The sequence below is a fragment of the Peromyscus californicus genome, unplaced genomic scaffold (assembly GCF_007827085.1).
Source record: "Peromyscus californicus insignis strain IS unplaced genomic scaffold, ASM782708v3 Scaffold_1__1_contigs__length_55948999, whole genome shotgun sequence".
NCBI classification, from domain to species: Eukaryota; Metazoa; Chordata; class Mammalia; order Rodentia; family Cricetidae; genus Peromyscus; species Peromyscus californicus.
Window position 1 is genome coordinate 14,651,332 of NW_026294492.1, and position 144,179 is coordinate 14,795,510.

General features: G+C 41.8%; 2 protein-coding genes across 12 annotated transcripts; one reads left to right on the top strand and one right to left on the bottom strand.

Moving 5' to 3' along the window:
• Positions 1–12,120: 12,120 nt before the first annotated feature.
• Positions 12,121–95,255, bottom strand: Pum2 (pumilio RNA binding family member 2). 9 transcript variants are annotated; one of them, XM_052745944.1, is made up of 23 exons: positions 94,757–94,939; positions 77,346–77,414; positions 76,271–76,395; positions 75,098–75,171; positions 69,503–69,611; positions 64,791–64,978; positions 63,857–64,023; positions 60,827–61,097; positions 60,337–60,430; positions 53,577–53,702; positions 51,038–51,180; positions 49,272–49,410; positions 45,065–45,208; positions 44,651–44,941; positions 40,195–40,431; positions 25,176–25,443; positions 24,727–24,856; positions 23,718–23,852; positions 20,178–20,315; positions 18,985–19,110; positions 18,693–18,814; positions 18,283–18,475; positions 12,121–15,049 (listed from the first exon to the last, which is right to left on the bottom strand). In XM_052745944.1, the coding sequence occupies exons 6-23, from the start codon at positions 64,968–64,970 to the stop codon at positions 14,918–14,920; spliced, it is 3,036 nt and encodes a 1,011-aa protein (XP_052601904.1). In that variant the 5' UTR covers positions 64,971–64,978; positions 69,503–69,611; positions 75,098–75,171; positions 76,271–76,395; positions 77,346–77,414; positions 94,757–94,939; the 3' UTR covers positions 12,121–14,917. The 9 variants fall into 9 exon arrangements, with proteins under 9 accessions (XP_052601904.1, XP_052601901.1, XP_052601903.1 ...); XM_052745941.1 differs by lacking the exons at positions 75,098–75,171; positions 76,271–76,395; positions 94,757–94,939 and adding an exon at positions 95,237–95,255; XM_052745943.1 differs by lacking the exons at positions 75,098–75,171; positions 76,271–76,395 and having other exon boundaries at positions 53,577–53,687; positions 94,757–94,940.
• A 34,949-nt stretch (positions 95,256–130,204) lies between these two features.
• On the top strand, positions 130,205–142,147 carry LOC128115362 (b(0,+)-type amino acid transporter 1-like). Of its 3 annotated transcripts, XM_052745950.1 has the most exons (6): positions 130,210–131,788; positions 134,825–134,958; positions 135,131–135,260; positions 136,309–136,433; positions 140,260–140,347; positions 141,125–141,471. In XM_052745950.1, exons 1-6 carry the CDS (start codon positions 131,024–131,026, stop codon positions 141,353–141,355), a joined length of 1,473 nt encoding a protein of 490 aa, XP_052601910.1. In that variant the 5' UTR covers positions 130,210–131,023; the 3' UTR covers positions 141,356–141,471. The 3 variants fall into 3 exon arrangements, with proteins under 3 accessions (XP_052601911.1, XP_052601909.1, XP_052601910.1); XM_052745949.1 differs by lacking the exon at positions 140,260–140,347 and having other exon boundaries at positions 130,208–131,788; positions 141,125–142,147; XM_052745951.1 differs by lacking the exons at positions 134,825–134,958; positions 135,131–135,260; positions 136,309–136,433; positions 140,260–140,347; positions 141,125–141,471 and adding an exon at positions 132,068–133,363 and having other exon boundaries at positions 130,205–131,788.
• Positions 142,148–144,179: the final 2,032 nt, after the last annotated feature.

Below are 144,179 nucleotides of genomic sequence, written 5' to 3' on the forward strand. Positions count from 1 at the left end.
GCCTCACTTGGCAGCTCAGAGACCCATATGCAAATTTACATAACGCGTCCGCAACTGAGTTCCTTCACCCTAGGGGGACCACAGATTCCTTTAGTGGGACTGTGTGGGGCAGAGGTTGCAAAGTGATAGCCTGGAAGATTTACATTTGACCTGGAGAGAGGGGGGGGGAGAGGGGGGGAGAGAGAGGGAGAGAGAGAGAGAGAGAGAGAGAGAGAGAGAGAGAGAGAGAGAGAGAGAGGAAAAAGAGAGAATTGATTACTTCCAATTTCTGACTTTTCCAGTAAAGCCAGAAGAGCTAGTGCATTCTATACAGCAATCCTCTGAAGCCATGAAGGATGCAGGTGGGCCTCTAGCTCCTGAGCTCTCAGGGATCGGAGTTCCCCGGCCCTAGCACCGCAGTGGAGGAAATGTGTGAACTCTGGCAGCACACTGGATTCAAACGCCGATCCTGCCCTGTTGGACAAATCAGACCCTCGCTCTGAGCTTCACTTATTGCTCCCGTGTGGTAACACTAGGCTCCTTGCAGAGTTGGAATGAGGGCTGTGTTAGTCTATCTTGGGCTACTAGAACACAACGTCACAGGCTAGGAAATTTATACTAACTAGAGGTTTATTTGGATCAATGTTCTGGGGGCTGGGAAGTCCAAACTTATTGGGTCAGTGCCTGGTTAGGGTCTTCTTGCTCCACCCTCCCTTGGGCCAAGGCAAAAGGAGAGAAGGGGGTACTGAGCAGGGGTAGAGGGGAGGCTGACTTGTTCTTTTACAAGTGAATCCTCCTGAGATCAAGTCACCCATTCAGCATCCCCATGACCTAACCACGCACCCAATGTCCCATGTCCCACCATCTCCACCCTGTGCACGGGGTTACCAGAACAAGGCCTGGAGGAAACAACTTCTAAACACAGCCAGGATGAAATGGAGTAGTATAGACAAAACAGTGTCTGGCTCTTAGTAAGTGTTCTAGAATTTACAACGATTGCTCTTATTATAGTCTGTAACATCAGCCTGTGATTTTAGAAGCCACATCTGTGGAGATCTGAAGAAACCTTTCGTGATGGGCAAAACTTGCTTTTCTCGGGTCTCGCTCCTGCTAGTTGGTGATCTCTGGAGACCACACAGGGCCCTGGAAGCCTCTCCTGGGACCCAAGGTCTCTGCTTTTCCTGTCTGCTGACCACCCAATGTGCAATGTGAGTTGAGTGTGCAGGGTGTGTGTGGTGCACGCACAGACACGCAGACTCCATAGCTTATGTTGCCCTGGCCTCCGTGAGCTCTTCAGTAGTATTTATCTTCATACCCTCCTTTGGAAGTTCTGCAGTGCGTGTGTCAGGACACAAAGGAATTCCTTCCGCTGTGGGGTGCTGGATAGGAAAGTGGTCATTGCTCTCAGGACTTCACTTTCCAGGGACAGGCTCACTGAACCGACATTCCGACATTCCGTCAAGACACTGAGCCCAATAGGAGTGGGCGGTCCGTTGTCCCGGGGTAGAGAGTAAAGGAAAGGTGTGCCAGGCAGAGTACAAGTGTGAGCTACTGGGAAAGCTGTCCACGGGCCTCTTCTGTGGAACACCACCCACTGGACCTCTGGTGCGAAGGTGAGGTGAGCTGGGGTCACAGAAAGGCTGTGCACACACTGGGTGGCAGTTGTGGTAGAAATGCTGCAGGTTTTCCTCATCTAGCCCTGACCAGGATGAGAGCGTGGAAAGGGAGAAGACCCTAGCCCCACCCACTGCTCTTTCCATTGGCCATTTCAAGCAGTCACTCAAACCTTCCTTAGCAAACGCTGCTATTGTCTCATCCCTCAGGAGATGGAGATAGAAGGGTCACCAGTTGAAGGCAGCCTGGGCTACATAGTGAGACCCTGTTTCAAAGGGGGAAAATGAACAAAAACCAGGCTTGTGATTGTTTTCACGAAATTAGTATTTGCTGGTTATAACAAAGCGAAGCCCTACCAAAGCTTTGCCAATAGCCTAGTAGGAAATTTTCCAGGTGGCTTCCTGAGTGAGCTAATACGTATTTGTCAGCAATGATGTACGACAGGTGAAGATTCATCTCATTAAAGAAGCATGACACTGAGGAGATGCTCAGTAGTTAAGCGCATTTGCGGCTCTTGGAAAGGACCAGAATTGGATTCCCAGTATCCACATGGTGGCTCCCGATCAACCATGACTCCAGTTCCAAGAGTTCTAGCGCCCTCGTCTGGCCTCTTCAGGAAATACACACAGCGCACTTACATGCAGGTGAAATAATCATAGGCATAAAAATAAATATATTTTTCTTATCTTTCTCTCTCTTCCTGCCTTTCTTTCTCCCTCTCTTTCTTTCTTTCTTTCTTTCTTTCTTTCTTTCTTTCTTTCTTTCTTTCTTTCTTTCTTTCTTTCTTTCTTTCTTTCTTTCTTTCTTTCTTTCTTTCTTTCTTTCTTCCTTCCTTCCTTCCTTCCTTCCTTCCTTCCTTCCTTCCTTCCTTCCTTTCTTTCTTTTCTTTTCTTTTGTTTCTTTTCCAAGACAGGGTTTCTCTGTGTAGCTCTGGCTGTCCAGGAACTCTCTATAGACCAGGCTGGCCTCGAACTCACAGAGATCTGCCTGCCTCTGCCTCTCAAGTGCTGGGATTAAAGGCGTGCGCCACCACTGCCCAGCAAAAATAAATATTTTTCGAAAGTGTGTGCATGTGTGTGTGCATGTGTGTGCGTGTGTGTCTAACGTCTAGGCCAGAGGCCAATATGGGCTGTCTTCCTCTACTGCTACCCTTCTTATTTTTTCAGACAGGGTCTCTCACTGAACTTGGAGTTCACCAACTCAAGCAAGATTGGCTTTTCAGCAAGCTCCAGGGATCCCATCTCTACTTCCCCAGCACCGGCATTATGGGCAAATGCTGTGTTGTGTTTTGTTTGTGGGTGCTGGGGGTCTGAATTTAGGTCTTCATGGTTGTGATTATGTATGTATGTGTGTACATACGTACGTACGTATGTATGTATTTGCTTATTTATTTGGGGATGAGGTCCATATTGTTGCCCATTATGTTATAAGCCTGGCTTCAAACTCAGGTTTCAATGATCAACCAACCTGCCTCAATCTCCCAAACAACTGGGATTACAGGTGGCTTTTTCCCCCCTGAGACAGGGTTTCTCTGTGTAGCTTTGGAGCTCATGCTGTAGACCAGGCTGGCCTCGAACTCACAAAGATCCGCCTGCCTCTGCCTCCCGAGTGCTGAATAGCCCAGCTACAGGCCATTTTTAAAACTACAGCCTGAGAGTGCTGGTGCATGCTTGTAAATCTTAGTATTTGGGAGGTGGAGGAAGGAAGATGAGGAGTTCAAAACCAGCCTGGGCTACATGAGACTGTCTCAAACACAAAAACATAAAAGTAATATGTGGATAGAGTCATTCATAAAGAATTCATAAAGCCAGGTGGTGGCACACACCTGTAATCCCAGCACTCGGGAGAAAGAGGCAAGTGGATCTCTGGATTCAAGCCCAGCCTACAGAGCGAGTTCCATGACAGCCAGGACCACACAAAACAAAAACAACAAAATCAAACAATAGAGGCATAGAGGAGCAAAGTAAAACATTACCACTTATCTCTTCTTGTGCTCCCCCTCCCCACTTTAGCCGGAATTTATTCCGATCTTTTCCCGCAAATTTGCATACACAAAGCATACATACACACACATGATTGTGTATATGTGCTTTTTAACACCTCCCGTGACTTATCTTTAGGACTTAGCAACGTATTAGAAAGTCCAGACTCGGTTTTGCTGCTAGTAACTCAAAAAGTGGCTCTCCCTTAATTTATTTAACTTTCAAGAGTTCTGCTAGGTGGTTTTGTTGTTGCTTGTTTGCTTTAAATAAATTGCTTTGCTGTTAGAATCAGTGAGGCTGGGATTTTCAGGTGAACACACATCGCTAAGGCAACCCTGGCTCAGGACCAAAGTGCAAGCTGCGGTGAGAGGGAGTCTGAGCTGTCCAGATGCCCTGGATAAAGGCTCCGCTTGCATGATCCTTGCCACAGTTTGTTAAACTGCCCAGGGCTCTATCCTGAGCTCGGTCCTGGAGGTGCACAGTGACTCAGGCTGAGAGCTGCTGAGTGTAGCTTGAGTTTTCCTGCCTGGCCTACAGTCAGGACAAATCTCTGTCACCCGCCAGTCCCACGGCCGTCAGACCCGACCAAGCAAACACAGAGACTTATATTGGTTACAAACTGTATGGCCGTGGCAGGCTTCTTGCTAACTGTTCTTACAGCTTAAATTAATCCATTTCTATTAATCTATACTTTGCCACGTGGCTTGTGGCTTACCGGTACTTTACATCTTCCTTGTCCTGATGGCGGCTGGCAGTGTCTCCCGGACTCAGCCTTCCACTTCCCAGCTCTATTCTCCTCCTTGTCCCACCTATACTTCCTGCCTGACCACAGGCCAATCAGTGATTTATTTATTGACCAATCAGCAACACATTTGACATACAGACCATCCCACAGCAGCTGAGGAATAAACAGGTCTTGGCTGGTGGAGGAGTACACCAGGTGCAATGATGGGTGATTCAGGCACATGGGACCCTGCACTGGGTGGGTGGGGAGGTCAGGGAAAGGTTGCCTGTGGAAAACGGTTGCTTAGGTGCAACCGGCAAGCAGAGGCGCAGGTGGGAAAAAGTACCAGCAGGAGGCGGGCTTGGACAGCTGAAGCCCTTGAAAGGCTTTTCCAAACGCTGAGGGCAGCTGTGGGAACAGGACCAGGTGGGATTGATGGGGCGTTGGCATCCGCTGATGAAGGGTCTTGAACGCCAAGCTAGAGTGAATATTATCTCAGGTATTCCTGACCTTGGGCAGGATATTGATTACTTACACCTGAAGCTGTCCCAGCCAGGCATCTTAGGAAGGGGACAGAGGCCCTGTGGGTGGGGTCAGGAAAGAGTCTACCAGAGAGCTGGCCCTGGGTGCGGAAGGATGTCCCTCCCTCCCTCCTCCTCTCTTCCTCTCCTTCTCTTCATCCTTTTTCCCTTTCTTGGTAACACCTCCCACCCCACCCCACCCCACCTCCAGACACCCCTCAGGTAGGCTTGCCTTGAATTCCTGGACTCAACTGATCCCCCTGCCTCAGCCCTCCTGAGTAACCAGGACTCCAAGCTTAAGACACCCACCAACTTGTTTCTCCTGTTTGACCCTTGCATTGATGTGGTACATCTGCTTTAGCTGTGAAGAGATACGGAGGCATTCTTCATCACAATCCTTGGTGGCTACAATTGTTAGCTTTTTGTCAACTTGGCACAAGCTAGGGTCATCTGGGATGGGGGAACCTCAATTGAGACAATGCCTTCAGTCAGATTGCCTGTTGTTAAGTCTGTGAGGCACTTTTTCGATTAATGATTGATGTGGGAAGACCCAGCCCACTGTGGGTGATGCAGTCCCTAGGCAGGTGATCCTGGGATGCATTTAAAAGCAAGCTGAACAGACCAGAAAGAGCAAGCCAGTATGCAGTATCCCTCCGTGGTTCCTCACTTCCCTCTCCGATGAACTGTGCTCAAGATGTGTCAACCAAACAAACCCTTTCCTCCCCAGGTAGCTTTTGGTCAAGGTTTATCACAGCAATGGAGAACAAACAAGGATATTACTGAACAGCAATCCATCTTCTGGTTGCTCCTGTTAATTCATTTGTTAAGTGTAAGCAGAGTTTCCCTGTCCCAACTACCCAGTCCCACAAAACTGACTCAGAGGCTGAATACGAATTATAAATGCTCAGCCGATAGCTCAGGCTTGTTACTAGCTAACTCTTACATTTAAATTAACCCACTTCTATTAATCTATGTATTGCCATGTAGCCCATGGCTTGTTACCTCATTTCTGTACGTCAAGCTTTCTCAGCAGCTGGCTGGCGTCTGTCTGGACTCCACCCTCCTTCTTCCCATCATTTTCAGTTTGGCTTTCCCACCTAACTTCCTGAGCAGCTACCGGCTTGTCAGTTTTTTTTATTAACCAATGAGCATAATCCACAGCAGTTAGGATACATTGGTTGCTTTGAATTTGTGGCAATTATGAATACAGTAGATATGTCAGACAGCTTTCCATTTCTGTCGACACATCAGTGACATAAACAGTTCATAAGGATACCAGCATGACTTGGGTTCAGTTGGGAGCTGGCAGCTATGATTGGCCCTGTTGCTTTCAGGAAGTAGAGATGCAGCTTGTCATGGTGACATGGGGTGACAAAACTGCTTACCTTGTGGTCAGGACACAAACGAGAGGGGAAGAAACTAAGACCCCATGATCTCCTTGGAGGGAGGGCAACTTCCAACGGAGTAAAACCTCCTGTGGCTCCATCTCTTCCTAGTACTTTCACTGTCCAGAGGACCCCGCTTTTGACATGTGGCTCTTTGGGTGACAGTGCAGAGGCAGTCTGTCACAGCTGCTATAACCACTGCCTGCAGTCTTTTGATGGGGACAGAAGTTGTTGTATTTTGGGGGGAGAGATACCAAGGAGCAGGATTGCTGGGTCCTGTGGTAAGATTGTTTAAATTCATCATGCATGGCTATGTGTACATTGGTCCCACCCCCAATTTCATGCTTGTCATACTGACCACCGGTGTGAAAGTGGCTTTGCATCCCTGGGAAACACATCTACTGGGTGAGATGTGGGCTAGGGGTAGGGATTGGCTGGGTGGGTTTGGAGCAGGCAGCTACTTAGGATTGGGAGGGAAATGTGACGGTAGAATCGCAAGCCAGGATGATGGTCACAGTGGCCTCCAGGTTTGGGGCGTGGATGGCTGATGGAAAGAACAGAACCTCTCCTTTAGAACAGAACCAAAAAGTAGATGCATTATTGGGAAGGGTGGGGTAGGAGGTAGAGAGGCCTCAGGTTCAGGACTGCAAGCTAGAGATGCCTCTGGGTGTTCCAAAAGAAACTTCTAGAAGGTTGCTGGACCTTAACTTCTTCCTCTGGACTTTAGGAGTAGAGCACTAGGTGGGAGGCGCAGGGTTTGAGGTGAACTTGGTATGACAGTGGCTCATGAGGTACGGGACACAGGCTCCATACCTGGTGTGTGCTGCGGATGGGTGGAAGGGCTAAGGGTAGAGAACACAGCGGAGCCAGCTCTGCCTAGAGGAAGAAGGGACCGTGAGAATCGCCCAACAGCATCCCTGTAGCTGGGAACAGTTGCCAGCAGCATGTCCTTTCCATGTGATCTGAACTAATACATCGAGAGGGTCTCACACAACCACACGGAGAAGACCCATGTCAAAGAACAGGGGGCCCAGGGGGCTACTGTGTTAACTAACTGACGCTCATCAGCGGGCAGAGACGGGGAGATGACAAGCGTGAGGACGTGCCTTCTTTTTGTTGGAACTAGGTAGGAACCCGACCCAGCAACTGTGGCAGACCGATGGTGTGGTTCTTGACCTGACATCTCTCCAACCCAAGCCAAAGATGCTCATCCCTCAGGAGACCCTAAGGCAGTGTGGCTCTCAACCTTTCCGAATGCTGGGACCCTTTAATACAGCTCCTCCCGTTGTGGTGACCCCCAGCATAACAGTATTTTTGTTGCTAGTTCATAACTGTAATTTCGCTACTGTTGTGAATCATGCTGTAAATGCCTGTCGTTTTTCAGGAGTCTTCGATGGCCCCTGTGAAAAGATCCTTTGGGTTGAGAACTGCTGCCCTGAGGGATCTTGGGGGAAAAGGACTTGATCAGTCTGGAAGGTAAATGAACATGTCTGAATCCATAAATCTGTTAGCCACAGTCAAGGCCTGGATCTGGGTTTCTTCTATTAGGTGGGATACGGATGGATGGATGGATGGATGGATGGATGGATGGATGGATGGATGGACGGATGGATGGACAGACAGATGAATGGATGGATGAATGGATGACAGATGCATGGACGGACGGATGGATACATGAATGAATAAGAACGAACAGATTAAGCCGGGCGGTGGTGGTGCACGACTTTAATCCCAGCACTCGGGAGGCAGAGGCAGGCGGATGTCTATGAGTTCGAGGCCAGCCTGGTCTACAGAGTGAGTTCCAGGAAAGGCGCAAAGCTACACAGAGAAACCCTGTCTCAAAAAAACCAAAACACACACACACACACACACACAAAAACAAAACAAAGAACGAACAGATTGAAAACTGCTGTTAACTTATTAGGCAATATTTCAATCTGTCATTGAATCAATAACTGGAGATTAAGGGCTGTTTTTTTCTCATCCAGACCTTACCTTCATTCATTTATTCATTCATTCATCCATTCATTCATTCATCCAGCAGATATTTACAACAGACCAATGAAATTTTGTGCTATGGAATTTACACTCTCATTGGTGAGACCCGGTAATTCCTTAAATTTACTTGAATATTTCAGTCTACCAGAGTGAGAAAAGTGCTTTAGGAAAAGAAGAGATGAGAGAGAAGAAGGTGTCACCCACCAGTCAAAGACTTGAAAGGAGCTGGGGGTGGGACAGTCAGGAGGCTGGGGAAGAGGGGCCAGCAGAGCAGAAGGGGCTGGATGGTAAGTGAAGAAGAGCTGAGGAAGGGGAGAGGCGAGAGACCAGGCCACAACAGATCCTGTGAGGAAGTGGTTCTCAACCTTCCTAACGCTGAGACCCTTCAATACAGTTCCTCATGTTGTGGAACCTCATGTGTGACCCCCCCCCCACCATAAAATCACTGTAGTTGCTACTCCATAACTGTTATGAATCGTAATGTAAATATGTTTAGAGTTAGGGGTTTGACCGAGGGGTCTCCACCCAGAGGTTGAGAATCACTGCCTTGCCTGTTCTGGAAGAACTCTGGTCGAGAAAAGGAGCCTTTTCTAGGGTTGCGCAGAGGAATGCTCTTCTCTTCATTCAGTGTGACTCGTGGCTGGAAGCTGAGGTCTGCAGCACGGGGGTGGGGGACAGACAGGTCTTTCAGTTCCCACAACTTCAGGCTGGTTGTGTTTATTTGGAGTTTATGCTTTTGTGTTCGTGTTTAGACAGGATCTGTCAGCTCTGGCCGTCCTGGAAGTCATTGTGTAGTCCAGGTTGGCTTGAAGCGGACAGAGATCCATCTTCCTCTTCATCTGCACTATGGTGCCTGGCTAGGTTTTGTTTTTTGTTTTTTAAAGCTCATGTTCCCCAGACTGGCCTCAAATTCAGGATGCACCCACCAAGGTTAACCTGAACCATCTACCCCCACACAGGTATGTACCACCACAACCAGCTCTATGTGCTCCTAGGGAACAAACCTGGCTAGGGCTTCGGCTTCCTGTCTGCTAAGTGAACACTCTACTAACAGAACTACATCCCAGGCTGGTTCTGTTGTTTCTGACAAGGATTAACGATGTGTTCTGTCATCAGAGGAACCGTAAAGTCTGCATTTCCATGACATCAGTAGTCCTTCCTTGTACCAGTCTCTATACTAGACTGTGAAAGCATCACACCTTGGTTTTCTCAGTTCCAAGGGCTAGAAGTATGAAATTAGGGTGCAGGTCACCCTTCTTCCCGTAGCCTCCACTGTCCTGGAACTCACTCTGTAGACCAGGCTGGCCTTGAAAATGGAGATCCGCCGGGCGGTGGTGGCGCACGCCTTTAATCCCAGCACTCGGGAGGCAGAGCCAGGAGGATCTCTGTGAGTTCGAGGCCAGCCTGGGCTACCAAGCAAGTTCTAGGAAAGGCGCAAAGCTACACAGGGAAACCCTGTCTCGAAAAAACCAAAAAAAAAAAAAAAAAAAAAAAAAAAAAAAAAAAAAAAAAAAAAAAAAAATGGAGATCCACCTGCCTCTGCCTCCCAAGTGCTGGGATGAAAGGTGTGCACCACCACCACCCAAGTCAAATTTCCTCTTATAAGAACATCAGCCTACTCAATTTAGAACACATTCAGAATGACCTCTCTACAAAGACCTGTTACCAGCTAGGTTGTATTTATAGATTCTGGGTGGCCGTAAGTTGGTGGGACTCAATATTCAATCCAGTACACCACTTATGATCATGACATAGACCCAATATCCAGACTGAATCAGACAATGGAAGCTTTTGAAGTTGGACAAAAACATTTTTTGCTTAATATGGTCATGGGACTATGGAGGTCAGGGAGTAGAATGTGATGATTTGAATGATAAATGTCCTGTTTCTAGCCTTTGAATGCATGGGGTGGGGGGCGTGGCAGACTTGAGAGCTTAGACTTGTGGCATGTTTGCTGTTTCCTACTTACAGCTCTGAGATGCGAGCTCTCAAGTGTTCCCGCCACCAAGCCTGGTGCTTGCTGCCATGCTTTCCCCGCTGTGATGGTGACAAACACCCCACTAGGAACTTTAAGCCCAAATAAACCATAAGGTTCCTTGGTCAGAGTATTTTATCACAGCAACAGCAATGTAACTACTACAGGATTCTTTCCTTGTTTAAGGTAGGGTATGTTTAATCCCCCACAGACCAACTTCAGGAAGCCATAGGAGCACTTCAAGAACTCGGGACTCCTGGGAAGAGCTCAGCCCCCCACCCCCACCCCAAGGATCCAGCGTGGCCAATGTGTGCTGAGGAAAACCACCTTGACTTGCCAGGGAAATCAAAAAAATTACTGGGGAATGTGCTTCATGGAGAAGAGCTGAGCTAGACACTGCTGGCTTTTCTTTTCTGAGATAGGCTGATTGGCTGTGATCTATCTTCCAGTCTCAACCTTTGGAGTGCTGGCATCACACACTACTCTGCCCAGTTGGGCTGATTCCAAAGTATCTACTGTTTGTGGTAAGTTCTCAAGTTAATTTTATTGTCCAGATATGCTAGGAAGGAGTGGTTTATGCCAACAGGAAAATTTTCCTTAATCCCATGCATTCTTTGCTATACACCAAACAAGCAGGTTTTCTGAGTGTTACTGGGGCTGGCTTTAGGTAAACTCAAATCTGGGAGGGTGGGCACATGATTTTCCAACTGGCTGAGGCTAGCTCAGTTCATTTATGTCTAATGTATATGCACCATGTGAACAGAAGCCAGAGGGGGCATTGGAACCTGCAGCCAGGACCTCTGCAAGAGCATCTAGCACTCAATCACTGAGTTGTCTCTTTAATGAAGCACTCAGCAAAACAGTCAGGTTCCTCCTGTGTCAGTCACAATGAAGCCTTCCTCCCTGGATGTATTTCTATGGTGCTGGGGATGATCTGAGGACTGATCCATGTGAGTAAGAGCTGCACCACTGAGCCTTTACTCCTAACTCGCCCTGGCCTTTCAATGGCATCTAAGACACTGGACAAAATGCCTGAAGGCTAGACAAAGGGCAGGCCTCTGCACCACAAGCACACCCTCCTGACTTCTGTATCTAGAGCACTTGTACACCTCCAGAGACCTTAACTCAGGCCTGGGCAAGTTGGGGAGGGAGGACAGACAATGAAGTGTTCTTTTCTCCTCTCCTTCACACACAAACCATCCTGAAGAAATAGCATCCAAAGGACACAGACATGATGACATATGCTCCTTTCCTGGGCAGGATACATCCAAGAGCTTTACCTTTCCCATAAACCCAGATGATTGATTTTCTAGCTCTGATCAAACCAAGATTAAACAACCAAACTCTGAGATAAACAAGCGAATGTAATGGTGCTTCCTCTTCCCACTTAGCATTATGGAAATCTCCATTTGAGATTCCCAGAGTTACTGCACCCTACCCGGCAGCTATCAGAGTAACGCAGAAGTAAAACAGCCTGTCTCCATTAAGAATCAAGCCCTGGGGCTGGAGCAATGGCTCAGTGGTTAAGGTCCTGAATTTAATTCCCAGCAACCACATGGTAGCTCACAACCATGGATAATGGGATCTGATGCCCTCTTCTGGTGGGCATATCTATACACAGACACAGCACTTTCACAAAATACATAAATACATCTTAAAAAAAAAAAAAAACAATCCTAAGACCTATATATTTTCAATTCCTACAATCAATAATCTAAGTAATTAGCACTAGCCCACCAGGGCACCCAGGCTGTTGACACAGCCAAACTGACAGAGTCTGAAAGTAGTAAGGTAATTCTCAAATTCAGGCTTGAACCCAGCATGCACTTTCCTAGACCACTGTCTTGAATTGATGTGGAAAGGAAGCCACATGTTTGTGTGAAGTTAAGTGACTTAAGTAGGCAATCAAGATTGTAACTGAGATGTAGAGGGATATTGTATCTAGAGAAAAACACAAGACCAGGTTTATTTCATACAATGTTATTCACACGTTTCATTTTCTAATTTATACATAATATACAAAGAAGTGAAGATAACATTTCATATGAACCAATAAGAGCCAGGACTTACACAAACTGGTCCAGAAACAATCTATATCAAAAGGAGACACTCAAGGAGTAAAGCCTAAGCGGTTTCTGCCCAATCAGATTTCTTTATTCTGAAATGTCGGATTTTTCTAAAGTTCCATGCCAACATACTAGAAGGTAGAATCAGGGTGGGCACCAAAACTGGCAGATCATAAAATTTCTACACGAACAGGTATTTTTATAGAATATGCCTAAAAATATCAGGAGGACTGGGTTGTCAGCACTGGGAAGTATGAATCAGGACTGCTAGAGGATTCAGTTCCAAGTAACTTTCTCTAGGACTTGCCACTTTCTGAACTGAGTGACAGCTACCCGAGCATCCAAAAGTAAGGGTGAAGGGGAACCAGGAAGAGCTGCTAATCTCAAATTGGCAGCTTTGACCCTGAAACCATGGGCTGATGAGGGAAAGTTACGTTCAATCCAGGGTCAAGACACTCTGAGGCTGGCAAAACTAAAGTGAGAAAAGGAGGCAGAGTGCCTCTCTACACGGGAGAAAATACTGCTACTGTGACAGGGACATGCTGATGAGCCAGTGTGACTGAGAACGGTGACAAGTGGCTGGATTTAATGGCCTCACCAAGGAATGTTGGGTTAGAAAGCTAGAATAACTCAACATCAACATCGAAGACTCCTGGCAACCCAAACTTGAAGGTTCATGATCTGAGTAACAAAAGGATAGACCTTTCTACTCAACATTGTGCTCTGATTGCTTTTGTTCTGCAGACCTCTAGTAAAAAAATCCCTTCTACAATTTAACTGACAGAATAGCATGTTCATTTCAGTTTTCAGCACTGAACATAAGTGGGTCAACATAAATGTTTATATAAAATACTGACTTCAACAAAATACAAAGCACTTTCTTTATCTTTCAGAAACTGAATATACAAAGCAATTTTTTTCCAAAATATTTTCATAGGCAAAGGATTAAAAACGATTTTAATTATACACATATGGTCACAATTTTGCCTTAAAAAGATTGTTGGGAAATGTACATAAGGCCGCTTGTAAATGTACATCATGTTACTGTTATAATGTCTTATGTCCAGAGGAAAAAATGTTATCATACAGATTTGCTCTTACTTGGGAGTAGGCTATTCAAAAATACAGTACTCTTCTGTACAAAGAAAAAAGTCACATCACATTTAAAGATGGAAAAGCATTGGCCTCTGTGGTAATCAAATCTCAGCCCAATACTTTCTATTTACTATGCACAATACCCTGACTTCAATTGAAAGTGATCCAGATCCTAGCATGTCCATTATCAACAGAGTCAACAACTATGTTATAAAACAAAATGTTTTCCACAATAATAAAAAGAAAGCTGGTTCATACTTCTGAAACCATATAAAGATAAAAAATTTTTTAAAAATCACTCTCAATTTGGAGAAATAAATTTACATTATACAACACTATACTGCCAGGTTAAAGAGGGCAGGGATGTAAATGTACACTAAAATGCAAATGTTTCCCAAAGAGATAAAACAGATTCCATTTACAGCATGAAGGTTTACAAATGTACACCTGTACAACCAAGGAAAGTTACTACGAAATTAGCAAGGCTTTCATAACAAACACTGAAACAAGATCTGCTTTCAAATTGTAAACTTACATCTACCCCCTACACACACAATGTGTTTATTTATAGGAAGAAAAAAAAAAAAGCTCTCTGAATATGCAATCATGCTAAATGCTGAGCTATCAGTTCACTTCTCAGTGGCCTCTCTCACCTCTATCGGGTTCCTATTTATGTATCTACTATGAAAACGCAGAATAAAACGACACTTCCTCAACAGTCTTTAATTCTATAATTAGAACAAAATACAAATCTCCATCCGTTCTTGTTGCAAACCAAACTGAAAAGTTAGTGTGAAGTTTAACTTTTCATTCAGTGCAATTTTCACTGAATGGAAGTGCCACCATGATCTTTTTCTAACTCATTACAGTAAGTATATACAATTCTTCTGTACATCGCCAGGGACACTAGAGGGCAGTAATTTTATTAAAACCACATCCACTGTAAATAATGTTATCTCAAATCATTTTATTCTTGTCTGTTTTTGAGTTTTTCTTTGCATGATAGTTTGTGAATTACCAAAATACAACTTAACTTTCTTTTTAAAATATTAATAATATTTATGCAGTTGATTGTTAATCTGTTATAAAAGGCTTCACGTAAAGGAAAAAAATAAGAACTATAATTCTATGTACATCTATATAAACCTGTTGTGCTATGGGGTTGTAGACCTACCAGACTGCAAGCCAGTTTATTAAAATACTGTACTTTTCCCTTTAAAAACTATTTTTTTTGTGACTTTACAAGGTATAAATTTACAAAATATGTGACAACTTTTTTTCCTTTTTTTTGTTTCTTTTTTTTTTGGGGGGGGGATACAGTTATATCATATACAGGCATTCTGTGCTTCACCAGAAATCCAATCTGATAGGTCTCCACTCAGGGTTGAATATAATTTATAATTCACCACCCCACCCCCTAAATATACACAAGAACCTTAAAAATTTACAAATGGATGAAGAAAGTCAATAAATAGTTTTGCTTTAAAAAAAAAAATCAAAGATTCATAGTTGAATTGTGTTTTGATAATTCACAAAGAAAACCCATTCTTTAAACATGGTTGAACCTTCTCCTTTCCCTTAGAGCATTCCATTTGGTGGTCCTCCGATAGGCCCTAGATCTGGGCTGTTTTTCAAATAATATTTTTCCAACTTGGCCAGTATATGCTTCCCATACGTATATTTGCGAAGAGTAGTAATATGAGGTCGAATCTGAAAAACAAAGCATCTTGTTTTAAAAACAACAACAACAAAAACCCTAAGCTATTATAGTTTCTGTTTTTTAATTCATTTTCTTGTGTGATGTGGACATGCCAGTTCAGTATATGGAGGTCAGGGGACAACTTGAGTATGTTCTCTATTTCTACCATGTGGGTTCTGGAGATTAAACTCAGGTCTTCAGGATTGGTGGCAAGTACCTGAGCCATCTTGCCTAGTTTGTGATTTAAAATAGCTCCCTCAAGTCTGGATAATCTTGCTGTTAAAAATTAAAAAGATGCCAGGTGGTGGTGGCGCACGCCTTTAATCCCAGCACTCAGGAGGCAGAGCCAGGAGGATCTCTGTGAGTTCAAGGCCGGCCTGGGCAACCAAGTGAATACTAGGAAAGGCGCAAAGCTACACAGAGAAACCCCACCTCAAAAAACAAAAAACAAAAAACAAAAAAGCTAATTAGGTACAAAACCAATTCTGAACCATAAAATTCTCTCAAAAACACTTAAAAAGGGAACACTCCTTTTTTTTCAATGATAAACAAGCTACTGCTGTGTCACATGCAGACGAAGAAAGCCCTAAATACAGTGTACTAGGGAGCTACTGTGTTCCTTAAACTATACTGCCCCTTCCCAGCTAGACCCGCAATGAATGCAGTTTAACTGCCACAAGGCAGACTAATGAACAGGCACTCTTCACACAGGGACACACAGCCTGTAAGATTCCAGAGTACAAATGGGCAGTATCTAGGAAGTCACCTACAAAAATAATTATGCAAGGGCTTTTGTAGAATGCATTATATAAACATTTAAAAAATACTATACATACTGTGGGCTCAACAAGTACTATAAATTAAAATTAAGGTTAAAATCTTTGTGAGAGTCAAAAAGGCAAAAACAAAACAAAACAACAAAAAAAAAGAGCACATTAATTTGAAGGATGCATTTTTAAATTTCAGTGCTATAATGAAGAGCTGCTGTTGTTAAATGCCATGCACTGGCAATGGCCCTGGCAAAATGCATAGCATGAGGGGATCTTGAGATTATTTTCTCTTGATAAAGGGAAAGATTCTAAGAGTGAGATGTTGTCTCATGTTTACTAATGCAATCAAGTCAGAGAGAGCATTAACATATTTTTCAGTTTTGTTTTTGTTGATTCTTAGTTATGTAGGCTAGCATCAAACTTGCAATCCTCCCATACTGGCTGGTCTCCTGAGCAGCAATTAATAGGCTTGTACAACTAAGCCTAGCTTTAGAGCTCTTTTTAATATTACATTTTTCTTATGGAAATTAATTTTTTTAATTAATTAAATTTAAAAAAAATTTTATGGGCTGGAGAGAAGGCTCAGTGGTTAAGAGCACTTGTTCTTGTACAGGAAGTGAGTTTAAATCCCAGCAGCCACATGGCAACTCACAAATACCCATAATTCCAGTTCCAAGGGATCTGATGCCCCCCATGGGCACCAGGTACACATGTGGTATATATACATATATGCAGGCAACACATACACATAAAATACATGAATCTAAAATACAACGACAAAACCCTAAAAACAAATTACACTTTGTGTGTGAGCACATGTGCACCATGGCACACTTCAAAGGACAATCTGTATGAGTCAATTTTCTCCTTCCATCATATTTGGACCCCAGAGATCCAATACAGGTCAAAAGACCTGGCAGCAAACAACTCTACCTTATGAGTCACTTTGACAGCAGAATTAGTGATTTTAAAGAATCATTAGATTCAAGACGGGAAATAGCTTGAAGTACAATACATAAAATAAAGAAAAATTCTGTTCTGAAAAGGATTGAATTTGTTTTTAATTGTGTGTGTGTGTGTGTGTGTGTGTGTGTGTGTGTGTGCGCGCGCGCGCGCAGGTGCCCACTGACGACCAGATACCCTAGAACTGGAGTTACAGATGCTTGTGAGCCACCGTGACAGTGCCGGGAATTCAAATTGTCCTTTGGAAGAGCAGCTCCCTTAATGGGAAAATCTAATACCATTTAAAAAAAAAGAAAGAAAAGAAAAGAAAAAAAAAACCTCAGTAGGGCTGGAGAGATGGCTCAGGGGTTAAGGACACTGGCTGCTCTTCCTGAAGACCAGAGTTCAATACCCAGCAACTACATGGTGGCTCACAACCATCTATAATGAGATCTGGTGCCCTCTTCTAGCATGCATGCAGAACAGTGTATACGTGATAAATAAATCTTTTAAATAAATGTTTATTTTTTTAAAGGGGGTTTATTATAAATGCAGTATCTTTCTAAGGAAGAAAGGGGGATATTATAGATATGATAGGATGAAGGGGTAGATTATTGAATCTACTTTAAAAGAGCAACAACTTGTTTAAAATGTTTTATATTGCTATAAATTTTAGTTTATTACAAATTTAAAGTTAATTTTGTTATACTGTATGTATATTTCTACTATTGTTAAAGGTATTATGTTTATTCAGCTCATTTAAAATTGTAATATATAATTAAAAAATACAATTAATAGTCATTTAGGATAATCAAACTTATAGTTATGTTAGTAAAGTTTTTTAGATATATAAAGATAGTAGGTAATCTTCAAACACTTCAAAGACTTACAGAATATGGCATTTAGAATGTTTTAAAAACTTAGACTTTCTGGACAGTGAGATAAGTCTGCTCATGGCAGCACCGATTTACTTGAAAGATAGGCATTGAAGACACTCCATATGGAGTTTATCATCTTCTTTGCACAAAATTGCCTGCTGGGCAGAGAACTGCTCTTGCGTGCACTGCTTGACAGTATGTTATATAGAGTGGACATCCAGGACCCATAGAAAAATGACCACTAAATTTTGCCAAAACAAGGCGAGGTGGTCCTTCAGGTCCTAGCTTCACAGAACAGACTGCCAGATTCTACAAACACAGGGAAAAGTGACTAAAAAACTCTAGGCCTATAGGCTGAAAATGGATGCCCCAATGTTGCAGAGGAACTTTGGGTGACTGTCCAGGCAGCCAGCTGTCTCTGTCATTCTAGATTTATGGAAGTTGCTTACAATGCACTTCCTGTTTAGTTAAGTAATATTACATCCTTTGGTGGTCTTTGATGTAATTGAAGACTAAATAGTTATAATTTTCCTTGGTTATGAAGAAAGATAAATTAGATATAAAACCTTAGACTCAAAAGTATAGGACAGATAAAAGTCTATGTGCAATTAAAACAGATAGTGTAACTTATCACAGAGCTGTGCACCATATTACCTTGTGCATGATTATCTTTCTCTGAGCAGGTTCGGCCATATCAATCATCTTCTGAACCACGTAATTGGCATACTGATCCTTCATCATGGTGTATAAGGCACTGTGAGGACCATCATTCTGACAGCAAACTTCATCAATCAGTAAAGCTCTCTCAGCACGGGAGGCATGAGTAACACACTTTTCTACGACATTGCTAAAAATTAAAAGCACACACACAGAAACTTTGTTTTTTTTCTTTATAGTTAAAATATTCTTGACTTTTCAATTTGCTCCAATATACTAGAAAACAGAAGACAAGGTAAAATTTCCAGTTTTGTAATTACTTTTAAAACAGAAATGGTACCCCACAACTTGACACTTAAAAATTTAACTACAGGCCTACTACAAAAAGGAGCTGACTGTTGCAATACCTGGCAAATTTGTGTTGACTCAGGGCTAACACCTTTCCTCTGATTTCAGAAACAATTTTGCTCTTGTCTTCAGGTCGACCATGTTCCAATACATGCTGAATAACATAATTGCCATACTGATCCTGTAACAGACATTTAAAAATTACTTTCCATCATTAAGAATTGAAAAAATACAATAAACTTCCTTTGCTTCGTTATTTTCATAGTTTAACAAATTACATTACTCAAAAAAAAAAAAAAAAAAAAAAAAAAAAAAAAAAAAAACCCAATCCAATTCTTTGGTGACATTTACCTGTACCAACTGCTCTGTGTGTTGGTGAAGTTCTTCTAAGATGGGTAAGGTCTGCTCTGCAGTGCAGTGCTCTAGGATACGCTGAATGACTCTGCAGCCATAAGGATGGGTTGAAAGCACAAACACCTTGAGGTAAATAGAAGGATGGAAATGTACATTTTCTGTTATTTCTGAATCAATGTATGAGACTGACAGATAGATGACAGACAACACAATCACCCAGTTTGGTGGATCCTTGTTTAACATGATCACAACATGAGCATTCCCCAACACATATACAGAGCTCAGAGGCCAACTTGGTCTGTTTTCCCTCACTGTGGGATCTGGGGAGTCAAATTCAGGTCATCAGGCTTGACAGCATTTCCCTTTGACTTGCTGAGCCACCTACACAACCTAAGGTAATTTTGATCAAAAAGGAATCTAATGAGCAGGAGCTGTAGCTCAGTTGCCTAGCATGTGTAAGGCCTGGGTTCAATCCTCAGGAGGAAACCTAGTCATAGGCTCAAGAGTGGACAGTGGTGGAAATGAATGGATTTGGGAAAGAGGCAGCCTAGCAGTGTGCCTGGGGATTTTACCGTTCTGTTTTTGGTACTAGTTGCTAGTTATTTGGCCTGTGTAAATAGTTCCATATCTTTTTCCTGCTCTTCCCTTTCTCTTAGGGATTATGGAAAACACTTACCTACTTCTATCTAATGACTTTACTAAGGAGGCAAACATTTTAAAGTACATTCATTTTTTGAAACAGTTCTCACATCCTAGCTGGCTCTCAGACATGATACCTAACTCAGAATGATACTGAACTTTCAAATGGCCTTGCTGCCATCACCCAAATGCCGGGATTACAGGTATGTACAACTGTACCCAACTTACACTCACCATTCCCCCCAAAAATTATTTATTTATTTAATGTACATTGGTGCCTTGCCTACATGTATGTCTGTATGAGGGTGTCAGATCCCCTTTAACTGGAATTACAGACAGTTTTGAGCTGCCACTTGGGTGCTAAGAATTGAACCCAGGTCTTTTGGAAGAGCAGACAGTGCTCTTAACCCAAGCCATCTCTCCAATCTCCTACATTGACAATGCTTAATGAAAGCACCAGGTATAATCTTGTACTTTTGTACTTAAAAGAATGCTAAATTCAAATCATAAAATGCTCTGCCAAGGAAATGAATAGCAAAAATCAATCTTACTTGTCCTTTGAAAGCATCAATGATGAACTGCAGCGACTGTGGCTGAACACATTCAATACATTTTTGAACAACATGGTTTCCATTCTGATCTTTCACACATTTGAGCACATGGCCATCTAGCTCCTTTACCATTTCACTCTGCAAAAAAGTCATTTAATAAATTATCTCATCAGAAAACCCAGGAGAGTTAAAAATATTCACATGGAACAAAGTTAAAAATATCAACAAAGAACAAAGTATACCCCAAAGTATTTTCTGCTTTTATTTTAATGAAAACTATTAAAGCAAATCATGGATAGCAATGTTAATGATATATGCTGACATAACCCAGTGATGGTGAACCTGCCATATTTAAACACATATTTTTACTGTGTACACGGTTCCTGCATTCTTTTAAAACGGATATCTATACTTTTTTGTTTTGTTCTGTTTTTTTTTTGAGAAAGGGTTCTCTGTGTAGTCTTGGCTGTCCTCAAACTCACTCTAGAGATTCACCTGCCTCTGCCTCTCAAATACTATGATTAAAGGTGTGTACCATCACCACCACCCAGGCTAATAAACACTTTTAAAATTTTTATTTTCATGACCTATTTAGCACCTCCATCCTTTATTCCTAAGGAATCATAATTAATGTCTGTATGAGTTTATCAAAGTGCGTAAAACATGGGACAATAGGTTATCTGTGTTTCATCTGTTATCAATAACTGTCATTACTGATGGGCATTTTTCTTGTTGTCTAATGCTTACCATAAAAGTTGTAATAAACTTTTACTGTTTACTATTAACATAATTTATGTCTTATTAGAATAGAAAATACTACTAAGAAACAAGGCATACATTATCTAAAGAATCTTTAACTCAACTATATTCCAACACAATTATGGAGGAATCCTGTTAAGTCAACCTACAACATGGATTTATGCTTTAAGTAAAACAGACTGAATTACAAAATATAATTAACTTAAAAAAGATACTATTATCTATTAACCAGTTCTCGTTAAGACAGTATCAGTCCCTTTTATTTCCAAATACCAAAGGCACAGCCATGGAGAGACTATGCTACTTTTGATACCTATGACCTACTTAAAGCTTTGAGAATTCAAATATGTTGGCTTTCTCTACTGTGCCATATTTCAATAAATCTAAAACTAATAATTTCTTCCACAGGAATAATGGAGTTTTCTTCCAGATTTTGTGATTAAAGTGTACACACACACACACACACACACACACACACACACACACACACACACACACACACACACCCACCCCTTTTGGAAGAGGAAACCTCAAGTGACAAATTGCCCCTACCAGACAGACCCATGGAAAGCCTGTGGTGCACTTTCTTAATTAGTCATTCATGTGGAAGGGCCCAGATGACTGTGTTGGTGTCACCCCTGGGCTGGTGATCCTGAGTGGATGCTATAAGAAAAGAGGCTGAGCCGGGCGGTGGTGGCGCACGCCTTTAATCCCAGCACTTGGGAGGCAGAGCCAGGCGGATCTCTGTGAGTTCGAGGCCAGCCTGGGCTACCAAATGAGTCCCAGGAAAGGCGCAAAACTGCACAGAGAAACCCTGTCTCGAAAAACCAAAAAAAAAGAAAAAAAAAAGAAAAGAGGCTGAGTAAGCCACGGAGAGCAAGCCCGGAAGCAGCACCCTCCATTGCGTCTGTATCAGCTCCTGCCTCCAGGTCCTGACCTCAATTCCATCAAGTGAACAGAAATAAATAGATCCTTTTCTCTGTAAGTAGATTTTGGTCAGGGTGGTTTGGTTTTTTATTTATTTGCTTATTATGTATACAGTGTTCTGTCTGCATGTACACCTGCAGGATGTAAGATGGCACCAGATCTCATACATGGTTGTAAGCCATCATATGGTTGCTGGGAATGAACTCAGGACTGTAGCTAGAGTTTTCCTGCCTGGCCCACAGTCAGGACAAATCTCTCTCACCCGCCAGTCCCACAGCCGCTCAGACCCAACCAAGCAAACACAGAGACTTATATTGGTTACAAACTGTATGGCCATGGCAGGCTTCTTGCTAACTGTTCTTATAGCTTAAATTAACCCATTTCCATTAATCTATACCTTGCCACATGGCTCGTGGCTTACCGGCATCTTCACAAGCTGTTTCTCATCATGGCGGCTGGCAGTGTCTCTCTGACTGAGCCTTCCACTTCCCAGCTTTATTCTTCTCCTTGTCCCGCCTATACATCCTGCCTAGCCAATGGCCAATCAGTGTTTTATTTATTGACCAATCAGCAACATATTTGACATACAGACCATCCCACAGCACAGGACCTCTAGAAGAACAACCAGTGCTCTTACTCTCTGAGCCATCTCTCCAGGCCTGGTCATGGGTTTTTTTATCACAGACATAGAAACCTTAAGACACCGTCCTCCTTCGGTTTTTAAACCTACAGAATTTACTTTTACTAACAGTAAAAACTGGCTGTCTAAATGATTAAGATGAAGTTAAGAAAAAAGCTATTTTGTTTACTTACAGTTTCCCATTCTATAAACACATAATTTCATGGTGAAAGATAACTTAAGATGACACAAGAACCTACTAACCAATTAGTGTGTCACATAGTATATATTTAAAAATCTGATAAATTGGGCTGGAGAGATGGCTCAGAGGTTAAGAGCACTGGCTGCTCTTCCAGAGGTCCTGAGTTCAATTCCCAGCAACCACACGGTGGCTCATAACCATCTGTAATGAGATCTGGTGCCCTCTTCTGGCCTGCAGTCATGCATGCTGTATAATAATAAATAAATATAAAAAAAATTAAAAAAAAAAAAAAAAAAAAAAAAAATCTGATAAATTAACATTTATTCTCATAGCTCTCAATACTATTGTCTACTTCAAATTATTTTTAAGATTATATTCATAACTTACTAGGAGGTCCAATGAATGTAATGGGAATTACATTGGTCCTTTATTAAAATACTCTATCATTCAACACACACACACACACACACACACATTTTTTCTTTCTTTAAAATCAAGTAAATCTTAGTGTATACACACACATGTATTTACTAACTAGAATACGAGAATGTTGCTTAAAATCCGTACAATAGAAACACTGGCCGGGTGGTGGTGGCGCACACCTTTAATTCCAACACTCGGGAGGCAGAGGCAGGCGGATCTCTGTGAGTTCGAGGCCAGCCTGGTCTCCAAAGCGAGTTCCAGGAAAGGCGCCAAGCTACACAGAGAAACCCTGTCTCAAAAAGCAAAAAGAAATACTGGGTAGACCCTGATTAAACTGGAAACAGTGAAATGCATGCTGAAACTGCAGGTAAGAAGAAGGTAGGCGACTGCAAAGACACATCCCTTGGCACTCCATGGAAGGAACAGTGGTGAATGGGGAACACATCAAAGACCCGCTACGGGACCTAGAACAGCAATGACTGTTCTAGACATATTTTATGAAAAGATCTTGAAGTCTCCTGGTAGAAATTGTAAGGTCATTTTTTTCTCCAGATTGTGAGATAAAAAGAAATTTAACTTTAAATATTACAAAACTTGTATCTCAACTTACAATTACCTGCTGATCAGAAGAAATAGACTCCAATGCTTTCTGAATAACACGGCAGCCATACATCTGCAAGGCTAATGGTAGAACATGACCACGAATACGAGTAGCCAGGGCTAATTTCTGATCCAAACTTCCAAACTGAAAGACAGTAAGAAGTCAGTATGAGAGTACTTTGCTAAACATGACCAACATACTATCTGCTGCACTTTGTAACTATAGTAAAATCTAAGACTAAAGAAACACTTGTAGTAGTTACCTTTTGTGGAGTGTTGAGTCACATTAAGATTAACTTGTTTTTATCTTATTATCTTTATACAATCACCCCTACCACACACGGTCTCACTATGTAGCCCTGTCTAGACTGCAACTCAGGAGATTCACCTGCTTCTGCCTCTTGAGTGCTGGAGCTATGTGTGCAACCTAAAGCTATGTGCAACAATGCCTGGCTTATCTGTACTCTTTCTCTTTTAACTTTATTTTTAAAAAACATGTATGTGTGTGCCCTCAAAGGGAGGAGTCAGAGTCGTGGAACTGAAGTCACAAGTGGTTGTGAGTCTCATATGGGTGCTGGGGGAACCAAACCCTAATCAAAGCAGTAAGCACTCTCAACTGCGGAGCCATCTGTCTAGCCCTACTTTAGCCTTTTTGAGACAAGGTCTGTGTGTCACTAAATCCGGACATTGGTGATTCAGGCAGGCAGCCTCACCGAAAAGCCACAGGGATCCTGTCTCTGGTCCCCCAGTGCTGGGATTACAGACACTCACTGACATGCCTAGCTACTTATGTGAGCACTTGGGGCCCAAACTCAGGTCTTTATGCATGCAGGACAAGTACTTTACTAGCCCTGGACATATGATTTTCAAATATCTGATCTTAGTTCATTTTTATTGAGAATGACTACTGCCCAACTTTAGAGCTATTTGCTAGCAAAACTGAATGAGTGTGTGTGTGTGTGTGTGTGTGTGTGTGTGTGTGTGTGTGTGTGTGTATATATATATATAAATGTACTTACCTCAAAAAACTTCTGTATAACATAGTTTCCAAAAACATCTGTCATTAACTGATAGGCTGCCTGTAGAATTTCATTAAATACCATCTGTCGCTCAGCTGGAGTGGCTCTCTCTAGCTTTTGCTGTATGAATCTATAAGGAAAAAAAATTTAAATCCCAAGATAAGAAATAAGCTAAAAACAATCTTTCTAAAGTCATCTGTATGCCCTACTCTGTGTGTGTGTGTAAAAGGATTTTGCAATACAATACAGCCCAGGCTGCCCTAAAAAATCACTATGTAGTGTAGGGCAGCCTCAGGCACATGCCACTTCAGTCAGCAAAATTAAAAACTCTTACCTTTTCCTTTAAGGAAAAAAAAAAAAGAAGGAAGAAAAGAAAGGAAGGAAGGATAGACAGACAAGAGTCTTACCATATAGCCGAGGGAGATGTGTGAGAAACCATAACCACCTACCTGGAGCCATGCTGGTCTTGAGAAAACTCGACTATATGTCCAATCAGGTCTCTGAGCTGAAGGTTGGGGAAGCGGTTGTTCCTGAAATCTTCCAATAACCTACTACGGCCGGAAGGCATGATATCAGATCTATTATAGCGGAGCCGAGAAGGAGGAAAGAGCTGGCTGCTGGAGCTGAACAGACTGGAAGTGCTTGAGGCACTTCGGTATTTTGCTTCTGCTCCAGGTGCTGCAGAGATATAGCGACCACTACCATTTGTCAGCCCTCCTACAACAAAGCAGCCGTGGTCAGCAAATACTTTTGACAAGGTATTCCACAGATAAGTTACAATTTAAATTGAGTCAATAAGCTTCAACAAAGCTTTCAGCTAACTATATTAACAAGTACGTTATAGTTACCTAACATGCAAATCTGGAGCCATGGAAATGATTCAAAATTCATTTGCAGTCTCAGGATGTAGCTCAGTGGTAGAGTGTTTGCCTAGCATACTCAAGGCCCTGAGTTCTATCCAACACCACAGGAAAAAAGATTCATTTATGGTATAATGGAACAACACTGAGTGGTAAATCTGTACCTTTGGAGAACATATTAAAAATATATTTTCAAATATACTTTTTTTTCCCCCCGAGACAGGGTTTCTCTGTGTAGCTTTGCGCCTTTCCTGGATCTCGCTCTGTAGACCAGGTTGGCCTTGGACTCATGGAGATCCGCCTGCCTCTGCCTCCCAAGTGCTGGGATTAAAGGCGTGCGCCACCACCACCCGGCTCAAATATACTTCTATGTAAAGACAAGCCTGAAACTTAAAAAAAAAACCCATAGTATACTTTTTTGAAACTTGAAAATGTTTCATTAAAGATATTCCCCATAAAATGCTATTATCCTGTAGATAAGGAATAGTAGTAATGAATAGCAGTTATTCCTAGAACCATAACCACAAGCCTCCAACATACGTTTATTCCATACAAGAAAATAAAAGGCAGTAACAGAAACAAACTTAAATATGAGGAAATTGTTTCTATTCTGAATAGTAGCTAAAGTACTTGACAGTGTCCTTTTAAAACAGGAAAATGTAAAGACAACTATAAAATTCAGATTTAGCAGTTACAAAACAATATCCACCATCAGCCTTCTCTTATACCAACTGTACATTAAATACAGTAGTGCTACAGAGTCAGCCCAGGCCACAGTGTAGGGAGAACCCAATACCAGTGCAAAGTTGGAGGAAGATGTTACCTTTTCAAAAGGCATGAAAAGGCTCGGGAACAGGAAGTTAATACTGCAGTGTGAACGGCACTCTTTACCCCTCTACCTCTAGCAACTACCCTAACTTAATTTTCTTTCTGTGAACTTCCTACCCTTACAGTATAGTAAACATTTATTTGAATCATTCACCCTTTGTTAAGTATCATCAAACTATATCAAACTACATGCTAGATAACTGATGTCTAACATACTTACTAAATGACAACCTGAATCTTAGGGGGAAAAAAGATTTGATATTTTTAAAGTATATACACGTATGTGGATGCATGCACCCAGGTGGCGGTTCCCTTAGAGGACAAATGTCAAAGCCCCCAGAACAGCAGTTCTCAACCTGTAGATTGAACCCCTTTGGGAGTCACATATCAGATATCCTGCATATCAGATATTTACATTATGACTCATAACAGTAGCAAAGAAAATAATTTCATGGTTGGGGGGGGGGTCACAACATGAGTAACTAATTGTAAAGGGTCACAGTGTTAGGAAGGTTGAGAACCACTGCCCTAGAGCTGGAATAATAGGTAGTCAGTCATATGCCACTCAAAGCCAGAAGTGAATTTGGGTCCTCTGCAAAAGGATTATGTGCTAATTGCTGAGCCATCTTTCCAGCTCATAGACATTTTATGTAACATAGAGCCCCTAAAGTTTCTTTCTAGAACAATCCCATTTAAAGTGTGTAATTTAGCCAAATTCTATTTCATTTCTAATTATCTCAGTAGTCACAAGCGAAATACTCTGTGTTATAAAGTTCAGTATTTCAAATTCTGTTCAGGTTTCATCACTACTGCCAACCCTTCTGGTTCTCATTATCTGTTCATATAATTGCATGAATGACTGATTACCAGCACATTATTTATTTATTTTACATTTCTTTGGGGGTGGGATGGGGTGCTTGTGTGGAGGTCAGACAACAGAAGTCAGTTCTCTCATCCCATCATGTGGATCCTGGGGCTCAAACTCAGGTCCTCAAACCTGGTAGCAAGCACCTTACCCACTAAGTCCTCCTGTAGGCCTAGGCCACTTTACTTTTGAGACAGGGTCACATGCATCCCAGACCTGCCTTGAGTCCCTCGAACTCCTCCTGATCCTCTTGCTGTCACTTCTGAAGATTATAGAAATACATTACCACACCTGGTTTATGGGGTGATGGGAGCAAATCCTAAGCCTTTGTGTATGCCAGCCAAGCATTCTACCAATTGTTCCATACATAGCACAGGCAATTTTATTCTTTAATAATGCAGTTAGCATGACTTTTACAAAAACTATACTCATTAGCTACTTACACCCTCTAATTGTTCATACATACACTCTTTGTACCACTGCTTATCTTTGCTGTTAGTGGGGTCTAAACTTACCCTTAATGCACTAATGACTGTCAACACCAAATTGCCAAGGTGATTTTATGTAGCAATACGTATTTTATGTTACCAATACTTATCAGTAATTTCTCTATACTAGACATTCCTTAATGCTATTTGCTCTCCAAAGCTAATTCGCGACATGACCTTTGTTTAGTTAATAATGCTAAATTGATTAGAGTTTGAAAAGACACTATTTTTAGATGATAAAATAAATGTAGTAAAATTCTAGACAATCCAAACGGTAATAATTTGAGATTAACAAATAAATAACTGCCCCGTTTCTCCATAAGACCCAACTATTATTTCTAAAAATTATTTTAGAACATGCAAACAAATTGGTCACCCTTATTTGTGCTTCTGCTGCCACTGAGTTTGGCCTGCCTGCTATGTGAGAGGGTGACAGATCCCATTCACTCTCTACCTCTCATTAGTTTTAAACAACTGTCTATGAGTGGGTGTGTAGAACAAGCAGACCAGGACTCACTACTGTCACTTCAGTCTAGGGTCTGACAGCAAAGTGACATGCCGCTAGTCAGTTAGGGTATGCTGCCTTCATGATATTATCTTTCAATTTCATTCATGACAATTTCAATTTCTCTGAGAAGTCTAATGATGTAGAATTCTTCCATACTAAATACCAGAAATTAAAAACATTATTTAAGAAAGTAAACTGGATATGGTCTCACATGCCTTTACTCCCACAGCACGGGAGGCAGAGGCAAATGGATCTTTCTGAGTTCCAGACCAGCCAAGGCTATACAGTGTTGAAAGAAAGCAATGTAGCAACCAAGCAAAACACATCTGGCTAGCTTCAATTACCATTCACCTCCCACTCAATCTGGAATAGCAATTCCTGATCTGTCTTCAGATCTGCCTATTCTTACCATCCCTCTTCCTTGTTTTCTTTAAAACTCTTGTGGGTTTTCTTCTTTCATCTTCTATATAGCCTAGAAACTAGTTACCAGGCTTGTTCCATGTTAAATATCTTTACCTGTTGAGCCATCTCACTGGGCCATATTTTTCTCTACTTGAGACGGTTTTAAGATCTCATTGTAGGTGGTTATGACCACAGTGTGGTTGCTGGGAATTGAACTCAGGACCTCTGGAAGAGCAGTCAGTTCTCTTAACCACTGAGCCATCTCTCCAGCGCCACGATTTCTAACAGTAGCAAAATTACAGTTATGAAGTAGCAACGAAAATCATTTTATGGTTGGGGGTCAGCACAACATGAGGAACTGTATTAAAGGGTTGCAGCGTTAGGAAGGTTGAGAACCACTGCTCTATGAGATTCTTATGGAGACAGCCATGTATTGACTTGATGGTGGCAGACTGGAGTTCTGTATCTTCAAGCCACAGAAAAGGGAAAACTGACATCACCTACCAGAAACTCAAAGAGGGTAAGGAAAAGGAAAAAGCTACCTCCAGAACCTTCAGAGTATGACCAAATCTGCACATTTATTTTAGACTTCTAGTCTTCAGAAATACAAAATACATTCCTGTTCTCTGAAGTCAACTAGCTGTCCATCCACTGACTAGAATACTGAGTACTAGTATGCTTAAACACAGAGTACATGTACCTACCTACCTCAATGTGAAAGATGGAAGGACACTAAGACATAGAAATGTCACTTCAATTCATTAAAGATGCAGTAACACAGGATTTCCCAGGTTAGTATGACTCAGATGCACTGTTTTTCACTTTTTCCTCATATTTAAAAACCTTGTAAGTACACACACTAAAGTTCACATCTTTTTATGTTCCTCTACACTGGCAACATTGTTTTATGATGTTTCATTTTAACAATGACATATAACACAATGTCATCCTTTGTGACACAAATGTATTCCCATTTTGTGTTAAAGTAAGCCTGGGAACCTAACAACTTAATCAAGAAAGCTTAACTACTAATTAGTTGTGCTGAATAAGCAACTTAAGTTTTCAGAAATGCTCTGCTGCATTTCAAAGAAAACATTTAATATCATTCATAACATGTAAACTTAGAAAACTACTGACACTATATAGGGTATAAACTATGTAAAAATGTTCTAATTATTATCAATAATTATATATTTAGACATAGATACATAAGCATTTTGTTGGAGGAAAGACAAGGACTACATGTTTAAATTTATTTAATTTTATTCCACGTGCATTGGTGTTTTGTCTGTGTTAAGGGTGTTGGATTCCCAGAACTGTATTTACAGACAGTTGTGAGTTGTCATATGGGTTCTGGGAATTGAACCCAGGTCCTCTGGAAGAGCAGCCAGTGCTGCTGAGCCATCTCTCAAACTACAAATAAATTTTTTTAAAATTTTACTTTAAGGACTACATATTTAAATACTGAAGTGATGATAGTAAGAAGTTTGATGCCATCTTAATAGGTTAATATTTAAAAGCACAAATGTAGCAAGCATGTCACGTTCAATGTATAATTTTGTGAGAATATGTATAGAGACACTGGGTAACTGCAGACCAGAAGGTCTTTCACACAGAGTATCTGGTATTCTATTGTCTATGATTCTTTTCTAAAAGCAGTTTAGAAGTCTTATTTTGTAGTCTCGAGGGCTCTAACTAAACGTGTGGCGTATGGTATCATCAGCACACAAGGCACTTAAACCCCCTTCACTCATCAGACTATTTTAAACAGACCAGGTTTTAACATATGACCCACTGAGTATTCAGATTGGTATAGCATTTCCCTCAAAAACATACAGTTCCACCTTCATCATTCTATCAAAAGAAAATGATTCTGTCTGGTTTCAAAACTGCTTGGATTTCTTTCATGAAAACTACCTCCTTTCTAGACCAATGAACACAAGAATACTCTGAAAACTCATTTTCTCATCTCCATCAAAAGATCAGCAAGGTAAATTTCTACTAGTTAACTACCATGGACAAAAGGACAAAGGTTACTTCATCCTTTCTGGTTTCATTTGGCTTTTCTCCAATACTTTTTGCCATAGTGAAAAGACCACAGAGGTGTATCTGTATTTCTTTTTAAATGAGTGTGTTTTTCCTGCGTGTATGTATGTGCACCATATACACCCCTGGTGCCCTCAGAGATGAGAAGAGGGTATCTATCCCCTAGAACCAAAGTGACACATGACAGTGAGAAGGATGCTGGGTACTGAATTTCAGTCCTCTCCAAGCACATTTACGTGCTCTTAAGTGCTTGGGCCATCTCTCCAGCAACTCAGCAGCCTTTCTTGATCGAGGTTATGAATTATATAGGAGCAGGGTTGTTTCTCTTAAGCCATGACTGCTAGGAGTATCAAAATCTGTTCTATAAGTTATGAATATAAATTGTACCTTGAATACACACAAGCACATTGTTTTCGCCCTTGGTGTTATTAAGTGGTAAAGGACTCAACAAGAAAGATATTGTGAAAGATGTACCAAACCTAGAAAAATCTTTTTTTTGTTTAGTTTGAGACAGGGTTTCTCTGTGTAGCTTTGGAGCCTGTCCTGGAACTTGCTCTGTAGACCACGCTGGCCTCGAACTCAAGAGATCTATCTACTTGCTTCTTCTTCCCAAGTGCTGGGATTAAAGGCATGTGCCACCACTGCTAGAAAAATCTTTTAAAAATAAAAGCAAAAACCTCATAACTATAAAAAAAATTCAGTTTTTTATAGTACAATAGTTATATACATACCCAATAAAAAATGGAAACCTGAAATCCACAACTTGTTGAGAGTCAATCAGCTACCACAAACTGTTGCCCAGGTTGGTACTGAACTTACAAGTCTTCCTGCCTCAGTCTTCAAAATGCTGGGATCACAGGAGTGTAGTGTACCAGCCTGCTTAACTGAGTCGGCTCTTTTTTTTTTTTTTTTTTTTTTTCTTTTTTTGGTTTTTTGAGATAGGGTTTCTCTGTGTAGCTTTGGTGCCTGTCCTGGATCTTGCTCTGTAGCCCAGGCTGGCCTCGAACTCACAGAGATCCACCTGGTTCTGCTTCCCGAGTGCTGGGATTAAAGGCGTGCGCCACCACTGTCCAGCGTGTCTGCTAACTCTTAAAGTTACAAAAAAGTCTGGACTTTTTAACTTGTAATGTATTGGGAAAAATAAACCTGAAAACAATTCCAACCACAAATCTGCCAACAACAAACAGTATGAACTACAAAGGAAAATTATCATTTCTACTGCAGAGAATTACTACCTTCCTGTAGAACTAAGTTATTTAACAAAATAACATAATAGCACCACGAATGTACAAACCTGATGGCAGAAGAGAGGCTGTGGCTTTCCTCAGCTGGAGTGTATCACATTAAGTATTCAATTTCGGATAAATTTGGGCTAGATAACTGGTAAGTGTTTAGCACTTACCTTTGGTTCAATTCTCTGCACTACCAAAAAAAAAAAAAAAAAAAAAAAAAAAAACAACCAAACCACAACAAACCAAATCTAAAGCAGAAGTTAATCAACTACATAAAAGACACTGAATAAGCAATTCATCTTAGTAATTTTGAGTAAAACTTGTTATTTACATTCTATTTACAGTATTCTTTTAAAGACATAAGACATTTACGCAGTCGGCAGTGGCGCACGCCTTTAATCCCAGCACTCGGGAGGCAGAGCCAGGCGGATCTCTGTGAGTTCGAGGCCAGCCTGGTCTACAGAGTGGGTTCCAGACCAAGCACCAAAACTACACAGAGAAACCCTGTCTCGAAAAAACAACAACAAAAAACAAAACAAAAAAATAAAATAAAATCTAAGATTCTAAAATTGTAAAATAAGATCCTTTTAATTTATTTGCATAGATATTACAAAGAAATAAAGGAATCCTTTGAGAAATATCTGAATAAACCATATAGGCATAATCAAAATTTCTGTTCTCTTGATTTAATGAATGAAAATTAATCACTTCATTTAAAAATGGTGTATGTCTATCTACTTGTGTGAGTGAAACAAAACTTACAAGCTCACTGCCTCTCTTTCAGACATACAATTACTCCAGTCCAAGTCTGATAAGATCATCTTTTTCATGCATTAGAGTAGCAACTACCGTCCTAAGTCAGCTCATGAAATGAGCACATCTGTCTCTGAGTGCTCTGTCAGCCCACGCCAATGCCAAAAGTCTAGTCACTGCAATTATGTAAGGTCTGCTATCTAGCAGTATGCAGTTCTTTTAAGTGTACTTCAAGACTGCCTCACAGATCCTTGATTACGCTTTTCCAATGATTGTCAATTAATAAAATTTCTTTTTAAAAACTTGAAAAAAATTGATGACACTAAATGAAGCCATTAGTTGGTACCTTTACAGTGCTCTCAGGCTTTCGAACTACAGTGTGAAAATGAAATGGGAAGACGGACAATGGGCAAATAATGGCAGTAAATGATCAATTAAAATCAGTGAAGCTGGAAAATCAAGTAAATAAATACAAGCAAAAGCTCTCATCTACAAAATATTCCAGCGGTGGGCATGAATTTTAAAACATATAAAAATTTAGACTTAATTTTCTATCTTCCATCCCATAAACCTTCTCCTCCATTTAAAAATGTAATGGCACATACAGTTCAGTCAATGGAATACAGAGAAAAAGGAAAAACTACATGAAGGAGACAACAGCCGACACCTTATGTGAACACACAATGGATCCTTGAGTTAAAAATCAAGTGTGCCATTCGAGTCAAACTGTAACCATAAATTACTTCTTTCTGCATGATACCTCTTTTCATATAGTAACTTCTGGAAAGTTCAGCAAGGGTTTGTGTTATGAAAGTGCAGCCTCTGCAGCTGGGCACTTATTTGCAAACTCTTCACCTCATGAGGTCTAGGGCAACAGTGTTCCTCATCTGAAATGCTCAGGACTTCAAGTGTTTCTGAGATTTTCAGATTTTAGAGTATTTGTGTAGAATTCAATGCTGAGTATGCTCAGGCTGAAAACTTGAATGAAAATGTTCCAAATAACAGGAGACTTTTGAGTGCTCAAAGATTCAAGTTTTGGACAAGAAGTCCAAATTGTACAAATTTAAACTTAGGCCTCAAGTGATCTAGTGCCAAAGGATATGACCAACCAAGTACAGTCTTAAATCTGGAATCATCTAAACTAAGTAAACCCTCACAAACATTAGAACCACAAAGTTATAGATATGCTTAAAGGGTTCATGGCTAATTTTCACAGTCAATTTGACTGGATTTGGAATGAACAGGATACAGACCTCAAGGCTCATCTGTGAGGGTGTTTTCAGGGTGGTTTATCTGAGGAAAACCATCCCTGAATGTGGACACACCATCCCACACCCGGGGTTCCAAGAATGAATGAGAAGATGCAAAATGAGCATCACCAGTCATGTCTCTTTAAATCCTAACTCTATATACAATGTAACCAACCACCTCACTATCCTGATGCACAACTTTCTGCTATAATGGACTATATACCCTCAAACCACAAGCCAAATGAACTCGTACCTTTACTGCTTCTGGTCGGTTATCTGGTTACAATTGTGAGAAAAAAAACTAATACTAAGCGTAGTGAACAAAATCATAAGAGCAAAAATTTAATCATTCTGTCTCAAAACCTGCACCACAAAAACCAATGAATTTTTATCTGCAGCCAGGTATGGAGGCACATGCCTTTAATCCCAGCACTCATGAGGGAAGAGACAGGCAGATCTCTGTGGGTTCCAGGCCAGCCTGGTCTACAAAGTGAGCGCCAGGCCGGCTAGAATCACACAGTGAGAGTCCCTGTTATAAAAACAAAACAAAATTTTATGCAGAAAGCCAATCATAAATTGTCCCATAAAACACAATTTTAGAATTTCTTTGTTTAACCCTCAAGAATAACTAAATTGAGAAAGGAATCTAAGTCTGATAATGTTATACAATAAGCCTGCCTAAGGAAACAAAAATCCTCGGGATAAGGTAAACATTACTTCTTGAAAGGCTAGTTAAAATACAGTACTCAAACACTTTTTAAAAATCATTCCATGCCGGGCGGTGGTGGCGCACGCCTTTAATCCCAGCACTCGGGAGGCAGAGCCAGGCGGATCTCTGTGAGTTCGAGGCCAGCCTGGTCTCCAAAGCGAGTTCCAGGAAAGGCGCAAAGCTACACAGAGAAACCCTGTCTCGAAAAAAAAAAAAAAAAAAAAAAAAAAAAAAAAAAAAAAAATCATTCCATTCCTCATGTAACACCATAATAGAAAAGGAATATCAAAGGTCAGAACTGTATGCTGGCCTCAATTCTTTCAGTTATTAGTCTGAGTCTTTTGGGCTCATTTACTTTTTAATGTTTTCATTTTAAACGGACAGCATTGAACCAGTCACTAAAGATGAAATAATGAACATGAAGGGGTCTTAGGGAAAAATGACTAATGCTACTCAGTTAACACTTTGAAAAAGTTCATATTGGTTCTTTGCTTTTAACAATCCCAGATAAAACACAAAAATGGGACATAGCCTAACAATCAACTCGTCATCTGTTCACTCTTACACATCTCCTCTAAGAGGAGCAGTTGAATAAATCTGTCAAAGTCAGAAATTTTAGCAAATACTACACAGGAAAAAAAAAATCTTAGCAGTAAGTAATAACCCATTTTTAACATAAAATATTCTGATTAGGAGAAAAGATGAGTTCTAAAAATGTCTAATCCAGAGTGAATGTACTCCTATTTACTTACTAAACATTAATGAATCTTCACGATTCATAGCCATCTTTCAATCAACTAATTCCACTGAGTTCAAGGCTCATACTATACATCTTAATATTTCTTTTCATGGGGTTAGAGGCGCACATTTTTGAGAAGGCATATAGTCTATCTATCAAAACCAAGGAAAGACACAAAATGGTGCTTTATACCTAAAAAGTCCCAAACCAATCTAAATACTAAGAACATAAGCACTGGGACAAATTAGAAACCACTAACATATTTTAAGTCTAATAAAGGGAAGATACAAGAAGGCAATACTTGTCTAGCTCCAGAAAGAGTAAAATAATATTGTAAATACCCAGTGTTCCTGATGAAGTGTGACGTACAAATGTTCCTTGACTTAGGATATCACATTCCAATAAGCCCAATGTCGACTGACAAATCTACAATGCACAAAATGCATCTAACTGACCAAGCAGCATAGCCTAGCCTAGCCTATCTTACATTTGCCTACAACACTTATATTACCATACAGTTGGGCAAAATTAACAATCACAAAGTCTGTTTAATATTGACCAGTTCATGTAATTCACTGACTACTGATGTGAAAAACATGATTGCATGATGCTCTTGTATTAGAATGCAAGGTGCAGAACATGTATCCTCAACTAAAATGCTCATTCCCACAAAGGTGTGATTAAACAATTTCAAGTAAAAGACTGTTCACCTCAACATAATATCAGAAAACAACTCACTACTCAGTGCTGACCCTGAGGCAGAATTTTAAGTAAACCTCAACAGGTATGTAGTTCATACCTATAATTATAGCACTTCCAAGGTAGAAAGATCACAAATTCAAGGCTAGTCTGTGCTTGTATAGTGAGTTTGAGGTTAGCCTGGGCTATATAATATAGCAAGATTCTCTTTTCCTCTCCTAAAAAGTAGTGACACAGAATTTATCTGAGGGGGCCGAACATAGTATAACTTTTGGCTCAAAACTAGACATCAGGTAATTATTTTGAAAGTTAGAAAATAAAAGGATGACGCATTATCCTAACTGCTATAAGAATGGCCTTTCAGAGTAACCCAAAAGTTATAAAGGAAATTCATCAATAGTGAACTTATAGTTACAACATTTTGTAACTTCTGAAGAAATACATAACACCACCTCCCAGCAAATTTTTGTTTTGCTTTTGTCTGAAGAAGTATTTTAGGCAATGGTCATAAGGTTGCTAAAACATTACATCAACTAGGCTAGCAATTTCACAAATGAGACAACCAGATGTATCTTGATCTAGTGCAACAGAACGGAAAGCACTGAGTCCCATCTTGCCAAACAAACCCATTAACCCACTTACTACCTAACCAAGGTTCTAGATAGAATTCCATTTACAGGAAACACTGACAAGAAAACATATGCTTACCACCACCATAGGGAAGCAATCAGCAAACTCAAGAATGTGAGAAATTCAACAGGATAATTTCTTCAACAAATGAATGGAAACAAGAAAAAAGGTGGAGGAAACAACTCTAAATGAAAAGACAAACTAAAAAAGGGCACTGTATTTGGACCATGACTCAAACGAAATGACTACAGAGATATTTAAGTCAACCAAGAAAATCAGTCAATAAGAAATTAAGTTATAACAATGTTATGGCTACAATACTTTAGGAAAAGTAAACCTGATTTTATATTACATATTGGAAGGCTAAGACTACTTTTCATTCTTCTTATATTACCAAAAAAAAAAAAAAAATACAGGTTCTAAATATAAGATTTTTATTTTAAAAATATTCAAAACTTAGGAATTAAAATAGGTCTCCAATAAAAGTGACTCTAGCAATTCTAATGATATATGCTGATTACATATTTACTCTTTGGAAAAGAAATTTCTTTTAGAAACAAGAGATTGTTGCTTTTTTGGCACTTTCTGTGGAATTTAAACAGCTAGCATAACCAAAAGGAGAGCTAAGTTTTAAAGTTAATGTCTCATCAAGAACTTGGGGAATGCTGAGCCCAAGAACCACTGATAAATTTAACAGTTGTATGGTTACTACTCCAACTCTTATCCAAGAATAATCTATAATTAATTTCAACCAATTCTAGTAAGGCAGGAGGATCTGCTTTCTCTTTGAAATAGAGGTCTCACTAAGTGCCCTGGCTAACCTTAAATTTACTACCATCCCTGCCTTAGTCTCCAAAGTAGTTGTGATAATAAAGCATGTCCTCAGCTAATCCTATGGGAGCTGAGAAAAATGATTTATAAAATCAAATACACAAATTCTACTTCCATAAAGTATTTTATGTATCAGCAATCTTGATATTGACTTACACAGAAATCTAATTCAATGATACAGAATTCAAAATCACTTTCTATATCACTGAGGTAGCAAAGGCAGAAAGATCATCATTAATTTGAAGTCAGTTTTGTTTATGCAAAAAATTCTAAGTCAGCCAGGCCCTAAGAGCAACAATGTGTTTCAAAATAATAAATACTTTTATGTCACAAAGCATAGAAGCTTTGCTTCATGATCCAATAGTAAGGAAGTATGGACTAGATTATTAACATGAAAAGGGTATAAAGAGCAAATTCATGTAATCTGAATTATTTTCAATTTGGCAGGGATAATCTTGTTAAAATAACTGTCCGTCACATGACTAAAACTAGGAAATGGGGAGCTTGCAAAAGAAACCAAGACAGGTAATTACTAACTGCCATCAGAAGTGAGTTTGAGTATCTGATTTCCAGTTGAAGCTTTGGGGACAACAGCACTGGTTGTAACACTGGATGGTTGCTTAGATGTTGACTATTTCCCGCAACTGACTAGAATTCCTTCTCTAGGGCTGGAGAGATGGCTCAGCGGTAAAGAGCACTGGCTGCTCTTGCAGAGGTCCTGAGTTCAATTCCCAGCAACCACGTAGTGGCTCACGACCATCTGTAATGAGATATGGTGCCCTCTTCTGGCATGCAGGCAAACATGCAGCCAGAACACTGTATACATAATACATAAATAAATAAACAAATAAACAAATAAATAAAACAAAAACCAATTCCTTCTCTAAGTAATTCAGCCAGATTTTTTGCTGTCTAAAAAAGAGAAACACACATCCAGATCGTAGTATAATTACAGACACCTAACGTCATCACGTCTATTCACTTTCTTTCCATTTATACAGGCTCTCAGTGAACAAACACAAGCAGTAACAACAGTTAAACAGAACCTGATCTGCAACTTACCTATGAAAAGATGACAGGACACAACAAATATAATTTTAACGAACACAAAACTATTGCTATACATCTGTTTTTATGGCTTTCTTTCTTTTTTGGTTTTGGTTTTTCAAGACAGGGTTTCTCTGTGTAGCCCTGGCTGTCCTAGAACTTGGTTCTGTAGACCAGGCTGGTCTGAAACTCAGACCTGCCTGCCTCTGTCTGGGATTAAAGGTGTGCACCACCACACCCGGCACTTTTATGGTTCTTGTGTTCCAAACGTTTGCACACGTTTCGAATGCATGTCTTACAGTGGAGGAGTCTGGTAACAACAGAAGAAACCAAGCAGCTCTTGTGGCAAAGACAGTTGATAATGGAGGCTGAGGCTATACTCTAGACAAGTTTGCTACTGTAGTGCTGCAAGGCAGCCCTCAGGACTCTTTCTGAATAAACTAACTGGTACATATTCAATGCATTCAAAAGAACAAATCTTTCAAAGAGCAAAATTTCAGAATTTGGGATGTAGGACCAGAGACTTATAATAAAGAAACCTAGTTCACCATGTAATAATATAAATTAAAATGATGACCACTGCCAACAAATGCCTTTTTTATTTGGACATTTACTCTATCAAATGAGCTTGAGGAAAAGTTATATACCCATATACTGGGGAGAGTAAAAAAGGATTACTAATTTATATAGTCTGTTTATAATAATAATGTTACTTTAAAAAAAATTCACAAGCTTTTTTAAATCTTTTCAAGCACATAAAGCTAGCAACAGAATCCTTTAATTTCAGTTGTACTTTAAAAAAAAAAATTACCAAAATTTGAAGCCTAATTTTAATAGCAGAATATCTTGATGAGACAGGGATTCATTATACAGCCTATAATGTCCAAAATATTTTTAAAAAATCCTTCAAAAAATACAGTTATCTGTATGGATAAATGCTTCCTAGGGAGGAATAAAGGGTAACCATCAATTTAATAATCTGGAGGTGAGGATAATTTTTAACTAGAGATAGAAATAAAAGTTCTAAATGCTTCACCTTTAGGAATACAACATGCTGAAAACATTTTTTTGTCCTTTAACATATTCAAAAGTAAGAGAAGCCCATTAACTTCTCTGATGCACACACATTAACTGATATTCTCTGATATAACCTTTTGGTAAAATGGCCAACACTGCACTAAACTAAATTATTTATATCCCATTATTGTATAACTAGTGTTTTCTTATGGTGTGCAAAAACTTTTGACAGTAAAAATTTCTTTCACTATCATGTATAAATAGCTGACTTTTCAGATACTCTAAAACACACAAATCAAAAGCACAGACATGAAAAAACACACTGCTGTATGTCATAAAAAGAACATAAGATACAAAAGAGGGTCTTTACCTTACTGTACTGTACATTAGACCCTCACTTTGAATTTCAGGAAAGTAGAACTTTTTCAAAAGGCTAGTATCTAAAAGCAAAAGCAATTTGGCATGTTTTATCCAACATTCAATATTTTACATATATTAAAACACACACACAAACACACATACATGTATACATACAAATAAAAAGGGGTTTGGGTTTTTTTTTACCTAAATGCAAACTGGATGAGGATCCATGTGATGAAAGTGATGGCGGTGGCGTAAGTGAATGTCCTGGAGTTTGGCTTGGCAGAGGCATGCCTATTGGACTTGGAGAGGAGGAAAATCCCAGACTATTGTAAAATGGTTGCCCTATGGGTGCTAGGCTGCTACTAGATCTTTTGTACAAGTCAGAGCTAGTAGATAGAGACTCTCTCCTTGTGGCACTACTACTTGCAGAACTGCCAACTGAAGAAGAAATAAAAAAAACCCTAATTACATACAGTGTTAACTGAATAAAACCTATCCCCAACTCTTGCTGGGCAATAATAGAAGTGATCACAATAATTATTTTTAGAAACATTATGGAGAAGATAATTACTGTGATAACTATATATACCAACTTAGTAATCATAGAAGGGTATAAATGCACCCCAATAAATAAATAAGCAAATCCTTAACAGAGCAGTTGTATGTTTCATTATTTCACACATATTTACCACCAATACATGATTACTGTGCTTTAATACCCTGGTATGATTTATAAACTCTAAATTGCAAAGTTATCTGTTTTAGGACATGGTAAAGATTAAATTCAAATAAGGTTTACTTTGGTATTATCCTAATGTCTGGAACCTGTTTTTTAAGATTTCAACTCAATGCCCTCCCCCAAAATCATATTAATATGGAGTACTCACAAATTTTCCTCACCAGTCATATCTGATTTGAAATTTAGCTGTGTTCAAATTAAGTCCATATTGGCCCGAATATTACTGGTTGGTTGTGAAATACAAGTGGAAGATAACTTTTCAGTATTGTTCATATAATTTGTTAAACAAAACTCCCGAACACTAAATTTTCTCTTGGAAAAATTGATGCCTCTTTTTATTATATCAAACCAAAGACAAGCTTTTTTTTCTTACCCCCAAAGTCCCCTCATTTTTTAAGATTTTAGCACTGGCCTCCTGAGCTCCTTATTCAGGTTATAAAGTCCCCCACCCCTGAGCTAGCTAGGAATGCATGCACAGAAGAACAGTCCAAGATCTGGCTATAAAAGCAGCATGCGTGTGGATAGTCAAATCCTTTACTGAGAATGTAAAGGGGAGCCCCAAATTCCTATCGCTAAACTCGGTCAGAACAGACATTTTTATTTTGAAGGATTAATCTCTTTTAACCAAAGACCTTTAACATAGCAAAGAATTTCATGTAATATTTCTTAATGTGACAAGTAAGGTTTTATAAGCACAAGCTCTATATTCGGACCAATATGGCAATTTTCAAGGAATTGTAAAGTCTATTAAATCTTGGTTTTTATATCCCAAGTCATATATAAGGAGGTCATACACGGTATGTATAAAAGAAAACAATTAGAGAACACAAATAAGCAAACCAAGTTTGAGCTTATAACACAGAAAGGAACCCTGATTACCCTCGTTTTTTGTCAAAATCAAATACCTACACAGAAAAAAAAAAGGGGGGTTGGGGGTGGGGGAGTAATGACACTGCACCACGCAAGATAATGCAACATTTGACTTTTGTAATATCCAATGCAGTTTCTAAAATCCTGGCCATAACTTACGGAAAAGTTCACATCTTAAGACCTAACATATGAGAATTAGAATCTGCAAGGAAGCTATATGCACTTTTAATAGTAAATCTAAATTAAGTCTTAATATAATAAGTCTTTTTGCGTCGATGTTGGAAAAATTGTCAATATATACTATTATCAAATATGCTAATTTAAAAGGACACTGTCAAAGTGATTGCTTGAAACATTTATTATATATTGTATTTATCTAACATAACTATTTTAGCAATCAATTTATCCGAGAAGGAAAAAGACACCAGCTCTCTACTAAGAGCAGCAGCATTATCATTCCTTTGCCAAATAACCAAAAGAAACTGGTTATGATACATGCAATATATTCCTCCAAAAAGGAAATATTTTTTAAAAAATTTTAAAAGACTAATTTTTTAAAAAGTCAAATTACTTCAAAACATAAAGCACTTTAAATTTAGCTGTGTTTGTAATTTACCTGCAACATTGACAAACAAAATATACTTAAAATACTTAGAAGCTAGACAAATGCTGAAATCATTACTCATTCATCAACTATGCATGAAATATTGTATCACAAACTTTCAACTAAAATATCACTCTAGAAATAACAGGTCATGGAAAGGATGATTTAATTGTTACATTACAGTGGCTACCACTCCCTGGCCAATTGTATTATAAATTGAAGTATTTAATACTATTCAACAAGAAAACTATCATAATGGTAAGAAAAATCTATGTAAAAACAACTATGTATTTTAGATTCCACTTAAGTATGAAATTGTGTGACATGGCAGTAACAGATTTGTTTTAATAATACATATGTATAGCACTTGAATGGACTCTCACAAAGTGTCTAAAAAAAATGGTCAAGATGAAACTTGAGGCAGTTACAGGTGTCAAGTTTAAGGCCTCCTATATTTAATTATTAATTTAAATTTTTTATTTCACTATTACACGGTGCTGGGAATTGAATCCAGGGCCCTAATGCACGCTAGACAACTGTTCCAACGCTGAGCTATGTGCTAGTCTTACTGTTCCTAAAAGCAAGTAAAATGGCTATTTCCCGAACAAGGCATCAGAATAAAGTGAGAGGCATGAAGGTTAGTTCTGAGACCAGTGCCTTAAACTAAGGGGAAATTCCTCACTAAGACAAATGGGAATCTGAAAGAACTGAGTAGATGACCTGGAAATCTGCACCAGAGCATCAGTAACATGTATTAGAGAAAGGAATATGGAGTTTATCAAGGCTGTTCCCCACTCCCACTCCCAAGGGTAATAAGGGACAACACCTACAGTTTAGAAACAATGTGTTGTGTCCAGGACGTCTATTTTAAGCTACTGTATGTTCTCTCAGTTTTGCTGAGTATTTAGGATTCTTTGGAGAGAATATCTCAACTGGGTTAGAATCAAAGACTAAGTCTCACAGGACTGCATCACCTGGACATTAAGATAATCAACTCCAAAGGAATGAAATAAGCAGACAATTTAAAGGACTGGGCAGCAGAGTTGGCTCAGGGTCTAAGAGCACTGGCTGCTCTTCCAGAGGAAACCCAGCATCCATAGTGGCTCACAATCAACTCTAACTCCAGGCCCAGAGGTCCATCGCCCTCTTCTGGGCTCTGAGGGCACTGCACAATATGGTGCAAAGACATACATGCAGGCGCAACACCCATACACATAAAAGAAAACAAAACGACAAAAACAAAACAAAACAAAAAAAACAAGTGACTACAATCTCCAAGCCAGATTTGCCCTAAGCTGTGCTCATTATTTAGAAAATTTTGTAGGCAAGTATGGCATTCCTTTATTATACTTCTTTGGAACTGAAGGTGCCTTTTATTCCCCACAATTTTACAGTAGTTTTAGGTCATTTCTACTATGAAGATGAATATTAAAAGTTCAGGAGATATCAGAAAAATGGCAAGTACTGATAATTAGCACTGCATTAGTTTTGCCATTTTCTTTCTTTTGTGTGAGGAGAACAGGGCCTCATGTAGCTAGGCTGGTCTCAAGTTCACTATGTAACAAAGTATGACCCTGAACTTCTGACATCTCTACCTCTCAAGTACTGGAATTCTGAACCTGCATCACCACATCCACTGTATGCTGTGCTAGAGATCAAACCCAGGGCGTTGTGCATGTAGACAAGTGCTCTACCAACTGAGCTACATTCAAAGACCCAGTTTTGTCATTTTCCACAGTAGAAAAGAAGAGGAAGTGTAAAAAAAAGATGGAAAATGAGTATTAAGGATTTTAGAGTTATTAAATATAAATGTTAAGGACTTTAGATTATAAAAAAAATCCCTTGAAGTCCAAATTCATATTTGTGTCCTCTTGAAGGCCACCAATTATATCAACATAATTAGGGGTAAGCTGTTCTTACCTATTGTGAAGGTGTTTTAAAATTATGATTTCCTAAGCTAAGTAGAGACAATCTATTAGATTAACTACAATGAAAAAAGCTAAATTATTTAAGTATATTGGTTGTTTCTTAAGGGACTGTTTAGAGAGTTTCAACAATTATTTAGACGTTATGGCAACTAGAGAAAATCATAACCAGCTACCCAAACCTGGTAAGAACGCACCACCCAATATGAGTTATCCATATTTTAGGTGGCAACATATTTGCCTTCTCCAACACTATGGAGAATAAGGAAGAGCCAGTGATGAGCAAAATTTAGAGTACTAAATTCTTAAGCTGGGGGCAGGGGAGGATGGGCTGCTAAACTAAGCTAAACATTTCTAAATGCTTAAAAGATTGACAGGAATTCTGTGAAATTAAACTAAAAGCCCCACACTTTATTCCTATCCCTCGTACACTATGTAATTACTGCTTATCTTTATATTAAAAACTCAAATACCTCAGGTACACTTAGCAAAGTACACTTGTTTTTAAAACAAACTTACCTGATGAGCCAAATCCACTGAGGGCCGAGCCTATTGCAGCTCCCAAAGAGCTGCCACTTCCAAAGCCAAGAGATGCACTTCCAGGCTGGCCAGGCCCGTGAGAAAACAAAGAGCTGCTCTGGGAGCTGTTAGTCAAAGAGCTGCTCCCATAAAATGAATTAGACTGCAGGTTAGAGCTCGGCTGCTGCTGCGGCTGCTGTGGCTGCTGCGGCGGCTGAGTGCCAATTGGTCGAAACAGACCATTTGTGTTGCCTGTAAGACTATTTGCAGTTCCCCCAGCTGCTGCTGCCGCTGCAAAATAAATTTCAGATACTTCTTAAAACTGCCCCGAAAAGAATATTTAAATATACACATTTAATTAAAAAAATTAAACTCCAGAAAAATGTCATCTCTAAAAATGTCAGTTATACTTACCAGCCTGTGCTGCTGCTGAACTGATTAAGACAGGTGTTGGAGCCATTAAGCGTACTGGAGCTCCAAGGCCAGTTCTTGCTCCAGGGCCAACCACTAAGGCACCAGTCTGATCATAATAGGCAGTTGGAGCTAGTACTTGATAGCCTAGATAATATCAAAATGAGTATTTATTAATGACAACACTTTACTGCAGAAAACATCAATATTTACTTTCTTTTATATTTGTGTCTTGTCAACCTGTTTCATACTATTACTACCAAACTTTTGAATACCAACCACTGGAAAACACAGGTAAACATTCTCCCAAGTAGTTTTATCATCAATGTCTTTTACTTACACATTATGGATAGAATTACTGTCCTTAAAACAGAAGCTATAGATTACCAACAACTCAGTATTAGAAAACTATCACCATATATAGTCAGGTACAAAGAGAGTGGCTTGAAAGACATGGGGAAGTGAGTCTATAAAAAAGCTTATCATGTAAATTTTAGACCAAGTGCCTCATTATCAATATTCCCTTAGAATTTCACTTGCAAGCTTTAAAATGTGGGAGCTAGAAATATGGCTCAGAGGCTAAGAACACTCACTATTGTTGCAAAGAACATGAAGTTCAGTTCCCAATCCCTACATAGCAGCTTACGAGCAATTTTTTATTTTTTTATTTTTTTTTTTTTGGTTTTTCGAGACAGGGTTTCTCTGTAGTTTTGCGCCTTTCCTGGAACTCACTTTGTAGACCAGGCTGGCCTCGAACTCACAGAGATCCTCCTGCCTCTGCCTCCCGAGTGCTGGGATTAAAGGCGTGCGCCACCACCGCCCGGCACGAGCAATTTTAAGGGATCCAAAACATCAGTGCAGGCAAATCACTCATACACATAATAAAAATAAATATATTTTTAAGTTTTGCGAGTTCAGACACCAGCCTGGTCAAGGACAGCCATAGCTACATATAGAGAGAACCTGTCTCAACAACCCCCACCCACGGGGAAAAAAAAAATAAGAAATTTTCTTAAATATAATCTAAACAGATAACTTAAAATCACTAAAAGTCTACTTGTGAAGATTCTCATACAGGCATTAGTTTTATTGTAGCCTTGTAGATGAGGCAGATAACATTTTCACATAACTCAAAAATACAGGAAAGTGAAATTCACCTCTAAGCAGCTTCTCTCAAGGGAATGCTTCCTCGGAACCAAAACACACAAAAATCACTCATGTGACAATTTTGTTAATCTTCCCAAGGACAGCATATAATAAGTACTGCTCTAGTAGCACCGGAGAAATGTTAACCATGATTAACAAGATATTATTTTGGGGCAAAAAGGTTTAATTTTCTCGTAGAACTGAGGCTGAGGAAGACTTGCCTTACACAGCAACAAGAGCCTGACAACGATCTGTGAAAAATGTATCAACAACCTTTCATGAGCTTAGTTTTAAAAACACAGAACATACCAAATTACAGGAACACAGAGTTCTGAACTGTATTTTATCTCAATCATGCAGAAACAAGTAACAAAGAGGCTTCAAACACAGGTAAATTCAGTTCATGCTAATGAACTCTGCTGGGATAAACACTTTATCATTAAGACCAATACTTTTACATCTCAAGATGCAGATGTCAGCCAATAGTTCTCTCTGGTACACACAACGGTGCTAAATTCAAGACTCAAAGAGTACTCCCACTCAAAAGCATTATGGTCCATCCAGCTGGCAAGATGGCTCAGCAAATAAGTAAAGGTGCCAAGCCGATGACCTGAGATCTATCCTGCAACCACAAGCGGTGGAAGTTGTCTTCTGACCTCTACACACTTGTACTCACGCCTCAACTCAATGAAGAAATTTAAAAAAAGATACCCCATTTGGATACTGGGTTACAAATACTCTGTAGAAAAAACATTAAAAACTATACTTAAACGATGTATGTAAATTCCCAGTAGCAATTTAGACAGTCATTTCCTGTAAGCCCTGTTCACTTGACCCTGTCAATCTCGGAAATCCATCCACTTTTGATCACCACTACTCCTGTCCAAATGGATTGACGTCATGTCCCTTATCTCTTCTTTGTAACTTTTTTCCCCAGTTTTTCAAGACAGGGTTTCTCTGTGTAGACCTGTCCTGGATCTCACTCTGTAGACCAGGCTGGCCTCAAACTCACAGAGATCCGCCTGGCTCTGCCTGCCGAATGCTGGGATTAAAGGCATGTGCCACCAACGCCCGGCTCATCTTTATAATTTTAAGCTCGTTATCTTTTAATATAATAACACCCCTCCTCAAAACTTTCCAAAAGGTTTAAAATGAAAACCAAAACATGTTCTGGAAATAAGGACATGTTGCTTATCACCACAGGGTGTACTGTTGTTTCCTTGGGTCATGTATTTCTTCCTCTATCTCATTCCCAACATATTGTCCACACACTTATCCACCTGACCTATTTATCGAGTAACTACCATTATGTCAGGTAGGAGGAACAATTAAAAGAAACACCTTTGTTCCCCAGGAAATTCTTTTCTACCACCAAGAGTAGAATAAACAGTAAGTAGAAAAGAAGCAGGAGAGAGGGCTCAGCAGTTGGAAGTACAAGCTGCTCTATTAGAAGACCCAAGGTCAGATCTCAGAACCCAGGTGGGGGGACTCAGAGATGTTACTCTTGTTCCAAGGAGTTACACCCCTTCTGGCTTCCATGGGCACCTGCATACACAGGTAATAAATACTAGTAGGTAACAAATAAAGCCTTTTAAAAAGTCAAAGAATATTCCCAAGAGTTTTAAGTACTGAAGAGAAAGAAACTAAAGACAGAATATATTAGTAGCACCAGCTAGTGACAGCAGGGTCAACGTTTTTTTTTGTTGTTGTTGTTGTTTTTCCAGACAGGGTTTCTCTGTGTAGCTTTGCACCTTTCCTGGAACTCACTTTATAGACCAGGCTGGCCTCGAACTCACAGAGACCCACCTGCCCCTGCCTCCCGAGTGCTGGGATTAAAGGCGTGCGCCACCACCGCCCGGAATGACTTTAAGTTATATGTAAAAAAAATTTCTCATGTCATATGACAAAAACGCCAAAGAAATCTAGAGAACAAGCCAAAAAGATTTCCATAAGATGTGTTCTCCCAACAGTGGAACAGAGAGTAAGCCTCTAATGAGGCTGAAACCAGGTAAGGGATGGAGAGTTAGCCAACTGGGCAAGAAGAGGACACAGATCTTAAGAGCTCACTGTAGGGACTTAAGACTTTTACTCAGAAAAGAAGGAAAGCACTAGAGGATCAATCATGAGAAGAGGAATGGATCATCTGATTTGACTCTCTTTCATTCTAGACATCCTGTAAACAACAGGGTCTAAGGACAAAACCTCTGTTAGGGCAGGAAAGAAGGAAAGATGAACTACTGGAGCCTGGATGGAAAGAAAAAGATGACTGGATTCTTAAAAGTACCTGTTGAGAATAGATGTGAGCTATATTGGGAAAAAAGGAGCACTATTACTTCTGTAATAGACCTACTATTTACAGCAAACATGGACATAAAAATGCAAATTTATTCAGTCCACAATTTCCAGTTTATTAACATGAGATTCTACAGATTGCTCTTTCTCTTTTAAAATGTGTACAGGTATTGGCTTGCATGTATGTCTGGGTACCATGTACCTGCCTGGTGCCAAGAGATGCCAGGAGAGGATGTTGGATGTCCTAGAACTCAAACTACATGGTAGTGAGACACCATGAGTTCTGAAAATCAAACCAGGGACCTTTAGAGGGGCAACCTGCTCTCTTAATCACCAAAGCTCCCCCTTATGGCTTTTTGTGAAAGGTTAATTTCCCTGATATTGGATAATTACACGTGATACTATCAATTTTAGTTGTCAACTTGTCAATCTAGAATCAGCTGGGAAAAGGGCCTCTTAGAATGTGAGAGGTTATATTAGTTGAGGTGAAAAGACACCGTGGTTCACATCACAATAAAAAAAGAAAGTAGCTACGTTGAGAATTCTGATGACTCTTGTCATTCCCACAACTGGGTCTCACAAAACAAAAACATTTGATTTCAAGTATTAGTATCTGGATCTGGGTTTTAAATAATGTATTATCAAGTAGGCAAAGCTTCCAAGATTCTGAGTTCGTCACTCCTCATTTAACATTTTCAATCTTGAGCTCTGCCCCCCACCTCCACCAACCACTCAATCAAGCAAAAACCAACTCCCCAAACTACTTATATACCTGGCATGCCTGCAGCAAGACCCTGACCAAAAGCCAAAGTTGGGTTTGCAGCTGCAGCTGCTGCAAGTGATTCTGCTTGCTGCCCTTGCTGGCCCTGACTGGGAGTGATAGGACGCTGGCCTGCTCCAGCACGAAGGACCTAGAAAGGACAAACGACTCTCTTAAAGCACAGAATAACAAATTCATCGCAGACAACCTTGAACATATCACAAGTGGATTTCAGATATTCGTTGAAAAATGAAATGTAAATTCATCATGAAAAGTTATGATTTTTATCATAAAAAACCCACTACTAGTTCTTAACTATAACTATCTATAAAGAAACATAGAGGTTCTGTGTCTTTGGGTAAAAGTCACTTCTAATATTTATGCCTTACTAAGATAACTTTCTGTTTTTTTTTTAAAAGATCTGACTAAAGAGGAAATGGCTAAATCTTGTTTATTACAATTATTTTCCATGGTTAAAAACTGAAACATGATTAAGTGTAAAGGAAGAAATTATGATTCATCTTTGAGATTGTGATGCCCATCTCAAAAAAACCAAAAAAACAAAAACAAACAAAAAACCCCAAAACCAAGCAAACAACAAAAACAAACAAAACAAAACCAGACCAAAACAACAACAACAACAAAATCCTCTAAATTTTTGATTCCAGAGAACATAAGCTCATTTCAACATGAAACCTCAGTGTGAAAAATATAAAGCAACACAATCATGATGAAATTAATAATATATTTTACAAATATCCACATAATTCAGGACAGAGTGGAGTCAATCTAAGTTTTTTCTCTCTCTCTTTCTCCCTCTCCCCTCCTCTCCTCTCCAGCAACATTTATCTGGCCAAAGATATGTTATAAGAAATTATTAAATGATATATGATATACAATGACTGAGCTAAATGACAGCTTCTACAGAGCATCTCTACCATTTAAAAAAAATTTAAAGAAAATTCATAGCAAAAACTGGCTACCATGCAAGCAACAAGATATTTATTAAGTTGCTTTTATAGAAGTAAGATGAATATGGAGCCAGAGTTTTCATATTTACCAACAATGTGTTTACATTTATTATGATAATTTCTGAAAGGGCCTGAAATAAGATAACCTCTGGAGGCAGAGATAGGAGGATCTCTTTGAGTTTGAGGCCTTCCATGGCTACATACCAAGAACCTGTCAAAAACTCTAATAAATACTGTTTGAAAATGTAAAGCACTTAAATTTGTCTCCTTTTACTAAACAAAATGGCATTATAAACATCTGAAGATAATTAAAGGAGCAAGCTCTTTGATATGGACATAAATAATGTGTATTTTGTTGTTTCTCATTATTCATGGTGGGCTGGCCAAAGATTCATGATCGTCATGCCTCAGATTCCTAGTGATGGAGATTAGAGACATTTACCACCACTTCAGGTTTATTAGCAGCTCTTTTTGGATTTTATTTGTTTGTTTGGCTGTCCTGGAACTTGCTCTGTAGACCTGGGTGGCTTAGAACTCACACACATCTGTCTGCCTCTGCCTCCTGAGTGATGGGACTAAAGGTGTTCGTCACCACTGCCCCGCAGTAACTTTTTAAAAAGTGATGAAATTAAGTTTTAAAAATCGCTGGACATTTGAAGAAAGCAAAATAATGATGATCAGAATATAAAAACAAAAGTCAGTAAGTAGTTATGCATGTATACTAAGTACCATGCTATCCACTGAGGGAACAGACATACTCCGAGAATTTATAGACTTCTCAGGCTATTATTTCATGGAGAGGCCTACCTGCTGTTGTCCAGGCTGAGCTTGTGATGCTGCTTGCTGGTTGGCTGTGTTGTTTGCCGCAGCCGCAGCTTGCTGCTGAAATAAATTGGCTGGATACACCCCCCATGGAACACCGTAATACTGAGGTGGAACCACTGCTGGACCTAAACCCCACATGTCCCACCAAAAGAAAAAAAAAGTCACTAGATTTTATATACGAGATCAGTTATTATTAAAGGAGACAAGCATAAGACTTAGGAGCTGACCATATCCTTATAATCTTTCTACTCACTCACACTTGCTACTCAACGCTTTTTCTGATTCTATTAAGACATAGTAGCAGCATTCTGGTATGGGCTTGTGTGGGTTTTTTTATTTTTTATTCTTTTTTTTAAACTGAACAGACTTAGTTTGTAGCCAACTGGTCTCAAACTCATAATGTCCTGCCTCAGCTTCACAAGTACTTATCTCCATACCAGCTTAGTATTTACTGATTGTCAAAGATTAGAACATTCATGACAGCAGTGGTCTTACTAAATAGACTTGAAGCAAAACTCAAGGCTACCAATGAAATGACAGAGACTTAAACATTCACATGTATTAACTGCCAATGTATGCGTCTAGTATAGACATAGATAAAATGGTAGTACATTAGATACCATAAAACTGTAATGCTTCTTAAAGATAATTCATTAGTTGAAAAAGAGTATTTTTTGGTGATTTTAAAATTAACTTTTATTTTGTAAAAAAAACTAGTGAACAAGCTTACAAGAAACAACAATACTTGAACTGTAAGCCTTTAGTTTAAAGACATTATTCACCCTCCTTACAAGCAACTGAGAATCATATGAAAACAAACAAGGTATCAGTATTTACGTCGTCAAGAAAATGAGACTAGCAGTCAGGACAAGAACTAGAGGATTCAAGAAAAGAAAATAAGGGTAAAGAAAACAAACTAGGTCTGGCGGTGGTGGTGTACAACTTTAATCCCAGAACTTGGGAGGCAAAAGCAGATGGGCCTCTGTGAGTTCAAGGCCAGCCTAGTCTACAGAGTGAGTTCTAGTATAGCCAAGAACATACAGAGAGACCCTGTCTTGAAAAAACCAAAAAAAGGAAGAAAGCAAACTCGGAAAATTTAAATGGACTGTTTCTGCTCTACTTGATATTTGATGATATAGATTATATAGGACAAAAGACGAGTCCACCAAAAAGGAAATGAGTCAATGTCCTAATTTGTGACAGACAACAACAAATTTCCTAATATCATGCCAGATCAAATTAGGACAATTAACTTGTTTACTTTAAAAAGCCAAACTCACCTAGTTTAGAAGAAAATAAAGCTCAGCATAAAAGACCAAATTACTAAACTGAAAATCTCTTACAAACTTAAAGGCAAAATATATTTCTAATGATAGTGATTTAAACACAACCTATAGTGAAGAATGTTAGAAAACTACTTTATCTGTTCCTTTACTTTTATATTATGGCCATCTGAAAAACTGGTGAGCTCTATTTTCTGGCTTATATTACATTTCTACTGAACACTCACAGTGCTAAAAGATTGAAGCTCAGTGTGCAGCATGTACTAAAACATCTCTTGAAGTTCCTTTTTTCAGTCCTACAGGTAAATGTATATATACACATACATCTACTAACATTGACATACTAATATTCAGTTAAATGGCACCAGAAAACTGCACATCCTTATAGAATTACGTGGTACAGACTTTTTTCAGTCTAGTCTAAACTAGACAGCAAATAAGAATTTGAAATTAGCTTTTTTTCTCTCATTTTTTTTAAAGCAGTGTCTTAAGTTTGAAAGCTATCAATATCCACAAAAAGACGGACTGTTCAATAGTCCTAAGTACTAACTGGTGACGATCACTGCATGGAAGATCTCTCTGAAATGCAGAAGTACCAAGTCCACTGCAGACTCATGCAAGTGAACCCAAGAATGACAACAACACATTCTTGCCTCTATAAATCAATATAAAGCATGCTTAAGGACTGAACTGTATCTGTATCTGTAGCCAATTCAACCTAAAACCAAACTCCCCCCAGTGACTTTACACACGACCAGCAAATTGTTCTGTCAGACTACACCTGACTAGCTTTGGCTAGAAGGAACAACTTTCAGTAAATCGTCTTCCACACCCTTTGCACCCCAGTTTGCTTGCAATGTTTAAGAAACTTTTAGATATGCATTCTTTTCAAGAGTTTCACCTACTGCTAGATTATTTTCTGAAAAATAATGTCACTTTGTTTTGGAGTATTGGGATCAATTATTTAAATGAAGATGTATGGTCCACACTGTAGGATTTCTAAGCTACAAACTACAAATATAAACCAACTATACACAGAGATGAAAAAGTTATTGCAGCCATGCTGCTGCTCTGTAATAGTATAGTTGAAAAATAAACTAACTCCCTGCAAATTTCAGTTTATTTTTAACAATATAGTAGTTTCTCAGAGGAATGTCAAACTACTCAGACAAAAATAAAACTTACATCAAGGTTAAAACTAAATTCATAACAAGTAACAATGATGAACAACAAGTTACCTGCTAATGTTGCTGCTGCAGCCAATCCTGCTGCAGTATACGGGTCGGTCCCTGGAGGAGCAGCACTAATAATATATGGATTTGGCACAAATGCAGCTGGAGCAAGGCCTGCTGAGAATACACCAGCTATATTTAAAAGGGTGAGAAATAATAAATAAAATGTAAAGTGTTTCTTCACTAGGTAAAAACATTTCTACTCTGAATCTGGAGTGGGACCATGTATAAGGGTTCAATTTTTTATTGAATAACCCCATTTACAGAACAGGTAACACCAGCTGTTTTATAGGGCCTTTACAGATATTCAAGTATGAAATGAAGTGATAGTAAAGCATGAAATGATTGTATAGTGTCAGTTAATAAATACAGTAGCCGGGCAGTGGTGGTTCATGCCTTAAGCCAGCACTCAAGAGGCAGAGCAGGCAGATCTCTGATTTCAAGGCCAGCCTGGTCTATATAGTGAGTTCCAGGACCGTAAGGGGTACACAGAGGAACCCTGCCTCAAATGAACAGTAAGTGCTTGAATCTAGATCTATTATTGTTCAGTAGTTGTTTCTCAAACTTTTAGCACACATGAGCTAGGAAATCAGTGATGAATGACAGGAAAATAAGTAACTTACCAATGAAAATATAGTCAAATGTGTTTTATTAGCACAGAGAAAAGTGATATCTAACAAACTCTGTGAGTGGTTGGTGAGATTAAACAACTTATAGAGTAAAATTAAGTAGAGCTGGAACTATACCCACAAGATCCATTAAGAGCTTCCAGGCTTGTCCTAAGTAGTCTGGACTTTGTCCTCAAGGTAATGTGAAAACAAGGAATCTAACACCTTTAATCCCAGCACTCAGGAGACAGACAAGTGGATCTCTGAGTTCAAAGCCAGCCTGATCTACAGAGCAAGTTCCAGGACAAGTTTCAAGGCTACAGAGAAACCTTGTCTTGAAAAAAAACCAAAAAGGATTTTAAGAATATAAAAGAAAGTGATTTTAAGTCTATTTCTGAATTTAATATGTCTATAAGTCCATACACATTAAGTAAAATACAAAAATGATCAAAAACTATGTATATTTGGTATTCTTATCAATAGAGACCCAACTTTAGATGATGATGGATAATGATAATGATGGGTGTTACTTTTTTTTTTTTGGTTTTTTGTTTTGCTTTTTTTTTTTTTTGGTTTTTCGAGACAGGGTTTCTCTGTAGTTTTGCGCCCTTCCTGGAACTCACTTTGTAGACCAGGCTGGCCTGGAACTCACAGAGATCCGCCTGGCTCTGCCTCCCAAGTGCTGGGATTAAAGGCGTGTGCCACCACCGTCCAGCTTGTTTTGTTTTTTTTAGAAAGGGTTTCTCTACATAGTCCTGACTGTCCCCAAACTCCCTCTATGTACACCAGGCTAGCATTGAACTCACAGAGATCTGCCTGCCTCTGCCTGCCAAGGGCTGGGATTAAAGGTGTGCCCCACTAAGCCTGGCTAGGTTTTAGAATAATTCTAAAGAGATTCTGACACTGCTCATAAACACTACTGGTTTCAAATTTTAAAGATTTATTTCAAAATAATGTAAAGTCTACATATAAACAGTATCACACACACACTCACACACTCACACACACACACACACACACACACACACACACACACAAATCCAGCCTCCTGTACTTAGGATTACTCTTGTAAAATTCCAATACACTTATATTCTACTATGCTCAATTTTTCTATTACTTTCATAACAGGCTTTATTTTTAAAGATATAGGCTGCAGACAAGCGGTGGTGGCGCACGCCTTTAATCCCAGCACTTGGGAGGCAGAGCCAGGCAGATCTCTGTAAGTTTGAGGCCAGCCTGGGCTACAGAGCGAGATCCAGAACAGGCACCAAAACTACACAGAGAAACCCTGTCTCGAAAAAACTAAACAAAAAAATATATAGGCTGCAATCCACACAATTTCATGCCCAGATGCAACACAGCCATTTTCTTAAAACAGCTTTTTGCAAAGAAATTAATTAAAATGCAGGTTCAGGAATATTCTTATACTTAACATCATCTGCTCAGAGTCACATGCTCAACTCTACCCTGGGTCAAAGGTTCCAAGACTCCTCTCTGGTTGGGGCTGGACGCTCAAGTGATTACGAGTACAAACTGGTTTTTGCAAAGGACCCAAGTTCAGTTGCCAGAGCCTACATCAGGCATCTCACAAATGCATTTCTCTTCAGCCTCCTTAGGCACTCATATACACACACGTGTATGTGACACAGACAATAATAAAATCTAAAAAAATTAGGTTCTCCCTGGTTCATCTATTCTGGATTTAATTATTATAGGAATAGAAAATTATATACAAGTATTGGTGCTTTACTCAAGCCACTAAAAAGAAAATTGAAAAACTAGGTTTACTTTCTAAAATACATTTTACGGCTTTAATCACAAAATTATTTAAGCCACTTACAACTTGCCAAAAGAGGAACCTATCAAATTTTGTAATCAATCTGATCAGTAAAACACTGAAATAAGCAAAAGCAGACAGTTTAATTCTGGCCAAATGTGCCATATTTCGTAAATCTTACTTTTTAATTAAAATTTTCAATCCAAGAAAAAAGGAGACTCAATTATTCCCAGGCTATTTTCAAATAAGCATTTTTACTCATTGCTAGGATTATAATTGGTATCTGGCATGGTGGCACATGTCTATTTCAGCACTGGGAAGGGGAGGCCAGAAGTCAGGATCACCCTTGGCTACTTAGCAAGTTGGACTGAGTGTCAAGATATCTCAATGGGTAAAGGTACCTGCTGCCAAGCCTGCAAACCCAAGTTTAACCGCTCACTCCTCCATGCAACACAGTACACAAGAAATGATTTGTTAAGATTATATAACTCTCCCTCCTAAACACACAAGCACATGCCTATTTATAAGTGTTCTTATCTGACATACTTGTATTTCCTAGACCAAATACTGTACTTTTAATCAGCATAAATAATAAAGATTTTAATATACTTGAGCAAAGTTGGGTGGTGGTGGTGCACGCCTTTAATCCCAGCGCTCGGGAGGCAGAGGCAGGTGGATCTCTGTGAGTTCGAGGCCAGCCTGGTCTACAGACCAAGAAAGAGGACAAGAACCAAAACTACACAGAGAAACCCTGTGGTGATATTTTATTTGTGCTTTAATAAAGTTTGCCTGGAAATAGGAAGCCATTTTTAAGTAAGCATAGAAGTCAGGCATTGGTAGCCCACGCCCTTAATTCCGATCACTTAGCTAGCAGAAAGGGTCTCTGTGTGTTTAAGGCCATATTAGAAAATAGAGCCAAGCATGGTGACACACGCCTTTAATCCCAGTACCAACCATAGAGACCTGGAGGTCTGTAGAGACAGGCAGTGACAAGGAAGTGAGGTAGCTGGGCTAAGATAGCCAATGAGAGGGCATAACAGCAAGGCAAGAAAGGTGCAGGTAAGACAGGAAAAGTAGCTTGCATTTAGAAGCTGCAGAGCTGGTGAGGTTAAGGCTGGCTGGTGGCTATTCCTATTTCCCTGATCTCTAAGTCTTTCACCATCCTATATTTGGCTCCATGTTTTTTATTTAGTAAGACCATTCAGAAATTCGTCTACAAACGTCTGTTTTCTATGTATAGTGTCCATTTGTAAAAAAAAAAAAAGTTGTATCTAATACTTATTTCTAACCTACTTTTATATGGGCCAAGTCTAGCCTGCTACTTATTTTTGTAAAACAAAACCAAACAGCTGTTCTATAATTTCTAGATGTTTGAAAAAAAAAAAAATGAACATGCCAAAGAAATGCTAACTTAGGAACCCACGAGTTATATTAAAAACCATTATCCTTATTATGTATAATTTATGACAACTTTCATGCTACTTAGTGGAGTAACTAGCTGAGACCATATGGACTGAAAAGCTTAAAGTATTTGCTGTATTTCCCCTTCTATAGAAAAAGTTTGATGAAGCCCCCTTGATGAAGCTGTACGGTGGTGGCCCACGCCTTTAATCCCTGCCCTCAGGAGACAGAGGCAGGCAGATCTCTGAGTTCAAAGTCAGCCTGGTCTATAGAGCAAATTCCAGGTCAGCCAGGACTGTTACACGGAGAAACTCTGTCTCAAAAAACAAACAAACAAACAAACAAACAAAAACACGTGGAATCAAGTTTGATAGCTTTTATTTCCTTAGAAATACTTTCAAATTATTCAGGTTTCCAAGTGTGCATCAAGTTGTCAAAATGGTTTCAGATCATCTAAATTCAATAAACATCAACTACTGAATGAACTCTGACACACAAAATGCATTTCTTTTTTTTTTTTTAAAGATTTATTTATTTATTATGCATACAACAATGTTCTGCCTGCGTGTAGGCCTGTAGGCCAGAAGAGGGCATCAGATCTCATTACAAGTGGTTGTGAGCCACCATGTGGTTGCTGGGAATTGAACTCAGGACCTCTGGAAGAACAGCCAGTGCTCTTAACCTCTGAGCCATCTCTCCAGCCCCAAAAAGCATTTCTTAAAATTATTTCATTAAGCAAGTATTGTGGTAACAAAACCTGACAACTGCAAAACACAAGAGACTGATGTCACTTATATATAAATGACCCTTAGAATTGAGGATCAAGGACTGTATAGATTAGCTTAGCAGTTAAATGTTTGCTGATCTTGTACAGGATACGTTTCTCTTCCCAGGACCATATCAGGTAACACGTAACTATACTACACCAGCTCCAGGGAATCTGAAACCCTTTTATGTGCTCCAAGGGTATTTACAAGCATTTACATGCTCACACTAACTGACCCACATACACCTAAAGAAAGACAAATACTGAAACTTTTTAAAAGAAAAGAAACTGAGCTGTACCCCATGACCACTAAATTTGAACAAAAGAATGACAATTTGCATTCATTAATAAGGGTAATTTATGCCATGTTAATTTTTCCTACGTATATTTTAAAAATCCAATCTCGTATTCTGGAAGCAGATTAGATGATTCATATCAAAAAGAACCCTCCAAAAACTTTAAAAAATCCAAAGACCAACAGTCTGTAAAATACCACTAAATTTGAACAAAAGAATGACAATTTGCATTCATTAATAAGGGTAATTTATGCCATGTTAATTTTTCCTACGTATATTTTAAAAATCCAATCTCGTATTCTGGAAGCAGATTAGATGATTCATATCAAAAAGAACCCTCCAAAAACTTTAAAAAATCCAAAGACCAACAGTCTGTAAAATTTTAAAACATACCATAAAGTCCCAATAGAATACCTGTTAGGTTTCATGAGCAGACAGGAACAAGTACATTTTTAACAGTAAGAGAAGGATTGAATTAATAAACACATGAGCAAACACATGAATAAAGGAGGCCCAGAGAAAGAAACAAGGCCAGAATGGATACTGCAATTAGGAAAAAACTATAAATGCATCTATCCTTGTAAAAACCCAAAGTAAAATTCCTAGGAAGCCTTAGCAGCACTAACACAGGACAATACACATTTGAGGGAAGAGAAACAGAGCACTTGTGGGCTGGAAATCCAGCTCAGTGTGAGATACCTAGGGACCACATGGAAGGCTCTAAATTCAATTCCCAGCACCAAACAAACAAGCAAAACAACAAAAACCACCTGAGACTTTCCCAACTAAATAATAAATCAAATTTATCCAAAATCAGATAGACAAGTTAGACAAATCTAGAGTGATAAAATTATACAAAACTATATACGCACTATATCAATGTCATATTGTTTGTTTTAACGTACTATAATTATTTTTTCCCTGTTTTGAAACAGGGTTTCTCTGTGCAGCCCTGACTATCCTGGAACTCACTCTGTACACCAGGTTGACCTTGAACTCACAAAGATCCCCTGCCTCTGCCTGGGATTAAAGGCATGCCACACTACCACCCAGCTAATGTACTATAATTATTTAAGGAGGAGGATTAGAAGAAACTAAATAGAAGGGTATGAGGGAATTATCTATACTGGTTGAAACTTCACAAATCTATAATAACCCTTTAAAAAATCCCAAAAATATATTGCACTTAAACTCTCACTCCATATAAGGAAAAAGGGTCAGACTCAAAGCTGAGAAAGGAAGAAGAAAACAGCTATTAGCAAGATGTATCTATATTAATAAACAGTGAAGATGTGCACTTGGTAGGAAAAACAAGAAACAAAGACAAAACTAAGTCTAATATAGACAAAACATACACCCAAGATTGAATTTTATCAATAATAAATACACAACTGAGTTAATTCACATTAGTTAGAACTAGATGTCAAAAAAGTTAACTATTTTAAAGGAAATTCCTTAGGATTCCTGTTTTTGAATAATTCTAAAAATAAATATTCTGATAGGATAGTAGATACAAACATTTTGTTTCTGGACATTTGATTCTCAACTACCCACTGAGAAAAATCTTAGGAACTAAGATTTTATTAAGTTTAGATTTTCAAATTTTAAAATGTGTGTGTGTGTTCTCATGCCATAGCACATGTTGAAGTCAGAGGACAATCTGTAGGAGCTAGTGCTCTTCTTTCTCCTGGGGATTAAGATTAAATTTGGGTCAGGTATTGTGACAAATGCCTTCACCCAACAATTTTGCAGGCCTAAATTACAAATATTTAACCTATGATGAAAAAATAAAAAACAATTTCCTCCATTACTCAATCCTTAGTATGCAATCTATTACTACCAACTTTAAAGGTGTTTTCAAAATTAACAAAATGTCACCAAATCAGGAAATGAGAAAGGGTAATTCATAAAGACTTACCTATATGTGGCTGCTGAGCTGCTGCTAATGCATATTGCTGCTGTTGAGCTGCAGTTAACTGCTGAACTGTTAGTGCATTAGTCCTCTGAAAGAGCTATCAGGGAAAACATTTAATACAAAGATTAATACCAAAATTAATACCAAAACACTGCAACTCTTATTAGAAAGTTGTGAATATTTTAAACTTATTTGAAGAACTTTTTTTTTTAAAGATTTATTTATTATGTATACAGTGTTCTGCCTGCATGTCAGATTTTATTACAGATGGTTGTGAGCCACCATGTGGTTGCCGGGAATTGAACTCAGGACCCCTGGATTAGCAGCCAGTGCTCTTAATCACTGAGCCATCTCTCCAGCCCCTGAAGAACTTTCTTAACCATAACGATATTTTAACAAATGCTGTCAAAACCCCTATCATTCATGTTAATGATCACAGCACTTCAGGTTCTACCTAAATGTTAAAGAGATTCCTATAAAAAGCATACTTCACCTGCTGCTGGGAACTGTAGTCAAAAAGGCCTACAGTAGCTCCTGAAGAGTCCATGGGTACCTGATTACCAGGATAGTCAAACTGTAAGGAATCCAGACCAACTTGGTCCATGGCATCCAGATTCTGAGTTTCAGGATTTGAAAATTCTTCAACAAGTGGTTTATTAGCTGTAGGATTAGGAAGAGGACCCAATCCTTCTGGGGGATTACTACTGGGGCCAAGGCGCTCAACTACTTCAGTTGGAGAGGCTTGACGACTTCCAGGAGTACGACTAAACAAAGAAAATAGAAAAGCACTATGGGTAAAATGGTAAAGTATGAAAAAACAAATGGTCCCCAGAATATAAAGAATAAAGGTTTTCTGAGCCATCAACCATTCCATTTCTCACGTTTTTTCCTATTTAATAACTACTTAAGAGTTGACATAGTTTCAGTATTTTTAGTATTATTACTTGCTCAACTTGAATAGCGTATCATATAACTCAATCATAGAGGTAAGATAAATACACAGGTAAGAAAAGTTGTCCATTATTACAACTTAGGACTATACTACCTGAAACTTTTGTCTAAAATCATAGGCAAAAATTAAGACAAATAACAAATATGACAAGACTCAAAATAAAAATCTACCCAACAAAAAACTGACCAGACATGATTATGGTTTTCATGACTGAAAGAAGCCTCAACTAAAACAAAAGGCTGACTTATGACTCTAAGGTTTTCTGAGCGAATCCTTTCATCTTTTGGACCTGCTTCCTTAATTAGAATGAATGTACGACTGGGTAGTTCTAACTAAAAGAACAAAAGAAAGAATGAGCAAGAAAGCAAGCAGCAGCCAATCAACCAGCCAGCCTCTTTCAGAGCCCTGTATAATAGCTACCCAAAGACCATCCTTACTATATCAAGTTGTTTCTGTTTAAACAATCAAAAAGAAATGAAAATGTAGAAGTTTTTCAAAACTTAAAGTATATAGTATACACAAAAAAATTCTATATAAACAAAATAAAACTCAACATTTCTCTATCCTACTATGGCTTCTCCTTTAATTTCCCCAAGAAATCCATTAATATTGGATTAAAATTTTAGTGCCGGTTTCCCTTTGTATCAACATCCTTCATGTTTCTAATTCTTTTTACATCATGTTTAATCCTAAATTACAATCTATCTCTTTCTCTTCTACCTATTTTATATAGGAGCCTTACTCCAAGTATACTGCTTTAAGGATCTATGCACTCACAGTAAATTCAAAGCACAAGCACTTAAGGTTAGTGGTAATGAGTGTTTACTGGCCTTAATGTCAGCTGTTCCATCAATCCTAACAAGCCCCTAATTTGAGGTGTTCCACATTGGCCTAAATTTGCTAGCATATACAGAGTAGTTTACAAAGTAATTCTTAATTAAAGAACAGTTTACTGGGCATTTAAACATTTATGCTGCTTTCAAGTAAATCACTGTCTTTGCAATATTGTATTTCAAATTTCACCTTTAGCCATACCTAACTTGCATGGGAACAGTTTAACAGTTTTTTTTTTTTTTCACTTGAAACATAAAAATCAGCCAATTAGAAAAGGTGGAATGGCCCTAAACATTCATTTTAGTTTTATTTCAGTAATGTATATACTCATGATATATGCATTACTATAAATTTTGTGGAAAAGTTGAAAGAGACCATAAAGCCATAGCTATTCTTCTGAAAAATTTTTACATGTCAAGTAGTAATACTTTTTATTTAATTAGCAATTTCAAACTTAATGGAACAAAATATACTAATAAAGTAGTTCATATTAATCTTTTTGGTGTTTTGTCTGTTTTTCGAGACAGGGTTTCTTTGTGTAGCCCTGGCTGTTCTGGAACTCACTATGTAGACCAGGTTGGCCTTGAACTCATAGAGATCCGCCTGCCTCTGTCTCCTGAGTGCTGGGATTAAAGGTGTGTGCCATCACTCCCTGGCTCATATTAATGTTTAAAGGGAGAAACAACATTTCACACAAAACGACTCAATACAGCAAAAGCAGAGAACAAAAAGAAAACATTGTGCTATCAGTGGTGCTATTTTCTTGCTATAGTTAATGGTATATTAACACTTCAATTATAAATATATAATCAACCGAGTTTTAAATGCCGGTCCTTCACTAAAACTTAAGTAACAGCAGAAAAGCAAAATCAGTAAAAGGTTCTAAATAAAGAACATTAAATGTATTTATCAAAAGATGTTTACTGGTTTTGGATGCTTTCTTGCACGAAGAACAGAAGAAAATGGCACTTTAACAGACTTATTACTCTGCTTTGTTACATGAAGGCAGTAAGTGTGGGAATATAAAATTCACAAAGTAACTATGCTGTTATCTAAAGTTCTGTGGTCTGTGAGGTAAAGCTCAACTACTACTAGAAGCTGCAGGGGTCAGGCTGAAGCATCAACTTTCTAGCATACAGGTAAGTGTGTAGTGCTTAATTTAAAAACCAACAGCTAAACGAAAATATGTATTTAACTGCTAGAAACAATAAAAAACTTCAAGAATTCAAAGCTTAAAAGCCAACTATTTCCTATTTGAAGAACCAGTTATGTATTAGCCCAATTCATATACTCTGAAAAACCACTGATTCCTCATATATCCAAGATGAAAAAGAATCAAATGGCCAGAGATGGAGAAGTAGTTAATACAACAATACAAGAGAAAAATCCTACTGGAAGGTACTCAAGCACAATTTGAAAGAAGGGGAAAAAAATCATATTAAACTATAATTCACTAATTAGCAAAGAAAAAAGTTCTAATTTAGTTCATAATAGACAAAAAGTAATCACAGTTTTTAACACTACTCTTCCAACATAACACCCTGTTTTTGATACTATTTTGAAGATTTACAATGATTTATGATCATTAATTTTATGAAAAAATATTCATACAGATTAACACAAGGTACAAAGGAAATAAAGTAACCCTAAATTGGAAAACCATCTAAATTAATCACATAACTGCAATAACTCCTGAAAGAGGTATGTTTTTCTTCTTGAAAAAGTTAGAAATCTTACTTAAAATCTTTGCAATCGGCATCCATTCCATTTGGCAAACCTCTGCCATTTATTTGAGAGTCCTCCTCATCTTGTTTAAGATCTCTGTTTTGGTCCTCCTCAAATGGAGAAGCCTTGCCTTTTTGATCTCCTTTCTCAGGTCCATCTGTTTCAGCATCTCTAGTACCCTGAGGAAAAAGAATCTGTTTGATTCTCAATACTTAATGGAACACAAAAAAAAGGGCACCAAGAGGTGGCCTAGAACTACCCTGTAGTGCATGTAATGATAGAAAACAATCATTTATTTTTTTAAGTGAATTAATTTAGCAAAGGCCAAAAGACTGAGTACACCTGACATTTATAACAGAAGGGCTAAGTCAACCTTAACTATAGCGGTATAGGAAAAGCAGTAACACCACAAATTAGATTCAATATTTAATTCATACATGATTTGATTTAGTTACAGATAAAATACTATCAAGAACAAGCAATTTTACCTTTGCAAAGTTTTAAAACATGATTTACCTTTTTTAACACAGTTAAAATGCAAATACTTGCAATTATTCTAAAATTTCATGTATTTCGTGAACTAAGTGAAGAAAACAAAGAACAAATAGCTTTAAAGTTTCTTTCAGTTCTATGGACAGAAAGATAAGCTAATTAAGCTGGAAGCAGTGGCCCATATCTGTAATGCCAGGACATGAGAGACTGAGGCATGACAACCACCATGAGTTCAAGATCAGCCTAGTCTACACAGAGAGTTCCAGGCTAGCCAAAGTGATTCAGTAAGATCTTATATCAAGACGAAGAAATAAAAGAGCAAAATACCACAAAGCAAACAAAGTCATTGAAAATATTAAATTTTACCAATGATCCTTTGCAACAAACACTTGCAAGTAAAGATATAAGGATGAAACCAAAAAGAAAATACTAAACCTTTGTTCAAAATACTTACAAAAGTTCCCTTCCTAAATCGAGAATCCAATTTATCAGCAGGAGAGGAACTTAATACATATTCTACCATGCTCACACCAAGGCCTCCACTTTCTGAGCGCGGAGAAAGAATTGCATTTACTTCACTGTTTCCATGAAAACTCTGTCCAGATCTTCTCTGTACCATAATAGGCTGGGACATTGAATGATCTGTTTGAAAGAAAAACACAATATAGTTTTACTTTTAAGTTAAATAAAATGTAGTTATATAAATTAAGACATCAATTTAAGAAAAATCAGTATTTCCTTTAGTGTAATATTTTTGTTATAAACAACTTTACATTCTGAATAACTGGAACATGTTTTTTCAAATAATACATTTTATTATTTGTGTATGTATATGCGTATATGTTTGCACATGCATGTGTAAGTCAGAAGACAATTATTTGAAGACAGTTCCCTCCTTCCACCTTGACATGGGTACCAAAGATCGAACTCAGGTAGTCAAGCTTGTGGAAAGTGTCTTTACCAGCTGAACCAGTATGTTTCTTAAAATACAGATGGAACATCACAAGACAACTTCGTGGAGTTGTTTCTCCCACCATTACATGAGTTTTATTTAGTGATTACAGCTTATACAAAGAAGAGTCAAACCAAAAAAAATATATCATTAAGGCAGAAAAATGACTCTGATGGCTGAGTTGTTTTTAAGTATTAAACCATTAGGAATAAAACCTAGAACAGAAAAAAGAGATCACAGTTCTCATGTTCAGTTATATATCACACAGACCCAGAACACAGTTATTAACATAATAAATACCAATCTGATTAGAAAACCGAATCCCAGAATTTTATGTTCACGGTGAAAAACCCAAGTATCAGATAAATACTTTCTGGTTTCTTTTATTTTAGAAAATTATACCTCCAACATGCCTGTTGAAAACAAAAGGCAATTTTTAACATCTGAGAGCTAGCATAATTTAAATACAATCAACAAATTAGAGGCAGCATTCAAATAAGACTCTTCTACCTCCCACTTGTATCCGTAAAAGATTTGTCATTTTATCTTTTCCTTTAATCAATTACCTTCACAGTTTAAATACTAGTATACTGTGAATCATGATAGGCATTACGATACAATGGGGAAGGAACCCAAGAACAAACAAGACAACCTGACTTAGTTAGAATTACTATTTTAGAATTACTACTGCTATGATGAAAAATCACGACCAAAGGCAATTTGGGGAGGAAAGGGTTCATTTTACTCACAGTTCCATGTAAAAATATATCAAAAGCAGTGAGGGCAGGAACCTGGGGACAGGAGCTGATGCAGAGGCCACGGAGGAGTGCTGTTTTGCTCTCGAGGCTTGCTCAACCTGTTTTCTTATAGAACTCAGGACCACCAGCCCAGGGATGGCACCACCCACTATGGGCTGGACCCTTCTCGCATCAATCACTAATTAAGATCAGCTGGATCTTATGGAGACATTTTCTCAATGTCTCATTTTGTGTCGAGTTGACATAAAACTAGCCAGCATACAATCCTTACCCTCAAAAAGAATGAGTATAGAGTCTGGGGATGTAGCTTAACTGGTAGTGATTGCCTAGCATTCGTAAGACTGAGTTTGGTCTTTAACACTGTGTAAGATGCATAGTGGTGCACACCTGTGACCCCAGCACTTGGAAGTAGAAGCAGGACTATCAGAATTTCAAGGTTAATCTCTACTATACAGTGAGTTCCAGGCCAACCCAGGGTTACATTTAATAGAGAGAAATCATAAGAGGATAAAGTCCCTAAAATAATCCAGAATATTACAGGAATATAAAGCATGGGCAATTGATTCTTCCCAGTGTTAAGGTGAATCCAAAAGGAAATATTTAACTTGTATATGAAGAACAGACTTACAAAGTGGGACAATGAAGGAGGAGAGTCCTTTACTTACAGAAATCAGTATGTTCCAAACATGCTAAGAGAATGTAACTATCATAACTACTTGAGCCTCAAGGTAGTAATACATATGATTAAGCCTCTCACAGCAGTGGAAAAAATTTAACTATTACTATGGGTATGTACATGTGCCATGGAACATACGCAGAAGTCAGAGGACAATCGGGACTGTTCTCTCCTTCCACTCTGACATGACTTCTGGGGATACAACTCATGTCCCCAGGCTTGTGTAGAAAGTGCTTTGGCCCATCTCACTGGCCCAAGAATTTTCTTTCTTTTTTGGATACAGGATCTCAGTATGTAGTCTTTTGATGGGTGTAGAACTCAGTATGTGGACTAGGCTGGCCTTGAATATCTGTCATTCAATATATACTTGTTGTTAAGTAAACAAATTCCATTTATTTCAAATTTCCTCATGATTTCTAGTAAAACAAATAATCATTAAAATTTTTACCTACACAGCTAAAGTTAGGAGGAAGAAAGACTCATGAACTGACCTCCATTATAAAACTTAAAGCGAGTTCCCTGAAAGACGCAACGCTACACAGAGAAACAGTCTCGAAAAACCAAAAAAACTTATATTTTCTGTCATTCATCTTAAAAATGTAACCTAGTAATTACCCATTCAATTAAAAAAAAATTTTTTTTATTTTAAATTTTATGTGTGTAGCAAACACACATCAGTGAAATGCCTAAAGAGATGAGAAGAGGAAGCCACATCCCTAGAAGCTGGAGTTACTGGCAGTAGTAAGCCACCTGATGTGGGTGCTAAGAACCAAACTCAGGTTCCCCACAAAATTGGCACAGGCTCTTAACCCTTTGCCCAGCCTGCACCCCTCCAAGTTCGGTTCTCACTAATGGCCTTATCTCAGAGTTCTGCTTGTCTCCATCACAACATTCAACTTTTTTTTTTTTTTTTTTTTTTTTTTGCTTTTTCAAGACAGGGTTTCTCTGTGTAGCTTTGCGCCTTTCCTGGAACTCACTTGGTAGTCCAGGCTGGCCTCGAACTCACAGAGATCCGCCTGGCTCTGCCTCCCGAGTGCTGGGACTAAAGGCGTGCGCCACCACCGCCTGGCACAATATTCAACTTTTATAACACATTTTCTTCCAATCAAGTTATTAAACAACTATTCTCCTATGTAAAGGATGTGCTACTTATAGGGAACGTGAGCCCCAGCACAAACTTCATGTTTTAAACTGTGCATTTATTCTAATATAGCTCAATTATACTACAAGAAAAATATTCAAGGGAGTGAATCTTATCTTTCTAATCTCCAAATCTGGCACATTAGCTGTCATATATTGGCTGAACAAAGAAAATTTCAAATATTGTAATCTAATAAAAATATAAGCCAAAACTAGCTGCTAATAAAATTTTTGATCTATGAATTTTCTGCAACTCCCTTTCCTTTAGGATTTTAACTTTGGAGTATTTACTTTACACGGTAACAAAAAGCTTTAAACTGGCCTGGCGGTAGTGGTGCACGCCTTTAATCCCAGCACTTGGGAGGCAGAGGCAGGTGGACCTCTGTGAGTTCGAGGCCAGCCTGGACTACCAAGTGAGTTCCAGGACAGGCCTCAAAGCTACACAGAGAAACCCTGTCTTAAAAAAAACAAAAGAAAACAAAAACAAATCAGTTTCTTGGGTCTAACTTTCTCCTCTGCTGTGGGATAATGCTTCTGTACACTGGTTTACTAAAACACTGATTGGCCAGAAGCAAGACAGCAAGTATAGGCAGGATATACAGACAAGGAAAACTCTGGGAAGAGGAAGGCTGAGTCAGGAGATGGCAGCCCACCATCCAGGAGCAGCATGTAATGGTAAAGCCACAGAAAATGTGGCGACATTATAGATTAACAGAAATGGGCTGAGTTTAAGTGTAAGCGCTAGTTAGTAGTAAGCCTGAGCTGAGAAGTTTTAATTAATATAAGCCTGTGTGTGTTTACTTGGGTCTGAGCAGCTGCAGCCTGGGTGGGACACAGGAAAACTTCAGCTACACTCGTCACTACTTAATGGTAATCTAAAGTATTTCTACCTGTTCTGTTTCTAGGAGGTCTGGGTCTGTATTACCAATTTACATGATTTCTGAATGTGGCTAATGTTTTACAAGCTAGACTAAGGTCAATGTCACTCAATAAAAATTTAAGACAGAAAATTCTAGTAAGTTAGTGTATCTTCTAGTTTGATAGTTTTCATAATTTTATCATTAGAGTTAATTCAGGAAACAAAAAGCTTATTAAAATCATGTGGTAAATGTATCTATCTAATCAATAAAGTGTATTGTCAGGTAAGAGCTAACTACTGTTAAGAAATCTAAACTAGGCCGGGCGGTGGTGGCGCACGCCTTTAATCCCAGCACTCGGGAGGCAGAGCCAGGCGGATCTCTGTGAGTTCGAGGCCAGCCTGGGCTACCAAGTGAGTCCCAGGAAAGGCGCAAAGCTACACAGAGAAACCCTGTCTCGAAAAACCAAAAAAAAAGAAATCTAAACTAAAGCCAGACCATGGTGGAAGACACCTTTAATCCCAGCACTGCAGAAGCAGAAGAAGTGGATCTCTTCAGTTCAAGGCCAGCCTTGTCTATGAGAGCCGTGGCTATACAGAGAAATCCCATCTCAAAAAAAAACCTCACAAAAAAAAGAAGAAAAAAAAGAAAGAAAGAAATCTGAACTATAAGCTTCAACAAAGGTATCACAAATTTTCCCCCTAAATTTGTTTAAGGATAGGCAGGGTTTAAAAAGAAACACTGAATTTATTCCTAATTTTCACCCAAACACTAATAACTTACGAGAAGTTCCCCATGCAGTCTCTCTCCATTCATCATCCGCAAGAAATATGCCTTTTTGTCCATCTTTTGTTGAATCATCAGGTTCCCAAAACTTTTTGGTAGGCAAAAGCTATTTGAAAGGAAAAAAAAAAAACAACAACAAACAAACCTTTTATAATGTCATACAATTTACAAAGAGTAAGTATATAAGGAACTGCAAACATCACTCATATGTACATGTTAGCCTTCAAGTACTCTGTTTTCCAAGCTATCTCACTGAAAAGCAACGTAACTCCTCATTTATGCACTGGCTCTGATAATTCTAGGTCTTTAACTTTATTACTAGTTTCAAACATCTGTTATATCCTGATTTTCTTTCTTTTTAAATTTTCATTAGATTTATTCACTTTGTGTGACTTCTGCCTGTATGTATGCACGCACACCACATGGGTTCTTAGTGCCCGAGGAGGTCTGAGGAGGGTATCAGATCCCCTTAGACTGGAGTTATAGATGGCTGTGTGCCACCATGTAGATGCTAAGAAGTGAGCTCAAGTTCTCTTAAAGAGCAACAAGTGCTTTTAACCACTAAGCCATGTCTCCAGCAGCCTCATAATTTTCTTTATATATAACTCTCTTTAAAAGACTTACTAATTTCCTGTTAAAGATAATAAAAATGCCCAAAGAAATTATTAAAAATTTTCTTTCACTTCTAAAAGCTGCCAGTGAACAAGCTCTCAAACTTCCAGAACACAAAGGTTTTTGGGTTTTTTTTTTTGGGGGGGGGGGTTGGTTCTTCAGTTATTCACCAGCAGTAAACCTCACAACTCTTACTAGCTCTTAAATAGCACCGATATGTCAAGCCCAAATCAGAAAGCATCAATAACAGAATACACAGAAAGAAAAACCCTAACAGTATTTTTGAGGTAATAATCTTATGATCTTAAGCTCTACTCTACATGGTAACATGTGAAAATTACAGTCAGTAGGACCATTAACTTACTCTTTCTATCCCTGACACTTGGAAGTAGAATTATGTTTGCTTGAATAGATTGTTTTCTTAGACATACATTTGGCATTTTAAGTAAGCATTCATAAGACATTATTTTCATCCTATTAAATGCCAAGTAATTCAGCACTCATAATAATCAAACCTGTATATACTACTAGTACTACATTGATCACTCTAGTTACCTGTGTTTGCCTCTTTAAAGGCATGGTGACCTCATCTTCAGAGAACTTACAAACACAATGAAATAAAACATAACTCAGTAATACCCGATTTAGGGTCTGAAAGATAATGTAGTGTATATTTTCAGGAAGGGTGAGTTGCAAGGTGAGAAATACAATAAGCATAAATGAAACATGAAGCCATGAACAAAAGCAAAACTTAAGAAAATGCAGTGTTATACATATAGAAGCTATAAGAAGATCCAAATTTGACACTGGTAAAGCTCACCAGGTTGATCATGAGGACCCATGTTAAAAGAAACTCAAAGTTTTACTAAAGGAACAGGAAATCAAGACAGGTTAGCAACAGTAGTTCAAGTTGTAAAACTGATAGAATGGGGAACTAGAAGCAAGGAAACTAGTTTAAGAAAATCACAAGGCCAAGACAGTAAGAACTGAAAGAGGGTACTGGTAGAAAAGAGCTGAGAAATAAATGGATCTCAGAAGACATTTTAGAAGATCAAAAGGAGTTGATTACAAATGGTGGAAAATGCATAAAACTTACACAATAAATGACAGTGTTGCTAAATCAAACTGAGAAGTAGTGTTGAATGGAGAAGAACATGTTCCTAATTTACAGATTTTTTTGTTTTTTTCCTGAGACAGGGTTTTTCTGTAGAACAGCCCTGGCTGTCCTGGAACTCATTTGTAGACCAGGTTGGCCTTGAACTTACATTCAACTGCCTCTGCCTCCCCAGTGCTAGGATTAAAAGCATGCGCCACTATGCCTGGCCTACAGATCTTTTATAAAATAAAAATTTATAATTTTAAAGAAACCAACTTTTTTTTTTAAGTCCAGCTTTTACAAGTTAGGATCTTTCTAAATGACATGTCTTGATTAAAGTACAGACATTTTAAAGACTAGTCTCTGCTGACAAAGACTCCAGTAAGTACAAAACATTTATTTTATATATTGAAATAAGATAAATAACTACCAGAAGCACTAATAGAAGCAGCTAAAGCATTCATCTTCTGAGAGAGTAGAAATAACATGTTCCACTGAGAAGACTAGTCCATTCTTTGAGATAATATTCCGAGTGCCTTCATAGCCACTGCTTCACCTGCAAATTGCAGGACTAGGAATGAGCAGTGGTAAAGCGGCACCTGCCTCGCATACATAAGGCGCTGGGTTCCATCCTCAGCATTACAAAAAATGAAATTTCTAGAAAATATATTGCTTAAGTACTGGGAAAAACCCCTTGTCAAATATTCAATGCCAATTTTGCCCATCACTGCTAAGAAAAACTGTATTGATTTTGCAAACCTGTATAAGGCACTGGATACACAAGGAAATAATTTAGCTAAAAGTAACACTTCTACTAAAAATCTTCAGTACACTCTAGAAATACTTTTTATCTTTTTAAAAAAGTATTTTTAGTTGAGTGTGCGTATGCTGTATGCAGTGCATACACATCAGTGTGTTTGGAGGCCAGAGCAAGATGTGTCTTTATCTATGACTCTCTGCCTTTTTGCCTTGAGACAAGGACTATGGCCACACTGAAAACTCACCTTTTGGCTAGGCTGGCCCAGAGGGCGCTACTGAGATCTTCCCAAGTCTAGAGTTATAGGCAATCATGGCTTTCTACATGGGTGATAGGGATCTGAACTCAGGTTTTCAGGCTTGCAAAGCCAACCCTCTTTCCTCCTCAGCCGTCTGCCTTGCTCCTTAGAGAATACCTTCTGTGACAATTAAAACAGTAATTGAAGTACTCTGCCTAGCGTGTGACCCAGAGGTTAAAATGGACTAAACACAGGTAAAGGCAACTACTCAAGGACAAAAAGTTCAACAAAAATGGAGATTAAATGAATTGAGACAAAGAGACTGTCTCCAAGAATTCTAAGTGTAAACAAGGATTCATATTATAGAAAACAAGGCTAAGAAACCTTAAAATCTAAAACATATTTCACCTATTATCACTCCCTAACTCACAAACCTATGAGTCTATACCATGGTTGGGACACTCAATGGTTCTCCAACCTCAAAACTCAGATATGACTGACAGAATTTTTTTCCTCCAGAAAAAATTTATGGCTTCCCTCTCACTGTGAAGAAATACGTAAGAACCCTATCCACACTGCCTCATAAACAAATCAACCAAATTCCTGCTCCAGCATTTGAGGCACACTTATGCATCACACTTTTCTTCTATAAACTGTTGAGCAAAAATCTCAAGTTAGCCAATTAACATTATTGTCTAAAACTAAGTTCATACAGCTTATCTCTGAACTCAGATACTTTCAAGAAAAGGGATGTTGCGACAACAGATCATATCTGAACTACTCAGGAAAAAAATTAAGGTATAAGATCACTCTACTTGTAATACAAGTAAGTTCACACACACACACACACACACACACACACACACACACACACACACACACACACAAAGATGAAGTTGTAGAGAACAGCAACAAAGAAGAAACCACGATTTAATTTCCCAAAGCCCTAAAATGGTGCTTTCCTACTCTTTAATCTTTTCTGTAAAAAAAAGATAGTAACGATTTTCAGCTTTTCAATTTTTTTATTTGTAAAGAAAATATAATAAACCTGTTATTAGATTGAGACTACAATAAAAGACCACCAAGAGACTGTTTAATGCATCATCTAGCACCTAGGAGTAATACTAGGAACCCTTTCATAGCCAAAGTATATAAGTCATTTAATTAGATACAAAGAACTGTATCTCATTACCAAGATTTTGTCTCTAGCCATTTCATTTCTTCTTTCTTGTGTTCGTTTAAGTATTTCAGAGAGATGAAACCCTACTTATTAACTAAGAATAGTTGTCTAATGTAGTCTTTCTGCATAAGGAAACACAGCCAGAAGTTCAAATGCCAAAGGTTTACACATACATCTTATAAAAAGCACCACTGTGATTTAAATCCTTTGGTTTCGTTGTAAGGCTTTTCTCTTTACATTTAACTACTATAGAAAATAGTTTTTTTCTCAATCTTAGTGTAATTCATAAGTATTTCTAGGAATTTTCGTTATTAAGATTATTACTAGGTAAATCAAAAGTTTAAGATTACTGATATTCTTAACTAAGAATAGTTGAGACAGTGATTTTATAAATATACTGCAATCCTCTAATTACTATCTGAAATAGTTGATTTTCTTCGCAGTTTTTATTTTTTGAAACAGGGTCTCGGTGTAGTCCTGGCGCCATGTAACCCACATTCCTCGAACTCAAGAGATCCCCCTGCCTCTTACCTCCTGATTGCTGGGATTTAAGGCATGTGCCAATATTTCTGGATAGTAAAGCTGTTTGATTCCATTTATCCGTAACAACTCAGATCAGTAAGAGTTTTTTGAGTTAAGTCTTAATTCTGTTTTCAAAGAATTCAGCATTAATTGTATAGCTTAGTGAAACTTTTGCAAAAACGGAGGTTTCTTTAGTCTCCCCGATACATTTTCTACTCTGTTACTCTACTTAAGATTTTGCTTTTAAGTCAGGATCTTATTTTGTAGTTTTAGCTAGCTGGAACTCACTATGTAGAGCGGCAAGCACAAAGATCCACCTGCCTCTCTCTGCCTCCCGAGTGCTAGTATTAAGGGTGTTCATTACCATGCCAGGCTCTCTCTACTTGAGATTTTAAAACATAAACTTTAAATTTTAAAACACAGTATTTTTCTAAATTACTGTGCCAAAATAGGAGAATTTATTTACCACACTAAGTTATGAAACTGCCCCCCAAATAAAACTCATTAACTCGGTAATCTTAAATTTTCATTTCCTCAAAAAATTTTGGGCAAGGTCCCTTTATTCTGTTATTTGAAAATTAAACAAGAGCCAGCTATATGCACCCTAATAAACTGGTAACAGTTAACAGGCATGTGCCTCTTAGTGTACTTGATTAAAATACTACATCTCTAGACACGCTAATAAAGTCAAATACCCCTTCCTATGACCCGTATTGGTTGTAAGCCACATGATACAATGGAAATCAGTAGATCTTTTGACAAAAGCATGGTACTGAGAGGGAAAAGAGTGAGTTTATGAATAGATAAATACAGATTCGCTTCTATCTTTGGGTGAACCACCTCCTATCTTTGGGTGAATGACCTCCTGATGACAGCTCAATAAACCCATCAAGAAATATAAAAAAATGTACATTTAAAATGAATCCTAGAAGTAAACACAATTCTCCATACATTAGAGATTTATAACAGTTCAGACCCAATAAGCAAAATTTTCTTTAAAAGGAAAGAACAGGGGGAATATATATATAATATAATATATATATAATACATATATATATATGTATTATATATATATTAACAATACAAAAACAACGTGACAGCAACTTTAGAAAATTCAAGAGCCAGAGAATCCCGGCTGCTTTAATTTATTCCAATGAATGAATTCTGGAATAAAACAAACACCTCACCTGTCAGGAAAGGAGGAGAAGACTGGTGAGAGAGAGACAGGCAAAGAAGGAAATCCCAGAAGGTTCCCTGCTGCCTGCGAGATGAGGAAAGATAGAAAGGCTTGTGGGAGAGAACCCAGAGACAGAAATTTGAGGTTTCTTAGCTATCTCTTAGAGGTAACAACATTAATTGGTAAACTGTTTAAAAAAAAAAAAAAAGGCAAAACCTGCTCATTTACAACTGTATTTTTACTGGGTGAAGATCACTGACAAAACTGGCCTGCAGCCATCCACCGGGCCGCAGGAAATTAAGGCCCTACAGTACTCTGGCTGTGCACATCTAACGTGCCTACTCATAAAGAATGGATTTCAGCTTATTGAACTATTCAACGCAACTAATCCATTAAAACCTTGTCTCTCCATAGACAACTAATTCAACCACTGCTTCTGACCATAATTTTTAACCAAAGGTATATTTAGCTTTATCAAATGTTATTTTCAAATGGAAGAGTTAATTTGTACATAAATCTCTAATACACATGCAAGAACTGAACCTAGAATTAATGTTGGGTTCTCACTTTTCCAAAAATCAAGTTCAAGTCTGTCACAGACAAAAGACAGAAACACTTCAGGAATGCATTATTTTATTTATATATTGGTTTTTCGAGACAGGGTTTTGCTGTGTAACAGTCTTGCCTGTCCTGAAACCTACTCTGTAGACCAGGCTGGCCCTGAATTCACTGAAATCCGCTTGCCCTTGACTCCCAAGTGCTGGGATTAAAGGTGTACACCACCACCACCAGGCTATTCTAAATATTTTAAGATAGGGTCTTCCTACAGTAACCTAAACTTGCCTTGAGCTCAAGACTTGACTGCCTTGTCCCACAAACACTAGAATGACAGACATGTTCTACAGTGCTCCCAGACCTGCTGCTAAGATATGCTATTCTACTTTCTAAAAACCAAAGAAAACAAGTGGCAGGTAAAAAAACAAAGCCCTTTCAACTGTCTGTTTAGTCTACTCGAGTGTAAATAATGCCTCAACAGCCATTATGCTACAAGATATAGGCTTTCTTTTAAGAGCAAAAAAGTATTCCCTCTCTCAAATTTCTTAGGGCCCCGATTAGATTTTACCTTATGTACTGAACTAACAAATTTATTTTGGCAATACTTAGCTTAAGCACCTTAACTCACCCTTAAATCAGTCCTCTGAAAATGACAAACTCTTTGGAAAACGCTGTTCTGAAGAAAGGGAGGGTTAGCTAGCTGCAGGGTGCCCTCTTGTGGCCCAAAGGAGTGACTGGACTCTCTTTCTGCATCTGAAGAGCACAGCATTGGATGGAGTGAGTCTCATGAAGGTCTCTAATCTACTAAAGTAAAATAATCTCCAGGAGCAAGCAATTAATTACACATCTTAGGTCTGTTTACTGTTATTTTCTATTATCAAAGTCCACACTTGAGTGTGTAATATAGAACACAACAAAGCTATGTCCACAGGAGTTTTTATCATCAAAGTTTTCTAAAGTTCAATAGGAATATGGAAAACTAAGTATTTTAGATGCCTTAAAATATGTAATGGTATGGTTAACTAGGTGACCCAAAGAAAACCACAGATTAATAGAAAAGATAACACCCATTCAAAATTGTAGGGTACCTAATATGCTAAGCATTCAAAGCTAGCAATTTATAGGAGACAAATACAAAACAAACTGTAATCAGTAACACAATGAAAATATTTATAAAGAACTAAATGAGAAGTCAGATGAGGAAGTAATTAATTCTAATGCAGACAGCAATGGGACACTAGATATTGTGTTTTCAGTCGAGTCTTGCACAGGATTAGAAGTTTATTAAGCAAATATCTTCGGTGAACAAGAGAGATTTGGGGGGAAAGAATAGTAACAATCAAGCATAGCTAAAGCAAACAGCATACATATATAAAATGGTAGAATAGGATGTATTCTTTTGAACAGAGCTAATTCTAATTATACGGTTCATTACCAAAATATTAAGACATTATTTAACCAAGCCAATCAAAATCACCTCAACACAAATAAGCACACTAATAATTACTTACTGAAGTTACAAAATAAGCAACCAAAAAAAATAATAATCACAACTACACAAGTACATAATTTCAAGGGTTTAAAAAAAACTGTATGTCTGAAAACTGTAACTACTATTTCCAACATTTATGGTTTAAAAAATAAACTTAAATGATTCAAAGATTAAAGTCAAAGATAAGTTTTTAGTATTGATGAGTTCTTACCTCTCCCATTCCCCGAGATTCTAATGCAAGAGCTTGAAAATCATGATTCATTTCATCCACAGATCAAGCCTGGTAAATAACAAAAACTGAAAGTCAGCAGGAATTTAACAAAGCATTAATTATAGTGTATGGGTATTAACTAACACGACTGCATTCCAAAACACACAAGAACAGGTGTCTTTACGAAAATAGGTTTTCCCAAATAAATTACATGAGATCAAACTACACTGAAATGGATGAGTGTTTAAAATAATTCTGTGTACCAACAGACCACTACACGTTCTTGTGCAACAATAGAAAACGAAGTTTAAAAACAAAACAAAACAAGGTGAGTTCAAGCATTAAAGCATTTCTCTTTTTAGTGTTATAATTACTGCTGTACAATAGTTTTATATTACTTAAGATTGTTAGGATTTTTGAAAAATTCTCACCATTTGTAAATCTCATCCAATGTAAAATTTTTTCACTGTAAATATTTAGCAAAATAATCAATTAAATAGTGATTCACTTTTCAAGTGAAAACATTTCATCTACAGTGAGTTAACTACAGTATTTGTTGTGGTTTCCTCAAGAAAGCACTTCTCAGCCCTTCCATTCTTTTCTTTTTTAAAGATTTATTTATTTATTATGTATACAGAAGAGGGCGCCAGATCTCATTACAGATGGTTGTGAGCCACCATGTGGTTGCTGGGAATTGAACTCAGGACCTCTGGAAGAACAGTCAGTGCTCTTAACCTCTGAGCCATCTCTCCAGCCCAGCCCTTCCATTCTTAAGGGCTGATCATTTTGTTATGTGACAATGTGTTATTGGTCCCCCGCCTCCTCCAACTGGAAACTAAATAAGAAAAAACAAAGCATGCAAAGCTTCTCCAAACTTACAGCTTTGAAATTCAATTGGAAAATCGTACTATCCACCCCACCCACCCACACCATCGTTCTCTTCTTCCCAAACCTCTAGGGTTTGACACACTGAAAGCAAGCACTAACTACACTCCTTCCTGAGACGCTGCTGTCTTACCCTGTGCTTTCCTAGGTTTCTAGTTACTACTTCTCCCCCCACCCCCATCTCTTCAATCTTCGCATTCCTTGTTGTTCTGGAGAAGGCTCCCTTTTCCGTCCTGTACTGTGAACAATCTCTGTTCGTCATGCTTTGAGAGCTATCTAGATGAGGTGGATAACATACCCACCGAATTTGTATTTATAAACTAAACCTCTGATCTCCAAAGCCCCTAGTTATCTCCTTCTCTGTATTTCCTTGAATGGACCACAGAAAGTTTTCATTTTGCTCTCCTTTACTTCTTTTCTTACACCCATTTTCATCTTTTATCAAGTTCAGTTAAAGCAATCTTTTTTTTTTTTTTTTTTGGTTTTTCGAGACAGGGTTTCTCTGTGTAGCTTTGCGCCTTTCCTGGAACTCGCTTTGGAGACCAGGCTGGCCTCGAACTCACAGAGATCCGCCTGGCTCTGCCTCCCGAGTGCTGGGATTAAAGGCGTGCGCCACCGCCGCCCGGCTTTCAGTTAAAGCAATCTTAACCTGCTTCTCAATCTGTTTTCCAGCTCCCTACTTGAGAAGATCACCTTTTATCCAAAACCCTGCAACCTTCTTACCTTTCCATTCTGCAATCTAATCTCCAAATAATCTTTCTGAAACTACTCTGATCAGGTGACTCCTGTATTTTCATCCCTGAAGATAAAGCTCAAACTCGTGTATGTGGCTTACAAAGAGCTATCTTAGCTGGCGAAGAAGCCTGCCACCAAGCCTGGACCTACAGGACGGAGGGAAAGGACTCCCTCGGGTTGTCCTCTGACCTCCACTAAACAGCTGTGAGGAGCTGATGAAGTCCTGAGTCAATGTGCATTGCTGGCATGGGCACAGCAAGGTCATGGACTCCCAACTCCTCAGAACCATGATAATGGCTAGCTAAGCTTCTTCTGGCCCAAGTTTCAGTGTTTACAAACATTGACTAGTATGTACACAAACTAGCCACAGCTTCCTCCTCTCAGGTGACTGCTTCCCTACAGAGACCTCCTGAGGCTAGCTAACCCTTCCTCCTTGTGCTGTACATAATAAACAGGCTAACTTTCCAGGGTTCTAGTAGATGCCCTCCGTTAGACCCAACAGAGGTGGGCTGCATGTGTAGTTTCTTTATTCCCACATTGCCCCAGTCAGGTTTCCAGAACCAAGCAGCAATAAATAAAACAAATTATAGTTCAGATATCAGGTAGCTGTAGAACTCTGGACAAACTGACGTTTCTTCTCTATATACTGATATGAAGAGCTGCCACAAAGATTTGCTGTGGATACTAAAATCAGACAGTAGTGGTTGGTAGGCAAGCATTCAAGTCAGTTAGTAAAAGAGCTTCAGGGGCTGAAAAGATGGCCCAGCAGTTCAAGTTAGAGGACCAGAGAACTGAATGTTCCCAGCACCTGCATCAAGCACCTCACAATCACCTAGATCTGCAGCTCCAGAGGATCCAATATCCTCTTCTGGTCTCCTGATAGCCCACTACATGAAATGCTCCAGCACACACAAAATAGACAAATTACAAAAATAGAATAATAACATCTGGATCTAGCTTTTTGACTCAGTAGAAACACTATATTCATAAAGAGTTCTTACTAAGTGAATATGTCATTCATCCCATTAATTCAATAAGCTTTTACTATGATTACTTAAAAAAATTACAGAGAAAAAGAAATAAACTCAAACATGATCCTACTTGTCAGTTAAGTGGATCTCATGTTTCCTAGTAAGGAAGAAGTTAACTTCAATCAGACACAAACCTTTCTACTATTAATATTAACTCCAGACTAAAAAAAAAAAAAAAAAAAAAAAAAAAAAAAAAAAAAAAAAAAAAAAAAATTTACAGGTAATAGAAAAAAAACTGAGAGCCTACACTCAAAAGAAAGATTCAGAGTAGAGTTTTATTGTTTTTCCTTCCAATAGTTTCTTTTGCTTGCTGGTTTTGTCCAAAGATAAGCAAGATGGGCTTTGAAACTCCTACAGCAAACCCCACTCTCATAAGCCCTAATGAACTAAGTAACAACAGTTTGGAGCAACCAGAGCTGCTGGAAAAGGGGAGGAATCACAGAAAGAACACAAACTCTGCATTTAAATTAAAATACATATGTAGATGACCCTGAAGTAGAACCCATTCCCAGAGGGCCAATTAAGGATATAAGGGCGGTGGTGGCGCACGCCTTTAATCCCAGCACTTGGGAGCCAGAGCCAGGCGGATCTCTGTGAGTTCGAGGCCAGCCTGGTTTCCAAAGCGAGTTCCAGGAAAGGCGCAAAGCTACACAGAGAAATCCTGTCTCAAAAAAAAAAAAAAAAAAAAAAAAAAAGAATTAAGCAAATTTCTGCCACTGACCACAAAAATCATAGGAATTTAGACTGGGTTACATCAAAATAAAACCCAACATTTTCCACAACAGAATCTAATTCTCAACATATCAAGCATAAAGTCTAAAATCCATACTATTAGGCCTATGAAGAAACTAGAAAATGAAAAAGAAAAATCAACAATTAAAGACAAGTGCTGAAATCAGGCTGTGCTCTGACCTACGTTGCTCTGTATTGTTTTTAAAAAATCGGTTTTTGAGCCGGTTGGTTGTGGTGCATGCCTTTAGTCCCAGCACTCAGGAGGCAGAGCTAGGCAGATCTCTCTGAGTTCGAGGTCAGCCTGGTCTACAGGACAGGATCCAAAGCTACAAGGCAAAACCCTGTCTCGAAAAACAAAAATAAACAAAAAAAATCAGTTTTCACACTGTGCCTGGCCTTAAGAGACTCTATATCACAAACAGCTTTTGGTTTGTAGAGACAGGGTTTGACTGTATAGCCCTGACTGGCCTGAAACTCAGAGATCTGCCTCCCAAGTACTGAGAGACCATGCCCAGCTCCACCACAATCAGCTTTTGACTCCATTTTGAGGCATTGTGTGCCTAGGTAGATATATAAAGGGTACCATCTGTCCAGCACCACCCACATGGCAAACTAATAAATGACTTAGTCCAGGAGTAGAGAGAGTAACACCTTATACATTTATCTGGGTGATTCCAACTGTAAGGGCACATGGGTTTATTAAAACCACATCAAGAAAGGCAAAGCCAAAAATTTATCTGATATATCAGACCAAGACAAGAGTCTGTCTAACTGCCTCACCTGGACACAATAAAGAAACAAACACCTAGCACTGTGATGGCAATCTCCCAATAGTGCGTGCGTGCGTGTGTGACAGAGAGAGACAGAGACAGAGAGGCACTGAGACCAACAGGCAGAGAACCCTCCATTTTCCTAGGGCTTCAGCTTGGTTCTGCCCCTCTGTTGACAAGGTCTGTCATCTTCCTATCAGTCTGGCCCTGCCACTCACTCACCTGCCTGTATATTTATCTAGACCCAATCCTGCCCTTAGCTTTGTTTACCTTACTCCTGCAACTCGTTCTGACCTTGCAGCCTGACTGCAACTAGCAGCCAGCAGTTTCTCCAACTGTGGTTATTAACTTATCAACAGACTCTGGCAATCCTATCATGTTTAGCCTCTTAGGCCTCTTTCCTTGAAACTCTTTGCCTCTTTAACCTTTGCAGCTATTCTGTAACCTACATATATACATAAGTATAGATGTATAGACAATTAATGAGAATAAATAAGATTGTAATAAAAGAATGTGTTCACCTTAGCCAGACCCATCAAGGAAAGCAGGAATATCTGGCAAACTGCTGCCATTAAAAGCCCTCATGCTCTGTGAATAATGCCTGACACTGGAAAGACACAAACATGCTTTTCTGTGTTTCTGACATAACATGTTCATAACAATCAATCAACATCAAGATAACTCATGACAGAATTAGAAGATAACTTAAACTATCAACTGTGCAAGATGAAGAAAAAACATGCTATAAGTGAATCTGATGATTAGTACTGTCAACTTGACAGACTCTAGAATACATATGGGGGATGATCTTGATTGAATTAATTCAAGTGTGACTGACTTTGATCCTGAACTACAGAAAATGGAGCAAGGGAGCTAAGCACTAGAATCTCTTTATCTGCTTCCTGATTGTGGGCATCATGAGAACAGCTGCTCTGTGAGAACAAAGCTCTGATGCTTTGACTCCTCTAGTATTATGGTGGACTGTACTTTACACTTTGAGTTAAATTATAAATCCTTTCTCAAGTCTGACAGTGTCACAAGCCTTTGATCCTAGCACTTGGCAGGCAGATCTCTCTGAGTTCAAGGCCAGCCTGGTCTACACAGTAAGTTCCAGGACAGCCAGGGCTACACAGAGAAACCCTGTTTGGGGGGTGGGGGGGACAGAACCTTTCTCCTTGAAGTTGCTTTTTTATCAAAGGACTGAAAAAGAAACAAAGATAATAAAACTAATACAAAATTTCAACAGTTAAGAGAAACTAGAAAAACAACCAAATGGAAATACTAGAATTGAAAAATAACTCTTTCAATGTCAATTACTAACAGACTATGTAACAGAAGGGTCAGTAAAACTTGAAAATAGATAAAAGGATTTCTAATCTAAAGGGACAGAGAGGGGGGAAAAGTGGGAAGAAAAATAAAGATCACAAAAGGTGGTCGATGCCTATAATCCCAACACCTGGGAGGCTGAAGCAGGAGGGCTTCCAGGACAAGGACCAGCAAGGAATACATGATGGGTCCCAGGCTAACCTGGATACACGGTGAGACCTTATCTTTTTTCATGTATTTATGTATGAGTGCCCTGTCTTCATGCACACCACAAGAGGGAATCAGATCCCACTACAGATGGTTGAGCCACCATGTGTGGTTGATGGGAATTGAACTCCAGACCTGTAAGAGCAGTCAAGTGATCTTAACTGCTAAGCCATCATCTCTCCAGCCCCCAGAGATTTGTCTTTTAAAAGTTTCCTTTTTGAAGCTGGGCTTGTCAGAGGGTATATGCCTCTAATCCCAGCACTTAAGCACAAGCATCAGGAATTCAAGGTCATCATTCTTGGCTACACAACCAGTTCAAGGGCTGGCTGGGCTACCTAAGGCTTTGTCTTAATTCACCACCAAAAACAATGGCCAGGAAAATGGTTCAGAGAGTAAAGATATTTTGCTGCCAAGGCTCCCCAGAACCTAAATAGTAGAAGGATAAATGACTCCCAAATTGTCTGACTTCCACAGGTGTGTAACATGTGCACCTACCCACACAAACACGTTTTTGTAAGCTTCTTTAAAGGTAAAACATAAAATAAAAATGCAGGAAGACTGTGATAACCCTGCACTACACTTTGTGACAGAGATTCCACCAGGACCTACGCTACCTAATATTTGCTGGGTGACTCAGTTGTGAACATCAGATAGTTTCCTAGTCTAAATGACTAAAAACTCTGAATCTGTGCAGTGTGCAACAGGAGTGAACCAGTGTAACACTGCCTAAGTATTACTGCATCTAAATATACTGAAATACAAGCAACGTAAGTGTGCTGCATCTACTTGGGAGTTAAAGAATGCTGGATGAACAGAGAGTAAATGTGAAGACCTGGAACATTACTTACATTTTACTGACCCAGAAACCACAAATCTCCTTCAAAAATGGTATTAGCACCAATCATCTAATTAAATGTTTTTATTCCAGTCCACCACTGCCACTGAATAAAAACCTATCAAATGTTTCTACATAAAAATGTTTTAGCTCCTTGAAGATTAAATCTCAGAGCTCAAACCCTCAAGAAGGCAAAATAAACTATACATTTCCATAAATGCAAATAAGGCTTCCCATTAAACTCCCTTAAAAAAACCCACGAATTGTATTTGTTATTAGTCTTTCATATTATAAGGCATTCATTCTTTCAATTGTTTTATCTGAGAAACAAAATAGTGCTTATGAAACTGATTTATTTTGGAAAAAATACTACAGAGATCAACATACTTCAATCAATGCTAGCTTCCAATGTGATAACCTGTGAAGTCATGTAATTTAGATGGCAATAAAAATGACCTGCTTTAGACAACTATTACGATATCACAAAAAAGTGGTTGAAATCATGTCAAAGGTACAAGTGGAAAAGATATGTTACTCCACCAAGGGGGAAAAAAGCAGTATTTCTAAGCTTAAGTTATTTTCTAATTTAACATCTCAGCACCAGGCTGGCATAATCGCTCAGAAAAGGAACCTACTACCAAGCCTGATAACCTGAGTTCAAGATCCTCAGGACCCACATGGTGGAAGGAGGGCATCAATTCCTACAAGTTGTACCCTAACCTCCACAGACTCTCTATGGCAAGTATGCATGCACACCAAAGCAAATGTTTAAAAATAAATTAAAACTTCATCACCCCAAAAGCAGAACAAGACATATGCCTCATAGTATAATTAATGTAGTATGAAACAGTACTACCCCTTATAAAGGATCATTCCTAAAAGAAAACAGCCCCAAACCTAAACTTTAAGAAAGTAACTAACAAGCCGGGCGGTGGTGGCGCACGCCTTTAATCCCAGCACTCGGGAGGCAGAGCCAGGCGGATCTCTGTGAGTTCGAGGCCAGCCTGGGCTACCAAGTGAGTTCCAGGACAGGCGCAAAGCTACACAGAGAAACCCTGTCTCAAAAAAACCAAAAAGAAAAAAGAAAGTAACTAACAAATAAGGGTAAGGGAATAATTGATTTCACTAATACATCCACAAAACAAAAATTATAAAGTGGGAGGTGAGAAATCAACTATTATGTAGACCTAAGGCTTTAATATCACAAGAATTGTGTTGTTGTAGAATACTATTTTAAGATGTGTTACATTCATTTATGCTGTGGAACATTTGTGGAACTCTGTGAAGCTCTGTTACTTTGCCTGTCTAAAACACCCGATGGTCTAATAAAGAGGTTAACAGCCAACAGCTAGCTAGGAGAGAGACAGGTTGGGGCTGGCAGGCAGAGAGGATAAATGGAAGGAGAAAAAGAGCAGAAGAAAGAGCAAGAGAACAAGGAGAGGAGGACACCAGGGGCCAGCCATCCAGCCAGTCACGGAGTAAGATATACAGAAGTAAGAGAAAAGTAAAAGTCCAGAAGCAAAAGGTAGACACAAGAAAAGCTGGCTAGCAACAAGTCAAGCCAACCAAATACAAAATGCTTCCTTTGAGAAAACAAATTTTGTTAGGTGTGACACTGCTAAAAGTTCTAAAAGCGGAACAATCTTTTTTCTTAAACAGAATACTTATAAGATGCAAGCTTTTGTAGGGCAGTAAGACAAAACTACAGCCTACAGAATGGGAAAAGACCTTCACCAACCCCACATCTGACAGAGGACTGATCTCCAGGTGACTTTTACAGTGTGGCTGGGCGGTGGTGGCGCACGCCTTTAATCCCAGCGCTCAGGCAGATCTCCGTGAGTTCGAGGCCAGCCTGGGCTACAGAGTGAGTTCCAGGGAAGGTGCCAAAGCTACAGAGAAACCCTGTCTCGAAAAACAAAAATAAACAAATAAATAAATAATGCAGCTTGTAAAGAAGACTTTTCTCAAAGTTAAGTCCATTTAATAATTTAATAATTTCCTCCATCAGTATGAAGTATTTTGAGAACATTAGAAATGTGGACCCTAATGGGAGAAGTACGCAGCTCAAAAAGTGCCTTTTAAAGAACTTACTTCCTCTCCTGTCCCTTCCCTCTCCATTCTGCTCAGCTTCCTAAGTTGCCAGTTCAATGGCATTCCTCTACCATGAAGTTGCTGCCTCTCCACAGGCCCTGAGATAAAGAAACAACCCATCACGGAATAAAACACCTCTGAAAGTACATAATCTTTCCATTAATTTGGCACAGCTATGGAATGCTAACAAAGTTGGTAACTATCTGACTCTGACTCTTAAAAAGATCTTTGTCCTTATCTTTCTTTAGCTTACACTGTAAAAGTCACCTGGAGATCAGTCCTCTGTCAGATGGGGGGTTGGGGAAGGTCTTTTCCCATTCTGGAGGCTGTAGTTTTGTCTTACTGCCCGACAAAAGCTTCTCAGTTTCAAGAGGTCCCATTTATTAATTGTTGTGCTCAGTGTCTGTGCTACTGGTGTTATAGGGATCTCCGGTGCCAGTGCGTTCGAGAGTACTTCCTACTTTCTCTTCTACTAAGTTTAGTGTTACTGGATTTATGTTGAGGTCTTTGATCCACTTGGACTTGAGTTTTGTGCATAGTGACAGATATGGATCTATTTGTAATCTTTTACATATTGACATCCAGTTATGCCAGCACCATTTGCTGAAGATACTTTCTTTTTTCCATTGTATAGTTTTGGCTTCTTTGTCAAAAATCACAAATGGCTGAAAGACATTTAAGGAAATGCTCAACATCCTTAGTCATCAGAGAAATGCAAATCAAAACGACTCTGAGATACCATCTTACACCTGTCAGAATGGTTATGATCAAAAACGCTAATGACAGTATATGTTGGAGAGGATGCGGAGCAAAGGGAACACTCCTCCACTGTTGGTGGGAATGCAAACTTGTACAGCCACTGTGGAAATCAGTATGGCGGTTTCTCAGAAAATTGGGAATCGATCTACCTCAAGACCCAGCCATACCACTCTTGGGCATATACCCAAGGAATGCTCAATCATACCACAAAGATACATGCTCAACTATGTTCACAGCAGCACTATTTGTAATAGTCAAAACCTGGAAACAACCTAGATGCCCATCAACTGAAGAATGGATTAAGAAAATGTGGTACATATACACAACTGAGTACTACTCAGCAGAGAAAAACAATGACAGTATGAAATTAAATTTGCAGGCAAATGGATAGAACTAGAAAATATCATCCTGAGTGAGGTAACCCAAACCCAGAAGGTCAAACATGGTATGTACTCACTCATAAGTGAATACTAGATATAAAGCAAAGAACAATCAGACTGCAACCCACAGAACCAGGGAGGTTACCTAGCAGGTGGGACCCTAGGATGACTGTGACTTATAATAAGTTTTTGTTTTACTCAATTACTGGGCAAGCCTCAATGAAACATTTCACTATTAGGATAAAAATTTATACTGTATTAAGCTGATAATAGAAAAAAAGTCACTTGGACAGCATCTTATCTACTAGTTCTCTATGTGCAAATCCTTCAAGAGGGGAGGAATCAAACAGCCTAGGTTTCCAATTAAAGTTGTTTTAGTCCCAAACATAGCCGGGCAGCGATGCCACATGCCTTTAATCACAGTGGTTGGGAGGCAGAGGCAGGCAGATCTCTCAGTTCAAGGCCAGCCTGGTCTACAGAGCAAGTTCCAAAACGGCCAGGGATAAAGAGAAACTCTGCCTCAAAACAAAACAAACAACAACAAAAAGAAACACAAATCAAAAGACCCAGAATACATGAATCCACAAAACTGAAACACATGCGCTTCCTAGAGTATTAATTGCCTACCTCAATGAGCCATTTTGTTTAAAAATCAATACAAAAATCCTCAGACCTAAGCTTCTCTTCTGGGAATTTACCTCATACAAACAGCAGCATTAATAAAACAGAACTATTTACCCAGTAGTGCTTAACCGAACAACCCAAACTCCATAGGAAAAAAAAATGGTTTAACAGTAACAAAAGGCCACTGACTTTAAAAAAAAAAACGTTAAAATTAAAGTTATATGTACTAATACAACATCCATTATATCTAGAAAAACACCAAATACGCAGTTTAAAAGTTTTCTTTCCAAATTTTCACTGTGTATCTTTGGAGGGATGGGGCAAAACAGGGTTTCATGAAACCCAGGATCGTTTCAAATTCACCAGTAGGCAATAATGACCCTGAACTCCTGATCTTCCTGCCTCCACTTTCAAAGTGCTGGCCTTACAGGCATATGTCACACCACCAGGCTCAAAAAGATTATTTACTTACTCTCTTCTTTGAAATAAGTTCCCTGTTCAGTACGTTTAATGCACATTGTTCTCCAACACTCAGTAACTTTTCTAAGCTCTGAGCACATGCTTAATCTCAGTCAATGTGGTTCACCCATCAAAGGCTGAGAATCCTATAGACTTTAACCCAATATCACCACAGCCTTTTTGGTCTATGTACTGTGTTGTATGGGGGCTGTATGTACTTGTTAGTAGGCCAGAGGCAGATATTAGGTATCTTGGCATTCCAGCTTTATGTACTGAGACAAGAAAAGAGCTGAACTTGAAGTTCAACAATGAATTTCAGTCATCAGCTTGTTTTCACCCACCCCCAGAACTGGAGTTATAGACATACATGACCATGCCTGGCTTTTGATGTGGGCTGTGCAGTAATCCAAAGTCAGATCTTCATGCCTATATACCAGGCACTTGACTAAGCCAGCTCTCTATCTCCTCTCATAACGTTTTATGTAAATGTTAACAAAGAAACCCCAATAACATATCTAGTCAAGACAACGTATAAGAAAAAGTAATGTTTTTATATGTATACTAACTTTTCCATGTAGGCTAAATAAAATATTGACTTAGCATTATAATGGTTTGTAACTTTATAACAACTGTGTAACAGTTAAAAGCTCTAAATGTTATTATGGTTCATGAAATAGTACAAAATATATGGTTTGTACAAATCTTTGAATTGGATAAAAGGAGTCTTTTAGGTAATGATAAATTGTAATTTTTTATTTTATTATTTTTTTTTTTTTTTAGTTTTTTCGAGACAGGGTTTCTCTGTGTAGCTTTGCGCCTTTTCCTGGAACTCACTTGGTAGCCCAGGTTGGCCTCGAACTCACAGAGATCCGCCTGGCTCTGCCTCTCGAGTGCTGGGATTAAAGGCGTGCGCCACCACCGCCCGGCGATAAATTGTAATTTTAATCCTAGCCTTCTGGAGACAGAGATCCAGAGGCGGATCTCTGAGTTCAAGGCCACACTGGAAACAGGCAGGCATGGTGACATATGCCTTTAATCCCAAGAAGTGATGGCAGGAAGCAGAAAGGTATATAAGGCGTGAGGACCAGGAACTAGAGGCCTTTTAAGCTTTTAGCGGCAAATCAGCTGAGCTCCACTCGGATGAGGACTCAGAGGTTTCTCAGAGGATCGGCTGAGAAGTTAGCAAGGCGAGGTTAGCTGTGGCTTATTCATCTCTCTGATCTCTCAGCTACCACCCCACTATCTGGCCCTGAGATTTTATTAATAAGAACATTTAAAATTCATGTTAATACTACTTTTTTGCTGGTGTAGAAGGCACAGAATTTAAAATTAAAGCACTTAGTCTCCATTCTTTGAAAATCAATTACAATTGTGCTTCAATCAAAAGGTCCAAGCCAGGCATATCGGTTTACCTGTAATCCCACACTTACTAGACAGAGGCATTAAGTTCAAAGTCATACTCTCTGGAGGTTCCAGACCAACCTAGTGCTAAAGTCCTACCCTTACTTTCTACCCCACTCCACGCCATCCACCCCCCAAATACAAGAGAACATCTGTAGGAAAAACCTAGATTTTACTACAGAAATGTATTCTATTTAATCACAAAAGTAGAGATAAAAGTCGGTGGTGGCACGTGCCTTTAATCCCAGCACTCAGAGGCAGAGGCAGGTAGATCTCTGAGATAGAGGCCAGCCTGGTCTACAGAGTAAGTTCCATGATAGCCAAGGCTGTCTCGAAACCCTGTCTCGAACAAAACAACAACAAGAAGCACAGGTAAAATAGTATGGAGAAGTTCAAGTAGCTCCTACCTGTATCTAATTTTTTTTTTTTTTTTTTTTTTTAAAGACAGGGAGGGTTCCTCTGTGTAGCCCTGGCTGTCCTGGAACTTGCCCTGTAGACCAGGCTGGTCTTGAACTCTGAGGTAACACCTGCCTCTGCCTCCCTAGTGCTAGGATTAAAGGCACTCACCATCACTACCTGGTGCAATTAATTTTTTTGATAGTTAACAAAAATCATATAATTCAGTCTATTGTTTCTCTACTTACAACTTTGACTGCCTGTTACAGGGCTATACATAGATTCACTCTGCCTCTCTATTTCACTTAGCTGTATTGTCTGAATAAAACCAACTGTACCTTAGTTAACTCACTTATCCCTAGTAAGTCTTTTGGAAATGGTACCAAAGGAATAACAAGATGTCAGTAAAGCACTGAAGAGTAAGGACCTGAGTTCAGATCCCCAATGGTCCTATGGTGGGTGGGAGATGGAAACAAGAGAAACCCCCAAAACTCCAGCAAGCCTGTTGTATGCAATGCCAAACAAGAGACCCCAATTGCAACAAGGTGGAAGGACTCATACCCAATGTTATCCTCTGATCTCCACACATGTACTGTGACACATTCATTCCTGTGCTCAAAAACTCGAGCATACACACAAAGAAAAGAACTTCCTACTCTTGGCAAGTCAACTACTACAACAGAAATCAGGCTTTTCTTAAGGACTAAAAATACAGAAATAATACTCTCCTACTTTCCCAATCCCACTACATTATATTTGTTGGCAGTCAGTTTAAGGTTTTATTCCAAGGATATCCAAACTTTTGACACTATGACACAACATTGTTATCTATGAATTTCATACTTGAGAACCACAAAAAGTATTTCATAACGTTTTTAAGTGAGTTTAATGTTTTATGTTCAGCTGCATCCAGCTATTCTTAATGGCATGCAGCGATGGGCCAAGAGTTGGACATGTCTGATAGGCAGTGCTGAGTAGAAGATGGTCTTGTAGTGTATCAGAACCTGGCCAAGTACACTAAATCCTTTCCAGGAAACAAATGTGGGGGGATCAGTGTAGAGCCCAAGCACATACTTTGCCAGAAAGTAGGTGATAATGATCTTGTTTCTTCCTGTCCCGCTTGCAGTTAATTAAAACATACTGACACCTTTTCGCATTTGAAATTACTTGACTTTTCTGTAGTTGGCAGCTAGTGTGACAGGCACATCAGGCGGACACATCTGGATGTTTCTCAGTACTCAAGTCTTTTATCCCTCCACAAAAGAATAGAAGAAAAGTGAAAATAAGTGACATGGATTGAGACTACAGTAGCTAAACTTGCAGAATGGGGCTAACTAAAAAAAAAAAAACAAAAACAAAATCCTTTTGTCAACATTCTTGAAAATCCAATCACTTTTAATTTCTTAAGCCACTTTAGACTCAAAAAAGGAGTCAGGCAAGCATCCAAAAACAAACAAAAAACAAACAAAAAAACTACTCATTTAAAAAGTCAATGAAGACAAGTGTCTAGAATTCTGTTAAAATTTAAAGTGATTTAAGGTGATACATGTTAACTAGGCAAATCCTAAATTCTCATTTATAAATAAGTTCAATCTCTTGAATTATTGAAAGAAAAAGTATTACCTCATCTCTAAATATATACTATTTTCTGAAAAATTAAGAAAAAGCACCGTGCACCTACCTATATAATTCTAGTGTTCCACACACTAGAAAGGTTTGAAAATATGTCTAAGTTCACATTTCAACCACAAAGCAAAATAATTTTTGAAAAATTGACTTGTCAATATAAATAGCACTATCAGACCATTATAGTTTCAACATTTTTCTACAGCACCAGAATTCAGAACCTACTGAACTAAGGCAAGTTAGACTGATAGTAATTCAACAATATTACTGATAAAGCTACACTGGAAGGCGTAGTTAACCTAACACACAGGCAGCATTGGACAACTACTAGACAGTAGACAACCATTGTCCTCTGCTATAGAAAGAAGCTGTCTATCCTGGTTGGTCTCATGAGGTACAACACATTCTCTGCAGGGGGCGAGCACTCAGGAAAAAGGAATGGGTTCAGCATTGTTTTTAATTCCCTCTTACAATTCACCTAATAGACAAACAAGGAGAAAAGACAGTAAGTGTAAGCCAGACAGTTTTTATGCTTTCTTAAAAATATGAAATAAGATATCTATTTAATGTCACAAGCGAATTTACCCACCTGCAAGTGCAATCTTATTAACCTGTTAGTAAAATGGTCTCAAGCTGTGAATGATTGTCAAGTCAGACAAAGCATGTGAGATTTGAGTGTTCAAATACTGTATTTCAGATAAATATAGGCTTTACAAATACGAAAAATACAAGATAGTTCCATTTTAGAAACTCAATGAAATTCTAAATTGGGAGCCATGAAGATGTTGTGGACAAGATACATGAACCAACTTCCATTTCAAATTACTACACTCAGCATACATAAAAAGGAGGCAGGCTATGTAGGTGGTAGAGCACTCACCTTTGTATGCACAAGGTCCTAAATTCCAACAACACTACTGTCTACACAAGTATGCACATACACGCGCGCGCGCACACACACACACACACACACACACACACACACACACACACACACAGAGGCTGTCTTGGTTGACGAGAAGATTGGTTCTGGATGTCACACTTGGCCTAAATCACTTAGTATTTCCGATAACTTGGGTAAATACATACTTAAAAGACAAATTACCTCAACACTGTAAAGATTAGTAACCAAGTATAAAAGGTTCAAAAGAAGGAAAAAGCACCGTTTTTCGTACTCTTATGAAGAAGTTACTTTAAAGTAGAGGCCTGCTTCCAGCCTAACCACCGGAGTTCCATCCCTAGGATCCACATGGTGGGAGGAGAGAACTGATACCCACCATCTGTCCTCTGACCTCCATAGACACGCCACAAAAACAAATACATGGACAGAAAGTTCCGTAAAAATGAAATACAATTTTTAAGAAAAAGTTACTTTAAAATCTTAGTAAATACTGAACCACCTAAAGGAACTTTGGACTCAAGACAAAGAAATTTCATTAAAAACTAAACAGCTTAGATTGTCTGAAAATGCTGAAAGTGCTCACAGCAAATCCACTTAAGGTAAAGCAGCTAGACTGGGACACAAAATAAGAAAAATAAAACAAAACCCTGAATACTGTAGCAAGTTTCTGAAAAACAAAAAGTTTTTGTAACTTTTTCGTGTGGAAGAGCTGTGCTCCAAAACACCAAGACTGCACTACAAAACTTAATTTCCCCGAAAATTAATTTTAAAGACATTCTTGCAAAAAAGAAAAAAAAATGCCGTCAACTCTTTGACTGTTCACATGACACAACTCATCTATAAAAAGTATGATATTAGACTAGCAAGAGCCTTATTATTAACCAATTAAAAATATCCATCTTTGTATTTTTAAACAGGATTCCTGGCCAGAATATCCTTTATCATCCTCCAATTCACTCGGTCACATGGTGAAGAGTCACGAATCTAAGCCATGAACAAGCTTTTAACATGCCAAGGTAACTCCTTAGAAGTGCTTTCGTGACACACTGTATCCTTTCCAGGCATTAGATCCTGTTAAGCATTCAAAAGCACCCCCCCCCCCAAAACCCTCACAGAAAACCTCTGCCTCCAGATTTCTTAGAACCCGAAGGAACTGTCAAGGCATTTTGTCTTCTTGCACATAAAATGTCCGCAATCCATTCCCTTTCCCCCAAAAGTTCAAACGTGTTACAGGATGAAAGGCTGAGTGAAGAAAAGCAGGGTTTCTGTAGCTGTGTTCCTGGAAAGAAGCACTAACTTTACACGTGTTTGGGCACCAACTAGGCACAGTGTATTTCCTCCCCCAAATCGGACCGTATTCACACGCCCAACTAGGGCTCAAATATTTCAAGTCGCCCATTCGGCCTTCGGCTTGAAAGTTACACCTTCTGCCGAGCATCGAAAGATGTTCCTCTAACAAAACAAAAAAAACAAAAAAACACCACGTTCCTCACTTAAAGCACCTGCACAGGTCGAATCCCGAGTCCTCATTTTCCTTCCCATCCACATCCGTTTGCCAAGGTTTCCCTGGACGCTCGCAAGGCCCCGAGGAACACCCTCCGCCCCGGACCCCACGATCCCCGACCCCCCACCCCACCCCACCCCCCCATACCCGTTTCCATAAAACCCCCTCCCTTCCCGCTGCACCCACTTCCAACTCGCACGTTTTTTTTTTCCCTCTCTCGGCTCCACCGTGCTGCTCCCTTCCAGACTGCGGGGAAAGCCAGGGGCTGGCTCGAGGCTGGAAGGCACACGGCTTTTTTTTTCTTTTTTCCCCCCTTTGGTCCCTACGGCCGGCGAGGGAAGCGGGTCCGGGCCGGGGCCAGCCAGGCAGCCATGCAGCCAGGCAGGCAGGCAGGCAGGCAGGCAGCCGCAGGGCGCGGGAAGGAAGCGGGAAAGCGGCGAGCTGCTCGTTCTCCCCCCCCCCCCACCCCGCTCCTCCATCCCCCGCCGCCGCCGGCGCACACCCCCTTCCGGCTCCCCTCCCCCGGCATTGTGCGAGCGGGGCCCCAAGGCCGCAGAGGAGCCGCCGCCGCCGCCGCCGCCGCACAGCGGCCCGGGCCCGGGGCCTGGCTCCCCCGCCCCGAGGCCTAGCTCCCGTGGAGGCCGCCCCCCCCCCCCCCCCCACACACACACACAAAGCCCGCAGCCGGGCGGCCCCCGCGGCGGCGCCCACGGACGAAGAGACGGAGCGAAGCAAACGGGCGGACTTACAAGGAGGGGGGCGGCGGCGGCTGCTACTGCTGCTGCTGCTGCTGCTGCTGCGGCGGCCGCGCTGCCTCAGCCGGCGACACCGACCGTTGGGCACCGGCGGCGACGCTCCCGGTCGGTCGGTCGGCCGTCCGTCCGTCCTTTTCCCCCCCCCCTCCGCCTCCGGTGGCGGCGACGTCTTCTTTCTCCTCCTACCTCCCTCCCCCCCACCCCACCTCCTTCTTCTCCTCCCCCCTCCTCCTCCTCCTCCTCCTCCTCCTCCTCCTCCGAACCACCGAAGTACCGAGGGTGAGGCACAGAGACTCACAACAACATGGCTGCCGCCGCCGCCTCCCCTCCCCTCCCCTCCCCTCCCCTCCCTTCCCCCGCCCACCGGCCGCGCGCAAAGCACTGCGGGAGAAAAGAGAAGGGCGGGGGGGTGGGGGGGAGTGGCCCGGGGCGGGGCGGGGTATGTGGGGGGGGGGGGAGGGCCGCGGCGCTCACCCCGAGACGCGGCGCCTTTCTCCTCCGCGAGGTGCGTCGCTTCTCCCGCGCGCCCCGGCGCTCGGCCGGCCGAGGCCACCCCCCCCTCTCCCCCCCCCCCTCCCCCGCGCGCGCGTGCGCACTGGCGCGGCGCTCGTCCTGCGCGTGCGGCCGCCATCGGGCGTTGCACTCCCCCCCACCACCACCCCCCACCCCCCGGCCTTTTTTTTTTTTTTTTTTTTTTACACGGTGGGTTCAAGGGCTTGGGCTTCGCGCTCGCCCGGTGGAGCTCTGCTCCCGGGGGCGGATGCACGCCTCGTCTGGTGCTTGCAACCCCCAACCTTCCCCCCCCCCCCCCCCCCCCGCCTGACTTTTCTGTTTGAGGCTAGATTTATTCACCCTCCTCTTCCTCCCGGAGATCTCATTGTTCTCCCCTCAGACTGCCTTGTGCGAGCAAGCCCTGCTGCCCACGCCCCCAGACTTGGGGTCCGTCTCCCGCTTCGCTGCCGTGCACCGTTTAGCTCCCTTTCTATCCAGATGTTGGTGATTTAGGAGTGAAAAACTGCACACACACACACACACACACACACACACACACACACACACACACACACACACACACACACACCCCGCAAATGTCTGTCTACTGTCTAGTCTCCTAGAGACTTCTCAGTGGGCAAGTGTTGCCGACTCCCCAGCAAGGGATGAGACCCGGATACTGTGTAAGCACAAAGGAAACTAACTTGCTCTAAGTAGCAGACTAAATGTTTTCTTGTCACCAGTTGACGGACTCCAGACCAGCCCTGGGGAGGCATGGCTTCCTTGAAATCTGCAGAGAATAGCAATGACTCCAAAGATATTTGGTCACAGTCATTGGGACCCCTCCCTGTCACAGCTCTCTTGGAGAGCATGGGCACGTGTGGGACTAGTTCTTAACGGCTTACCACTGGTTTGACATTTCTGTACTTCATAAATATCCAGGGCCTTGGAATTGCCCAATTTCAGTATGTCTTCTCTGGGCAGCTGTGAGCTCCTCCAGGCCAGAGACTATGTGTGTTTTGTTCATGTGATGTCTCCTAGTGCCTGTTAAACACAGGAGCTCTTTGGATTTTTATCATTATAAAAACGGACTGACGTTAAAACTTACCTTAATGTTGTGTTGCTTTGACAGAATACCAAATCAGGTAATTTATAAAGAAATTTGTTTCGTAAACTTTTGCAGACTAGGAAGTAAGTCCAATGCTAAATTGCCACTCTCGGGCAAGATCCTTGGTGCTGTGTAATCCCATGGTGATGTGCAAAAAGGATAGAACAGGAGAGGAAGGGCTGAGCTTCCTTTTATAACCCACTCTCAAGATAACATACTCCCTTAATAGTGATGCTAAGTCATGAAGGGGAGCCCTTTGAACTAATATATTTGTGTTTTGTGTGTGTGCAGGTGCGCATGTGTGTGCATGGTGCTTGGAGGCCAGAAGGTGATGGACATTAGGTGTCTTCCCTGATCGCTCTATACCTTGTCTCTCACTGAGCTTGGAGCTCTACAATTTGACTAGGTTGACCAGCCAGTGAGTCGCAGGAATCCTGTCTGTGCCTGCCTAGCGCTGTGGTTACAGATCGTTACCACAATGCCCTGCTTTTAAACAGCTTCTGGAACTCAAATCCTTATGCATGTGCAGTAGGCATTTCACCAACTGAGCCATCTCCCCAGGTCCCTAACCCCACCTCTTTTAGGCTCCCACTTCCCAACACTGTTGTACTGGTTTTGTGTTTTGCTTTTTGTTGTTGTTGTTGTTTCGTTTTGTTTTGAGACAGGGTTTCTCTGTGTAGCTTTTGGAGCCTGTCCTAGAACTCGCTCTGTAGACCAGGCTGGCCTCGAACTCACAGAGATCCGCCTGGCTCTGCCTCCCAGTGCTGGAATTAAAGGCGTGGGCCACCATCGCTCGGCTGTACTGGGTTTAAGATTCCAACCCATCAAGGCCAGCCTGGTCTATAGAGTGAGTTCCAGGACAGCCAAGGCGACACAAAGAAACCCTGTATAAATAAACAAACAAACAAACATTCCAACCCATAAGCATTTCAGACACATCCAAACCTCAGCACCATATAAGTCTTCTCCTGCCCAAGTTCCAGGCTTCCACTTGAGTATCAGTCTTATCCACAAACATGCTAAGAACTGAAGTCCTATCTGTACGATATCCTGGACCCTTACTTTGTCTCCAGTTAGCAATTTTGTCACCAATCCACTCCCAAATGACTTCTCCTTTTCCTCCTTTCCCCCACTCCCCACATAAACTAAATCGCCAAGCCTTGCAGATTTTTAACTTCCCAAATACTGCTGCAAACAGTTCTTTCCCCTGTCTCTGCACTAATACAAGCCCCACTTGACAGGTAGCCTTCCCGTAGTTGGTCTCAGTGCAATAAGTTCTTCTCACTGCCATCCCTCACACAAATTCAGTTCAACTCATGGTACTCAGATCTCTACTTCAGGCATCCCATTTCGGATGTCCATTTCAGCAGCATCTCCCTCCAGAATGCTCTCTCTCTCTGTGTCTCTCTCTGTCTCTCTCTGTCTCTCTCCCTCCATTACAAAATATCCCTCCATTAAGAAGCACTTCTCCACTGTTGGTGGGAGTGCAAACTTGTACAACCACTGTGAAAATCAGTACGGCGGTTTCTCAGAAAATTGGAATCAATCTACCTCAAGACCCAGCCATACCACTCTTGGGCATATACCCAAGGAATGCTCAATCATACCACAAAGATACATGCTCAACTATGTTCACAGCAACACTATTTGTAATAGTCAAAACAACCTAGATGCCCATCAACTGAAGAATGGATTAAGAAAATGTGGTACATATACACAATGGAGTACTACTCAGCAGAGAAAAACAATGACAGCATAAAATTTGCAGGTAAATGGATAGAACTAGAAAATATCATCCTGAGTGAGGTAACCCAAACCCAGAAGGCCAAACATGGTATGTACTCACTCATAAGTGGATACTATATATATAAAGCAAAGGACAATCAGACTGCAACCCACAGAACCAGGGAAGCTACCTAGCAGGGGGGACCCTAGGATGACTGTGGCTTATAACAAGTTTTGGTTTTGTCCAATCACTGGGCAAGCTTTAGTGAAACATTTCACTATTAGAATAAGAATTTGTACTGTATCAAGTTAATGAAAGGATATGCTGGCCATACGTTCAGGAGGAGAGGCTAAAATTTTTTTAGATTATGGATTAGTCTATAGGAAAATGTCTGCCGTAAATCAAACAGTGAAGGGGAAGATGAGTAGGAATCTCACTTACACAACTTAAGTAAAACATAGCTCTCTGAACAGATGAAGTTAGGTTTCTTCTGTATCCCAGAATCTAATCAATATTTATATGTATAATTCAGCTATTATTTGGCTTAAAAGGGCTTATTGGGAAACGTTATTTTTACTATTTTCTACAGAGAAAATATTTTACTGTTTAAAATAACCCTGGACTTTTGAATTATAATCTGTTTCTTTGTTATAAAAAGAAAAAGAAAGAAAAAAAGGAAGAAAGAAAGAAAGAAAGAAAGAAGGAAAGAAAGAAAGAAAGAAAGAAGAGAAATATCCCCAGGCTATGCAGGTTGGCCACATCTGTAAACTGAGCACTCAGGAGGCTAAGGCAGGGAAGTCTCATATTTGAGGCCAAATGGGACTACATGTGATACCCTGTCCAAAAAAAATTGTACCCCAAATTAAGTTGTTATGGGATGAACATGTTTTGCTTGTCTATATAAAAACACATCCTTGTGCATTCCAAATCAACTGTAGAGGATACTGGGACACACAGAGTTCGATTATTGAACCCCCCTCCTCTGGGTAGCCCTAGAGATCTGAGATCTGCCTGTCTCTGCCTCCTGAGTGCTGGGATTAGAGGTGTGTGCCACCGCTGCCCGGCTCAACGAAAGTCTGTTTAGTCTAGGTTAAATTAGATGGAACCATCAGAGCCTCTTCCTTAGAAACCTGGATTGGAATGAGACACTCCCCACCCCTGGAAAGTCTCTTGGAGACTGGCTTACAAGAGGGTGTAGATGGAGAACCTCTTGAATAGAATGGAGAGAGTTGTAGCAGTGTTTCTCTGCAGTGTGGAAGTTTCTCTTCACTTCTTTAGGTGCCTGGCTGACTGTCTTAAGTACTTGGAGTCTGAGAAACTTGCGTAGAAAAATCTTAATAATGAGTTATTATTGTTACCCCTCCTCCTCCTCCTCCTCCTCCTCCTCCTGTCCTTCTTGCTGAAGTTGGATCCAGTGAGTTTCTGCTGCAACCAAGAGTCTTACCCAAAACCCATATGTATATTACAGTTATTGTCTGTTTGTGTTTCCGATACGTAAACACTTTCCATTCGTTGTCCCTTTCATCGTCCCAACTTCTTCACGAGCAGTGCTGGCTTTCTGGGCCTTGGGACAAGGCCTCCCTTAGAAGGGCTCTGCAGTTGGTCTAATGTTCTTGTCACTGTCTACAAAGCCTTCATGGTTTTTCAAAGAGCAAGCCCTCGTTTTCGTTTTGTACGGCGTCCCCTAAATTGTACACCCTGCCCTGCCTACCAGTTATTAGCTATTTGAGGAAAGGTTTCTTTACTGCAGGAAAACTTAGCATCTTGAAAATCAAAGTAGCCATTGTAAATGCCCAAGTGAGAGATGTAGAATGCAATGTTCCCCACGCTGGTTGGACCCAGAGGAGTTCTTTTTCAGCGAGCATCTCTTAGGGTTTGGTGTTCTTAAGAACAGTAAAGGCCAACCCTTTATAGTGATCTGACTCTGCCTTAGCCCATCTCTCGGAGCACGGTGAGCAGTTTCTTGCTTTTTGTGCCTTCACATATGCTTTGCAATCTGCCAGGCTCATTAAGCACTTGTGATTATAATTGGCTTCTCCTTAGAGTTACCTACCAGGAAAGAATGTATTCCTCAGCTAATATAAACATCTCGTGTGCTTGGCAGTTAAGATGGACATTGTAATTGACACCTCGACCAGCCTCTCTAATCACCTGGGAGCTTGTTAGACATGCCAAAATTGGCCCGTGGCCAGACCTGCTGAATCAGAATCTGCATTTTAAAAGGCTCCTCAAGCAATACCTATGCACAGTAATGTTTGAGAAGCATTAGTAAGCTAATCACAATAGTTCCATCATGCTCACTAGAAAATGCTTCTGTAAGGGGTGTGCCTTATCCGTTTGGAATCAGCAACATACAATGAGGTGCCAACTCAGAGCATGGGTGGGGGGAGAAAGAAAGTCTCCCCCGCCCCCTCCCGCATGTTGTTCAAATCCTAATTGGTCTTATAATAAAGACCCAGAGCCAGATATTGGAGTAAATGCTGAAAGATCAGAGGAAATAAGCCACAGCCACTTCTCACCTCGCCAACTCCTCAGCCGAAAAGGGGAAGATCCTGTCTCCTCGAATCTTCAGACTGAATGCCCCTGAGTCCTCAGCCGAAAGGGCTGGGTTCCTGTCTCCTCCTGCCTTATACGCCTTTCTCTGCCCAGCCATATCATTTCCTGTCTCAACCTTCCTAGTGCCAGGATTAAAGGTGTGTGACTCCCAAGTACTGGGAGCAAAGGCATGAGATCCCAAGTGCTGGGATTAAAGGGAATCACTGCCTGGCTCTGTTTGCCTTTTAAACTGGATTAATCTCACGTAGTGCAGCGTGGCCTTGAACTCACAGAGATCCGGATGGATCTCTGCCTCCCGAGTGCTAGGATTAAAGGTGTGTGCCACCACTGCCTGGCCTCTGTGTTTAATCTAGTGACTTGTTCTGTCCTCTGATCTTCAGGCAATTTTTTTTTTTTGTTAGAGTACAAACAAAATATCACCACCACCACCACACACACACACACACACACACACACACACACACACACACACACACATACACACACACACACACACACACACACACACACACACACACACAGGATGTAAACAAAACCATACGTTGCCTCCCTGGTTCCTGCTGACAGGCATTTTATGACAACAAGGGAAGCCAGGCTTCGGGCCATGCTGCTATCACCCATCTAGTGTCCGTTCTTCCTTCTTCCCTACCTCTGGTTGTGATTGCTTTTGTAGCTAGGACAGAATGGAGTGTCTCGACTTTACAGCCATGTGCCTTGCATCTTGGGAAGTATCCATGTGACCTGTTGACTCAAGTGTTTTTTGACCAGAGTCGCACATCACAGTCCCTCAGAGAACATTTAGCGCCTATCAATTCCCAAGTCCCACTTCTGAGATTTTGGCTTAATGGGACTGGGCTGGAGCCTAGACCTTGGTATTTTTTAAAAGCTCCTCAGTGGTTATAATGTGTAGTTATAATTGAGGAGCAGCAATTTAGGCAGATTACATCTTAGAGCATAATTTCATCTTAATATTCCCTATGCAAATGGCCCTTCCCCCCTCCCACCCCAGGGACTGTTTGTGAAGCATTTTGTAAATTCATTTTATAACTTTGTTATCTTTATAAAAATAATACAAGCTAGGAATGGAGAAATGACTCAGCAGTTAAGAACACTTGCTGCCTTTCCAGAGGACCTGAGTTTGAGTCCCATCACCCAGAGGGTGGTTCAAAATCTGTAACTCACCGGCCGGTGGTGGCACATGCCTGTAATCCCAGCATTTGGGAGGCAGAGGCAGGCGGATCTCTGAGTTCAAAGCCAGCCTGGTCCACAAAGTGAGTTCCAGACAGCCATGGCTACACAGAGAAACCCTGTCAAGAAACCGAAAGAAAAAGAAAGAAAGAAGGAAGGAAGGAAGGAAGAAAGAAAGAAAAAAACGCTGGAACTCCAGCTCCAGGGGATCCAATACCCTCTTCTATCCTCCACAGGCACCAGGCATGCAAACAAGAGAGCCACCAGGGATGCCACACAGACATACCTGCAAGCCAAACACCCATGCACATAAAATTAAAAATTTAAATCACAGTAATACAAGTCCTTTATAAAGATGTCTGGAAACTCAAAAGTGGTCCTTTCATTCCTGTATTTTCACAGAAAATACATTTATTTATTTATCTGTTTATTTATTTATTTGGTTGGGTGGTTTTTTATGGGCAGGATCTCTTGTAGCTCAGGCTGGTCTCAAACTCAACTCATAGACAAGGCTTGCCTTAAACTCCTGATCCTCCGGCCTCCACCTCTTACATTCTGGGATCACAGGCAGGCACCACCACACAAGGCAGGCATTAGTTACTGAAAACACCTTGGTCCTCTGTGCAGATCAGTTTCTTGCTGATGGTGTCGTTCTTCTGATTTGACTATGATCAAATCAAGCCTTCCTCCGGGTCATTTGTTCAGTTTGTGCCTTAGCAAGTGGTCACTGACAAGCCACGCCGTGGTGCACGGTTGCATTCGCCGTGATGTTTTCATTTTTCAGGCCTCCTCAGCTATGCAGTTCATTCTTTCCATCTCACGCTGTAGTTGTGATCAAGGCAGTTCTCCTGATGGTGGGTCCCTAGGTTCTCAGCTCTGAGCTTGCCCTGTTGAGGCTGCCGTTTTATGCAAGCTTTACCAGCGAGCTCGCTGCTACCTGTCGGGCTCTGAGGATGGTAGGTAGCTGAAGAGATGCTGGAAGCCAGGAGGAAAGAGAAGCCTGCTGCTGCTGCTGCTGCTGCTGCTTGTTTGCGTGTAACTTCTGTCTGAACGACCCCCAAACAACACAGCAGCCCAGCTGCAGCAGTCGCTTCCTGTTTTCAACTTCTTTGCACACTCCCAGAACTAGCTCAGAGTACTTAAGACTAAGCAGAGGCCAGGCAGTACCTCAGACCCAGGGTTAGGTCTGCAAGGTCCTGAGCTACAGCAGTAGCCATGCCACCCCTTCCTTAGGAATCCTTGTGCCTACTACATGGAATGCACCCTCCTGGTTTCTCAGTTCAGAAAATGTCCACCTCCTTTTGTTTCCCCAGGAGGGTCAGTATTTGCTGCAGCTGTTAGCTCTGAGTTTCTACACTGACCCGTTCTGTTTGTCATTTCTTGGATGCCTGTGTAACTAATTCCTGTGTTAAATTGTCTCTGTTAAAATCATTAGTGTGTAGCTGGGCATTGTGATACATACCTGTAATCCCACATTCCTTAGAGCCTGAGACGGGAAGATGACAAGTTTAAGGCTAGCCTGAGCTACATCGTGGCCTAGTCACAAATAGTCGAGTGCAGAGGCAGGCGGATCTCTGTGAGTTCGAGGCCAGCCTGGGCTACAGAATGAGTTCCAGGAAAGGCTCCAAAGCTACACAGAGAAACCCTCCACGTAGGTTCTGGGAACTTAACTTTGGGTCCTCTGCAAGAATAAGTGTTGTTAACCAAGGAACCATCTATCTAGCCCCTTCATTTTCTTTCTTTTTTTAAAAAATTAATTAATTTTATTTTAATGCCGAATGCTGTTTATTGAAGGAGGGAGGAGGTCTTAAATACAGGCTTACAGCTCAATGGGAGAACCCCGGAGAGCAGAAGTTCGCTACTGATGTTTTACAATCTTGCATCTAAACTATTAATGCCCATTATGCAGGATACACAGACAAGGAACTTCCCTTAAGCATTCAGGAGGGTGGAACCTGGCAGGGAATTAGCATAGGGAGGATATCAAGGTCAAGGTCAGCAAGCAAGGCAACAGTTACCCAAAACAGGGGCCAGGGCCCTACAGGTCCCCCTTTTACTAAAAAATGAGCTTCTGACTTAGGTTGCGTGGGACATCAGCAGGTCACCTTACCCGTCATGGAGTCTCTTCATTTTCTAACTACGAGCCAACACCAACTTCTTCCTACATTTTCCTCTCCTAGTCTCTGGCAACCACTATTTTACTCTCTACTCTGGGAGATGACTTGTTTTTGTTCTTAGTTTCCACATATGAGTGAAATGATGCAGTTCTGCCTTTGGCTGTCTGGCTTTCAGTGTGCTCCTTTTTTTTTTTTTTTGGTTTTTTTTTTTGGTTTTTCGAGACAGGGTTTCTCTGTGTAGTTTTTGGTGCCTGTCCTGGAACTCACTTTGTAGCCCAAACTGGCCTTGAACTCACAGAGATCCGCCTGGCTCTGCCTCCTGAGTGCTGGGATTAAAGGTGTGCACCACCACCGCCCAGCCAGTGTGCTCCTTTTATATAAGGAGTTCACTTCTGCTCCTGGAACCCTTCAATGGCTCTGGGTGTCGCTGGCAGGAAGTCCAGAATCTCTACCACAGCCCTTATGATCTGGATCCCTGCTCCCTCTCAAATCCCTTATCTGTCTCACGATGACTTTAGCCACACTGGGTGTGTGTGACTCTTCAAACACAGCAGGAACTCTTGCTTCAGAATAACCATGGGGTATTTCCTTGGCCTGGGCCCTCTTCCCTCCCAGATCCACATGCTATTTATTCCTCAACTTCTTAGGGTTCCGCTCAGATGTACTGTGTCTAAAATACCTTCTCCAGATGTTCCTCCCTCCATTACACATCAGTATTTACATTCTTCTCTGTCATTCCATACCCATTCATCTAATGGGTTTTACTTTCCAGCACTTATCACTGCCTGAAATGTTATTTATCTGTTTACTGTTTTGTTCCTGTTATGCCCAGATCACGGGGACCCCCAAAAGACCACCACACAGACCGAAAAGAGCCTTTATTCTCTTCAAGCTCCGAGCTTAGTCTCTCTGTCTGTCTGCCACAGTGATGAGACTGGTCTCTCTGTCTGCCACAGTGGTGAGAGCAGAGAGCCCCAAGCTCAGGTGGGGTAGGGTTTTTATCATAGCAGAGGTTGGGGTGAAGGGATTTTCAGGGTCCAGGACCCTGATTGGCTGACAATTGTCTAGGGGTATCTGTAAAACAAAAACAGGTGTGTGCTAGACTCAAGGACATCTGGCCACCTTATCTAATGGTTGGAATGTTTGGGATGTCAGGTACTTCCTCATCCCTGGGTGGTATCAGCTTAAGGCTTTTCCTGCATCTGGGTGTTGCCTGCCAGTAAGCCTGTCACAGAAATGTACTTCTTCCCTTTTGGCACTCCATCTCCCAGACGGCACTGAACGCAGGACATCGGGGAATGAATGAATGATAAATGAATGCGTCACGAGAAGACATCTACTCATCCTAACTCTCTCTGGGCAAAGAGCTTTGGTGACATAGCTTGCACCCTCTACAGCATAGGCTTCAGGCTTGCCTTGGCTTCTACTTCACCCGAGAGGGGAACTGCTTTGGGAAAGAGAAGCTGAGCTAGGGGAGAGATGAAGCCCCAAACTTTTCCAGATGCTGCTTGAGGAGTTCGGGCACTAAGGGTAAGTCACCAGAATCAGAGTGACCGGAGTAAAGCCGGGAGTCCTGCTGGACAAGAGACTCACAGGGACTCCCAAACTCTGTCTCCTGAAAAAGTCTGGAACGAGGGTACAGGACAGGCTGAGACTTCTTGTGAAGTCAACCTTTCAACACACACAGAGTGCTGAAGCTGCTGCCTCTTTTGCCAGGAAACCAGCCGCGGTGGTGCAGACCTTACTTTTCGAGTCCCCCGTTCCACGGATGTTTACTGCGTAGGTACTGTGTACCAAACTCCAGGTAAGGACAGTTTCAGGAGATGAAGCTTCCTAAGACACCTTCCCCGGGTGTCCCCAGGAAGGGCACCTGTCAGCTCAAGAGCGTTTCCAATCTTCCCCTCTCTTCCTGGGCGGAAGCAGCTGCAAAGAGCCCTCCCCTCAATGCCAAGGGTGTTGGGGAGCCAATGAGGCCCGAGTAGCCCCTGTAGGCTCCCATCACTTCTCATCACCATGGGAATCCCTCATACCCATCCCCCAACTATTTCTAACTCCTTGACAGATTGACCAACGTATCCAGCACCTATTGCCCTGGGCTCTAGACAGGGGCTTGCTACAGCTAAGAAAACCCTCTCAAGTGGAAATGCAAAAAAATGATACAAGATATATTTCCATTTTAAAAAGTAATTTATTTACTTTTTAATTTCATTTGCATTGGTATTTTGCCTGCATGTATGTCTGCGTGAGGTTGTCAGATCTTGAAGTTAGAGACAGAGAGTTGTGAGCTGCCATGTGGGTGCTGGGAATTGAACCTGAGTCCTCTGGATGAGCAGTCAGTACTCTTAACCACTGAGTCATGTCTCCAGCCCGGCAAGATGTATTTCTATAGGGTAGGGTATTTGGGGGTGCCAGCCAGGATTGGAGTTGAAGGGACCTCCAGCAGAGATGAACAAGGGGCAGATTATCAATGAGCCATGTTGACATTTGAAATGGAGTTCAGCCACTAACACTGGAGGCCACTGGTGCTCAGGGCCAGCATAGGGAATAGCAGAGGTGTTACTGGAGGCCACAGGTGAATCCACTGAACCTTCCTGAAAGTTCAATCCACTCATCTTTGGCATGGGGTCCACTGGGAATGGCTGGAATTGCGTGATGGCTCCCTGGGGGCTGGAGGGGTGACATTACCTGTAAACATCTGTATGTACATTTGAAACAATTGGGTGAGGCTAAGAGCATTCGAAGGTTGATATGATCTCATTTCCAAAATTTGGCCACTTTCTTGCCTGGTGCATTCAACCTATCCTGAGTTCTGGTTATGACAGCCCAGCAAGGCTGGTATTGTCTCCACAAGAGGAAAATAAGCAGAGACAAGGACTTCAGGTCACCTCAAGTGATCTGTGCTGGCTAATTTTATGTCAGCTTGACACAAGCTAGAGTCATTTTGGAAGAGGGGACCCCAAATGGAAAAACACTCCCACCAGACTGGCCTGTTGGCACGCCTGTAGCGCATTTTCTTGATTGGTGATGCATGTGGGAGGGCTCAGGTCACTATGGTGCCACCCTTGGGCTGCTGGTCCTGGGGTCATAAGAAGTCAGACTGAGCAAGCCATGGGGAGCAAGCCAACAGGGAATGCTCCTCTGTGCCCCTGCATCGGCTCCTGCCTCCGGGTTCCTGCCCTGCTTGTGTTCCTGCCGTGACTTCTTTCGGTTGATGGAGTCCATGTGGAAATGTAAGCCAGATAAACCCTTTCCTCCTCAACTTGGTTTTAGTCATGGTGTTTTATCACAACAGAAGCGCTAAGATATGGTGCCTTTGCTCTCAGACCCAAAGAAGAGTTTATCTTACAGGCTTTCAGGGACCTCGTTTGTGGAAGGACATAGGATCTCCGAGGACAAGACGTGCATTTTTCTGTGTGTATTCCTGCAGGTACTTTGGAAGGAACTCAATGGAGGTGTAAGGCTGGATAAAGCATTTGCAGTCTGACTCTGTGGATGTGGCTGAGGTTCAGATTCCCCAACAGGGAAACTGCTTGAGTGAGGAGAAGGAAATCGTGGGCCTCAAAGTTCCTGAAGCTATTATTGATCTGAACCTCCACCTCAGATAGAGAGGGGTAGGAGACTGATTGGGGCTTCGTTCCCTGCTATCTCAAGGCAGGCTTTCCATTTGCTTTACATTTGAGACTTTACTTGGCAGTCACAGGCTGCTGACGTCTGACATTTGGGTGTTACAAGCAGGATTGCTTCAGCACTGAAGTGGTAAAATAATACACAAAATCAGGGGCATTTCTAAAGAGAGGCCAGCTCCTCTGGCGCCTCCAGTCAGCAGCTTTGGAAACACTGGAGACAGCCTTCTTGGTACAGACGCTGCCATTTTCCTGAGTGATTCTGTCCCAGGAGAAGGACATGAGGCACCCCCCACTATAGAGTCATGGACCAGGACAGTGACAAAGAGGAGCAGGGCAGAGGAGCACGGGGTGAACGTGGTCGGCACCATGCAGCTGACAAACTGGTGTGTGAACATCCAGATGTTCACGCCCCTGAGAACTCCCCACAGTACCAGAAACTTTGAGGGCCCCCGAGTCCGAAGTGAGCCAGTGGGAAGGACAACAGACAATCTGACTTGTGAGGGCAAATGCAGTCTGTCACATTTGGGCGTGATAAGTGGAGGAAGAGCATCAGAGCAGCCACAGACAGCGCGCCTCAGCCTACCTTGTACTCCACAGCAAGAAGACGGAGCAGAAACGGGTGAGTTGGCTCAATGGGTAGAGTCCCTTACCACCAACCCTGATGACCTGAGCTTGACCCGTGGAACCCACGTGATGAAAAGAGGGAACCAACTCATGCAAGCTGTCCTCTCTTCCCCCACACATTCATGATCACACACACAAAAGCCAGCAAAGTCAATGGACTAGAAACACCTGGGCGGGAACTCCCAGAGATCCGCCTGCCTCTGCCTCTGCCTCCCGAGTCCTGGGATTAAAGGCATGTGCCACCATTGCCCATGGAGAATCCCCATCTTGAAAAACTAAAACAACAACAAAAACTGGAAAGAAACCTGAGTAGCCAGCTCCCTCTCCTTTCCTGGGATTTTCCTGGAAGTCCTCATCTCTCCCAGTTTATCATCCAGCTTTCTTTTTGGAGTCTAGGCTTTGATGTGCACTGGGACCCACCTACCTCATATCCTGTCTTCCTGTGGGTTTATGGATCACAGAAGACTTCCCAGTCCTTTTGTCTTTCATGTTTTGGGGTTGTTTATGCAGTAATAAGCCCTCACCCGGGAAGCGTTAGAAATCGCTGTTTTCTTGACTCAAGAGGTTTCCTTTCCCACTGGCTCCATTCTCTGTCCTCATGTCCCGTCTGTTTATTACTTTCCTCATACTTCCTTCCTCCTTTCTGTGTTTTAGGCACTAGGAAACCTCATGGGTGCTGATCTGAACTGAACAGGGCCACATTTTCTAGCATCCATCCACGAGGCATTTGTGGAATGCCTTTGTAGAAGGGTTTAGATTGGGATTGATCCCTGGGAAGCATCACAACATGAGCAACACGTGGCCAGATAGCAGCTGGTCGTCATTGTGATTTAATAATGTCCGTCTGGAGGCAATTTTACACGTCCTTTGCCTAGTCCAGAGACCACCAGACGAAGTACTTGCCTAGATGGGACTCAAGAGCTGTGCAAATTTGATTTGTAGAAATAATTTCATTTATATTGCTTGAAAATATTCTTAGAGCCGGGCGGTGGTGGCGCACGCCTTTAATCCCAGCACTCGGGAGGCAGAGGCAGGCGGATCTTTGTGAGTTCGAGGCCAGCCTGGTCTACAAAGTGAGTTCCAGGAAAGGCGCAAAGCTACACAGAGAAACCCTGTCTCGAAAAACAAAAAACAAAACAAAAACGAAAATATTCTTAGAATTGTCAGAGAGACTTGAAGATTGCAGAAACCCTACACAGCGTACCAATAGTCAAGCAGTAACCTCAAGTTCTATTTAACTGCACTCACTCACTGTCCAGTATGGTAGCCACTAGACCAGTGGTTCTCAACCTTCCTAACGCTGTGACCCTTTAGTAAAGTTCCTGGTGTTGTGGTAACCCCCCCCCCCATAAAAATTATTTCATTGCTACTTTTTTTTTTATTTTTTTAATTTTTTTTGGTTTTTTGAGACAGGGTTTCTCTGTGTAGCTTTGCACCTTTCCTGGAACTCACTTGGTAGCCCAGGCTGGCCTCGAACTCACAGAGATCCGCCTGGCTCTGCCTCCCGAGTGCTGGGATTAAAGGCGTGTGCCACCACCGCCCGGCCATTGCTACTTTATAACTGTAATTTAGCTACTGTTTTTGTTTTGTTTTGTTTTGGTTTGTTTTGTCTGTTTGTTTTTGGTTTTTTGAGACAGGGTTTCTCTTTGTAGTTTTGCACCTGTCCTGGAACTCACTTGGTAGCCCAGGCTGGCCTCGAACTCACAGAGATCCGCCTGGCTCTGCCTCCCGAGTGCTGGGATTAAAGGCGTGCGCCACCACCTCCCGGCTCATTTATTTTTTTTTAAATTATTATTTTTTGAATGTATTTACTATTTGTGTGTGTGTGTGTGTGTGTGTGTGTGTGTGTGTGTGTGTGTGTGTGCCATGAATGTGTGTGTGGGGGTCAGAAGACAATTTTGTGGAGTCAGTTATCTTCTCTGCCTGGGTTCTAGGGATAAAATTCAGGACATGAGGCTTATGAAGTAAGCACGTAACCCGCTGAGCTCTCTCTCTGGCTCTTGCATTTATTACTAAGTATGAGAAATAATTTACACTGTCGTACGGATGAGGTCACAAAATCCTTTAGCCTAGAGAGAACACGAATGTTCAGACCAAAGTCACTTAAGTCCTTGTGACCTGGTACAACTGGTGTGTGTGAACTCTCTTACAACACAGAGATAATAAAGGCTGTTGGGACAAGCTCCTCCCTGCTGACCAAAATCCTTCCTGGGGACATAAAATGGAAGAGACTGGTACCCAGCCAATGTCTTGTGCTGTTCTTAGCACCCTGTGTAACTTTGGTAACTGATTTCTCTACCATCTTTCTTGTTCTTGGTTGTTGTTATTGAACTCAGGGCTTTGTACACACTAGACTAAGACTCCATCTCTGAAATACACCTCCCACTTCCTTCTTTTAATCTATAAATCCCAGATCCCAAGGGCAAATTTACGTAAGAGCACTTATTCTGAGTATCTTGAGTTCACGTTTTTCTTCTCAGGCTACCCACCTCATTTTGGCTTCACTATACTCTCTCTTCACACACTCGACGGGCCTCAACTGGCGTCTTAGGGTGATACTTTTGGTGACTATCAAGAACTGGATCTTCTTTTACCTGCAGGATCCTTGTTATCTCTGTGAAAAGAATTCAGATGAGATAAACAGTTTGCAGTGCAGTACGAAAGATGGAGTTTATTGTAGACCAGAGTAGAGCGCACACTTGGAGGTGGAGTACAGAAAATGACCAGAGACCACTATGTTGAACAACAGTCTAGGCAGGCGTTTGTGTGTGTTTGTGTGTGTGTGTGTGTGTGTGTGTGTGTGTGTGTGTGTGTGTGTGTGTGTTTCTGGAGCTGAGGACCAAACCCAGGGCCTTGCACTTGCTAGGCAAGCGCTCTACCACTGAGCTAAATCCCCAACCCCATTTGTGCATTCTCTAAGTGCTGTCTAGAGCAAGTAGCCTTTGTTCTGTCCACCCAATTGACTGCCTGATTCTGAGTGAGTTTTTCAGGAGGGAGCAATGGTCTGACTTTGATCGTTATCAATCAGAAAAAAATCTTTGGCTGGGTAGTAATCTCGTAAGATTTGTGGCTCCTGAAGTCAGGTTTAGAAAGTTATCCATTAATAACCTTCTGGGAAATTCAGGATGCCTTGTCTTTCTCCAGGGCCAGAGACATGACTCAGCCCAGTCCTTTTAAACCAGTTACTAAACCCTGTTCCTCCAGTCCTTTGTTTCTTAGGCTCCTGACTATCAGGGAGGTTCCCAGCCCTAATGTTTTCCCAGGCTAACTAGTTGCCTAACCAAGGGCTCCCGAAGTGTCTCTACGAACTTCAGACTTGGCTGGGATAGTGAACCCTTGCGCTGTCCTGCTCAGGACTAAGTTCCCTCAGGATCTCAAGTCTCCCAGGTCTTTGAGTGAGACTGTGCTTTGGGGATTTTTTGTTTGTTTGTTTGTTTGTTTTGGCTTTATTTTTTGATTTTTCGAGACAGGGTTTCTCTGTGTAACAGTCTTGGCTTTTTTTAATCAATTATTTTTTTTTGTTTTTGGTTTTTTTTTTTGAGATAGGGTTTCTCTGTGTAGCTTTGCGCCTTTCCTGGAACTCACTCTGTAGGCCAGGCTGGCCTTGAACTCACAGAGATCCGCCTGGCTCTGCCTCCTGAGTGCTGGGATTAAAGGTGTGTACCACCACCACCACCACCACCACCTTAATTAATTAATTAATTTTTGCCTTTTTTTTTTCTGGAGCTGAGGACCGAACCCAGGGCCTTGTGCTTGGTAGGCAAGCGCTCTACCACTGAGCTAAATCCCCAGCCCCCGAGACTGTGTTTTTAAAGAGCTGTTTTATGACCTTCTCTGTGAGAATTGGCTTAGTTTATATCTGTAAGATAGGAACTGTTCCTACCTCCTTTGCAGAATATTTGAGTCTCGGATGAGGTCAGGATTGATTACCAGTAAGGTCCTAGGGTGGTTATTGTGTGGGTTGATTTAGAATAAGTACTTTATAAATTACAACTGCTTGTGTGTGTGTGTGTGTGTGTGTGTGTTTGTGTGTGTGTGTGTGAGAGAGAGAGAGAGAGAGGCGGGGAGGGGATTTGTATCTACCTTTGTCAATCACCATCTTTAGTCTGTTTTTAATTTCAAAGAAGGAAATAAGAGACTGGGCATATAGTGGTACATGCCTTTAATCCCAGCACTTGGAAAGCAGAGGCAGGAGGATTCCTGTCAGACTGTGACCAACCTGGTCTACATAGTGAATTTCAGACCTCCAGGGCGATATAATGAGATCCTGTCTCAAAACTAACAAACAAACAAAAAAGTGAAAGAAATGTTCAGGTGGGGTGGGGTGGTATATGCTTATAATCCCAATATTTGGGAAACTGAGGCAGAAGGATCGCTGCAAGGCTATAACCAGTCTGATCTACACAGAAAGTTCCAGACCAGGGCTACCTAGTGAGAGACTGTCTAAAAACAAAAATCCCAAACATCCAAACCAAAAAATTACCACCCCCGGGGGTGGAGGGGGGCTGGAGAGGTGGTTCAGAGGTGTAGAGCATTTGTTGCTCTTACTCAAAACCCAGGATTTGAATTGTTCAAATCCTAACACCCACCTAGTAGCTCACAACCATCCGTAACTCCAATCAGTTCCAGGGGATCTGACACCCTCCTCTGGCCTCCATGGGTACCACACATGCACACGGTGCAGATACATATATGTAAATAAAACACTCATACATACAAATAAAGTAAGTACATCTTAAACAAACAAACAAACCCTCCTCTCCCATGTCCTTCCAAATGAAGCAACTGAAACCATGAGAATAAATCTCTGAAGAGATTACATGGCTCTTTCTAGACCAAAAGGCTACTCAAGAGCCTCAACGAAAATGTTAGGACACTGGTCTGTGATGTGCAACAAGTTGGGTTGTGTAGATATTCCTACTAGAATTTTTTTTTTTAAGGGAACTTTCAGCTCACCTGGAAGATACACATTAAGTCTGCTCACCTGGACCTTGAACACAGCACATACTTGGAAACTGATTTCTAAGCCACAAAAGAGAATAAAATCAACTCCTAAAGTGAAGAGATGTGTAGGAGCAAGGATCACAAATCACACACTCAGCCAGGCATTTGGTTTGAGTATGGGAACTCTGGAAAGAACGTGATTTACAAGACCCACCACCCGAGCCTTCCCTTAGGAAATAACATTCCCTAAAAACTCCAGCTGGCTTTACAGACCACACCTGTGTAACCATAGGAAAAGGGTCCCATGAGACTGAGAATGTCCCCCCAAATGGTTACTCACATTTTAATTTGCATGTAGCTTCAAAGCACATCACATACAGCCAGTTTCTTATTCAGAAATACTAGGCATTTTTCTCATGGGTGGTTGTGGGATATTAGTTTGGAATGTGTTACATTCGTTTATGCTGTGGAAGGCTTGTTTAATGATGCAAAGATGCATTGCATTCTTTTATGTTGCATGTGTTTAACTCTGTGAAGCTGTGTGGCTTTGCCTGCCTAAAGTACCTGATTGGTCTAATAAAAAACTGAATGGCCAATAGCAAGGCAGGAGAAGGATAGGCGGGGCTGGCAGGCAGAGAGAATAAATAGGAGAAAGAGAGAAGTGAGGAAAGGAGGAGAGGAAGGATGCTAGGGGCCAGCCACCCAGCCACCCACACAGTCACACAGTCACACAGCCAGCCACAGAGTAAGAAGGAAAGAAAAGATCTACAGAGATGAAGAAAGGTAAAAGCCCAGAGGCAAAAGGTAGATGGGATCATTTAAGTTAAGAAAAGCTGGCTAGAAGTAAGCCAGGCTAAGGCCGGGCATTCATAAGAAAGAATTAGTCTCAGTGTATTTATTTGGGAGCTGGGTGGCAGGCCCCTAAAGAGTAAAGAGTAAACAGTAAAAAATAATAAAAAAAATTAAAAATAAAAGACAAAAACACCGAAACTACACTGGGTCCTTTGCTGTGGTCTATATCTTAGTAAAATAAAATATGTCTCTGCTTCCACCCCCCCAACCCCCCCATCCCCCGTCTGCTTCCCCCAGGGAACACAATATGGTGACACACTTTCTAAATCCTTACACATCTGGGCCATGTGTCCACTGGATCGGAACTTTTTAGCCCATCCTTTGTTCTCCTGGTCTTGTTTTCTTCTGGAATCTAGCATCCAGTGGGAATGCTTAGGCCATCACAGCCTTCCCCTTCTGTCTGAAATGCCATTGTTTCCTCAGTGTATAGCTATCTCATTTTTTGTATCTTTCTCCATGTAAACTGGTCCTGGTGACTCATTGGGAGCTGAACATTCTCTTTGCTGTAGGGATGTTTTCTCCTGGTTCATCTTTGGATATGGATTCCGAGACACTGGCTCTGTTTCTCACTGTCCAAGAACATGAATTCTTGTCTGTTCTCAACATCTGGTCAATGACTCAGTCAAGATAGTTCTAGATGGATCTAGAGTCCACCATGGTGGGTGGGACAGAGAATGGCAGCCATGATGGCAGGAACAGAATGATGAGAGATCATGTCTTCAGCTGAAAACACCAAGTAGAGACCAAGAAAGATGTTAAACTTCAATGGCAAACAGGCAGGATAGCTCAGTGGGTGGAGGTCCTGGCCATGCAAGCCTGGTGACCTGAATTTTATCTCCAGAGTGTAAGAGGAAAGCGACAACCAGCTCTACAGAGTTACCTCCACATGCATATGAACACGTGACACCTGCCCACCTGCTTGTTTTCACATCCGTGACGTATACAAGCACAGGATCAAAATGAAACAAGACAAAAACTCGAACTCCAGTGGCTAGAGTAAGGGTCTTCTGAAGTTCTGAAATGTGTGTTTTCTCATTCATTTGGAAAAGCATGGTTTCACAGGATAAAGTGGGAGATTTGTCTTTATTGGTATTTTATATTTAATGATAATTTAGAAGAATCTAAATTCAGCACAGAGAAAAATCAACTCTCTAAAACAAAACAAAACAAAATCAGCATCATCTCTGAACTGAAGATCTTCTGAGGCTACATTAGCTTCGGGGGGGGGGGGGGCTCTTTTATGGACAGACTCACATGGGTAGGAGCTCCTGCCTGTTTAAATGACCAATAATGATCCATCAAAGTTCACCACCACCACCAAGAAAATTCCTTGAAACTTAGAAGGAACAAGCCAAAACTCTGAGTCACTCTAAATCATTCTGTTTAGGTGACCTAGAGTATAAACATTACTCATTGCAATATGAGCATTCCACACAGAGGCTTGTATTTATTGTTTTGAATATGTGATACATGAACTGGAACTGAGTGTGCTCAGGGGTATGCCCCCCACCACTACCACCTGAGAAGAAATGTTCAGTCTCTGAATATGTATGTTCTCCCAGTTAAAGCCCCTTGTTTTCTTTGTTCGGGAAGACACTGCGTGTTCTCCCTCCTCACTGCAAGTAGTTAACCTCTCTCCACTCTTTATTTCCCTCTTGAGCATAATAGTTTTGCATCCGCTAGGAGGTGAACGAAGGGAATTGGGTACACCATTATAATTTTCCCTGCCTTGATGGTGCTGCTTCCATTCCCTGGTAGTTCAGTGGTAAGATCAGTGCTTTAACCCCTGTGACCGAGGTTTGATTCCTAGACCTTGAACCACGACATTTTGGTGACCCAGACAGAATGCTGTGGCTTCCCCCTTTTCCCTTCCTTTTCGAGAACAAAATATGAAGACCTATGTATGTGTATCCGCTGGGGCGAGCAAGGGAAGACTGGGTATGATCGTATATGTCTGTAATCAACACATAGGACGCTGAAGCAGGGGTCACAGCCAGCCTGGACTGGACTGCAAGGCACTGTCTCAAAGCAAAAACAAAAACAGGAAGAAACAAACAAACCAAACCCCACAAGGCAATCCCTTCAGTCTCCCACAGGCAATAGGAATCCAGGGTTTACAAGAGGCCTTTCCCTTTCTCGTTATTAACACCTTGGAAGTTGGAATGTCTGCTAGTGGAGAACAAACCCTGGCTGTGAAAGGCCCTGCCTGGCTGGAGACTCAGTTCCACCTCAAACGTGCAGATGCCCACTGAGGAACTACAAACCGGATGCAAGCTTAGCATCCTTTGCTTCCGTTTTGCGTGTCTCCTTACCTCTGAGCCATTCTTACCTACAGGCAGCTAGGATTCCAATAACGACAGCGCAGATGGGTAAGCCACTTGAGACGAGGGTCAAAGCTACCCGAAGGCAATAGCAGTTTTGTTATTAACGATGACTCGGCCTGGCCAGTCCTGAAATAATGATCAACCAGACGACAGTTTGACAGTTACCCATGGGTCTTGCTCTCCCTGCTTCTGACCCTCCCTGTATAATCTAGGGTCTATGCAGTACCCTCAAAGCCAGTACTGGGGACACTTGGTTCCCTTGTATCCCCAGGTCACTGTATTACTGTACTAATGCATTGCTTTTTGTCTTTCGCTATTGCTTCCTCTGAGGTCTGAGAGGAGCCACTGGACCTGATTCTTTTTTGTTTTTTTTTTGTTTTTTTTTTCTAGACAGGGTTTCTCTGTGTAGTTTTGGTGCCTGTCCTGGATCTTGCTCTGTAGATCTGTAGGCTGGCCTCGAACTCACAGAGACCCTCCTGCCTCTGCCTCCTCAGTGCTGGGATTAAAGGTGTATGCCACCACCGCCTGGCTTGGACCTGATTCTTTTGGACTCCCTAAATCCAGGCTGGGTAAGGCCTAGGGTCCTAGCAATGGGTACAGCTTCCACGTCCCAACCCATAATGTTCCATGCAGCGCCTCTTTTGTGTCCTACCCCCCTCTCTCTCCTTGTCGCATCTACACTGATTTATTTTCTCAATGGAAATCTCTTGGAATCTCATAAGACACGTCTTTCTTTCTGTCACAAAAGGGAAGTGTTTTTAAACGTAAGCAAGATGTTTTTAAACGTAAGCGATTAGGACAATTGAAACCATCGGAACAGCCAGGTGTGGATTTCTTGGTGAACGTGTGGACTCCAAAATCCCTCTTTTACAGCATTCCTTCAATGGTTGACAGCTTTAGGAGGCTCTGAAGAGGCAGTCCCAGTCCTCTCTCTGGTCAAATGGGCATAAAGCATATGCTTTGCTCTGTTGGTTAAAGGATTACATCCCAACATCCACAATCTAATATAAAAGTAAATGGGTTCTAGAAGGCCTTAGATTTACCATCCAAATCACTCTAAAGTGTGACCTGCTGACATTGTATCTTTAAAACTCTTTCTAAAGAAAATGCACACCGATAGAGGGAAATTCTGTTTCCTCCCTGCCAACTAAATCTCCAAATAGGGAAAGACATTAATATAAAAATTCTGTCTAATAAGCTCCATCCTTGACCATCTGATCTCAAACGGACCTTTATTTATACCCTTCTTGGTCTCAGCACACAGTGGTGTTTAGGTTGGAGTTCCGTAAAATCGCTGAGAGCAGGCCGTGCCCTGTTCTCAATGATTCCATAGTGTGTAAAACGGTGGCTTTTTCAGACGGTGCCTTGCCCTAACAGACCCTGCTTTACAAGTATCATTTGACTCCGTTTTAAGGGTGGAGAATGACTCTGTACCTATGTTTGACCCCCTGTCCGGCACCACCCACGAAGTACAGACTGAAAACTGGTGTATTCCTGGGAGCAGAAGAGGTGCCACCCTATATGTTTATTGGGGTGAACTGAGATTGTAGGAGCAGATGGGCACATGAAAATCACGTCAAGTCAAGCAGACCCAAGAACTTACTGGACACACCAGACTAGGGGAAGGGAGCCGCCCCCTCACCTGGACCCTATAAAGAAGAAGACTTCTGACACTGTGATGGTGATGGCTCCTCCTGCTGTCTACTGACCAGCTGGTGTGTCTGTGGCAAGGGACCCACAGGCAAAGAATCTCTGTCTCAGGGCCTTCAGTTTGACTTCGTCGATGCTGTTGATGGGACCTACTTGGACTGAAGTCTGCCTGTCTGTATGTCAGGACATGCTGTCCATCCATCCACCTGGACCTTAGTTCCTACAACGCACCTCTGCAACTGGACTTCTCTCTCTGAAGTTGCCTGCCAACCTGGGCCCTGAAGCAGCTGGTTCTACATTAGCATCTCCAGCAGACTTCCTACCTGGGTTTAGTTTACCTCCCCTGAAGACTCTTTTTATGTTTCTTGAGCTTCCTTGTCTTGCAGGCCTCTTTAGAAATCTCCTGAGCCCTGCCATGATGTATTTAACCCTTACGGCCATTCTGTAACACAGACATACATATCTACCTAGATATGTGCATATGTACACATATTTGCATACCGTATGACGTGTGGTCTGGGAGTTGAAATTAACATTTAAGTACAGCACCAGGGAGACAGAATCAGGACTATCTCTAGGACGTGGAGACTAACCTGGTCTATATAGTAATTTCCAAGCTAGCTCCAGGGCTACAGAGTGAGACCCTGCCTCAAAACAAAGAAAAAGTCTGCCGTGGTGGTATATGCCTGTAATCCCAGTACTTGGGAGGCAGAAGCAGGCAGATCTCTGTGAGCTTGAGGCCAGTCTGGTCTACAGAGTTCCAGGACAGCCAGGGCTACACAGAGAAACCATGTCTCGAAAAACCAAAGAAAGGAACAGGAAGGGAAAGGAGGAGAGGGAGGGGTGGGGAAAGGAAAGAGGACAGGAAAGGAAGACAGACTGGAATAAAGAAATCCATGTTTGCTTTGGCCTGACTAGCAAGGAGAGCAGGATTACTTGGCAAATCACTGCCAATGAAACCACCATACTTTGTGGATTTATTGTTATCCAATGAACCATCATGCCGCTGTAGAAAGACACAAACACCTTTATCTACGTTTCTGACACCGTGAACTCATGACAAAATTGTCAATTGTATACCTTGTTTTGCTGAAGAATCATTCATACCTTTAAAGGGCAAACAGTTGCTTAGCTACCAGATCACTTAAGCAATGAAACAATAAAATCCGAAGAGTGGGCACTCAGGAGAGTTGCCTGTTGCCACTCATGATTTGGTCTCAGCCTCACAACTATAGTCTCCTCCTCTCCCCCTACACAGGACGTGACCACCTGGAATGAGTCTCCCTAGTATCAGGGGACTTTGGTTCTGAACCCCTCAGAACTCTCTGTTGATCATCAGTGCTTCCGGAGAAAGATTCTTCGAAATGATTGTATCGAATTAACCATCCATCTGTATGTTAACTGAAGGGTGGAAAGGAGAAAGTATTTTCAATGTCACAAGAATGAAGTCACAGAATTCTTTAGCCCAGGGGAAAAGATGAGATGTGGGCTCAGATTTCTGCAGACTTCCTAAGCCATAAATTTGCAAACACACACCAGGGAACACCTTTTTTCCTGTCTGTATCACTTCGTACCTGGAATATATAGTGTGAGGAAAGACAGCGAGTCACCGTCCTGTGCTGCCGTGGTCTGCTTCTTGTTCTTTGTTTTGTAAGACAGGGTTTCTCGGTGTAGCCCTGATTCTCCTAGAACTCACTCTGCAGACCAGGCTGGCCTCGAACTCAGAGATCCACCTGCCTCTGCCTCCTGAGTGCTGGGATTAAAGGTGCGAGCCACCACCCACACTTCCTTCTCATTCGTATTAGTGTAAAACCCAGCCCCCTCCAAGCCCACTTCAGGAACACTTATTCCCAGCAGCAGGAGTTTGTGTTCCTCCTCAGGTGGCCATCTTTATTTTGGCTCCCATAGAGCCTTGTTCTGACATCTGACGTGCCTCACGTGCTCCACTTGACTTTTAGGTGAACAGCTGAGATTTTTGTGGACTCACATCAAGTGGTTCCAACTGTTTTCTTCAGTTACTTTCAAATGTTATCACTAGTGTTGAATTCTAGCACAGTTTTTTCTTCTGGCTTCTGACATTTTTCTTTTTTGATTTGTTAATATTACATACACCCATATGCATGAATATGAATAGATACGTATTTTGAGACAGGGTCTTGCTGTGTAGATAAGACTGGCCTGGAGCTGCTCCTCCTGTCTGGGCTCCTGAGGGCTGAGATTTCAGGCAGGTGCTGCTGTTATAAACAGATCTGCTTTTCTTTCCTTCTCCTTCCTCCTCCACCTCCTCCTCCTGTGTGTATGTATATGTGTTCATGAGTGTGAGATGTGCATGAGTGTGCAAGTGAGTGTGTGCTGCAAATAAGTGTGCAAGTGTTCATGAGTGTGTGGTGCAAATAAGTGTGCGAGTGTGTGTGTGTGAAATTATGAGAGAAACCCCGTCTCGAAAAACAAAAAACAAACACAAAAAACCAACCAAACAAACAAAAAAGAAATTATGTTTCAGGGGGTTGGGGATTTAGCTCAGTGGTGGAGCGCTTGCCTAGCAAGCGCAAGGCCCTGGGTTTCGGTCCTCAGCTCCAGAAAAAAAAGAAAAAAGAAAAAAAAAAAAAAAGAAATTATGTTTCAGGATCAGCAGTGGTGGTGCACATCTTTAATTCCAGCACTTGGAAGGCAGAGGCGGATCTCTGAGTTCAAGGCCAGCCTGGTCTACAGCGTGAGTTCCAGGACAGCCAGGACTACATGCAGAGAAACTCTGTCTTGAAAACAACAACAAAAAGAAGAAAAGAAATTATGTTTCTATATGAATGAGTCATGAATGAGATTTTTTTTTTTTTTTTTTTTGGTTTTTCGAGACAGGGTTTCTCTGTGTAGCTTTGCGCCTTTCCTGAATGAGATTTTTTAAGTGTGTGTGGCAGGGTCTCATGGAGCTCAGTCATTGGATCAGGACCTCATAAAGAAGACAGGGAAGGCAACTTTGGTGAGGTGCCTCTCTGCACCAGAGTGAACCCCCAGAGAAGACAGACACTGAGAACTTCACACACCTGAAGGAATAAACCCCTCATCCCCAAGGCTGATCTCGATGACCCACCACAGTGTCCTCCATGGCGTGGTAAGGAAGCTTCAAGAGAAGTGGGAAGGCCAGGAGGAGGCGGACTTTGGAAGACAATGAGCTCTATTTTAAATATACTAAGGTGGATGTGTTTAAGGAGCTTGCAGATGGGTATTAGTGGACAGCTGAACTGATAGATCTGATGCTCTAGGACAACGGTTCTCAACCTTCCTAACACTGAGGCCCTTTAATACAGTTCCTCATACTGTGGTGACCCCCAACCGTGAAATTATTTCGTTGTTATAGCTGATATTTGACCCCTGTGAAAGGGTCATTTGAACCCCCAAAGGGGTTGAGACCCACATGTTGAGAATTACTGCTCTAGAATGAAGTCAAGGGCAGAAACTGACCTAGAAAAGAAAGAAGAAAAACAAACAAACAAACAAAAACCCAAAAACAAAAAAAAAACAAAACAAAAAAAAAAACACCCCACACTGGTGCAGTGGCAGTCAGAAGTATCCATGGGAGTTGGAATCAAGGGAAGATGATGTCTGAGTTGGCCATCAGACAGGTCCTCCTAGAGGAACTAATGGGTGGGAACAAAGCAAGAACCTCTAAGTTCAGGAATTACCAGCCTGACCAGAGCTTGGTCTGGGTGGATGAGGGTGGTGGTCACCGCTCCAGATGAGTGAACTCCAGGGAAGGACGCGTGACCTGGTAAAAAGACCGACTGAGAAGCACGGTGACCCAGGGAATGGGGCTGGTCACTTGGGGATGCCTCTGCTGGGGATACCTCTGGGCTTTCTTCCCGTCGCTTATGCTCGCCCTCCTCCGTCTGTCTGTTCCCTCTGGGTCCACTAGAGGGCGACATCTCACAACCCCGGGGCCAGCATTCACTCAGGCGATTTGTTCGCTGCCCTCTCGTGGGAGACCATAGAGGACGCTCGACTTCCGGGGGGGGGGGGGGGGGGGCTTCTCTCCCAAGACTCTCCTGTTGTTGTAGGGACCTGTGTGGTGGGAAATGCTGTGTTTAGGAGGGAGCGGAGAAACCGCTTCTCTACCCTGCCTTCTAAATCGAGAAACACGGCAGGCAGCTAGTTCTTTCTGCCTGACAGGGAGAGGGAAGGAGGGAGACAGAGACACGTGGAACCTTCTCAGTGCCTCAGAATGGACAGTCATTTTCTCAGACTCTTCCTGGGCTGAGGGCCATAGAGCTCAAGATAGAGGAGTTAAGTGATCTGTATCCAGAGTATCCTATTCTGTTCCAGTCTATTTATTTTTAGGCAAGGTTTCTCTTTTGTAGCCCTGGCTGGCCTGGAACTCACTATGAAGATCAGGCTGGTCTTGAACTCACGGAAATCAACCTGCTTACATTTGACACTTTTTTTTTTTTTAATAGACTCAAATATTCCAGGCTGCTTTGGAATTCACTGTGACCTTGCGCTTCTGATCCTCCTTGTAGGGTAAAAGGGTCAGCCAAAGAAACCCACCCTTAGCCCTGAAACCAGAGCTAGTAAAAGAAACCCACCCTGGCCCTGAAATCCGAACCAGTGAAAGAAACACTTTAGCCCTGAACCTAGAACCAAAGAAATACACCCTGACCCTAAAGCCAGGGCCAAAGAAACACACTTTGGCCCTAGAATCAGAGCCAGCGAAAGAAACATGCCCTGGCCCTGAAATTAGAGCCAAAAGGCTAAGAAGGGGCCAGTGAACAAGACACGTGAAACCAGAGCCAAATCTGCCCCCGACCAACTGAGCAGAAAACCAACCAATCCCTGAGCACGAGATCTAGCCAGTCTGAGCTCAAGGACTGAAATCCATCCGACCAATTCCCACCCTGAAAATCTTCTCCCTGGAAAAACTCCGCCCCTAAGAAACCCTATATAAGTCCTGTGCCCTGGTCAGTTTGCTGCTGCCCTTTTTCCGCCCAGAGGCAGCCACCCTCCTGGATTCTTCTCTCCCAATGAATCTCTTGAATGAGGTTTGGGTGAGACCTCCTTTCTCCAGAGCAGAGACGAAGCCTGGGTGGAGCGGAGCCCAGCTGTAACACTTTGGCTAGGGAAACCCTTTCTCATCAGAGCCGAGCTGTTACACTGAGGAAACCTGGAGCAGGACTGTAAGCTGCTACGCTGCCTGTGGCCTGTGGTATTCCTTGGCTCCCAATTGCCAGAATCCCTTTCCATCTGAGCTGCAATGCTTACATTCCTGCCCCTACTTGTCACATGCTGGAACTACAGGTGCTGGGCCTGCTTAGGACAGCCCCACCCTGAGTGCCCAGGACGTTCTTGAAAGGAATTCACTGTTAATGCAGAGTGTCAACAGCCCAGCTCCTTTCCATGAGCTGCTCCATCCCATCTCAACAGGGTGTGTGAAGGCCGGGTAATTTCTGAAAGGCCTTTGTAACCAGAGGTCAAGGAGAGGTGTCTGAGGAGCCAGGATAGCTTCTGAAGCACAGAGAGGGCCAGAGAAATTTCCCCCAGTGAGTGGAATAGAAATAGAAGGATCTGGAGATGGTGTGTGAGGAAACTCTTAGAACAATGCACGGGACACCTTAGTGTCTAAATTGATGATGTGACCAGTCCATGGTATGGTTAAGGGGAAGCTTTTTTTTATTTTTAATTTTTATTATTTATTTATTTACTTATTGTTTTGTTTTTTTTTCGAGACAGGGTTTCTCTGTGTAGTTTTGGTGCCTGTTCTGGATCTTGCTCTGTAGACCAGGCTGGCCTTGAACTCACAGAGATCCGCCTGCCTCTGCTTCCCGAGTGCTGGGATTAAAGGTGTGTGCTACCACTGCCTGGTGAAGGTTTTTTATTGTAGATATAAGAGAAAGAGCAACCATCTGGAGAAGTCCCGAACAGAGAGAAAGAAATAGACTGAACATGGCCAGCAGATTGAGAAGCAGGAGCAGAGCAGAGAGAGAGACAGACAGAAAGACAGAGAGACAGACAGATACAGAGAGCAGGTGAGTAGAGGGGAGGAAGGAGACAGAGAGAGGGAAGGAGAGAGGAAGATGAAGAGAAAGGGCATATTAAAAATAGCAGGGTTATAAGGAGAAGGGGTAGCTGGGAGGAGGGAAACCCATGGGCTGGAGGAGTTTAGGGTAGGGAGGAGGTGAGAAGGGCTGGGATGTCAGCATGGACTCTGCAATGTGCAATAGGTACTTGTGACACTGAAGGAGCCTGGGGGCCAGCATGTGGGGTTGATATGCTAACAGACACCACAGATAGCCATCTGTCTGTCCCTTCTGCCTTTTAGAATTTGGGGAAATGGAGTTCCCTTTGGATCTGACACCTGCTTGTAGGCCTCAGCAGCAGCCTCTCCCGACCCCATCATAGCAATACATAACAGCATCATAGCTGTGATCCACTCAGGGCAGGATTGCCATGTTTGGGCTCAGAGAGCAAGCCCCTCTGGCAAGGAGGTCTGAAGAGGAGTTCAGGAGCTTGAGTACAAGTCACTGGCTCCCAGAGCATCCTGTTGACCTCTAGATTCTTGCCCCTGACCTCCAGATCTGAATGCTCCTTAATGTGCCATACAGGATCTGCTTGGTGGCTGTATGGAATGTCAGTGTGCTGCCACAGGGAAGGCAGTGTGGTGCCCCCAGTGACTACAGGAGAGTCAGCTGAAGCTCTGGGCCAGATGGAGGTGGCTGATAGCCTGTGGGTTTGGGAACCGTGAAGGCAAGCATGCTTCAGAGAATGAAAACCACTAAGGGCCCCCTGAGCTAGTCCAGGCTGAAAGTCTGTCAGTCATTGAGTGACAGTTAAAGGGGGCCATGTGATATCCAGACTTCACGTGGACAGAGGTCATTGTTGAGTTGAGAGGTCCCAGATACAGAACATGTCCTTCCTTCTAGCCAGCTTTTTGTCACTTAAATTGTCCCAGCTACCTTTTGCCTCTGGGCTTTTTCCTTTTCTTGCTTTTGTAATCTTACTTTCACTCTTACTCCGAGGCTGGCTGGGTGGCTGGGTGGCTGGCCTCTAGTGTCCTCCTGTCCTTGTTCTCTTGCTCCTCCTTCTTCCCAGATTTCTCCTATTTATTCTCTCTGCCTGCCCGCCCCGAGTTATCCTTTCTCCTGCCTTGCTATTGGCCATTCAGCTCTTTATTAAAACACCAACCAGGTGTTTTAGACAGGCACAGTCACACAGCTTCACAGACTCAAACAAATGCAACATAAAAGAATGCAACGCATCTTTGCGTCATTAAACCAATATTCCACAGCATTAAAAAAATGTAACACATTTTAAAATAATATTCCACTACAAGTCCCCTCCCTGTTGTTCTCATTTTAGAAGCCATTATGCAAGCAGCTTGCTCTCCTGTGAACTGTCTGTTCTGAGGGGATGCCTCAGCACAGACCCCCCCCCCCCCAAAGCAATGGGCCCACCTGAAACAGTGATCACAGACAGACCTTTTCTCTTTCTTTTTTTTTTTTTTTTTGGTTTTTCGAGACAGGGTTTCTCTGTGTAGCTTTGCGCCTTTTCCTGGAACTCATTCGGTAGCCCAGGCTGGCCTCGAACTCACAGAGATCCGCCTGGCTCTGCCTCCCGAGTGCTGGGATTAAAGGCGTGCGCCACCACCACCGCCCGGCCCTCTTTTCTCTTTCTAAGCAGATTTGCCTCAGCTGTGTGTAGCCGGGCTTTTCCTTTTGGGCCGCCAACCAGCTTCCGAATCATGACACAGAGACTTAAATACTGGTTTTGAATGCTCGGTCTAGGTTAGGCTCCTTTCTGGCTAGCTCTTTTAACTTAAGTTCACCTGTTTCTCTTGATCTACCTTTAGCCTCAGGGCTTCTTACTTTTCTTTCCTTCTGTATGTATATCTTACTTTCGCTGCTTCTAGCTTCTGCTGGCTGGCCCTGGTGGCTCCCTCATTCTCTCCTCTCTTCTCTTTTCCTCTTCTCTCTCAAGCCTAGATTTTTTTTTTCCCCTCCTATTTATTCTCTCTGCCCACCAGCCCTGCCTAGCTATTGGCCGTTCGGCTCTTTATTAGACCAATAAAGACCAATAAAGGTGCCTTAGGCAGGCAAGGTGAAACAGATGGAACACATCTTTACATCATTAAACAAATACAGCATAAACAAAAGAAACACACCTTTACCCAGTTAAAGTAATATTCTGCAGCATTAACAAATGTAGCACATCTTTTCCCAGTTAAAATAATATTCCACAACACGTGTGTGTTGCCATAACAGAAAGCTGACCAGTACCCCGAGTCGTATGACAAGGATGTGTTCACATTTTTGAGGAGCTGTTATAAATACCTATCTTCTCCAAGGCTGTCACCATTTTACATTCATACTAACGATGTACGCGGGTTCGAGTTTCTTTACATTGTTATGAACATTGATTTTGATTTGCATTTACTCCGTGACTGTGAGGAAGATAAGTTAAACTGTTTTGTGTGACTTGGGAATAATGTAATGCCTGTAAGATAAAAGGTTGCCAGCAGGCAGCTCTGGTGATAAGAGCTGGGCCTCAGAAGCACAAGCCTCAGATGTGTTAATGGGTCAGTCCCAGAGCCAAGCCCAGGACAGGCCTTGACATGCTAATGAACCAACCCCAAGGTTGCATTGGCATGTTGAGAGGACTGAGTGGGAGAGCTGATAATGCGAAGCTACTGCCCAATGAAATGATACAAAAATTGCAGCATTGGAAATGATCTCTAGGAGGGCACTGTAGCTTGAGTTTTCCTGCCTGGCCCACAGTCAGGACAAATCTCTGACACCCGCCAGTCCCACAGCCACTCAGACCCGACCAAGTAAACACAGAGACTTATATTGGTTACAAACTGTATGGCCATGGCAGGCTTTTTGCTAACTGTTCTTACAGCTTAAATTAATCCATTTCTATTAATCTATACCTTGCCACGTGGCTTGTGGCTTACCGGTACTTTACATCTTCCTTGTCCTGATGGCGGCTGGCAGTGTCTCCTTCACCCAGCTTCCTGTTCTCTCAATTCTCCTCTCTGTTAGTCCCACCTATACTTCCTGCCTGGCCACTGACCAATCAGTGATTTATTCATTGACCAATCAGCAACACATTTGACATACAGACCATCCCACAGCAGGGCACTGCCATGCTCCTGAGATGTGGCTTCTCTCCCTTCTGCAGTGATGCTATCAGCTAGAGGACTTGAGACTGGTCTCTGTGTGTGGCTCCGGTTTCAATGACTGTTGAACTTCCCGGCACCAGCACCAGTGGTGCACATCTGCCTGCCTGTCAGGGACCTTTAGCTTCTGAAGCATCCTTACTGGAGAAGATTCCCCAATGGAACCCTGTAGCAGCATTTTCTGTCCAATTAACTGGCCCCTGCTTGGTGAGGTGTCTGTTTAATTTTTGTATTAACATGATAGTATAAGGAAAGTTTGTATGAATAAACCCAGCATGTTTGGAAGTCGAATCTTGTGTGGACATCCTAATTGCCGAGCACCCACAGGCTGTTGAAGGGAGCAGGCAAAAGCAGCTAGACCTAACTACTGCCATTTTGACTTCAGACTCCATTTTACCTGTAGGGTGGAATAAAGTTCAGATTCCCAAGCTCTAGGGGAGCTGAGAACTTTCCAATGGCTGACCAACCTCTTCCTTAAACAATAGAAATAGTCTGTTATGGCTCTTAGTTCTCTAAAATATTATGGCTGTTCCTAACTACAGAAGAAAAACAAATGAATCTGATTGGTTGGATTGAAAAAGCTCTCGTTTTGTGTCCATTGACAATGATGGAGTACACAAGGGAAGTCCCTCATCTCTAAATCCTGATTGGTGAAAATTGTAACTGTAACTTGGCAACCAATGTTTATGGTTCTTGTGCTTATAAACGCTGCTTCTGCCCTTGTTTGGGGCTGCCAGGAGAAACAAGGCTCCTGAATCCTTGTCCTGCAGCCCTGATTGATCAGTGACCTGCTTATGCGGTGATTTATTAAGGACTATGGAACCCATAAATATTGTCTATCTCCTTCCTCGTGGCGCATCACAGACCGGGTGTAACACTGTGTTCTCAGCATTTGGTGTAGTCGGCAGGATTCCCCAGGATGTATGGCTGGATGTCTAAGTGATTTTCCCAAATAGGTAGAGAAAGAGTTGGAGGAGGCGCCTCTAAAGATCTCCGCATCTAAAAGTAACACTGTATAACCATAAAAAGAAAGTTAAGATTTTGTTGAAATGGCCACCCAAATTGCTTTGGCCACTCAAATGACTTCAAAAATGCTCCGGGGATTATTTAAAAAAGGAGCCTGGGCAAGATGATTATGCAAAAGACTGATGGAAGAATATTGATAGACTAGTCAAAAAGAAATAACCAGTGAAACTTCTCCAATATATACAGATTACACTAAAAAAACAAAACAAAAACAAACCCAGAAGTTCAATGGTCAGTGAAGCCAGGGCTACACACATAGGCCAGTTTCAAGTTCTCGGCAAAGGGTGGTAGCTTTGAACTATCAGGACTTACAGCTTGGGGCTTATGATGACTAGTCTTGGATGCCAACTTGAATATATCTGGAATTAACTAAAACCCAAGTGGCTGGGTTACATGTGAGACAAATTTTTCTTAATTAAAAAATTTGAAGTTGGGAAGACCCACTCTAAATCTGGACCTTCTGAGGTGGGAAGATCCATCTTGATTCTGGGCCACACCTTCTGGCGGCTGCCTATATTAAAGGACATGGCAGAAGGAAGCTCCTCGATCTTTGCCTGCTTGTCCTTCCTTGCTGCTGGTGACAAGTCCATTCCTTCACCGGCAATAGAGCCTACCTCTTCGGGATCCTGGTGTATACCAAAAATCGTCTGAGACATCCAGCCTCGTGGACTGAACTACTGGATTCTTGGACTTTCCGTTGGTAGACAGTCATCGCTGAACTAGCTGGACCGCAGCTCTATGCTACTCTAGTAAATTCTATAGTGATGCTTAGGAGGTTACTCTTGCAACAGACGTGAAAAGTAGAAGAACACTCAGGAGCCATGACAGTAAAGGTCCTAGTGTCTGTTGAAAGCTTTCCTGACACGTTCGTGAGATCCAAGTTGTCCGTATGGCTAGCTTGAGCTAGACGAGCCTGAAGGGAAGCTGTTCGCTCCCTTTTGGAGCCAACATCTTTACCCCAAATTCCAGTAAGTTCTTCTCATCTTCCTGTAACTAGCAAAGGTTCCATTATTCAGTATTGTTTTTAACAAAAGGGATGATCAATTAAAAAAAAAAGCTACACATACTATCCTGAAATAAATACTGTTTCTAGACGAAAGAAATTTTGTATTGTTAAATTGTTGGAGGAACCTAGCAGCGTTGCTGTATCTCGGGTAAACAGAATGGATCATTGTTTTCTAGAAGTGCTTTAACCTTGAAGAAACCATTGCGGGAAATAATGATGATTTTCTGTGATTTCCAGAGTTGTTTTCTGAAGCAGCTCCAAAGCCTGCAAGACTTTGATCACCAGATGCTTCTGGCACACTTGAAGCTCTTGGATTATTGGGTACTGCAAATGGCACACAGTAAGAACTAAAGTAGAGGGGCATGATGCTTACCTACGGAGAACATATAGATAAGATCGGGGACTTTGGTATGAGGAACTTGTTCACCCAAAAAAACAACTTTGCATAACCATCCATAAATATGCTTTTGTATGGGCTATTCAAGGGTCAAGTCCATCAGAGGTTGTACCTACTTGCTGCCACATAGGACTAAAAAATTCATTTTGGACTGTCGTCTTCCTTCATATGACTCACATAGCACAGAACACCCAACATTAAATATAATTTATTAATTTAAATATCCCTTTAATAACAATTTATTAATTTAAATATTATATATATACATACACACATATCCTTTTAATCGTTTCTCTTCCTGGTATTAATATCAATCCCTCTTTTCCCCAGTGGAACCAATGAACGTTATCCAGTGAGTAAGGGAAGTGGCCACAGTGACGACACGCTTACTTTTGCTTCATATGCTACCCAAGCTTCTTCAGATTGTTAGTTAATTCTTCAAGTAGCTCTACAAGAGAGGCGTTACTAACTGATGGAGGGGTAAGATGAAGTTCAGAGATTCCCGCTCAAGGTCGTACAACTGTGAGGCCGTAGATCTGAGATCAGCAGTACCATCCTTATAACAGTGCTCTGTCAGTTTATGTTTTAGTTAGCATACATGCAACAGGTTTGCTTGCCGCGTTTTTTGTACACATTTCGTTTTGGTTGATTGACCGCCCCCACCATCACCACTGTACCACCTGGGAGAGTCTGAGACATCTTCACCACGTCTCCCAGGAAGCAAGGATTCCAATACAGTCTTAAAGCCAGTTGCGTAAAGTCGAGCCCAGAGAAGAACTAGGAGGAATGGTGAAGGAGACGCGGGATGGAGCTTGCTCCCCGCCAGGAAGGAAGGAAGTGGCTGGGGGTACAGGCTTTACAGGTGATGCGGAGGCGGAATGGGGGATCCGAGGGCCAGAGGGGTACAGTGGGATAGGGGAGGGGGAGATGTGGGAAGTAAGGAAGATGCAGCTGCTTGGCTGTCCTACTGATACTGAGTAAACATCCAGCTGTCATGCTGCGGTGGAACAGGGTAATGGAAAATCCTCCCTTCCCTCTCTCCCTCTCTCCCTTTTTTTTTTTAACCCCTCTTGCCCTCTCTCTCTCCCTTCCTTTCTTCCCCCGCTCCCACCTGCTGTTCCGAGGATGGAACTCACACTGGGCCGAGCAAGCACCCTCTTACATGAGCCCAGCCCCCCTCCCCCCAGCTATTAGTAGAGATTTCAGAACCCCTTTCTCTCCCGGACCTTTCATGACTGATTCTGACCCGTGGCTCCTACAGACTGTCTGCACTGAGTCTTGAGCTGGTCTGGTGCTTGCTAGATCCTTCAGCTCCTTCTAGATCGCATCCTGCGTCTTTGCCCTCTGGCTTGGACTCCCTCCAGACACTGTAATCATTAACGCCTCCAGGAAACCCACAGATGATAGGGACCGGAGCCTGTCCCTGTCACCAACCAGAGGCAGTATCCGCTGAAGTCTCGAGATGGAGAGAAGTGAGGAGAGAGACGGCAGTGATGGGCCGGCGGCGGCAGGGCAGGAGCAGAGCAGTGGGGCACCGGGGCTGGCCCTGAAGAGGGAGATTGGCCTGTGGAGTGCAGTGTCCATGACCGCGGGCTGTATGATTGGCTCTGGCATCTTCATGTCCCCACAGGGGGTCTTGGTTTACATGGGCAGTCCTGGAGCTAGTCTCGTTGTCTGGGCGACCTGTGGCCTCCTGGCCGTGATGGGCGCCCTGTGCTATGCTGAACTGGGCAGCCTGGTTCCTGAATCTGGGGGAGACTATGCCTACATTTTGCGAACCTTTGGCTCTTTGCCTGCCTTCCTGGTTATCTACACATTTGTTCTGGTGGCCAAACCAGCCGCCATCACCGCCGTGTCTCTGAGTTTCGCCGAGTATGCACTGGCTCCCTTTTACCCAGGCTGCTCCTCGCTCCCTCAAATCATGGTCAAGATCGTTGCTTCTTCCTGCATCCTGTTGCTGCTGCTGATCAATTTCTGGAGCTCACGGATGTCCATGGTGGTGATGAACGTGTGCACGGCCGCCAAAGTGTTCTCCCTGCTTGTCATTGTGGTGGGTGGGGCCGTGGTGCTGGCTCAGGGTCGCAGTCGTATCGAATCCCTGCCGTTCACCTTCCACAACACAACCCAGCAGGCAGGGCGCATTGGCATGGCTTTCTACCAGGGCCTGTGGTCCTTTGATGGCTGGAATAACATCAACATGGTGGTAGAGGAGCTCAAGAACCCAAAGGTGAGTTGAGTGTGCTGCTCTGGGGGGTGAACCTCTGAACATCGGCAGCTCCAGGAACTGGGGTTCCCACTACTCAAATGACCGAGCTCATTAACAATCTAAGTGGAATCGAGGCTCCCTGGATGTACTCATGGGACCTTCATGGTGGCCCATTTGCCTTGATTAGTTTATGGGATTTTAACTATGGTTTCTAACTAAAGCAGAGTACTTCATACTGTCATACCCCATGGACTCAACCTTCTGCTTCTCGAGGTAGCCATCAATGCCCATTTTTTACAGGGGAAAACTGAATTCTGCAAAAGGGGAATTGTTCTGAATTCATACTGCCAGCATTCTTAATTGATGCTGCTGGCTAGCTCCTGGGTTGTTTCCTCCAGAACATTGCAGTAGATACTTATAGTTTCTGAAGCCTGGGAACCACTTGAGGCTTGGGGAACAAGCCAGTCATGCCTGTTCACCCTACCTGTGAGCCTGGCCTGGATAATCAGTGTGCTAGCTGGTCTGAAGGGCTACCCGGGACTTGGTTGTGGCATTTGGATCTTCGGTTATTAATATACTGACTCTTTGCTATAAATATATTTTCTGAGATGTTATTTGTTTTCTTTCTTTTTTTCCCCCTTGCAGGAGTTTCAAATTCTCACAGAATGGGAATTGCGAGTCTTCTGTTGTCCCCAATGGGCGGCTGGCTTAGGGGCATTCCGACTTTCAGAGTCTTGGCAAAGGCTCACTGGAGGGCAACTTGAGGAGAGAAAGGCAGCTTAGCGAGAAAAGTGTAAAAGCAGAGACAGGGAAAGGAGGAGACAGAGGGAGAAACAGACAGAGACAGAGGAAAGAGAGAAGAGGAGAGACAGAGGAAGGAGATGCAGAGACAGAGGAGAGAGAGAATGCATGCTCGGAGTCCTAGGATCTCATCCTTATTTTTATTTTTCTTCTTTCGGATGCAAGTCTCATTGTAGCCCAGCTAGGCCTTGAGCTTGCGTTGTGGCTAAGAGTGTCTTTGAACTTCTGATCCTCACCCCGGAATGGTGGGATTGCAGGAGTTACTGGCGTGCCTGGTGGTTTTAATTTTTTGCATATAATCTCATGATCCTAAGTCTTTGTCTATGAAAAGGGACCGTCGTAATAACTGCCCTGACTTCCTCACAGGGCACTGAGGTTTCACCGGTACATTCTTGGCAGATGGCTTGGGAAACTGTCAAGTAAGTGGGTAGCATGTGCATATGGTGGCCTGACAGCCATAGAGCCCCCTTTCTCAATCTAGACCCTGGGCTTTCAGCTAGGTCGAGGAAAGAGCAGGGTCCTGAAAGTTGGCCCCTGAAGTTGAAGACAAGCTCCCATGGTTACAGTGGTTATCAGCAAAGCTTTTCTAGAAAGGATCCAAGGGTTAAGATTTTAGGCCCCATGTTTGTTAGTCCCTGTCACAACTACTCAGTTCTGTTATCGTAGCAGGAAAACTGCCACAGGTAAGTAAAGGAACACAGCTGTGTTTCAATAAAACTTTATTGACAAAATCAGGCCACAGGCTAGAATTCTAGAATTGGTTCATGGCTAGTGTTTGCTGATCTCTGCTAGAGCCAGGGCGTGGTTTTTTTTTTTGTTTTTTGTTTTTTTTTTTTTTGTTTGTTTTTTTTTTGTTTTTTTTTGATGTGGGTTTCAAAGCAAAACCTAAGCCAGTCACCTGAATGCCAGCATTCTGCCCTAACTTGTTCTAAAGGGTGTATTTAGTTCATACTTTCCTCACCTCCAGCAAAGAAACTACAGAAACTTTGCCAAACCAGGGGTCAGCCTTGTATGTGGACTCTTTGGGATTTGAAGAATTCAGGGCTCTCAAGAGTACAGAGAGTCTCACTGTTCTTGTGGTATATTGGCCAGAAACATATCTATGATCCCACCCAGGACTCTACCATTGTCACAGCTCATTACTACTGGGAAAGATGCCGAGGGAGAGGTCAAATTCAAAAGCATACTAGGTTCCTTGCCCTGACTACGTGTGAGGTTGACTCATGCATACTGGGTGCTCACTGTGCCGAGGGGCATCCCCCGAAAGGCCTGTGGGAGTGAGAGTACCTTGGCTACAGGTCGCCTTGTGTGAGCCTAGGCAGAGCCACATTCCAACCACCCCTGGGTGGTAGGTAATAAGACCTTGGCTGCTATATCCATTCTGGGGCCAAGGCACTTTCCTTTGAACTCAGAGTCCCAGATTTTAAAGCTGAGGGGGACTTGGGGAACTCATACAAGAGTCCGCGGCTGTCTCATTTACTTCATTTTCACTAACTTGCGGCATGGTCCTCGAGGGAGGGTGACCGACAAGGCAGAACAGATAAGGCCTCCTGGGGGAGGAGATTGGAATTTAACTACAGCTCTGCAGAAGCAGTGTTAATGTGAACTTGTAGGGCAGAAAGGACAGAGCCTGCCAACGTACACGGGTACACAGGGAGTAAGGACAGCATCTACACGGAGGCTGGTTACCAAGATCCGAAATAGGTGGAGATGATTGCCCCGTTCTGTGTCCCCCTCCTTTCCTTTCCCTCTCCAGGTCCAAGAATTCCCACAAGCAGAGCTCATTCCTGGCAGAAAAAGCTCTGGAAATTGTCTTTGCTTTAAGGCTAAAGAGGAGATGTGCTAATCAGATGTTTCCATGAGGGGCCAATCATGCCTACTGCAAAGCAGACAGGGGACATCATTAGCTTCCTTTCTCTTCGGTTTCCTCTGTGGGAAACTCACCTTCCCACCTTCCCCAGTCATTTCCATGCCTCAAAAAGAGCCTAGGTGAAGGCCCTCTTCATCCAGGAAGCTCTGGTGATACCTCTGCCATCCCCTCTGCATCTCCACCGCCCTCTGTCTAGTACCCTATGCCACTCACCACACACCTGCCTGATTGTGAACCCATGCCATGGGGATCGCGTTCTCATGGGGGAGGAACACAATGCTTCCGTTCCCCAGGGTCCAGCGCAGTGGCCCTGGGGACAGCATAGTTCTGAACGCCTCCAAAGGCCTCCTTGGCTAACCTTTGCCCTCTTCTCCCTGAGCCTGCAGCGGAACCTCGTGTGGGCAGTGATGATTGCCATCCCCCTGGTCACCATCCTGTACGTCCTGGTCAATATCAGTTACCTGCTGGTTATGTCACCCTCGGAGATCCTCTCCTCCGACGCCATGGCTGTGAGCTGGGGGTGAGTCTGTCACGGGGTGGGTGCCTTGCATTTTGGGATGGGGACAGAGGGCGCTCTATGTGGATCTGAACTGGTCTTTAAATGCATTGTTTTCTCTACTTCCCAGGAGGCCTTGGGGCCCCTTTCCAAGTCCCTGCTAGAATTCTTTCCCTTGATGGTTCTGTTGTTCTAGGAACCAGGTTCTGGGGTCCTGGGCCTGGCTGGTGCCCTTGGCTGTTGCGCTTTCGACATTTGGTACCGTCAACGGGTCGTTCTTCAGCGGCAGCCGTTTGTGCTACGCGGCCGCCAGAGAAGGTCACATGGTAAGAGGCGGGATCTGCGGGTCAAGTGAGGTGGTCAGGGCTGCAAGGAGGGGGCTGGGGGACCTTTCACCTATGCCTTCCCCCACCCGAGCTTAGCATTTAGGCCAAGCCTGGACCTCCCCAGTCAGAGGCGGCCCTCTTTTCTTCTGAGAATGGGACACGGCCCTTCCATACCTTTCCGAAGGATTCCCCATCTCTTCCAGGTTTCAGGGCTGTCATGGTCCTGGATGATGTGAAGTGGAAGAGATAAGTGGTAGAGCCTGTCTGTGAATAACAAGAGTACAGAGGCCAGAGGGAGGAGGCCCCGGGTACACACAATGCCCCTTTCCCTCAGAGACTCTTTGTTAGCCTTTACTATGATAATAATATTGAATAACAGGCAAACCCCAGACGGCCAGTGACTTGCAACAACGTTTAACGGTTGCTCTTCGTGTTATCTGTAGCCCTGCTTGGGTCATTCTGATTTTGGAAAGGAGACTGTTTCTACTTCAGGGATGCAGGCCCAATAAAGCAGAGGTGGCTCCTGAGGGGCGTTTCTTGTTTAATTCAGGAATCAGGGTTTAAGATGTCAAAACAAACGTCTAATCACATTTAGCGTATTTGCTTGTCATTTGCGCTCATGCTTTTTGTTGGATGAATTGAGTGACACAGTCTAGCCCGCATCAATGGTTGAAAACTGTGTTCCTGACACAGAGGCAAAGAGTGGGAGACTGAATATTTGGAGGATAATAATCCAGTGTATCATAGCAGCCCAAGGAAACATATGCCCTGGAAGCCATGATACAAATGACCATGAGATTGGGCACACTGGTGTCCAAAGCGTGACAGGGGACAGAGTGCTTCTTTTTGGTTTTTCGAGACAGGGTTTCTCTGTGTAGCTTTGGAGCCTGTCCTGGAACTCACTTTGTAGTCCAGGCGGCCTCGAACTCACAGAGATTCGCCTGCCTCTGCCTCCCGAGTGCTGGGATTAAAGGCGAGCGCCACCGCCGCCCGCAGAGTGCTTTCTTGTGGCTGTTCTGCAGCTTCTCTCACACCAACCGTTTTCCAGCCCCAGCTTATGTCCATGATTCATGTGCATCGACTGACACCAGCCCCAGCCATGGTCTTCACCACAGCTGTGGCTTTGGTCCTGCTTATTCCAGGTGACTTCAGCACCTTCGTCAACCTCTTGAGGTAAGTGAGACATTCCCCGGCTGGTATCTGTGTCCCAGACATCTTTGTACTTATATGCCCTTATATGTACAACCTTGCACACATAAAAGTGTGTGTTCTTTTCTGGAGCTCCTATGTGCATAAGCGCGCGCGCACACACACACACACACACACACATGCACCCATGCATGCATGCACCCATGCATGCACACATGCACCCATGCACACACTCACACACGCGCCCATGCACGCACACAAATTTTCTCATCATAGCAATCAAATACCCGACAAGAAACAACTTAAAAGAGAAAGGATTAATCTTGGCATGTGGAGGGTACAGACCAACATGGCAGGGAGGCACGGGAATGGGAGTGTTTGGAGGCTGTGGTAAGAGGTGTGTATAACTGTTTGCTCACATCTCAGTGGACCAGGAAGTAGAGAGAGGACAGGAAGCTGGGTGTTATAAATCTCAAGGCCTACCCAGCCACCCAGAGACTCATTTCTTTATTGAGCCTCCGTCCCCTTACGTTTCAATCATCTCCCCAAACAGTATGTTTTCAACTGTTTCAAACACATGAATCCGTGGGTAAATATTTTACATCCAAATAATATCTATCAGTCTGTCTATCTATCTGTCTGTCTGTCTATCCATCCATCCATCCATTCATCCATCCATCCATCCATCTATCTATCGACCTACCTATCTATATACCCACCCACCCACCCACCTACCTACCTACTGATCTATTTATCTATCTACACACACATAGAAGAGTGCATCTGTGTCTCTTGAGCTCCACATGCATATATATATATATATATATGTACATATATATATATATGTATATATATATATATGTGTGTGTGTGTGTGTGTGTGTGTGTGTGTGTGTGTGTGTGTGTGTGTGATGCATTTCTGAAAGCCCAGGCCCAGAATCCTCACACCTATACGTATATTTCAGCCATTCTCTCTGTTATGTTTCCAGAATTAAACATGGCTCTCCTCTCCCTCCATTCAGTAAGACGGGTGTTTCACCACTAGACAGCCTAAGGCTTGTGCTACTGCTGTCACTATTTCCCTTCATTCTGTTGCTAAGATGATGCTAAAGGACATTTAGGAGGGGCTGGAGAGATGGCTCAGTGGCTAAGAGCAATGGCTACTCTTCTAGAGGACCAGGGTTCATTTCCCAGTGACCACATGGCAGCTCACAACTGTCTGTAACTCCAGTTCCAGGGGGATCCGGCACCCTCACATAGACATACATGTGGGCAAAATATCAATGCACATAAGATAAATAAACCTTTAAATAAAAAGGACATTTAGGCATCGTAATGCTGGGGAGCCCCTAGACACGGCATGATTTTTTCCCCCTCTGTAGTCTGAACTTGTGCTCTGGACTCAGTCCCAGAACTCAGTGTAGATCCACACCAAGCTGTTTAGGCACAATGAATGATTTCAGCACAGGAAGGGGATGTTCTGAGTCCCTTCTGATATTTTCCTTAAGACAGAAATCACAGGTCATTGTGATAATCACTTGTCATTTTCTAAGCTCATTTGAAGCAGGCTTCATTTTTCAACGGCCAGATGAGCACAGTGTCTGAGTGCAGAGGGAGTTCTAGCAATTTCTCAGGCATCACATGTTCCCTGCTCTGTTGTCTAATCTAGAAGAGGACATTCAGTGCTTGGTGTGATTCTTAGGGACACCACGTCACAAATGTTTTATTTTCGTTGTTTTTCCCATGAGAAAGATGGAAATCGTTATACAGTGATAACAAAATCTAATCCATTGTGGGTCTAGGAGACATGAGTCTTCAGGTAGAGACTGGGGAATGTGACCAAGAATGTCTCAGTACAATGTCTCAGTACAGAGCAAGAATCCTGGGATGGTCTATTCAGTTAGGACCTAATATTTTGTAGTCTGGATCACCTCAAGAAGTGGCTTCTTCTGGTCCTTGATTGCCAGGTTAGATAGAATTTGTGTAGTATTCACGTGTATGCAGGTGTGTGTGTGTGTGTGTGTGTGTGTGTGTGTGTGTGTGTGTGTGTGTGTGTGTGTGTGTGTTTGCATGTATGCATGAATGTGTGCATGTGAAGGTCAGGGGATCAAACTTGGAAGTCATTTCTCATATGTTATTTATATTTTTTTAGGACAATGTTCTAGTTAAGATTTCTATTGCTGTGATGAAACACTGTGACCAAAAGCAATATGGAGAGGAAAGGATTTATTTGGCTTACACTTCTTCCACATTGTAGTCCATCATTGAAGGAAGTCAGGACAGGAACTCAAGCAGGGTAGGAACCTGGAGGCAGGAGCTGATGCAGAGGCCATGGAGGGGTGCTGTTTACTGGTTTGCTCCCCATGGCTTGCTCAGCCTGCTTTCTTATAGAACCCAGGACCACCAGCCCAGAGATGGAACCGCCCACCATGGGCTGCCCCTCCCCCTCTGCCTATCAATCACTAATTAAGAAAATGCCCTATAGTCAGATCTTATGGAGGCATTTCCTCAATTGATAGTCCCTTCTTTCAGTCTAATTCCAGCTTGTGTTGAATTGACATAAAACTAGCCAGCACATATAGGGTCTCACTGTGTAGCCCTGGCTGTTCTAGAACATGCTATGTAGACCAAGTTGGCCTAGAACTTAGGGCAATATTTCTGCCTTTGCCTCCCACGTGCAGAACTAGCCCATTAGGCTAGGCTGCCTGGCCAGTGAGCCCCGGGGATCTACTTGTCTCTGCCTTCACAGTGCTGGGATTACAAGCCCGTACGTAGCGCCACACCTGGCTTTTCCACATGGGTTCTGGGGATTGAGCTCAGGTCTTCGCAAGCTGTTTTTGCTGACTAAGCTGTTACACTAGACCTTCAGATGGAATTTTATCAGAACGGCAGCAGTCACTCAAGTTATCGACCTGGGAAGGGACCGGGGCAAGGGCTGATGGGGTGTTTATCCACCTACATGTAATGTCATCAGCCCTCAAGGAAAGATGGGTTGGGAGAAGAGTTCTGCTTTGATGAGCCCCCCTCCACTGAGCATAGCCTCCTTGAGATTCCACCACGCCCTCTTTTTTTAAAAAGGTTTTATTTTAAACATTAATTTATTATTTTGACTGTTTCACACTTGATTTTCGCTGAAAGGCCTAGAAGCAATTATTCTTTGACAAATTCATATATGTATAAAATACATTCTGTCCACACTCGACCCACTGCCCTCTCATATCCCCCCCGCCCCACCCCCAATCCCTATCCCTTCCTTCTACCAAGTTCTTATCCCAGTTTCATTTGTTTTGTGACTCACAGGGTCATCTCTAGGTTTTTTGTTTTGTTTTTAGGATTTATTGATCTTTGCCAGGTGATGGTGGCGCACGCCTTTGATCCCAGCACTTGAGAGGCAGAGGCAGTCAGATCTCTATGAGTTCGAGGCCAGCCTGGGTTACAGAGTGAGTTCCAGGACAGGCTCCAAAGCTACACAGAGAAAACTTGTCTCGAAAAACAAAACAAAACAAAAGATTTATTGATTCTATTTATATGTATATGTGTTTTGTCTGTATGTATGTTTTTGTACCACATTCATGCCTGGTTCCCTCAGAGGTCAGGAGAAGGCATCAGATCTCTTGGAGCTGGAGTGAAGGATGGTTGTGAGCCACCCTATGGGTGTTGACAACCAAATCTGGGTCCTCTGTAAGAGCAGCAACTGCTCTTAACCCCTGAGCCATCTGTCTAGACCTAGGCTCTCCTCTAAAGAAAACCAAATGCTCCCCCTGCTCTTTGAACACGTGGTCCTGATCCAGGTGGGTTCTATCAGAGAGGGCCTCAGTTACACTTTCCATTTTTTTTTTTTTACACTACAGCTTCCTCTCCTGGCTCACCTCTGGAACCACCTTTGGCTGTCTCCTGTACTTGCGAATAAAGACAAAGAATCTTCCCCACACTTACAAGGTAGCCTTCAGGACAGTCGCTGAGCATCTTTCAATCTAGGCTCTATATGAAGTGTATCTTTGGGCCACTGCCTCCTCCAAGGCCTAGACCAATGGTTCTCCACATTCCTAATGCTTCGGACCCTTTAATACAATTCCTCATGCTGTTGTGGTGACCCCCAACCACAAAGTTATTTTCATTGCTACTTCGTAACTATAATTTTGCTATTGTTATGAATCATAATGTAAACAACTGATACGCAGGGTATCTGATATGTGGCCCCTGTGAAAGGGTTGTTTGATGCCCCTCGCCATGGCCCCCACCTCCTGAAAGGGGTCGAGATCCACAGGTTGAGAACCATTGGCCTAGACAAGGAATGTCAGAAGCTGCTACTGCCATTGTATTTGGTAGAACATTGCACATTTTGTGGGTGGGGTAGAAAGGGTTATTGGTCATTTCTCCTCTGTAGGGCCACAGGGGAGAAAGATGGAGCACATACGCAGAGGCCTCATAGCACAGAGAAGCTAACGCTGGGCTCCAGACTCTGCTTTTTAAGGAGCCTCCACACACACACACACACACACACACACACACACACACACACACACACACACACACACGTGCATCCCAGCAGGTGGCTCCCCTGGCCCAGTCGGGTATTCTATCACATACTGGAGGAGGGACACTAGCGATAGGTAGAAATAACTGAGAGGTAGGTAGGAAAGACACAACTCAGGGACACCCCTCCCTCATCCTTCCCGTCTCAGGGGTCAAATAAACTCTCTGTGCCCTCTGCAGGTCCCCACCTTCATTCCCGCCGTCATGCTCCTGGTGTCTCTCTACCTGGTGCTGGCACCCGTCATCGACCATCCCCAGGTGGAATTCCTGTACATCTTCTGCTTCCTGCTCAGTGGCTTCCTGGTGTATTTCCTGCTTTTCCACTTCCGGTGTCAGTCCAAGTGCATGCAAGCGGCCACGATGCATCTCCAGCTGCTCCTGGAAGTCGCGCCAACCACGAAAGGTCATTGACTGGATGGTCAGAGGAGTCCCGCACTGTCCTCTTCACTGTTCCCCGCTGGTCCTCTGTACACCGACTAGGTATCATTCCAGTAAGCACTTAGTGCCACAGTACAGCTGCTTTGAGGTTTGGGAATATCTACCGGAACATTATCCCATTTCCCTAAAACCTATTCCTTTGAAACAAGTACCACTTTGTTTCACAAAGGAACCCTCTGGTTACAAATAGACATTTAGTTGCTGTTTGTAGCCCAATTAGACCGCATGGAATGAGTCCCTTCCTTGGGTTTCTGCCATTGGAATTCTATAGTCTTATTCGACATCGACATCGCTCAAGCTGAAGAGTTGCACATCTTGGGATTTATATGGGACCGCTTGTATCAAGTGGGCAGAGAAGTAGAGAAAGGCAGAATGGCAAGAAGAGTGAGGATGATACATGCTCAGCTATGCTTTAAAAAAGACTTGGTGCTGAAGGGGCGGGGGTAGGAGCTGAAAGAGTAGTTTTGATCCCTGGGGCCCAACGGCCACTTGATGGTGTTTCTTGAGTTTTATGTCTTCCTCCTCTTCCGTCTCCTCCTCCTCCTCCTCCTCCTCCTCCTCCTCCTCCTCCTCCTCCTCTTCCTCCTCCTCCTCCTCCTCTTCCTCCTCCTCCTCCTCCTCTTCCACCTCCTCCTCCTCCTTCTTCTTTTTTCTATTTTGTGAATCTAGAGATTAATCCCAGGGCATTATGCATACTTAGGCACTGTATCGTTGATTTTTCTGGGACAACTGATACCATAAAATAAATTTCTCATTTTGCCTCCAGTGAGTTTAAACGGGTACCTATTTCTTGCAACTAGACAAGATGTGTCTAGGGTAATTTTTTAAATATTTATTTGTATTTTATGTGCATTGGTGTTTTGTCCGCATCCATGTTCGTGTGAGGGTGTCGGATCCCCTGGAACAGGAGGTGCAGACAGGTGTGAACTGCCATGTGTGTCCTCTGGAAGAGCAGCCAATGCTCTGAACCTCTGAGCCATCTCTCCAGCTCCTGTCTATGGTAATTCTTGTCTGGGAAGACTTCAGCTGGGGGTTGAAGCTGTTTGTTTACTTGAACAGTGCAATAAGCAGGAGATGTACTGCTAGGAAGGGAGGGTGACTGATTTTGACCAAGGAAAGGCAGATAAATTCCCAGGAGAAAGGACAAAGAGCTAGAACAGTCCCCAAGAAGGCTAATAGAGTTATAGGACTAAATAGAAAGGAGAGGACAGAGATACCTGGCTACCCTGGACATCTGGGTAGATACCTGGAAGGATGTGGGAGATGAGGAATGACAGGTGCACAGAATGAGGGTGGGAGTACAACTCCCGAGGGCATCTAAGGGGGCGGGTGGTTCAAAAGAAAGGGGAAGAGAACATCTTTTAGTTTCTCCCGAAGACTGGATTTAGGCAACTCAAGTACGGTTTTAGTGCATCTGGCACACATTCATTAGTTGTCTGTTGCTCTGATAAAACACCATGACGAAGGCAACTTATAGAAAGTGTTTATGTGGGCTTACGGTTCCGTAGGAATATGAGTCCATCGTCACTATGGCAGGGACATGTGGCAGCAGGCAGGCATGGTGTCTGCAACAGCTGAGAGTTTGCATCTTGCCACCAAGCACGTGGCAGAGCTCACTGTGGGAATGGAGTGAGGCTTTTGAAAACCTCAAAGCTTGCCTCCAGTGACACACTTCCTCCAGCAAGGCCACACCTCCTAAACCTACCCGAAGAGCTCTACCAAGGGGACCTAGTATTCAAACTTCTGAGCCTATTAGGCATTTTCTTATTCAAAACACTACTCACCTTATAAACTTGCTTCATGGTAGACACGGATCAGAGAAGTTCGACAGTTCCATTCAGTTCTGACACAGAGGCTGAGCAAACGCAGGTCCAAGGTCCTCCCTCAGGTTTAAGGGTTCAGTTCTTCATGACTACCATCACTTCAGACACTAGCGATTTAAGTACTGGGTCCCCCATGCAACCTATACATCTATCCAGCATGACTTTGAAAGTGGGCATTCCTACAGCTTCCCACTTCAAGTACAATAACTTGTTAGAATGACTCATGGGACTCAGAAAACCACTTCACTTACAATTACCAATTGAAAATAAATGATTCAACTCAGAAACACTCAAATGGAAGAGCTACACAGCGCAAGGTCAGAGGACAGGAATACAGCTTCCAAGTCAGCTTCTGGTTTACTGTCTTCGTTGTACAGCAGTTTCCCTCTGTTTGAAATAGTCCATCCTGGAGGGAGGTTTGTTAAGACTCAGGAAGTTAATGAAATTTACAAGGTTCAGGAAGTAGACAACTAATAAGTCTCAGGAAACCCCTGAAATTCATAAGATTTACAAGGTTCCTCCCCAAGGTGGTCAGGCCTGCACCAAGCTCCTCTGTTTGCTGAGCCCTCTTTCTGAGTAAATAGATGTTTGTTGATGTCTCCTCAGGAAAAGTCACCCAACATCCTCTCCAGCACCTCCATATATTTACCCAGAAGCTTTCTAAATCCTGTCATTCAGGAGTTTTTATAGAAGTGTCATTAAGTATGAATGATTAATTAAGTTATTGCTTGAATTCTATCTTTCTGTCCCCTTCCTCGGGGGAGTGGATTGAATGTCCTAAACTCTTGAAGCTACCTAGGGACCTCAGTCACTTATCATCTCATAAGCATATAAAATATTCAGCATTCTAATCATTCCAAAGGTTTTAGGGACTCTGTACCAGCACTTGGGGACAAAACCTTTTTTTCTGGTCTACCACAGTCCTGAATTGTGAACTGTTGATGAACCCAGTTCCTGAGCACAGTTCTATCGAG

Coding starts and splice junctions, on each gene's coding strand:
- Pum2 (XM_052745941.1), bottom strand. CDS start 77,396: ATGAATCATGATTTTCAAGCTCTTGCATTAGAATCTCGGGGAATGGGA. Junction 40,432..44,650: donor CAGTGGATTTGGCTCATCAG/GTAAGTTTGTTT, acceptor TTTCTTCTTCAG/TTGGCAGTTCTGCAAGTAGT. Junction 24,857..25,175: donor CAAGACCAGCATGGCTCCAG/GTAGGTGGTTAT, acceptor TTTTCCTTATAG/ATTCATACAGCAAAAGCTAG.
- LOC128115362 (XM_052745949.1), top strand. CDS start 131,024: ATGGAGAGAAGTGAGGAGAGAGACGGCAGTGATGGGCCGGCGGCGGCA. Junction 135,261..136,308: donor CCGCCAGAGAAGGTCACATG/GTAAGAGGCGGG, acceptor ACCGTTTTCCAG/CCCCAGCTTATGTCCATGAT. Junction 136,434..141,124: donor ACCTTCGTCAACCTCTTGAG/GTAAGTGAGACA, acceptor TGCCCTCTGCAG/GTCCCCACCTTCATTCCCGC.